This window comes from Falco cherrug, chromosome 3, assembly GCF_023634085.1.
Source record: "Falco cherrug isolate bFalChe1 chromosome 3, bFalChe1.pri, whole genome shotgun sequence".
Taxonomy (NCBI): Eukaryota; Metazoa; Chordata; class Aves; order Falconiformes; family Falconidae; genus Falco; species Falco cherrug.
Window position 1 is genome coordinate 68,176,140 of NC_073699.1, and position 144,179 is coordinate 68,320,318.

General features: G+C 37.2%; 1 protein-coding gene across 3 annotated transcripts; it reads right to left on the reverse strand.

Moving 5' to 3' along the window:
• Positions 1-41,782: 41,782 nt before the first annotated feature.
• Positions 41,783-116,673, reverse strand: NETO1 (neuropilin and tolloid like 1). 3 transcript variants are annotated; one of them, XM_027798270.2, is made up of 11 exons: positions 115,509-116,673; positions 111,846-111,899; positions 109,160-109,297; positions 101,234-101,482; positions 76,661-76,702; positions 76,416-76,543; positions 64,185-64,413; positions 51,946-52,059; positions 49,024-49,582; positions 47,797-47,845; positions 41,783-46,570 (listed from the first exon to the last, which is right to left on the reverse strand). In XM_027798270.2, the coding sequence occupies exons 1-10, from the start codon at positions 115,534-115,536 to the stop codon at positions 47,809-47,811; spliced, it is 1,578 nt and encodes a 525-aa protein (XP_027654071.1). In that variant the 5' UTR covers positions 115,537-116,673; the 3' UTR covers positions 41,783-46,570; positions 47,797-47,808. The 3 variants fall into 3 exon arrangements, with proteins under 3 accessions (XP_027654071.1, XP_027654055.1, XP_005432047.1); XM_027798254.2 differs by having other exon boundaries at positions 41,783-46,332; positions 47,797-47,869; XM_005431990.3 differs by having other exon boundaries at positions 47,797-47,869.
• Between the last annotated feature and the right edge of the window lie 27,506 nt (positions 116,674-144,179).

Below are 144,179 nucleotides of genomic sequence, written 5' to 3' on the forward strand. Positions count from 1 at the left end.
CCCCAACAAGTATTCCTGTATATTAAATGAAACACATAAATAAAATCAATAGATTTATACATTATTAATTTAAAATACTTATCAAAAAATAGAGAGTCAGTTCTATAAATAACCAGGGAAGAGAGTTCATATTCCTTAACTTATGAATTATAAATCATCATTGTAGAGCTTAGAGGAGCAATACAAACAGAATGGACAGCACAGCTATCCTTCATTTCAAGACAAGAGACTGACATCCATAATTATCTCCAACACATTTTAACAATATCACAGTTTGCTGGGTTAGCCTTCACATTTTGTGGTTAACAACCAAGACGTGACCCGCTATCTTCAGAAGAGATATTATGAAGTAGGTGGTAGCTTGCATCTTTCAAGACTTCAGAACGCCTCAGTGCTGTTCTCACAGAAGCCATAACATGGGATAAAGTTTTGCATGAGAAAAGGTTAACATGAGTTTGCTCCCGTTATCCTTTTGGGTACCATCTTTAAAGGTGTAGAAAGCAAGAAAGCAGAACTTTTAGCTTGTAAGACCACTCCCTCTGTCTTCAATGAGAGTTTATAAGCTGAAATTATGATGCTTAATAGAAATGTGAACATAAAAAGCATAACAGGGTTTGGCATCCTTAAGTGGTTTTGAAGAAGGCTCTTCCATATGCTTTCCTCTTTTGCCTTCAGAGAACTAAGGGCTCATCGGAATGTAATTTAATAAAACCCTTAATTACCATGAGTTACATGGACAATTTATTTCCTTTTTTTAATTCTCCTATTACTTATCTTTTAATCCAAAGCATTAATATTCAACAACGTTTATAAATGTTACACTAAGATATTGTAGCTGAAAGCAGCATTAGCTTCAAATAATCACGATTTACATATGAAGTTAGGTAAAGACAAAAAAAATTATAAATTAATGCCTATGTCATTCTCATATGAAGATGGAAGGAGTCTGAGTCAGCATAATGCTTTATTTTGCTCTGGGGAAAATTTAGGTCAGCACCCCAATGCTCAGTTTCTAAACTCCTTATTACAGTTGTGACAGAAATAATGGCACTTTATAACCAACAGCATTAGTAGTAACTATCAACACTTAGAAGCAATTGTGTTAATTAAAGACTGTGTGTATAATGTTTATTTCTTTTGGTATGTATGGTATTAAAACATATCTTCCCCCAACTTACATCGTTAACATGCAATATATCCTCTTTTTATAGCTCTTTCAGAGACAATTGTCTTGATCATGAAAGGAGATGGTTTTAGTAATGGCACAAGCGTAATAGGACTTTACGCAGCTACATGTCAAGGTTCATTAACCCTGTAGCATATAAATGTTAACGTACTACTAACTGAGAAAAAAAGAGAAAATGATCGTATGATATAAGAAATGAAGTAAAACACAGTCTAACACAACTGCTAAAGACTGCCAGAGCACAAGTTTTCCAGACACCTTCAATACTTCTGGAGTATCAGACCTTATACAGGGTGGCAAAGTTCAACTCATTCTACTCTCACTTCAATGGCAAGACTTCCTTCTTCCTTCAAAACATTGTCTTCAATATTTTTTGTTAGTAAATAATACCTGTCTCTAAGTCTGAAGTTGAAATTGAAATTGTATTTTAAAATAAGTCTGAGCAAACAAGTGAAATCACCACATTCAGCTTTGGCACATATACAGTTTTAATCAGGAATTGTTCCAGTCTCTAAGGCCTGTTATGTTAAATGGTTATTTATGAACTCTTCAAATGTCAGTAGTATTCAGACTAGTCAGATACCAGAGTCTGAAGATGCTGCCTACCAGATTTAAGAGTCTACAGAAAGAAACAAACAAAAGATCACAGCCTCCATTTCAGTTTCCTTTGAAATTTATCATGCTTCCAATTATTTTTGGCTCCCACTGATATTATTTCAGGTAGCACCAGGAAAAGCAGCAATAATCAGACCGTAATTAAAATGCTGGGGGCACAAAAATAACAGTAAAATAAAAGGACAAAAACTTCCCCTTATGAAAAGTCTCATACTGTCAGAGGTGGTCTTCAAAGACTTCAAGCCTGAATATAGGAAAACAGATCTACAGAACAGACCTACAAAGCTATTGTAATTTGATTTTGGATAACAGAAATCACAAGGAGCATTTCCTTTGGCTGGCTCAGAGGGAGACAAAGGAATGAAAACAAACACAATATTCAGAGTAGGAACAGGGAAGAAGCACAGCCATTGCACAAGGCCCTTGTGAAACTGCCAGTGAAATGCTCTGTACAGTTCTGAGTACACAAGGAAGGCAAGCTGGGACAGGACTAGGGAGGCAAAGCCACCACAGGCAACCTAATTTACAAGAGGAAGTTTCATCTCTTTTTAAATGGTTGGAACCTGCAGATGAAATAATAAACCCTGCCAATATTTTCTCTTTCCCTTCAGAAACATTTTGGTATTGCAATAAAATAAAAAATGTCAATAGTTAGAAACAACAGACCTTTATTTGGATGGGTGATTTCTTTTTTAAATAAAACTTTTTCTGCATTATACTTCTTATATTTTAACTAAAATTTCTCATACATAAGGAAAATCCTTATTCAGTTACTGAGACTTTATTACACAGGAAACCTGACTAGTGAGTGCTGCAGCAAAGCATTCGCTTCAGCACAATTGCACATAGAGAGCCTCTGTTTTCCTCAGTGGAAAGACCAACACATTGAGAATATTGAGCAGAAGGAACACTTCACATGACGGTAGCAACTTGACCATTAAGTGTATTTTAAAGGCCCTCTCCAACACACACATTAAGCAAAAATAGCAGTATTGAGCAGTATAGCCTTTTCCTGAAACAACCTCAAGAAACATTAATTAATTAATTAAAGCAATTTTACATAATGAACTGAAGAAATGGCATTTCACACTTTTTAAAAAAACATGTAAAAACACAAGCACTTTTGAAAGCAAAAGAAGCTTTTCGGTACCTCACAGAGTTCTGATCAAAGCTGATCCCATGGTTCAGAAATGTTGGAGGACCACTTCTAAGCAGTGAGATGGGCTAACAGTGAAAAGGAAGGCTATTCTATCGTGCAACAAAACATCTTACAAATTCAGAAGTGATGTCATTTTACTAAGGAACATCATATTCCAAAACAAAAAATATGCACCCTGAGAGTTGAAAACTGAACATTAGTGGGGTTAAGAGACAAGCATAGCTATTTCATTGTGTTGAAGAAAACAGTAACAAGTACCCAATGGATCACCAAGTATTAAATTCCATTCTCTTATGGCACACAATCTATATTTTAGAAAAGAATGATAGTGATTCGCTTAAGAACATGTAATTAATTTGCTAATTAAAACTGGAAAAGAATGAAGACACTTCAACAGAAGACATCTGCTGAAAACTTGTGGTACTAAATAGTAAACTACCAACTGAAAATTCAAAATGTTAATAAAATAAGCTTTAACATGAAAGACTAGGAGACATTTCAGGTGTCTGTGTTTTTTGATGATAATAGGGAGCTAATGGCAGTGTATCCTCACTTTTATTATCCTCTTTCATCTAAAATCTATCTAGAATTCTCTGCATTTTTCACAACTTTTAGTGGAGGCTACAACCTCTTAAGCTCCTGATGGTTCCTGAGGCCTATTAGATCCATTTGCTCTCATGCCAACATTATTCCTTAGCTCAAAACAAGACTGTCAAGCATGTTTCTCCTCTACACACCACGCACTATTTTTAGATCAAGTATATCCTCTCCAAATGTTTATGTTGGTACATTCTTAAAGCCATGAAGGACATTACAGCTCCACTTGTATTAGCTTTAATTAATAGTGAAAATGCAGTCACAGAATCAGTTGTTGTGATTCACTATTGAAACACATCCGTATCTCTTAGTTTGAATGCGCAGGAATTAGCAGTTCTTCCTTTCAAATGACAAGTAAGTTAAATCAAACAGAACTTGTGCAAAGGGATAAAGGGAAAACACCACATCAAGCTGAAAAACTCAAATGCAAGTAGCTATGAAATCCATCCCCCAATAAGCCCCACCTTCACTCTCCTGTTGTACGTGACTGGAGAAGTATACCCACGGCTCCTTCTCATTACAAAGTTTTCCACCTCAAAATTTATTTATTCCCCATATTCCTAGATATGGGGAACTTTACTGTAAATGGATTCTCCTTGATATTTGTACAGTTTTTAGGAATTTTACTACCAAGCTGAACAGAATAGGTCAAAAGAGAGCTCTGCGTAGGAGTTTTAACCCAGGGTTGCTCTCACATGCACAAGACTGTGCTATTTCCCACTCTGCCATGCATTATGATCTTTCTGTCAGCCACCCTTCTGGCTGTTTGTTCCAGCTCAAACATTGTATCAATTTAATTTTTGTTTCTAACACACACACACCACCCCCCCGCCCAACCATAACAATAAGTCAGTGACATCTAGTAACTTGCACTGCCTCTCATTGATGTTTTTTCTTTTGATCATGTTTGTCACTTCTTGTTCACGTCTTAGTCCAGTTTCATAACCTAGAACCTTTTATTCTATAGCCAAAAAAGATCCCAGCCTCTGCCCCCAACAAAATCTCCCCCTCCCAACCCAAATCAAAACAAACAAACACCCCCCCCACCCCCCCACCCCCCATTTCAGAATTGATTGGAGGTTTCGTACTGAGTTTTTTCTTGTTAATTGAGAGTTTGGTCCCCAGAAATGCCTTCTGTTTATTGAAGTCTGCCTCTTTCCAGGAATGGGAAACCTTTGCACGTCTTTTCATTGAACCGTATTTATTGTATTAAGGAATAAGAAATCTCCTCTTCCCAAAAGGGGAATTGTGGTTTTTTTTTTATATATATACGAGGAAAGACAAGCATTCAGGCATTTGGCTTTCTCTGGTTTGGACCCAGCTTCTCCCCGGGAGAAACTGGCACTCCATATCTGTACAACAGAGGAAATTTTCAAAACTTATGTCCCTTCAAAATCTTGGGCAGCCCTGAGACTGGTACACAGACAACCAAACAGCACACCATACTCACCCACACAGAACCACTACATCAATTAAACTGATTCATGCACCATATTTTTACAGGATTTATTTTCATTATCACTTCTATTCAGACAGTACTTTTAGAAGCTTAGGTTAATTTACTAAGGGCTACTACTTCGCCCCCTCACCCTCCCACCCCCCCCCCCCCTCCAAAAAAAAAAGCTGAGTATAGAACAGAAACCAAAGACAAAGCTATAACAACTAGTTATATAAAGCTCTAAGTGGGGACTTACCATCGTAGCTATAGACTGTCAAATGGAAAGAAATTTAGGAACAGCATTTCCTCAGGAAGATCTTTCTCTATTCTTTTTTATTTTTTCCTCCCCCAAAAATTAAGGTTTTTTCCTCACAATGGAAAAGACAGTAAAACCAAGAAAACAAAATCTAGCCACAAGCTAAATCTATATTGCCCATTAATTTAATTCAAACTTCAAAATCTTGTAGCCTACAGTACAGTGATACAGTTTAAACAAAATTAGATTGGTGTCTAAACACTGAATCATTTATGAGCACATTACATAAATATATTTACATTTTGTGCTACATTTTATACATTTGGCCTGAAATGTAGCTTTGGAGTTTGACACTTTAAATTATCCTTTCTTGAAATCAAGGTCTTTGGATAATTAAAATTAATTTTACATGAAATGAAAATGAACTCTGCGTCCTTTCTAACTAATTTTTAGATGTTTATTTTTTATAATTTTATTGCTTTATTTTGAAATAAATGGTAAAAATATTTGTCAAACAATAACATTTCATCTTTATATAAAATTTTCTCCATGTAAACTTTTGATTAAGTACCTTCAGATAGAGTTAATTCTGTAAATTAAAATGAATATGTTATATTCAGAACTACATAAATCACAGAATCACAGAATGGTCAGGTTTGGAAGGGACCCCTGGAGATCATCCTGTCCAACCCCCAGCTAAAGAAGGTTCACCTACAGCAGGTTGCACAGAGTTGCATCCAGGCAGGGTTTGAATGTCTCCAGAGAAGGAGACTCCACACCCTCTTTGAGCAGCATGTTCTAGTGCCCCGTCACCCTCAGAGTAAAGAATTTTTTCCTCATATTCACATGGAACTTCCTCTGTTTCTTGAGTTTTCAGACAAGTCAACAGACAATTCAGACACACAGAAATTAAGATTCCACCAAATATTTGGCAACTTGCATTGATTTCATTTATTAAGTTTGAAGTACTGATGAACTTTAAAAAAAAAAAAAAAAGGATGTATGATGACAATGTAATTGACAGCTCTGCTGTAACATCAAGTTGAACAATGTTACAACTATTTTAATGAAAAGAAGGAAGCAGGAATGAAAGCTATGTAAACAAAACATAGGCAGAGTTCAGATACACAGAAAGTTCATAAACAACAATTGTCTTTAAAAGCCTGTGATGGATTCCTGAGCTTGTGAGACCCCTGAGATGTTCATGTGTTCAGACCTTCTTCTGCAGAAGAATATGGACCAAGACTTTTAAGTTCTGAAAACACAGTTTTATTAAATGATAAACCAAGATAGCCAACTTCAACAAAGACAATTCAACATGACTTGGGCAAGCATAATGAGGATAAGGGGATACATACCCATCTCACCCATTGCCTCATATGTCCTTGCAAGCAAATCTTTCTTCCAGGCTTGGTTTGAGCTGCTCTGTAACTTCCTGGGCTGCAGTAAACTCTGCACAGCTCAGGAAAGGAGCTTAGGGAAGCCTTTCCATTTCCACTAAATTGGCCTCCTGCTGCTCCTTTCAGCAGCCTTACAGTCTTGCTGTTTAAACTGCTGACAGCCTTTCCTCTAGCTCTTCCCAACACCCCTTGCAGTTTCTTCTGTCTTCTTCATTTGACCAAGATCAGTAGTCACTGAAGGCAATGAACAATCTCCTTTTCAAATGGCTTTACCTGACTCAGTCTTTAAGGAATGAACATAATGTAATTATGTATAAAGAAGGAAAAGTCCAAGTATCATCTCTCCTGATGGTCATCTTCCTACTAATTTGTACTATTTATAGCAAAAAGGCACCAGAAATAAATAAAAAAATAACACATCATGGTCAGATACTACATTGACCAATATCCACATTTTCCATGAACACCAAAGGAATTTCATTAACTCTGGAGAATGGCATGCTTTCCATGTGTAATCCCACCCACAAGCAAACTGACAATCACTTGAAATCAATCTACAACTCCTCCATATAACATTTCAAACACCCTTGTCAGGTCAGAAATCATGGGTGATCTACTTAAAATCACTTTCCATTCCCCAAAAGATCTTTATGTCCCACTAACATCAGGGTCATTTTGGAGTTTCTCTTAGAGGGCCTCCTTGTCTCCAAGACTCTGAAAACAAAGAAACAGCTTTGTGTGATGCAAATGAACCTGCAGTCAATGCCTTGGGAATGCCGTGCAAACCCAGACAGGCAATTTCTTGCCAAAATCTGTCTGATCCATTCTGTACATTCCTAGCAGTCTAAACAAATTTACATCATACCAAAGACAATAAAGAAAACTAGAAAATTAGTTACTTTCATGTGCAATAGAAGCAGCCAGAAACTGATCAAAAATAGTCACAATTTTAGTTGCCAAATATGCAGATGTTCTGGAGGGAATCCCATACCTACTTAACATGAAGATCCAGGACAGGAAGGTGTCTCACTCACTGCCTTTGTGGATCTGGTCCCCTGTATGTTTCCTGATGACACTCCAGATCACATGAGCTCCAGATCTGGTAAGGGTTCCTAAGGAACTGAGGGATCGGTCACATTACAAAGTCAGGGTCTGCAACACAAGCACTGCAGTGAATGCTGATATATCCCTCCTGAGAACAACTGACTCCTTGGCTTCCTCACTAATGGGCACTTACAGTGCTTTAAAGAGACATAAGAGTTAACATTTCCCCACATACAGACAATTATTTTCTAATGTGTTTCCTCTGTCTGCGTGGTCAGCTCCAAGCAGAGGCAGCTGTGTGGAAACACCTGGCACCTTTTCTGAAGCTGGAGGCACAAGGTAATGTGATACAAACACATTAGTTATGCAAGCTCCTTCCTATCATCATTTTGACCTAGATTCAGCAGAGGACTGTGGCTCTAACTTTAAGCCTGTAAGAAGTCCTACTTCATTCAAAGTAGGACAAATTTCACAGTTACAGTTGTGATAACAGACATTTTACTGCAGCAGGCAACTGTGAGCATCCTTCCCTGCTGTGTTTTGGTCATGGTCAAAACTACTCACTGACAGTCCCAGTAGCCAAGAATGAGATTCCCGTCACTGACACATTTGGTTACCTGCAGTTCTTAACCTTTCTAAAACTAAATCACCAGACAATTAATTGATTTATCATTGTTGTCCAGGAAGAAACATAATTGCTGAAAAAGTGGAGAAGATGTCAATAACATTACCTTGGGTCAGAGGGTGGCTTGGCATGGGATGTGAGTGGACACATGAATTAATTCATGTGCATCCAGGTAAAACACAAAAGCACCTCGCAGTGAAACTGTAATGCTAACTAGTCAAATTCTACAGGGGTGGGGTGCCACAGGCCATAGAGAAGTCTTGAATTTAATTCACCTCCACTTTCTTCTTGCTCCATCTTCCTCTTAAATTGATTCTGCTGTTTCTTTTGGGAAAATAATCCCTCAGAGAAAATGAAATGAGGTTATTATTCATTATACTGCCTACAAAGTGTTTTGTTTATTGTCCCTTCCTCTCTCCATTAGAAAACTCTTCCAGTGTTCTGGATACAGCACAACCTGCCTGGTGTCCTGCGGGACCCAGGTGCCCTGCTGTACAGTCTGCAGCTCCCTCTTTCAACCAGGAAACCTCAGACTTCTGGTTAACTCAGCAGGTGCCCCTTCCCTCTTCAGTCTTTTGTCCATTTCCCCCTTCATCTTGGTATAAATGCTGTAGCTTTTTCCCTAATCCCACGTATTGCATGCAGGTGCTCAGGCACTGGTGGGGTTGTGGGGGCACTTCAGGGGAAGCTTCTGTGAGGAGAGGCTGGGCCTGCCCCATGCCAGGCACAGCAGGTTCCAACTGACCATCCGCCTCCGGGCACAACTGAGACCCCCAGCCATGGGTGGGTGCCTCTGAGAATATGTGTTTAAGAAAGGGTAAATTGTTCTGCACAGCATTTGAGAAAAAGGAGTGAGAAAAATGTGTGAGAAACAGCCATGCAAACACCAAAGTGAGAGAAGGAGGAGGTGAAAAGGGTGTTCCAGGTGCCTGAGCAGAGGCTCCCTTGCAACCCCTAGTGAGAATCATGACGACACAAATATCCACACTGGGAAGGGCCCCATGCTAGGGCTAGTGGACATGCCCTGAAGGAAGCTGCAGCCTGTGGGAAGGACTCATGCTGGAGCAGCAGAACAGCATGAGGAGGAAGAAGCAGTGGAGAAGACCTGTTATGGTCTGACTATGACCCCCATTCCCCATTGCCCTGCACTGCTTTGGGGGAGGAGGTTCAGGAGTCAGGAGTGCAGGAGTAAAGTTGAGGCTGGGAGGAAGGAGGTGTGGGAGGAAGGCGTTTTAGTTTTTGTCTTTATTTCCCATTGTCCTGTTCTTAACTGGCAATAAATTAAATTAATCTTCCCCAAGGTGAGTCTGTTTTACCTGTCACAGCAATCAGTAACCAGTGTCCCTGTCTTTATGTCAACCCATGAGCTTTTTCATCCTATTTTTTACCTGTCTTATTGAGTAGGTGGAGTAAGAGAGCAGCTTGGTGGGCACCTGGTAGCCAGGCAAGGTCAGCCCACCACATCCCTACACACCTCCTCCCCGCGTGCAAAAAAAAAAACAAAAACCAAAAAAACCCCCAAACAACCAAAGTAGGACCACCACTGTATTTTTCATTCAGCTTGAGTATTACAGATTCTTTCAGCACAGAGTACGTCTTAGTTAAAAAAAAACAAAATTCAAATTGTTGGAGCACAGACTTCTTTAATACTGTAGAGCTCTATGAGATTGCTATCACTTCAAAATGCTCATAATTTATGTATTGTTCCTTCAATACAATTAACCCCAAAGCTGTATTCCTTTCTCTGTGTTTCCTACTAATGGCTTCTTTGGAGGGTCAGTGAAGCGCTAAGGCTGTTTGTGATAGGAGCATTTTCAGAAAGGAACAACTGCAGCAGCAGAGAGGAAAGGACAAGGGAAGATCCTTGTCAAATTATTTGCCCCGTAACAATGAAACCTCCCGTGTCATCGCATTCTTTTAAATTTCACTCACGGAGAAGGCAGCACGTGCAAAGGTGACCAGACTCTGGAAATACCACACTTAAGATGCTACACTTAGAGTTTGCTGCCTACTCTGCAAGGTCACCACTCCTAACACATCCCTGTGTCCTCACACTTTGTTACTCACCTGTTTGCCTGGAGGCTTCTTGGCTGTGGAACATCATATGCTTTAAACCAGGACTTGCAGGAAGTCATTCAAGTCATACCCCTGATCCTGTCCCCACAACTGGGCCCAGAGGCATTTGCCACACTGCCCTTGATCGCAGGGCTGTGTGCTGCATGCTTTGGCTCACATGGCTTTATGCTCCTGAGAAGTGTCACCCAGAGGCTTTTGGCGGTCAGCATAATGCCCAGCACAACCTTCCGAACACGTTCATGCCGTACATAATGTAGCGTTTCTCCGAGAGCTCAGGGATGCTGCTTATGGAAGTAATTGGCACCCTCTGGTGGCGTGTGCCTCGTACTGCTTGAGAGCTCTCCCTAGATGTCACACCCAGTGCCAAAGGAATGGTAGCAGTTTCTGACATAGTAACAAAATCACCTACAAGCCCTAGGAAAAATGCCAGAGCATCTCAAATCTGAAAGTAGGCTCTATTACTTTAATATTTTTAAATATCAACCCACCATGCTTTCCAGAGTGAAAACCAAGAAAAAGCCATTCCTCTTCTCAGTAATAAACATTTAGGAAAAAAACAAAAAAAAGAAAAAAGAAAAAAAAAAGAGAAAAAAATAAACAGCACAATTTTTTTACCTTTTCTTTGGCTTTCAGATGCTGAAAGTTTACAAAAATGCCATAGGCAATTAAGTTAAGCAGGAAGATAACAGAACTATGAAATTTGCAGTTGTTTTCTTACCCATGTGCCTCTTCTTACAGGAAATGCTATGGTAGACTTAAGTTCTGTTTTAGTTTATTTATTTATTTCAGGATTTACAACGGCAAAGTATAATTTCAATGACAGAGCTAATCTAATTCAAATTTCAGATTGGTTTGATTGATGTGTAGGAGTTAGGGAGCTGGCTTTGCTGGTGCCTACCCAGTCGTGCAGAAGATTATGTAAGCTCCCCCAAAGCACTTGTTCATGTAAAGGGCAACATACAGAACCGTACACATCACATGGCATGTTATGAAGGGCAAAAAGCCAATTATCAGACCGGGGGCTGCATGTGCCCTCATTCTTTTCTTTTGTCAATGGAGCGTTATTGCTGACAATATTGAGAATGTCAAGGCCATTACTCTGACAGCACATAAACTAGCAGGGCAGAGATGACTGATTTTGCAAAATCCTGCCTTTCGCAGACAGCACTTCACATCTGTAAAGTACAGGTGGGAGCTTCAGTTTATTCAAATCTGTCCCAAAAGTCATCTCAACTGCCTAGTAATAATTGTGGTGGTGTATTGAGCAGTTTACTAAAAAAGAAATTGAAGCAATTACCCTGTATACTAGATAGCTTAGAGGCCATGTTCAATGGAAAAAAAAGTCTTAAATACCTTCTCCTCATGAAAAAAAAGTATTTCCTCTAGTATCAACCCAGTCTTGTCACTGTTTTCATGGAAATGATTTAGATCATGCTTTCCCTTTCCTCTTAAGAAAGGGAGCAATTGAAGAGATCCAGTGGCAGGGAGATCACTATAGTTGGACCCAATTTTCTTATTTCACAGGTAGGCTGGTATTTAATGCTTTTTTGAGTACTTCCATCACTATGCTCAATGATCACCATCAGAAAGAGGAGACGACTACTATCTCAACCTCACAAAAAGCAAAACTGAAATGAAGATTTACGAGGTGACTTGTGCAATGTCACATAAGCTGTCTGCACCAAGTACCTATTCCTAATTTATTGTCCCGTGAACACAACCATCTTCTACTAAGTTCTAGAATCTCTTCTTGCAACTAAAGGACTTAGACAGAAACACTAAAAGTAATATTTTCCACATGGTCTTCTTAAACCCCATATCACAGAAAAAATATAGATTAGAAAGTGTCTTTGAAAGTCACATAGTCCAATTTCCTATTCAAAGCAGAGCTGACTTCAGAGGTGTTTGGGCCCTCTGGTTGATCAAGATTCATCCAATTCAGCAATATTGCACATTGCAACATATTTGTAAAAGAAATGAAATGGTTGATAGAAAATATTCTTCTTCCTTATCATTAAAACTCTTCCCTTTTGACAGTGTTTTGTGAGACTCATATCTGAAAATAAGCTATATATATCTATACATAATTTACCACTTTTTAGAGCCAGGGGAATTCCTCAGTTTCCTCCTCCTCCTCTCTTCCAGTAGTGACACCCAATCAGACACAAAATGGGCTGAAACTGGAAGTTCCAACAAAAAAAAGCTGCTACAAGACTACACAGAACCATGAGTCCAGATGAAGTTTGATGAGATGCCAGCACTACTTCCATATGGATCAGAAGAATTTTTAATGGTGGGGAAGAAAGAATCTTCTCTTCTTTACTTGATGGTAGAGTGTGAATAGCCTTACTTTCACAAAACTCTTTCTATCATCAACTAAGCTCTCCAAATTTTATTTACAAAGATTATGTCAGCTCCTCCTGGTAGTTAGAAACACAAAATTTAAGGCTGAGATAGGTTTAATCTTGTAGTCCTCCACCTCATGACAGGGAAGAAATGGAAAAGATCCTATTTATTTAGCAAAATAATAACTGATTGCAACAGTTTAAGGAATGTCATACTTCTACCACAATTCTAAAAAATTCTGATCAAAACATTCTAAAAAATAATCGGTCTTCATTTAAATATCTATGATGTAATTTCATCTCTGGCAGCATAAGATATGTTTGCAATAATCATTATATATTTACAACAATGTTCTTTAGTCTGGGAAGTTTTCACATGTTCAGCGCTGCTGCTTACTGTAGCAGTGGTCTGAAATTGTCTCAGAAAATTAAAATTAGTTTTCAGGTGTCTTCATGCAGTATTTGGTCTTTAGAGTCAATTAATTTGAGGGGGAGAATTCTGAAAATGTCAGCTAAGATTTTCAATTTAGGTGATATTTTCTGCTAGTGTCTGTCACTTGTCCTCAAGTCTTTTTTCCCCCTCTAATGAATACGCAAGTTTATTTTGCTTCAGCTGGTAAGGAAAAGTTACTATAATGTTCATCATGTTTACTTTTACTTTCTATGTCATGTTTTCTTTATGGATGGATATGCTGTTTATGCTGAATGCAAATCTCAGTTGTAGTTGCCATAGTCATTTAAAAATGAAACTCTGGTCTGTCATGTCAGCTATTACCTACTGAATTTAGTTTTGAGCATACAAAAGTTATGGACCAAAAATATAACAATCCACACATACAAGACACACAAGAGAAAGCATGAAACATTCTGAAGGTGAAAACTGTAATTTCTTTTTGCAGAACTATGAACAAAGTAACCTTTCATCCAGATGATCTAGAATGAAATAATGCTAATGCAAATATATGAACACAGGACAGTCACATCATACGTTACACTGGTTCAGTCTCTTTCCCAGTGGGTCTCTGGATGTGGGAATCATTTGCTGTGTTTGAAGTTTTGTATGCACATGCTTCTAAGGAATATAGAAGCAAAAGCCACTTCCTGGAAGATCCTCCATTTTACCTTACCTTCAAAACCTATCAAACCCTCTTGTTTTAGTTTGATGACAAGCCACAATAATCCAGGTTTGGCTCAATGTTTCCCCAAATGTTACACGTGGAGAAGTTTTGGAGATTGTCAAGGCTAGATCTTAGAACTGTGTTAAGTATGCGGCTAGGAATAAATGTTGGGTTCAAATGAAAAGCAGCCAATAAACTAGGTTATGGCTAGGTCGTGCTGGGTGTAGATGACAAGAAGCCAATAAACTAGGTTAATGGTTAGGCCACAAAGGGCTGTTTGCCTTTGTCCATTGTGAGACTGCTACTTACCAGGAAAAGCCTAAAATTAGGTCTGTGTTCAGCAGGGACTACCAGAGTTGATTCTGGTTCAGATTGCACAAAGGTGTGTTTGCATGTTTTAAAGGTCACCATTATAGTACTAATGCATAGGTCAGCAGATCTGTTTGTGTTGTGTTGCTCTGGAATTGCAAATGAGTCCTGGGTGTAATTAAAGATAAGATTAGGGTTGGGAACATTGTTCAGGCTAGCAAAGAACTGTAAGCTAAGGGCTGTGTCTAGAGAGACTGGCTAGTTCAGGATTAGTGCTGCAACCAGCAAGGGTTGCAAAGCCTGGTCCAGTGGTGGTGTCTGGGGCTACCAAGGGTGGCCAGCTTTGAGTTGATTCCCACAGTTGTTGGTTTTCTCTATTTGTTCTGATTCTGCCAAGGATGGCTCAGTCATTCGGACTGTCAGAGCCTGGTGAGTCACAGCTTTGGATGCTGCCTCCAAGAGAAATAAAACACGCTATTGAGGAAATCTGGTTTGGTTTGGTTTGGTTTGGCTTGGTTTAGTTTGGCTTTCTGGAATTGGCATTGGGTACAGGAAGACTGTTCCAGAGATCTGATAATTTAGAAGTGTAGTTGTTTGTAGGGTGGGCACTAGCATAAATTTAATGCAAGTGTCTGCAAGGCCAGCCAGCTTTGTGTTGGTCTGGAAAGAGCTATATGGCTGTGATTAAAGCCAGGGATAAAGTCAACAGACAGCTCTAGGCTCAGGTCGGTTTACTGCTTGCAGATTACTGAGGCTGAACCAAAGTATTTTTTAAGATTTGTGCAGGCAATGTTGCCTGTTTAATTTTCTATTTGAAGCACTTGTTGCCTTTTCACACAAGTGTTTCCACATGATGACACCATTGGACTTGATGCCAGTTTGTATGAATTAGACTCAAAATTTATCTTGGCAAACTGGAGACTTCAAGTGTTGTAAGGAGGAGGCATTGCAAGGGTGCGGAAAGCTCCTGGTCAGACCAAGCACAGAGCTTTAGACTGGGATAGACTTGTCTATTGATAGGTATTTTCTAAGGAGAGAGGTGTTAAAAAGCACAACAAGTCATGAGTTATCTATTGTCTTTCTATCCATATATTTGTCACCGGTAAATTTCATGATAAAGAAAATTATCTTTGAAGGACTACATTTCAAAATGGAAATATATGCTTTATGTTAAGCCCCTCTGTATTTATAAATACATGTTGGGTGAAGAACTCACTTTTCTCTGTGTTAGACAAAGCTGTTTCCTGAGGTTTGTATTCACTGATATTGAAATTAAAAAGGAGGTAAAAAGGCATTTACATGACACTTATAGAGTGCTTATATGGAAACATGATACAAGGATTGGTATGGATGAGAAAATCTGTGAAAAGCTTAGAAATACCATTTTTGAACGGGAGTTGTTCAATAAGGAAGAAACCCAAATTTTTATTTCCATCCATTTTTTTGATTTATTGTGGGATTGAGACCTCTTTGACTTTTATTGTTGAGAGAGAGGAAAATAGAAATGGGATCCTTTCTTCTTCTTCAGCCTTCATTCTCTCTCTTTTTATGCGGATAGGATAGAGCAGGAAAACATAGCTAGATAACACTGAATATTTTTTAACTAGAAGGTTGTCCATAGAAAGGTGATTTGAAAAAGAGTCTGAAGCCTTTTGGAATAAACAATCTTTTAAACACGTCCTTAAATGAATCACAAAACCTGCTCATTTTTTAAACCAGTCTAGTATGCATGAAATCAGTAGTGTGCTACAGGAATTAATCTAAAAGTAAAGAAATCAGAAGAGAATTATAGAGTAACTATGCATTTTTATGAATGTCTTTTAATACTTCGTAGCTGAGGTTAGCACTTTCACTTTAGGCTATAACCCCTTAATCCAGCCTAATTAAGGAACAGCCAGACATTCCCAGGGGCAAAGAGGTGACCAGAACAAAAGTCCTATTTTTCTCTTGCTGCTGGCATGAGTACTTTGCAATAATCTATTTGCTAATTTCTGACCCTTTGCTGTAGTTGATGCTTGAGCATGGAGAAGACCTCACGCTCACCCTTGTTCTTTTGTTGATTAATAGTAGAAGTAGCAGCAGCCAACTATGCATTTTTCTTCTCTTGTGCAACCCAATATCTTAAACACACTGAAGGCTGTCCCTGCACTTCATTGTCATATAATGTGAGAGTTCAGCATGTCTTATGCAAGTCTATAACTCCATGGGATTTTTATAAAGGTTGTAGACTGCTAGTCTTTGCCCATTTCCTTTCTCTCTATTTTACCCAGGAATCCCATTATTTCAACATTTCACCTCCATGTATCACTGAGATTTTGATGAGCTCTCTGTTGGTTGATGCCAGTAGAGTAACATTTGCTTAGCGAGGCAGCTATTCCAAATGCACTGTTTCAGGTACTGTCTGCACCTGGCTTGTATGAGAACCTGATGTGCTTGTTTGAATTCAGTCGTTGCCTCCTAATGAACAGCTGGAATCTGATTTTTGATTGTCACTTGATTTCTTCTTCCACCACAGTTTTAGGAAGAAGACAGAGAACACAGATGGTTCCTTTTCAACTGTTTTTTTTTCTTTTAAGAAAATCTTTAGAATAAATTCTTTCATATCTTCTTAACTCTTTGGACCTGTGTCAAAAATCTTATTCAGTAAAGCTGAAGTTTTGATAAAGCACTATATTTTGATTGAATGATCTTTTGAAATAAATCAGAAATACATTTCTTTCACCACTAACCAAACATTTTTGCAGTGATATTTGTACAGAAGACAAGAAAATAATTTTAAAATCAGAATAAATTATTTGGAGGCGAGAACTTTGAACCACAGAAATGATCAGGGAACAACTATCACTAACTGTTGTTCACTGCATAAATTCTTATCCTTTCTGCATCAATCTATATTATAACCAGACTGGAATATCAAAAGGAAAATTTCCTTTGGCGCACATCTCGTTGCCTCGAATTTCCCTGAAAAGCACGTTTTGTTCAGATCAACGTTAAACAAGTTCCCTTTCTTTGCCATTAGGTGTCTCTGTTATCCTTCGTAAAAGATCAAATGCGGCACGACTTTTTCAATGCTTCCTGAATTGTGCTTAGAGTCTATCACTCTCTCTCACGCTTCTATTTGGAAGGAAGAACATGTACATTAGTTGTTTTAAAGGTGATAGAATGCAACTTATTCTCCATCTTTAAAGTTTACACAGGGCAACTAACTAGGAAATATTCTGCAGTGTTGTATCCCAACCCAGAGAAAGCAATTTCTTAATACCAGTTTGTCAGAGCATAAATAAAATTAAAAGTATCAATAAAAAAGCATATGCAAAAGTATTTTGCCAACAATATTCTACATGTCTTCCCTCAGCATAGCTCTTTCTCAAGTGGAGCAAAACACAGAGGTAAGATCTGACAACGATAAGGTATCCATTGTCTCTTGAATCTCTGCACTCACTGCTTGTATACTGTCAAATTATCGACTGTTCTAATCAAAATGCATCAATTTCATATTTTTTCTATATAGTACAGCTTTCCAAAGTTTCCAAGATTTTTTAGAATGTAAACCATTCAGCTAACTTTATGCTAGGTGCTTCCATACCACCATGCTGTCTGAAAAAAAGTTAAGAATATAAATGGAAACCAGAGAGAGTTATCAGATAACATCTCTCAGCAACTCCTGTTACTTTCCATGAGGAGATTAACCAAGGCTGCGCAATCAAAACAGAAACCTTAGAAAGTAACCCTGATGTAGGTAGCAATGAGAGACGAGAGTTTTTTCATAATTACGTGTATTATCTGGGCAGCAAGGAAACTTCATCTGCCAGATCAGCCAAAGACACCTGATCCGTCTAAGTATTAGATGCTGCCTAAGCAAACACCAGCAGCCCACAGTACTTTCTGAGGGGTGACAGACAGTGTGACGGCAATTCCAGCTGCAGGCTGGTATGGACTCCATTAAGCTGACAGAAATCCTTCAAGAGTTTAGCTGGTTAGTCTAAGAAAAGGGTTAGTCTAAGAAAAGAGTTAGTCACATTCTGGTTTACATATTTTTATTTTGATTCTTCTTTTTTAGGAAGGTTAGTACAGGTCTGGGGACTGATCTAGAATCTGTGCCTGACTGCATAACATAAACAAAAGTGGTTCCTAAATCCTTATTACAAAACTTTCTCCTTTGTGGATTCTGGAACCAGTAAAAACAGGTGATTTTCACAAACCACCTAAATTTACAAGCAGTTGGAAAACCCAACTTATAGTTTGTAAAGAAGAGACGATTTCATCCAAAAATCATCGAGAAACAAGAAATGTGGAATCCATAAAGTATATTTGACAAAAGCCACTTTTCAGAGCAGAAACATATTTTGATGTTAACTGAGTGTATGCTTTACATTGAAGAAAAAACAGCTTAGTGTACCATCTGTTATTTTTAATAGCAAATGAATAACATGAGTTCTAGTTAATACTGTTGATGTAAAATATAAGAAGGATGTTATAAAACTGCTCACTGACAGATATAAACATGTTTTGAAATATGAACAAGCTCAAGCAGTTCAATATGCAACTTTTACTAGCCAGCTGTTCTTCAAAGATAAGGCAACACCATAGTTTAACAAACCCTGTGACAGGCAAAGCAAGCTCACTTCACTGACCCACAAGATGAGGAAAGAGGCATTTCCTATCTAAAGCACATGTAGAGTGACAGATTCATTCCGTTAAAACCCTTCAGTCTTAGGAGAAATAATTATGTCATGCATAGAATTGTCACACTTCTCACAACCTAAAAGATGGTATGAAAATGTCATCATGAGTATATATTTATCTTTAGAAGACACTCTTGCCACAAAAATTAAAGATTTTTTTCACAGAAGTGTCCAGAGAAATCCAAATAGCACTTCTTCATTTTTTGCTTGACGAATGATGCTGCCGTGAGATTAGTTATATCATAGGTCTTGGTCCTGTAAATGCTTATATACTGGGATATGGCACCTATCTCTATTCTAGGTCCCTTTGACAAGTTCAATATCGAATTCAAAGGAGTGGGTCTGTATTATTTCTCCTTCATTTAAAATTGAGATTTTCAAATTTTTGCATGACCAAAACTATGATTTATGAGGCTTGTTTAACCTATTGTCATTAATAATTGTCTTGTTTTCCTTCTGCTAGATGGTATGTCATTGCTTTTATTTTCTGTAAAATGTTCTTTCTCATCCTGAATTGTTTAAGAAAACAGACAAAAGTGTTTATTGACAGAGAACAAGTTACTGAAATCTTTTTAATATTGTCTATTAATGTTTGGCCTTTTGAGTGAGGAACATTTGCTATTTTGTTATCCATCTAAAACACAAGCTAGGCACTTTTTCTCTTCAATATTTTTAAATAATAAACATACAAAAGAATACTTATTAAGCCAGTTATTTTTCAATAATAACACTCTTAAGAGTGCATTGCAAACATGCAAGTTATGAGTCATCACAGATTCTAATTCAGTGTCCTGATGACACTGAATGACCCATGAGGAATTATATTCTAGTTAACTAGACCTATACTAACTTCTGGCCTAGTTACCTCTCAACAGTTACACTGAACATTGGTCAATAAGAGGTCTAAACTACATGTTTACAGTTAGTTTAGATCAAAATTACTATCAAAATTGTCAGAAACAAATGGCGAGATCACCTCACAGAATTTTAGTCATCCAGAATGTGTGTAGTATAACCTGGTTCCTTTGATTCCCTTTTTTTTATTTGCCTTGGTTTGTCTGTTGTTGTTTATTTAAACTTGTTTGAAAGTGTGGGTGTAAATTAATAATTTAGGTCAATAGTTGTAGTAGTAGATTTATGTGTGACACTTGAATTTCCTCATCTAGTAATAGGGTGTTAGGAGGTTTATGAGAGTCTAAGTGCACATAAATTTATCTACCTTACACAAACCCTGCATTTGGCCTGCTGAATCTGAACTGTGGAATTACATATATGAAGATCTATATCTCAAGAGAACTGCTCTTGAAGCTTCAGTTTTGTCTGTTTCATGTGATAAGTGGGCTTTGTCCTGCTTTGCCTTATTTTCATAGAGCTCTGAAATCCCTCAGTACTGATCAAATTTACATTTCCTTGAAAGAATTCCAGAGAGTCCTCTAATGTCCTTGGCAGTTCTGCCACAAATAAAATTGTTTCTTTCCAGATGGCAAGGGCTAACTTATAATTCTTAGTGGGAGGCATATCATGACAATAACATGTTTTTTAATAACATAGCTCAGTACTGCGCATTACAATTCCATATCCATGGACAGGCAGTCATGGAGACAATAGCTTCAAACAATTATCAACAGGAACATATATTGATGCACAAAGGTCTCATCATAAATCCTGCCATCAGTGACGATACGCTATTGACTCCCTGCAGGTTTTGATTACTGTAGCGTGACCACACCATATCAAAAGGAAAACAAATTACTAAAAGCAAATCAACCTGCCCAAAACTCTGTTAATAGTACCTGGATTCTGTGTTTGTTTAAATTCAGGTATTTGGATTCCTTTCAGAACTGCTGCTTTAGGTGATAAAAAGTTTGTTCATGATATTTCAGACCTAAAGACATTTCCTTAGCTGATAACTGTGGATGATTTTTAGATTCCAGTTTTATACAGATACAATTTATTGAGTGCTTTTTTGGTTGGGTTTTTTTGGAGGTTTTTTTTTTTGAGTGTTTATTGAGGAATAGTAATTTTGGTGTGTTCGTTGCATTCAACAAGCTTTTAAAAATCATACGGAAAGGACTCCATAAATTCAGTTACCAGATATGCACAAGGGTTTTTTGATCTTCTCTCCAGGCCATAGTGCTACACTCAGACATGTATCTCACTAAAGCAGTAACTAAGACAAAGGCAACAGAGAAATTCTGCAACAGGCTAGCTCAAACATGCACACACATACATACTAAATTCTGCTGGGAAGTGATTCCTTAGAACAAGTGAAATCATCCTTCAGCTTTGAAAGTGGCTTTGAATTTTGTGAACAATGTTATAAAGGAAAAAGATTTATTCTTTTAATTATATAAGACAGTAACAATTGCTGTTGATGCAAAACAAGTCCAGAAGTGAATGGTACTTGAAGGAATAAGTGGATTAGCCTGTGGTCTGCTTGTTGGTTAGTTTACACACCAACCACACCCTTTCATACTTCATATAGAGACACAGTTCCTTCTTCATTATAGAAAAAATGTGATATTGTTCTGTTGGTTAGAAGAAATTTCTAAAATTTAGAAAGTATTGACAGATGACTAGGAAAAAATGATAATGAAAAAAACAGGTTCAGGTAGGCTGATATAATAAAAATGAAATTAATAGGTTCAGCTGATAACACTGTTCTACTAGCTTGATTTAAAATAGCAAAATAGTTCTAGTAGATACACTTTTCTTTTTTTTCTTTTTTTTTTTTAATACACCAGACTGCTTGAGATTACAAGATTAAAGAATGACAGCCATTTTATTAGCAAAGAAATGTAGAAGAACGGCATACCAGGCAAATACATTTTAAACAATTTTCTAATTTATAGAGAGCAGACCTGGCAGAAAACTTGCCATTTAGTAAATATTTGCAAATGCTTATGGATCTAGATATCCAAAAGTCCCTTGGTTGCTTTCACAATTTAACCCTGCTTCTTCCTAAGAAAGAAGGTGGCAATGAAGATTATAAAACCAGAACTGAATTTTCCTGCCCTAAAAGTGAGATGCTGAGCATGAAAGGGGCTGAAGAGTAGTAAAGACCCTGTAGATTCACGCTTTCTGCTCAAAAGGGTGTAAGAACAGAGCCAAGAACTACTGCTGTTGCTCTCAAACCCAGCAATAACTTCTCAACTCCTGTTATTTCTTTCTTCTTCAACACAGTACTTGCTTTGCTGTAAAGTGCTGTGACCCACATGGCAGGGTCATAGCCCCAGTGGTCAGTTACTTCACTCATGGCTACAGTATTGAACCAAGGGCGTATTTTTTCCCTTCTTGATTGTAATTCATGCTATTCATAGGTCTTCCCTAGCTGGCAAATTACTTTGCCCAGAGTGTCACCAAATTTATTACATTTCATTCAAGTATATTCCTTGCCCTACTGGCAAACAACTTCTTGACTCTTTCTTTTCAAGGTCCCTTATGTGTACACCAACTAAAACATAAGCTTAGCCAAAAACTTTTTCAAACACTTCAAATTTAGTTCAGTTAGAGAATTGTCGTAGTGATCATGCCACTTCTCCCATAGTCATATTCAGGATTACTGAGTGTAACGCATTTCCTTGATTTGATTTAATATCGATGCCAAGTAGTGCCAAGGATGTTTTTTTTACTGTTTTTAAACTGCAAGTCAAACAGTTCTCTACTCAGTTAGACTATCAAGATTTTCAGATCCTTACATCTTCTGCTGTGGATCAAAGGTAAAATATTACCAAAAGCTGTCTTATGGGTCTGTAAATCTGTGCCTGTTACAGTCCCGTTATTTCAAAAACATTTGATATCTCAAAAATGTTTGGTATGCATTGGTTTGTTTTATTGCAATCTACAGTAATATTCTATAATATTTTTCTGTATGAGAGATAGATCTATATAAAGGTATCAGAAGTAGGTTTTGTAGACCATAATGAGGAAGACATGAGCCTTAGCTTTCATTTTGTCTGCCATTAATACAGGTTGTATTTAAAACTGAGATAACAGCCATTCTTTTCCATTGTGATTTCCATTTGTGATTTCTTTTAACCTTTAAAGATAAGATTTCTTTTTATACTCCTTGGCTTAAGCTATTTGTTATAAAGCTAATAATTCCATGGAGGTTCTGCTAGCATTTATTGTGTTGCTGTTCCTGAACAGGTAAATCTCAAAATCCTTCAAAATTTATGAATACCAGTGGCTCAGGTAGCGTGGAATGAACTAATCAAGTGGGAAAGAAACAAACAAACAAAAAACCCCCACAAAAAACCCCAAACAAAACCAACCAATCAACCAACCAGAACCTCCCAAGAATGACAATTTTCTACTCTTCTCTATGCAACTCAGCCTTAAGTAGTTCAAGGCATAGTTTTGGTAAAGATTTTCCAGAAGTTTGGAGTTCTTTTACTGATATGCTTTACAGATTTCAAAATTTCAAGCATGCATGCCTAATTGGGGTGTTGCTTTAGGACTCTGTTGAATTCATATAACTTCTCTTTGGTCTGTTATGGCCATTAATAATAATCCAGAAGAAACTAATAGAAGTTATATGGCCAAAAAATATAAAGGCAATTGTTACTCTACAACTTTTCATATAATATTTCCATTGCCCTGATCAGGAAACAAGTTTAATGTGTGGAAACAACTGTTTCATTCTTTTTCAGAAGAACAACCCCAGTAAATGCTCTTCTTTGCTGAAAGTTCCCCAAAAATGAGCTGCTCCACTCCTCTGAATGTCTTCTAAGCACCCAGCCCTGCCAAGGGTGCATGCAGATGAAAGACATACACTAAGCTTATGTTGCTGGACAGAGATATTTTCCTGATAGGGGACCGGGATCTGAGGTCTACTGTTCCCTTCCTTTTCTCTATTTGCTCACTATACCATATTTAATACCTACCAGAATGTCTTCTCCTTCCCTGGGCAGAGGGTTTTGCAACAGCAGGAGTGCCAGAAACTAGATGAAACCTTCACAGATTCTGACATTATTTATTCAAGTCAGGATCAATCCCATATATTGTCTACCACAGCATTGCTACAGAAGTATATCTCCCTAAAGGCAGCCATCACAATACTTCTTTGAAAATTAGTTTTTTATTAGAACCAACCAACTCATACCGACACGTTGGGTAAACAATGTTTTTATGTAGATTCTTAGGTCGGTTTGCTTTCCAGACAGCAGGGAGGGATCATGCCTGCTCTTATACCCTTCCAGCAATATAGAGCATATGCCTGCCCAGTTTGGCTGGCAGACACCAATGGAGTTTTGCTCTTCACAGTTGCTGTTTATACAGATGGCTTTAAAAGTGCAACTGGAAGACAAAACAGCCTGCACTGTAGGAAGCACCTTATTTAGGAGGCAAGACTTAAGGAAAACTGTTTTCATCGTTCTCTCCTGCTCAGCTAGAAAACTTGAGCACAATTTGAGTATGGGTCTTGAAACTAAATTTAAACTTATTTCTGTCTGTTATATTGAGTCATGTCAAGGTTTTCAACATGATATTTTGAAGATCCTATATAGAAGATTCATTAGAGATATTTGACTTGCCTCTATGAGTCATGTTTTTCATTCCCCTCTGAGTAGATGGACAGAAATAATTCAGGTGAATCACCCTCCACACAGTTCCTCACACTTGCTTTTGGATGGAATGAATCACTCTCTAGAGAGGCCTATGCCTTCCTGCTGACTGCAAGGGGAACCAAGCAAAACAAGATGTAGATAAACTATAGATAGGGCCAGCCTTTGATTCCAGAATCATATTGAAGTCAGAGAAAAAAACCCCATCACTGTCAGTTGTGATCAGGCCTCCATCATGTGTCATGTGAACTGCCAGATGTAGGACTACTGCCATCAGCTATACAGTAATAATGTGCCTCTCAAAGCATGTATTTCTTTTAAAGGTGTGAGTGGTGGAAATTCTAGCAGCTGGTTTTCCTGATCCACAATATGATCCATGCTTATTCACTCATAAAAAAAAATCCCATCCCAAGTGTCTGCTTTCAGATATGGCTAATTTCACACCCCCACCACCAAAACAAACAGAGAAATACAGAAGAGCTGTTGCTAAATTTTACATTGGTCTACAGTGAATGTAAATACCAGAGGTGAGATCTGACCTGTTGGGCTCGGTGAGCCTTGTAACATTGACTTCAGCAGGACTGAGGTTTTGTCCCAGAGAAGCTCCTCTTTCTCAGGGCTAAAACCCTAAACTACAAAAAATACATAGAGTAACTATACATTATGTGCAAACAATTAACTGTGCATCTTACAGTTCCTTTAACATCCGTACTTGCTCACCTCATTTGACAGCTCGCAAAAACTGTCCATAATACATGTCTTTCCATTAGGTTTGAAACAATGATGGTATGGCCCTTCAGTTTGCTGACATTGCAGTTGTTCAACAGTAACAATATGTAGGCCTGCTACAGCAATATAGATAGATACATTGGTCTATCACTGGAAATTTTAAAAAGCTTGCAGAAATTGATAGTATGTACCATTAACTGGGATAATAGAACTGTAAGGAGTTAGTGTTTTTCTCTTCTTTATGAATTCTAATAATAAAATTAACTACTTTAAAAAAAATATGATAAATTTGTGAACAAGTAAAACTGCTATATGTAGAAAAATTGTAAGGATTACGTTTGGGTTAATATAATGGATGTAGAGTTACATAATCAATTAATAGAAACCTATCACCTTCATTAACCTATAGAAATAAGAAAACAATTATCTCTTACAATTTGTTAGAATACTCAAATTCAGAAGCATAATCTTTGAAACAATACTCAAAGAATAGTTGCTGTATGTCAGTTATCGGCCGTGTACAAGTTTGGGGTTAACTCAGTTGTTGCCTAAACTTTTAGATTCCTGCATTTTTATGTTACACCATTCTCCAAACAAATTTTTGCCAATGCAGGATTCACAAGAAACATAGCAAAGTTTTTGCCTTTGAAGCGAAGTGCAGTTTTGTGCAATCTATTCCATGAAATTAATCTTCACTGAATAGAATTTAGTTTGGAACCAAATTTTAGTTAACTTTAGATGAAATGCCGTAATGATTTTGCATTGGCAGTGCTATGATGAAATCTTTATATAAACAAATGATTTTTTTTTTCTAAGTACAATGAAGACTTTTAGGCACAGTATCTTTAGTACTTGTAAGTAATTCACTTTGTTAGGGAAGACTGTATTAGCCAGGGAAAAATTATAATGAAAGAGATGTAAGAGGTTGTCATGTTACAGAGAGATGTTTGTTTATTAAGGTAGGGGGAGCCCTGTTCTGTAGAATGAAGCAAAAGGTAACTGGTCATCACACTAGAGCCACAGATATTTACCCCAATCTCAAATGTTCATTTCCTAGACAGGCAGTGCACTAGTAGCTACTTCAGTGAAGCTACTATATAGAATTGGAGTGTAGAATTGCTTCCCTACTGACAGCGTATTGTGAAGCTATTAGGTACATCTGAGAGCCATTTAAATGCAAATAGTATGTGAGTTTGTCAGTGACTAAAAACAGTCTTCCAGGCAGTGGCCTTAGTAATTAGAAACCATCTGGTACTATGAAAGCATACAATATTTTCAGTATTTCCACAGGCTTTGCAAAAGGATGCATTTTATCTCCTACAATAACAGAAACACCTATGCTTATGTGTCAGAGCTGTGACAATATGCAAAATCGGATACATCTTGTTATTTTTCCTCTGGGTGACTCCTGGAAAATAAATAAATTAGAAGCCTGGAAGGAAGAGTGCCATAAACTACGAAGAGGAAATTTAAGGACAACACACACAAACAGACAAGTACCTGAAAAACTGAAGAGGCTTTGTTGGAACCTTTACCTCCTTTTTACCTGGCAAGTTTATGAAAGCAAAAGATAAGTTTGATAGCTCATCTGTCAGATCTCCTAACAAAATGATATTCTGTAGTTTCAATGTGTGGTGTGTAGAAGTGGATTCAAAATAAACTAATTTATCTAAAACCTCTTTCTTCTCTGTCTCTTAGAAGCTCAGAGTTTAGGATTGTAATATTGCAGGGACTGAAATGAAAAATTCCAGTTTGTCAGTCTAAACCTAAACCACCCTTCATTGTCTCAATTTCCAAGCTAATATACCCTAGACGATATATGGGTAGTTTATTCTATATTAACAAACAACAAACAAACAAACAAACAAACCAACAAACAACAACAACAAAGAAAAAGATAAAAATAGCATTACACGTTCAGTGCTAGTCTGGGAGATTAAGTAATAGTTGAATACCGACAACAGGTAATTAAAAATTTAAATTCATAGTTGCAGTAATTTTCTTCAATATCATATTCACATGGCATTTACAATTTTCAGCTTTGTTTGGCAGTTTGTAACAGTTGACAACAATACAGAACTTCAGCTCCAGAATTTATTAGTAATAACCATTTATAAAGGATATGGAGGAAAGTAATATTAAGATAGTTTAGGACTTTCCATAGTTAGAGGAGTAATAGGAGAGGCCCACTGTAGTCATGCAAAGGATGCAATTTTTATGCACAGTGAAACTATTGAAAATTGAGGTCTGTGTGTCTGTCAAAATAAAGAGGTGGTCGTTGATTCACAGTGGTTCTGAGCAGCTTGCATGGGAAAGATTTGACAGCTAGCAATGCAGCTTGCCAGACTGAATAAACATCTTCTGCAGATTCTGCATTTTAGAGGCTGTAACATCACACAACTGTTTTTCTGGGACTATATAGTATAGAAACCGAAATGAGTCCTATAACTTATATGTGCCAAAACTGTATCTCTGTTAGCTGTTCATATAATTCATGGAAGATCTTTCAAAAACCTCTCAAAAATAAAACACACCAGAAGTACTGAAGCTGAGTCATCAAAACCAGTGAATGGCCTGCATCAGCCATGCGTCTGAATTCCTGGGTGTTTGTGTCCCTGTGCAGCACATTTGCACAGCTCAGTTAAGGAGCAGTATTTTCTGCTTGCATAGGTGGCTATGGCAACAGAGACTTTCTTTCAAGCTCAAGACTCAGGATTCCTTATATACTAGTACTGTGGTACATACCAACTCTGAGCAATGTAATTAATTTCCAATGACAGAAATCTATTTGAGACTATCAACTGTGAATCAAAATGGTTATTGGGCTTTCTGGGTGTAAACTCCCAGGTTAAGAAGCTTTGGTATGGTTTCTCTTCTAACATGCATTGCTTCTGTACAAAATCAACATTGTCACTCTCTAGAACTTTTAAAAGATGTCTCTCAACATTAATGGATTATGTTATAGCTTTATTTCATCATTACATGCAGTATAATGAAATCAATAGTTTGCCAACAACAATGCTTCATCCAATATCCCTGTGTGTAATAGCTATTTAACTAATTTTCATATATGGACCTTTATTTTCTTTTTTTTGTATATGAGAGGATGAACTATTTTTCTGTATGCTTTTGAGTTATTGTCCTAGATAAACCTTAGCCAATGAGAAAACAAACCTATATAGACATTCAGTTCCCCATAGTTTTTAGTTCATCTTTGCCATCAGAACGGTTTTCTAATGTTCAACCATTCACCTCTGCTCTCAGCTAATGCACACACATTGATTTTATACAGGAAGCTAGCAATGATACTCCTGATGTATTTGAAAAAGTGATAGTTTAATAGCTACATCACTTAAAAGATTCTTTAAAAATAAGACTGTGGCAACTCTTAGGTGGTCTGTAAATAATGTAAAGTTCTAGCAATAGCATGTAAATTTTCTGCAGAACACTGTGAGCTGGGACAATATACAATTTACTTTGCAACAGTGGCATACATGAATGATTTCTTGCACTTCATATTTCTGTTATTTCAAAGAAGAAGAAAAGAAAAATAAAAAGTTTTTTTTTAGGTAGACAACAGGAAAAGAAGTTTATTGATATCCCTGTAATTTGGTTACTTTGAATTATCACACTCTGTAAAACACATGCAGATTCTTTTTCAAGCTGAAGATGTAAATCATCATCCATAATACTAAATACAATCCTTTTTTATAGCATCACTCACTCACACAGATGATCCTCCAAATCCTCGTTCATATTTACATACATATTTTCCTTGCATGACTTTTCTTGCCAAAGCTGTTGAAAGGTTTATAGTCTGTGCCCTTCACAGTCTGTTAGCTCATCTTTACTGAATTAAAATCTAATAACATAGATGACAGGAATAATTTACATAGTATAAAGGAAAACAATTTCAAAACTTCTTGGCAGTGGTATCACAATATTTTTTCAAGAGTATGATGGGGCATAGTAACAACGTTCTCTTGCAAGTTAGGAAAAGAGTTACATTACAGCAGTCGATATAGTCACAATTTTAATTAGCGTTCTTGCATGAAGGCTAAGAACTTGCAATAAGAAAATTATACACTCAAGTGAGGAGACTATATAAAATAAAAGAACATATGAGCGTAATATTTTTTAGGAAACTATACAATATAACAACAACCTTCAAAACCCAGTAGCCCAAAGTCAACCTCAAGACTGTAGTTACAATTTACGTATACAGATTTACAGTTTGGTTGCATTATAAACTACAGTCATGTCAATCTGCCACTCAGAATATAACTTTGCAAAATTTAATAGTGCACCTTTCCAGTTTTCAAAGAGAATTTTCGACCTACACAACATTATAAACTGCACAAAAAGGGTCATATATCACATCAATCAAGGAAGATATGTATTATGACAAGAGTCACCTAGTAACTTTTGATAAGAAAACAAATTATCAGGTGAAATATAGATCCCAATGAGGGTACATACTTTGACTATAAAGTTTCCTGTAAAATTTGCATTGACTGACAAGATTAATGTATTTAATTTGTAATGGGAAAATAAATTTGAATTAGATACAAAAGCAAGTTTCTTGAGGAGTTCCACTATATAATTTTATTTCCAAAACAGAATTTTCAAGCATGTCCATTTCCATTTATGTTCCGCTGCAGCCAGGGGACCCCATCTTTATGGAATTGTGGCAGAGGATGGAACCGCCTCAGAAGCACCAACAATCTGCCCCATACTATTTGTTCACTAGAAATGACTAGATTTGTCAAAGGTTGTCCTAATTTAACACTACAGATAACTCCAGAGATGCCAGATAGAACAAATGTTTCAGAGTAATTTTATTTCTCTCTATGCATATCATTATGCCTAGGATAGAGGACCAAACTCTCAGTTAAAAAAATGACAATTTTAAACTGAATTTTCTAGAAAGCACCAGAAAGCAATTGCTTCAGGCTGCTGGCCAGAAATGGAAGGCATAAGCAACCTCACTTGGAAGGAGGAAAAGGAGAAGAATGTATCAGGAGTGCCTGGACTTAAGATGTCTCTGAACATCTGGCAGAAATCGTTCAACCTACCTTTTCTTCCCTTTGCAAATCACTTGTTGTAAAGCTTTGGAAATTGAAATTGACAGTGTCCAAGTCCTCTCACTGTTTCAATAAGGACTGATGGAAGTCCAAAGGCTTTCTCAGCCACTTCACTTTTGACCCTCTAGCTTTGATTACAAGCTTTTGTTGATACTGATCACAAGGCTTTAAGGTTCTAAGTTTGTATCAATTAAGAAGGGAGGCAGAAGCAAATCATGTGCTCAAATGTAAACATGTAATTTTGAGTTGTGATATTTATACCTTTCATAATGAGTGGAGAAAGAGAAGTCGTTTGGGGCCATAGTTCACCAGATCAATTTTAAACAACCGCATGAGCAAGATAAGATTTCTGCTACAAAAGTCCTGTCTGTAAAGGAAATCTTGAGCAAAAAGCTCAGGCAAAGAGACATTCCTGCAGATATTTAAGTCAGACATCATGTAAGTAATCAAGATTATGAAGCCAAAAGCCTTGAAGTCATTGTTCAGCCTGTGTTCTCAGGCATTCAGGATTTCAGACATTTACATGACTTGAAAAAGAACATTTTCCTTGGAATGTACATGGGTTCAAGAGGTAGGGGAGGATTTAAACTTCTACTTGCTCTTCAATTTAGGAAAATTCTTTAAACTTATTCAGGAAAAACAACAACAGCAACACCAACAACAAAATATGGACTTTGTAACCCCCTACTATTTATTCTTTTTAAAGAAATCCTTTCATTTCCTTCAATTTTTAGCATATTTAGATCCTTTTTATAGAAATAGAAATTTTGCAAATGGTCACTCCTCATACAAAAATCATTCGTGTTGGCACGTTAGTTTTCATTACAGTCATTGAGACAGAAAGTGAAATCTCTAGTGATATCATTGTTTTTTATTTCTGAATGTCAAGGATTCACATACTAGTGTTCTGGGAGTTTTAAACTTAAATTCTCCCCTTTCCCTTGGGAACTAAGAAATACTCAAGAAATTTATCTGCATTGTTTCTCATAATTTACCAATTTATTATATGAAGCTAAATCTCTGCTTTCTAGATCAAGTATTCTGAATGTGACCAGCAACACTTGAACTTCAAGGGTTGTTTTACTTTTAAGGTACATTGGGTGCTCCCCATGAGCAGTGAACCATACATATAGCCATACTAATGAGCGAAGTATGAGTATACCATTGTCTTCATTATCTTCTGAGATCTCAGGAAAGGATGCCACTTTCTTATAGCAGGCTTCTACTGAAGTTTATTCATTTTAGGAAGTAAAGGCCTGATCCAAACCCCGCTGAAGTCAATGGAAAAAGACTCCCATTGACTACAATGGGCTCTGGATCATGCCCTAAGTCCGATCTCTTCATTAATGCAGGATTAATAACAAGATGTCTTTCCAGTAGCTTGGAGTGCCTAAGGTCCTGGCGATTTCAGCTGAACAATTTCATTTTAGATTGCCATCCACCGGAATTTGAAAGGTGAAACCGAGGTCTTTTTCAGTGATAAAAAAAGCCTTAAGTGTGGGCATTTTTAGTTCCTAGTTATATTCAATCCCACCAGTTCAGTCAAAATCCTTAGGCATCCTAATAAGAAAACAGCAAGAACAAGTGAAGCCAAAGAAATATGTGTTGTTCAGTGCACGCTTCTGAAACACAGTGTAGGCTCTGATTTGAACAAAGAACAGATGCATATTGATGCTTTTAGAGAGATCAACATTGAACCTGACTACACAGGACAAATTAAAAGATTATAGCAGTCAACTGTGTAAAGTTTTTGGTTGTATTTCTCCTTAAACTAACAGACAAAGTGAGGTACAAGGTTTCTCAAAGTGTTTTCTCTGTTTGCACAACAAAGCACAATCAGTTCATAAATAATGAAAAGTGGCAGAAAGATATTAACATTACAAATAGTAATAACATCCTTAAGTTCTTGGAACTTGTGAATTGTGAATGTTATATTAATACAAGCTTTGACTGACAGACAGTAAATGGATAGAATTACTATAGTGTTATTAAATCAGATATAAAAATATATCTGTATTGTGATCAGTTTTATATAAAATAAAAATCTGAAACAAACATAGTTTGTGCTTTTGCTGTTTAAAATTTGTATTTCTGACAAACCACTGGGCATATCAACAATTCCAAAAGATCTCTAGTGTTATCCGTTGCTCACATTCAAAATTAAATTACCATTAGTAGTACTTATTATTTTACCTCGAATATTCATACTGACAAGAATGGCTCAAAAGTTGAAGCATTTTCTCTTTTTAATTGATAACTAATTGCTCCACTAAAAAATATCATGCAGGCTGCTATGCACTTTATAATAAATATCTTTCTAAAGTTACATTCTAGTGCTTAAAAACAAAATAAAAAAAAGTCAATGTAGTTTGACTTTTGACTTTGTAGTATTGAAAGTTTACTATAATTGCAATAGGATATACTATTAACAGATGAGCACATTAACTGGTCTATAAATGTTTGCAGACATGTCACCATCCTCCCACTAAGTCCGGGAAATAGGTCAAACTAAACTAAGATTTGAGCAGAAGAAGAACTGTTTATTCCTTCACTACAGATATTCTACGAGAGCCATTTCTTCAATAGTGTTTAACCACTCAGATTTAGCTTTAAGCAACTCAAAAATCTGCTGATGACATTTATACAAATTAATTTTAGAGAGAAAGGAAGCAGATCTTAAATCTTTACATCAAAATATGCCTGTTTTCCAGGGGAACAGATTTATTTACTGTATACATAAGTACAAACTTGATCATCCAAGGACATTCCCAAAATACAGAAAAACTTCAGATTTGGATCTATGGTATGAATCATGTCAGACTCATGTATTTCTCTCCAAAACACCTGAATATTATTAGAAAATGGTGTGTTTTGGCTCTCTTTCTTTTTCTTATTTAATGAAAAAACAATGATCAAGTGATTATTTTGCTGTAAAATAAACTGTCATTTTACAAATCTTGCCAGTATCTGGAAAATTTCTCTTGCTCTGCAGCATAACTTTAGTCACATCTAAAACTCACATAGTCATGAATGACATCAAGGAACACCTGATTTGAGATAAATGACTGTGACATTTATTTCTTTTTATTCTTCATCTAACAAGTTCTGGCCAGTTCAGCTTAGAAACTAGTATTCAGTAACACAACAGCTAACCCAATTGCAAGCTTGTTGAACAAATGAGGTACAAGGCCTGTTTTCAGTTTGACTCTATCTTTTTCTATCCCTTCATTCTTGTTCAAATTAATATCTAGCCAGTACTGTTTCATTCAGACCATAGTTTCTTCAACTTGATGGAGAAAATGAAAGCCTCCCACCACCTGGATCAGGTGAAAAAGAAGAAAATTAATGCAGTTTATATGCCGTTGGCTGGAGCCAATATAGACAAAATAAAGTTTCAATAAATAAAAAGCATTTTTAAATAAAAGGCATTTATTTGCTTTGATGTGGTTTCCAACTTCTCCGAGGATGTCCATTTATCACTTTCCAGACTAAAAGTATGTCTATTATCAGAAATTTAAATAGACATCAAAGCTTTTCAAGCAAGGTTTACAAACTGCTTGCTCGAGGCATATATAGTTTGCTACTAAAATGAGCCTGGATCATTGGTTAAATTCCTGCCCCTAGAGTCTCACAGTGACACTGGCTAAAATGCAAATCCTGAAAGATGTCCAAGATGTACAGCACATAAAAAATGTTCCTTACATTGATTTTAAGACAGAAGGAAAAATTATTAGTCAAGATAAAATACTTTGCTGGAGAGGATTTCACAGCACAATGCTGTATTGAGAAAAATTCTTTCTTGCCCTTTACATCTACAGCAAGGAACTTTAAGTGTGCAGGAGGAACTCAAGAACCCTCATCACAGGGAAAAAAAATAATGCCACGATGTCATCCAATACATCGTTTAAACTAGTTTTAAAATCAACAATTAGACAAAGGTATTTGTACAGTAAATGGATTATTTTCAGCAGTTCTAATCTTACAATATACATTTGAGAGTGAAATTTCAAATCAGCCCGTAATGTTCCCTGGAGACCTAGAAAAATCGATAAACAAGGCCATAATGAATTCACAATACTGTTCTGTCATCACAAAACCTTGTAAGCAGCCAACAGTAATTCCTACAAGAAGTGGGAGTCACTATTATGCATTTAACACCGTAGACTGTGTAATTTAGGTTTTTAGAATAAAGAAAGTTAGTAGACTTAATTACATTGCACACCATTAGCAATAAATTCTGACTGACTCAGCAAGTCGGTAGATTGGGTGGGATTTTGCTTTCTCTCCTTCTATCCCCTGACAGTTATTACATCCAAGTAAAAATTTTAGATACCTTACAAAGGTCTGTAACTATCATCTTGCATATACCAATATGCTGTGTTTACCTGCACAGAAGACAGCTAGTATCTTTTTGGCCTTGCACATAAGGCTTAAGTCAGTAACTGTAGTGCAAACTTAGACCAAAGTTATGATTTTCAAATATTTACCTGAAGGGAGTGCAATATACATTCATCCAAGCATTAAGCATGCACACTACAACCCAACAAGCACATGGTCACTAGAACAAATCTGAATGAAGATCAAGCTAAATAATTCCCTTTCTCTTTCCTTTCTCTCGACCACTCAAAGAAAAATCTTCCTTCTTTACAGAAGAACATACCAGCATTTAAGTATGTTTTTAGAGGTTTTGCTTTGCCCGCATCTCTTCCTTCATGTTCTTATCTGACTCTGTAGTCCCTGGTATCACAGTCTTTTCACCTGCATTGCCAAGCATAGCAACGAGTGCCATGAACTGTACAATGTATACTGAACAATACATTACTGGCATTACTTTAGTTGTCACTGATGTAAAATAATAAGCACTGATCTGACAGATTTAAAAAGAATGAACGGATTTAAATGTATTGCAGTTTTGAAATGAAACCAACTATCAGTAATTATAATCTTGTTGTCACAATGGACATTCTATGAAATAGAAAGGAGGTTTATTTTCTCTGGAGAGCCTTGATGAAAACCAGGATTCTTATTAATCAAATGCATTCTGTTTTTTAATTAAAAAAGGAAAGAGAGTGAATTCTTGGTCTCATATCCATTATTTGTCATGTCATTTCCAAACTCATCCTCAGGCAAGCCTATCTGGTAGATTAGGCATCCACTAAAAAAATCATATTCATATTTTTTCTCTCTTTAGAAACCATCAAAACTGAAGCATAGCCTGAAAAGTTTTAAAATAAGACAGCCTCCCTTTACCTACACACAAAGGAACACTTAATTAAAAGTTAATGAAAGACAGAAGAAAAAGCAATAACAAAATATCAAGGGACAGGTAGACGAGAAGGAAGCATTCACCCTGAGATATTTATTATTTTAATAGGTTATCTGGAAGAAATAAGAAACTGCATGTTGTGAGTCTGATTCTAACCTTATTAAAGTCAGTGGCAAAAAGCCTGGTGAGTTCAATGGGGCCAAGATGAAGCTCTAGTTGAATTAGGAACTGACTTCAGATAAAATATGTTTTCTTCCCTTCATCATCCCGTTTTAGCAGAAAGAAATAAGACAGATTTATTGAAATCTGTCACAGAGGCAGGTAACTGAGTTTGGTTTGACCTGGTTAAAAAAAGAAAGAAAAAAGTACTCATGAAGAAAGTAACTTTGACTATTAATTCATTGAAATAACAGTGCTGGACACTGATCCTTCCGATAGAAGATGACTGTCCTACTGAAGTGTCTAAAACCTGTACTGCACTAAAATCTGAGGTGTCTAAACACCTTGCTGATAGGGTAACTCTACTTAAACACAATAAAAATTGAACCTTTCTCTGAAAAAAACTATGCAGAATTAGTTGAGGGGAAAAGGCATATCCCCTTGTGCTTACAGGTCCCTCTGCCAGTCAGCACTTGCTCTAAGTTCACAGAAGAACCCTTCACTCCCTTTTACTGCATGCAAGACAATTTATCAGTTGTTAATGGTGAAAGAACAGTAATAATGGAGCAGGGAAAGACCTCCATTTCCCTTTACCAAGAGCACTACCTCAGGGTCTCATTTCTCCAGCTGCTACTGGTGGCTGCCATCTCTTTGACCTTGGTCATCGGTGTGAGTGACTTAGCTGACAGGTGGGGAGACTCAGCTATCTAAGGCATCTGTTGGGGAGCAGCCCTTCTCTAGCGATTTTCTTCCAGCCTTCACAAGCAGGAGCTTCCAAATGCTACTGGAATAGTAGAACTGAAACATGGAAAGACAGATATCAGAGTCTTCCTTCTACCAGCAGGTTTCATATAGTGTTACCTAAAACTGTGAATTCAAGTAACTTAACAGAAATAATTCTAAAACTAATCGCCTGCAAGTGCAACACTCTAGCTGTTCTTGCATAGGTCTTTGTTACGTTAGTCTTGTGAGAACTATTCTTTTTCTGTATAAGGACAACCATTCATTAGAACAAGAGGGAAACTGAAGGAGGAGGAGTAAGGAAGAGTCCAATTCCTTGACCCAGTGGTTAAAGGCCATTTTCTTTCGTGTGGGAGACTAAGCTTGAAACCTCCCAGATCGGTTTCAGGAGAGACCAATTCTATTTCACAAAAACTAATGCAGGTGAACAATCACATAGTAATAAATTAGAATGTCAGACATCTTCAATCTGCCTCTCATATTCTTTTTGATGGTAGCAGAAGCAGTACTTTTACAAAAGAGAGACTTTATTTACAGTGTTTAAGTTATGGTTTATGACGTACAGTAAGGTTAAGGAGTCACACAAACCTCTAGAAATTTGCAGACAAGACTTTTTCCTTCCCTACTCTCTTTGCAGTGGCACAGACCTGGGGAAGTGCCAAGTACCCATCGTTCCCTTTGGCTCCTGCTGCATTTATCCCAGGAAGGGTACAGCCCACCCAAGATCTTCCTGAAGCAAGATCCGGCTTTGAGACATTACATATCTTTGACTAACAGCTTTTAACATTCATTAAGAGTGATTGAAAGACATAAAACCCAGTAACAAAACAGAAATAAAGTAAGCATGGAGTTTCTTTAGTCATGATCTAGTAGAACAGATGTTTTCTAAGCATCATGACATTTTATCTGCATCTTTTTTTCCGCCAAAACAAAACATTACCAGCATCTTCAGAAACCAAACTGATAAATCTTTTTAATTTATGTTCATCATCATAGCAATTGAAATACATTTCGTAAGTCCAAGCATGAAATATTCTAGAAATGGATGAAAACATTGCTTTGTATTTCTCTGTCCAGGTTCTTTGTGCAGTATCAGTCCAAATACTTGCAGCATTAGATTGGGCACAACGGCAGTTCTCAGCAATCTGATGACTGCTTATTGATGTCTGGGGACATATAAGCTCTTGTGTTCATAATGGAGTATCCATGTACCTGGGAGATAGGCATAATAAGTGATGGAAAGCATGCCATATTAGAAAACTGATTGCATATGTCAACATATGCAGCACAGTTTTACAAATTAATCTAGGTTAAACTCCACTATATGCATGAATGGAGGGAGGGGAGAGATTCATGACTTTTGTTCAAACTTGAGCTTCCTGCAAATTTTTAATCTACAATGTATTTCCTGTTGAAAACAGCAAAGGCAAAATGCTGTAATATTCTCATATCATGTTTATTGGATTTATGAATTTTATGAAACTTCAATAACAAGCTTGGGGGAGGCTTGCATAAGCATCAGCATTACATGTTGAGATTGAAAGCCTGTATCAGCACAGAATTCTCCCTAAACAATACATCACCCAAGCAGCAGATGTGCAGATAAGCATTACTATTATCATTAAAGAAAAAATTCTGGATTATGCTTTTGTTCTCCCTTGCTCCTTCACAACGCTTTTTATCATTTTAGACATCATCATATGAAAAAGGACAAATTCAAGCTCCTCAGAAGTAGCTCTACACTGTCTTTTCACTAAAAGGTCCTTTTCCAGGGTTCTGTGAATTGGGTACTTGAATATGACCTTATATTACATCATTGAATTTTGCCCCATTTTTCAAAAAATGCACTATGATTACAATACTGGCTAGATGCCATAGCTATGCAATGTTTTTCTAGGCTCAAAAGGAGTCCAATAGTGTAGTTCCTGTTTCTAAATGTTCTATAAAATAAGTAGAATAGAGGAAGGTGTTGGAACTGTCTGGCTAACACCTTTCAAAAGTATTTAGGAATGTAGAGTTCATAATTCTCAGAACTAGATGAAGCAAAAGTAACTAGAATGTTAGTAGACAACGCTTGATCCATGTCTAAAAACAATCCTTGTAAATTCATTACAGGATTTGCAAATTGTCCAATAGGAACAGAAGTGGCTCCACTCCGTGGTATGGCATAAAACTAGTTAGTTGGAAGTTTAGGGGTTTTTTTTTCCCCTAACAGCAGAAGGATCCATGTGGCTATAGTACTGAGATTATTCTTAACATTGAGAAAATATATGAGCGATCTTCAGATGCAAAGATTTTCTTCTGATCCAGATGGTACTCATCACTGACAAAAGTCAGCTCCAAAGTGGTAACAGTTCCCAAAAGGCTTGAAGAGCTTTAAAATGTTAATAAATATCAGGGGAGAGTGGGATACAAAAATTTAGATCTTCAGAGCTTTATGTTCAAGCTAAATGTTTAAGCCATGATGTTCAACAAGAAATACTTCAGACAGATAGATATTTATCAATAAACATGTCTCAGAAATGCTAAAGAAAATCCAAACAATGACACAATGTATTTTAAATTAAATTAGCTACCCTGTTATTTCTACTATGACTGCTAAAATATAGACAGATACAGACAACATAGATAAATATTTAAGGCTTAACTAGACCAAGATCTCCGTTACCCACAAACTTCTATTATTACCATCATAGCTGGAGGTGGGATTTGCAGTGCTAACAAAAATGACAATAGGTCTCTCACAAAGAGCATCATCTCTGAGTAATCAATCAGCAACAGAGAGTGGTGAGGCCACCCTCACAGACTGGATGACAAGATCCCAATTCAGCAACTAGACAAGAGCCTCAATATGAAGTTTCCTAGTGACTTCATTGGATATTACACCCATGGTAAATAGTAGCTTGAAACTACAGGCCTTATAGTAAGGAAACCAAAGGAGATGTTAGGTTTTGCAGTATTTCAGGGTAGTATTTACTAGGTTCAGAATCAGACACCATACTTCTAAACACTTTCACTACCATCACCTACTTCTGTTGCTTCTTAAAGATTGCATTTAATACCTCCTATTTAAATATTTTGTTCATCATGATGCACAAGATTCTACAAAAAGGAGCCTGTGCAATGTCTCTTTGACTAAGTCTGAGCTAGAAGAACCACTAATTTTTTCAAACCACTAAAAATGTTCCCAAATGTTCCCTTTCTTCTCTCCATATACTCCAAACAGATGTGTGTTTAAAACTTTATGCTATATAAAGTTTATGTCCCTGTTGAGATTTCCATAAAAGTTTATGCCTGGTAAGGTCTCTGTCTTTTGATCAAAGCCAGTTGAATAATAAAGTCTTAGAGAGCTCAAGTCATGCAGAGCTTCCGGATTACATTCCTATTTTTATTTTTATGCATCTTGAATCATTTTCCAGCAGGACATTAAGTCATTCAGCTAAAAGAGTAATATCTGAAAGCCTTTTTTAAAAAAGCTGTATCTTGTATATTAGCACAGCAAATATTATTCCTTTTGATTCCCCACCAAGATAAGCTAATTGCAAAAGATTTGTTCATCCCATAGACATACAGAGTACAAAGTTTGCTTTACAAAAAGGGAAGAGGAGTAAACCCAAGAATTCTAGCTAAATTTAAGGAGAAGAATCACAGATTTGAAAACCCCAGCATATGTAACAATAATGTCACATTATCTTTGCCCTCTTCTGCTATTATCTGAAAGTTTTCCATGTTAATATAATTCTCTTTTTCAATCACCAATGTGATGGTGTTATTACTGGAGATATCATAGTTATATTATTTCTAATAATTTCAGATTTAAGTTATTGCTAGCCAGCTAACACTCAGTATTTCCCTACATTGGTGTAGACTTTCCACCAACACACTGAAAATTAACAAGATCCTTTATGTCACTAAAGTTACTCTCAAATGACAGCACAAGTCTCTGGGCCTGGATCTTTGCCATGCAACTTACAGTTGAAGAAAGTCCTCCTGAAGGAAAAGCTGTATTGTACTGTGTCATTACTAAAGAGGTGCCAGATACACTCAGAATATCAAAAAAACCCACCCCAAGGGTGTTTACTACACCAAAGCAGTCAGTAGATTATGGGACTAAAAAAGCTGGAAAGGAATTAAAAATTTCTTCCATTTGGCAAGAAAAATTGAAAATGCAGAGTCTTGGCTCTGAAAAAAAAGACAATTCCTTCTGGCCACAAAAATCAGTTGTATTTAAAATTTCTGTTCCCAAATAAAGGAAAACAGCTCCTTGTTACAGATTTTTAAATATTAGACTTATAATCTTAAACTGGTATACAAATATAAAATAATTCATATTTCTCAGTTGAACTCCATTTTATGATAATATAAATGGGGGCTTGGACTGGGTTTGTATAAGTAACCAAATGTTCAGCTGTTAGTCTTCTAACTATTAAAAATACTGTTGCTGCATTGATCATTGGAAAAATATGCCTTAGATTTCTGGTATTCTCTTTCATTGTCTTACTTCCTTTTCTAAATTACATAAGTCAGTTAAGCATGGAGCATTAAGTTTGCTTTGAATCACTGATTTGTCAAACAAAGGGAAAAAGCAGCTCACCTGTATTTTCACTGATGTTGAAAGCCCCTCTAGCACTAAGCAAGAAATGAGGAATGAAGCTCTCCTTCACCAATGTAAATTGTATTCATTTCTTCCCTAAAGATGGTGAAAGCCATTTGCTTCCAACAAACTGATTTTTCCTAATTAAAATTTTCACTGAACTCAGAAAAAAGCAGGACCTAGAGGGATGATGTGAGTAGAGCTTGAATCAGGCCCTGCAGTTTTATAAGCAATGAAGGTGTCTTCATTTACTGATGCAGTTGATACAGATGAACGGTTCATTTAACCAGATACATGTACTTAGGATCTCTGCAAAAATTTTTTTTTTCTTTTTTTTACAATAGCTGCAGCAAGTGCCATGGATGCCTTTCACACCCAACTAAATTAAATGTTAAATAATCATTTTTCAATGAAGCCACTGTTTTAGAAATATTTGAGTGTGTTTACTGTGTCTCTCACTGGAGCTGAGGAGGACAGACTGAAGAACTGTGAACTTAAAAGGTCTAAGTAACTAAATATTGCAGAGCTGTCCACCGCATGCAGCAGCACAAGACTGCCCCATAGCCCAAGTGAGTCCTTCTCTGCCTACATTTATGCAAGCAGCTGTTAAGTCCTTCCAGAGCCCTGAACAGAATCGGTACTCACAGTTGTGGTATCCTGCTCCCTGGAATAAAGAAGGATTGCACTTCAGTCTTCCCTCCTTATCTGAGAATGAAGAGATACAATTCTGCAGCACGGTGTTGGTGAGGCCTGCTACTTTGGTAATGAAATCTAACAATCTTGTCCTTTCCGTTTTTCATCATGGGCTGCTTAAATGGTCTCTCTACTCCTAGTTATGGTTTGTTGCTTGAAGGGGATGGCAGCTTCTCTTTTTTTCCCATAGTGACCAAGATGGCTTGATTGTGGATCAGCACGACTCCTTTTCCTGGGAAAGAAAATGGAGGGAAGCAGCAACTCCTGCTTCTCCTGGTAGCTGATGTTCTTACCTTGCTGATGGTAGCTCTGCCGCACCACTGGCAAGTGTTTGCCAGGCTATGCAGCTCAAACGTGTTTTAATAGGCATGTCAAGGAGGCTAGGACAGGGATTTATGTTGTGTGGAGGGGCATACTAATATAAATGCATCAGAGGAGAAAACATAGAAGCACTTGAAACAAAACTTGGCTTGACAATGGTGCAGGTGTCACTGGGAGAGAAAAAGGTGTGGAGGTGAGTTTCTCTTTGCAGCACATTGAAGTATGACTATAGTAGGAGTAGGCATGCCAACTCAGAGGTAGATGGCACAGACAACACTGATGCACAGTCACTAAAATACAAATCCAGCATCCCTAGTAAGCCCATACTCCAATCCATTCCAATGCATCTTCATAGCTTTTGTGGTGCTGCATAAATTAAAGGCAATTAAAATATACTGCAATCACATGTTTTCATTTTGCTGTTTACAGACAAGGTAAGCTTAAGATGGCTCTGAAGTGATAGATGGAAAAGAGCCAGGTGGATGCAAGGGTGACACAAGCTCAGTAAGCTGATAGGAATTCAGCATTTTCAGTGAATTTGGAGGAGGAAACAGAACTGAAGTCACTGTGGACAGAAATGAAAGGCAGCAGTGACAAAGATGTAAAATGATCATCAGAGTAAAGAGTGATAATGCTAAGGTAATGATGAGAAAGAGCAGTGGAGCCATGGGTCCAGAACGTCACATCAAATGTTGAGTCAGGAGTGAGGAGATAAGAGACTTCCAGATCAGATGCAGACTTCTGTGTTAAAAAGATTTTTGAATGATGCAGGTTTTGTCCTTTGTATCACTTAGCCCTTCAGCTCTGCTCCCTCAGCTGGAATATCTTTCTGGTAGCAAGGAGGTTGCACATGAAGTAGAAGACAAGAAAACAGAAAAGGCCAACTTCTTGTTTGCAAGACAGTGTTACATAAAGCACAGGTGTTAGGGCTGTCTTTTGGAGCTGGACACGGACAGTACATTTTTATTTGGTGGCTAAAGAACTTACATGTGCTAAATGTTTCTGTGAATTTGTGGATGGGTATGAGCAATAATCCTTCATACTCTTCTTCTAATTAGCATACACTTCTCTGTTTCTTTTGTCTGCCTTTTTTTTTTTCTTTTTGTGCTAGCAGTTTCTTTTGGTCAGGCAACCTTTCTACTTTCTCTTAATTCCCTCCCATTGGTTACATTGTTGCTAGGTTCAGGAGACTATCTCCAGTATAAGAATGGAGAAAAATAGAAGGATAAGGTACTATAATTTCTCAGAGCTTTTTTTTTTTTTTTCCTTTTTTTCTTTTTTTTTTTTTTTTTCTTTTCTTCAAGCTATTTTTAGAATTAGGAAGATAGGAAAGATTTACACTGGAATGGTTTACAAAATGGACTTCCTGAGATTTTTAAATGATGCTGCAAAGAAGACTTGACAAACTGAAAAGGCCTTATTTCCTAGTGTGGAGAAAAATGGTTGTTCATACAATCATCTAAAAAGAAAAGCATATACATAACACTACACTCACGGGAAAAAGAACAAGAAAAAAGAAAAACTATGAACAATATGGCAATGCATTGTGATAATAAAATCTCATCTGAAAAAAATGAAAAAAAACCCATAAGCATACTGGCAACATGGCTATACATCACACACATTGCACCAAAATGGCCTACTAACTACCATTCTTAGTTTTAGTTTAAGGCAAACATGAGGTAAAATGCATGAAGCTAACAATACCAGCTCAGATAAGCCACAGTAATTTGCTATATTGTTATACAGAATACGTGTAGCTGTGTTATTTAACAAACTAAACCTTCATTCCATAAAATGGAAAAGGTATAATAAATAGGTTAAATTTCACTTATAATTTGTGGTCAAATACTGGTTTTGAGTATTATCTCTATAGCTAATTGAACTTGGGTGAACTTGAAGTTGTTTGAACTAGCTTGTCTGTTTGAACTAGCTTGCTTGAAATGTTTTCTGTTTTTTAAAAAGTGGCTTCATAATAACACAAAATACTCATAGGAAAGGCAAACTGTTTTCAGCAGCAACTCTTTCTATTTTAATATTTTGAATTTTAGAGATCACATTAAGATATCTTACTATTGTGTGATACCAACCAAAGTTATCTTTACCGTTTGCAGTATAGTGAACTAGGCTATTATTTACACTGACTATATACAGCATATAATTTCTTAAAATTAAATATTTCAGCTAGAATGTTTATTTGGGTTTGAGTTTGTTGTTGTTTAGTTTTTAATACATAATTTTATAATTTGACCCTGTTCCCCCAGTATTCACATTTTCTCACACACTGGAGTTTTTGTTAAAGGTTATATCTAGCTACTAGACAACATGTTTCTTAAGGAGTTTCCAAGATCAAGTAAGCATTAGCATTGTCACTTTGTTTGACATGCTTTATTTACACAGATTTTTATGTTTCTCACTCATTTTCCCTGATGCAATTAGTGTTTTAAGAAAGGATGTGCATGCCACATAGTTATTAATAGCCATGTCTTCACCATTTACATTCTCTCAGTCAACACTTTCACTGGAAATATCATAAAAATGGATTTCATTGTGTGCTTGTCTAGGAGGGACTAGACCAACTCTATGCTTCAGTGAGTTTTAGGCACTTAAATATGTAGCAACTTTAAAATCCAAGGCTTCAGCATTTTTCTAGGTGACCAATATAATTCATTTGAAGCTAAATTTACATATTCAGAGTTCTCATATATATATTTTTATACACTATCTCCATTAGGAAATATTTATAAATATACATAAATGTGTGTGCATGTATATGCATTTCTTTCAGCAAGCCTTTCATTCTTCCTTGATTTTATAATGGATGCATGGATGTGGCAAATATCTTAACATGATATACTGAAGAAAAGATCATGAAATAGGACTTGGAATGATTAAGGAAAAAAAAATGGTAAAGTATATGGACTTGGAAAGAGATACTGATCTGGAAATGAACTATTAGTGCATGCTAAAAATCCATGTAACAGCACTGACTCAATGAATTTCGATGACTGCAGAAGACAGAAGACTGGTTTTTGCAGCTAATATGTGATAACAAACAAATTAAGTTCAAATCAAATTATGTAAACCACATTGCAAATATACTGTACATAAAAGGAGGAAAATATCTGAAACCTTTCTTCTTCTCATGTCATTCCTAAATCAAATTTGTAGAAATTGTTTTGTAGAAATCAGATTTCCTATATTTTTAATTATGTAAATTATATACTACGTATTTCAATCAATAGCTGATATAGATCACCTTATTTTTTATGTCAGTCTCTCAGGTTTTCTCTTTTGCCATCTATATATGCTTTGGGAAGATACATGGAATTCTTCCCACTTTTTCAATATAACCAGTACAATTTATATACAGAAAAACCTAACAACCATGAACAGCACAGCATGTTTAAGAAGGAACTGGAATTTGTTTAGAAACAGAATTTGGGAAGATAACACTTTAAATAGATAATGAATCTATGATTTTATGCATTTTTATTGAGTTGTTAAATGAGGGGGTTTTCAACTTTACGTAATTGTGGCTTTTCCACTTACAATAATTCCTTACTAACTTAACCTCTTGGGTTTGATTTTGGTGTTGGTTACTCATGTTTATAGCTTGAATTATGAATGTAATTTTATCTTGCATAAGGAAGTTGTTTGTATTTCTATCTCTAAAACTGGAGCCCAGCCATAACATTTGTATACCTGAAAAAAATCTGCTGCTCTACTATACTGAAGCAAACTTCCTAATAATTGCCATGGAAATAAACTAGTTACAAGTACAGAATTGAACAAAAAGTTTACCATAAACCTTTTAATTGGGTTTAGGTGATCAACTTTATGTGTTATGAATTCATTTAGATCTTAAAAAAATAGTGTATTTTGCTTTTAAATAAGTGAGGGGCGAGAGACAGCTGATTCTCCGATGTATCAGGGTTTCAAGTTCCTAGAAGCTACATTTTGAGCTTAATCTTCCAAATTACACAAGGTTTGATAATTTGGTAAAAGAAAACGTTGCCATTAAACTCAAGGTAAGAAATTATTATACATCATTTTATGTATCTTTATATAAAAAGTTACAAGTAGCAAGCATATGACACAGAAATGGAATAGTAACAGCAATAATTGTGAATGCATGCTTTTTACAATGCATCTAACAAAGGGATTTTTGCCAACTCAAATATTCAGTAACATACATGCAGATTATTTTCTTAATGTCAAATTCAGTCATATTGCTAGATGCTTATCCAACAAACATTTCTATTGAAGTGATTATGAATGGCTAAATACCTGATTTCAATAAATTGTTCCTGAAATTGGGAATTTAACTTGCAACGAAAAGAAGAGAGAAAAAAGAAAAAGAGAAATGACCGATAAGCATAATAACCAAAGTCTTATTGCCTTCTAGTAATTTTACTTAACACTGCTTGCTGAATTTTGTCATGATATGAGAATAGTTGGTCAGAGGGTCCATAAAACCTCTAGCTGGTGTTTCCAAGGACGATAGTTTCATATTTCATTGTAGCATGTTCAAAATCACCCAGGAGCGCACTATTCTCAAGCAGTCTATATAATGAAAACAATGTACATATAACAAAATTTCAATGTAAATCTTTTCCACATATCACACAACATACAAGTAAATAACAGACATAAACCATATCAACTGAAATAAAACTAAGATTAGAAAAAGAAGAAAAAAGGGGGAGTCTTGGTTATGAGCTAATTTCTTCAAGTTTGCAGCAAATCTCCAAACATATTTAAAAACTAAGGAGCACTTGGTGGCCAGCAACCAAATTACAAATGAAACATGCTATTGTGCAATGGGAATATCTTGCTAAGGAAGTAAGATAAGTCTGTACTTTTTGGGTTTGGATAAAGGCAATGAAATGAAATTAGAAAGATGTCCACTGTCTTTCAGACAGCTGAAATAATTCACTAGAGATTTTTCCATTCAGAGTTCGTATGACTGCATGAGTAGTTGTCTGAAAACAGTTAAAATATGTTCTCTCTATAAGGAAAAATAAAGAAAAATATTTACCTAAACTATCTAGAAGCAACAAAAGCATTAGTGAATTCTTTCCCAGTAAAATTGCTGTATACATATATACACACACATATAAACATGAATATACACATAACTATGCTTTTATATATATATACACATATACATATAAAATTTAACAGACTAGCAGCTATCTATAACTTCATTATAAACATCTGAAATTAAGTTTATTGAGATTAAGTGTTGATGACAAATTATATAAAATGAAACGCCTAAGAAAAGACTCAAAAAAGGAAGTCTAATTTGCAAACATTAACAGTAGAACTACTCCAAATTTGTCAGTACTACCACATACCCTTCCCCCAACATTTCACAAGGTTGAATGAATAAAATTATCTGAAAACAGATAGTTCATATTCCTGCCTTGGGTTAGATTGCCAAGTTTTGCATACTGTTTCATATGCTGGGACTCTAATTTTTGTTTTCATAAATAAAAATTAAATGAAACACCAGAGCCATGCAAAGCATCTGTCTTTATAATGTGTTTGGAATCGAGATTATATTTAGCTAGGGGATAATTATAGTGCTGTCAAGAATAAGGAATTAATAGATTTTACTTAGTTCACAATGCTAAACTGGTCATCTGTCTTTCAGTGTTCTCAGTATTCAAACCTGGCTTTCTCCATACAAGCTGACATATAACTTGAGAACTAACATGCATTATAGCAATATAACATCTAAAATAGAAAGCAAGAGATGGTTCAATTGTTGCATTACGTTTACTTACCTCGTTTGTGTCTTAGACCCTAGTTGTGTTGTACTCAGACTCATGTTTGCTTAGAGACCCAATGAGGCAGAACCTGGAATGTTATGGCTATTTCATTCAAAATAATAATGTTTGCATAGAAAAAAAGAAATATATGCACATAGATACTTAATAAACAGTACATCCTTGATAATCTAATCAACATTCATGAAGTAATTTACACTGGCATGCAATTAGATTAAAATAAACAAATAACTTATTTTTTAAGAGACAGCAATGTCTTAATGTGTAAAGAAAATGTGGAGGGTATGTAAACAGTCACAAGGAGTGCATAAATAACACATGAGAGAGGAAACAAATATATATTTAAAGTTTCTGTGTTCTTCTTTAAATAAATTTTCATAAATGTTTTTGCTTTTTCTTTTACTTGTAAACTTTTAATCATTCATATTTACAGTCATTCAAAGTGCGATATACAGTAGAAATATCTCTTTTATTAAAAATATCATGCTTGACTCCTTTTTTATTGATTAGAAAGATTCCTTTTAACTGCATTTTTCTATGTAAATATATGGGTAATCTCTATTCACTATGCTATCTTATGTTCTAATTGAGATACATATATATAGATGTGTTAATAATAGCCAAGATGCTGTGTTTAATAATGAAACAGATACAGTAAAGTTTTTCAAATATTGTCATTCATTATATAAAATATAATGTTTCATGAGAAAAGTAGTTTTCTTACCCCAGGATTGTGTTTCTCATTATTATGCCATGCATCAAAATGGATACATGTATTTTATATTTATTAATGTGTTGATTTAGAGGTGCTAGACCAACAGTAGATGATACTCAAGGCCACCTCAGTTGCAAGGAAACCACATGTATGTGATTCTTTCAAAAACTAGATTCACATAAAATCTTTGGTATTTAAAATTTGTACCTTTTCTCTGTTGACCTATATGTGTGTGTATGTGGGTATGTGTAAAATAGTAAAAGAAAAAAAAATATATATAGTAGAAAGGTAAGACTGAGATACAAGATCCCTCAGGAAACAGAAGCAGAGATAAGAGAAAGAGAGACAGGAAGAGAGAGATAATATAATGGTATGTGCTATCAGGAAACAGAAATTTAAACAATAAATAAAGAAGAAAGAAAATGTGTCTTTACTGAATAAAGAGTGAATATGTTTGGGCAATCAGGTCCTTACACAATAGTCTTCATCAAAAATCTATTGATACTGACCGCTGAACAGCTTTATCATGTCTGGACAGCCTGTGGCTTGTGGTCGGTACCTCTTCAATTTCGTCTATCTCACACGCATCTGCAGCATCTTGTGAGTAGCTATGCTTCATGACAAGGATATTTCTCCTGTTCATGGGCTGAATGAGTGGTTTTACAGGCTGGGGTTGTATTTCTGTCAAGACAGAAGCATCTCTTGTGCTGAGGTTACTACGGCTGCCCTTAATGCTAGACACTTGTGATCCACAGTGATGGTCATGAATGCATTTTGAAGATGATCTCCGCAGTTTATGATAATTTTCAAAGTCATCTGCAACGTCAGCAAGGTCAGCTGTAGGCCCTGTCCCTCTGAGGGTGCATAACTCATAATGAGGAGGCTCAAACACCTCCTGGAACACAGTTTGATCAAAGTCTGTTTTCCTTTGGACAAATTTTTTACGAGGCTGCTTTATCTGTACTATAACAGAGATAACAATGAGGATGATCACAATGCAAGAAGTCACCCCAATTATAGTCCCACTGGTATTGGTAAGTTGGTCCAATAGGTTAGCTTTTCTTTTTTCTGTGTGACAGGAGAAAAAAACAAAAACAAACAAAAAAAACCACACACACAAAAAAAAAAAAACCAAAAACAAACACCAAAAAAACAACATTAATTGCAGTTCAAGAATAAACCCGACCGTGATCGGTTCACAGATTACTGCAAAGCTGAGCCTTGTCTATGAGTTCACTTAATCAATTTCACTGACAGAAAGAAAGAAGGAAGAAATCCAGTATTCCTGAAAGCCAAGTAAGCAACACACAGGTCTTCTGTGTACCTATTCATTTGGAAAGTGATATATTCAGGTTATATTACAAGCTTCATGAGATCAAAGAATTATTTGCATTTTTTAGAAAAAGCAACCACCATAACAAGCAGATGGCTTTAGTGTCACCTCTGAACTCTATTTGCCTGCTAAAGCCCCTAAGACTGTTACAGATGTTCTCTTCATTATTTTCTGTCTTTTCCAGTAAATACATGCAACTAGGATATTAGGACCAATGAAAGAGCAAGACTTTACAGGATTTAAAAAGAAATTCTCCTCAGTATTGGGAACTTCAGTGAAGTCCTAATATTTATGAGCTGCCTGGGACTGTTGACAGTGTTCAATGAAAAATCTAAGTCAGGAGAAAATAGAAAAGTTATTCAAACTGAGGCTTTAGAAAGGAAAAAAAGATGTGTGCAAGTTATTCCTTTTGTTCCTGACCTATTCATTACCGCAACTTTTCTAAATACCCATAAAAATCCAGAAGCTGATCCTACCCACTATCCTTTACTTAGGGTCTTGTAGGAAGTTAGCCAGAAAATTCAGCATTTGAATTAAGAAAAACAGAAAATATACAGTAAAATAATAAAAAGAAAACCAGTTTTGTCCTATTGCTGTATTTATTTCTCTGTGATTTGCTTTCAGCTGGCTGCAGACACGTGAGATGGTGACTGAACCTTGTGGAAATGCAAGCTGAAAGCACTCACATCAGTCTCTCACAGGCATAGCAAGACTTGACAACTATAATTAAGTTTCAACACCCAGTTTCATGTAATTTTTCCTGGCAACCTAAAACATATCAAAGGGCTTAATAAAAAGCCTTTGAAATGAAAGTTATTGGCACCAAAACAATAATATCCATCTCTATAATCTAGATACCAAAGATTAAATTTTCAGTACTCCCCATTGCCTACTCTTGTAGATTCACCTGGGGTTTCTCTGACTGACACAGACTCTGGGGAAGTAGTAGAGTTAGAAAAAACAATACAGCAGCAAAAAAACCCTTTTGCTAGAATCAGCAAAACTCCTTCTAGTCAGAAAAACAAGAGAGGATAAATGCACAACACCCAATAGAAAAGTACTTGGCAAATGAAAGATGAAAATCATTCTGGAAATTAAAGAATGAGTAAAGAATGAGGTAAGTTTTCTGGTTTTCTCTGTGCTGAAGAAGTAGAGAACAGATAATTATTTCCCAATCATATGTTTAGTTTCTTTGAAGGATATTATGCCATGCCACAGTTTTGCTCTGTTCTCTTGTAGTAAGTTTTCATTTGTGTTTTATCCTATTGCACTGCTTGTCAGGATTTTACAGGCTTCAGCAGACTTATGGGTTGACTGCTAATCCACCTCATTCTGATTTTTTTCTTGATTGGTTACTAAATTTGGCATATCCTATGTTTCCAGGAAAAAATCTGCATTAACGGGGGGGGGGGGGGGGGGGAGCACTCTCCCGAGCCTACGATGTAAGTTACTTACATTCTTTTCCCTGAAGACAACACAGATGGTGATTTTTTTTTTTTTTTCCAGAAACACAGAGGAATATTTAGAAACCATTGTCAGCACCTGGTTGGGAACATTAGTCCCTACCTACAAACTAGACATTATGCCTGATTTCCTATTTGTTCCTTGCTCTTCAATTTCACTTGATTATAGGTAATTTAGTTGTTTTCCTACAGCATTAATTCCACTTCACCTGGGCTTTTTAGTCTACCTGGGCTCTTATGGACATTGCATGCAGCTGAAAGACACCTGCTACCCATATGTTACTCCACGACAAAGGTAACTATGACAAAAGAACCAAAATACAACTTCCAATTACAATTTAGATTGTACAGGAAACAGAGACCAAGTGATCACAGAGCTAGCCAGTAAGACATAACCAGCCAGAAGGACGTAACCAACACAGATCAACACCAAGCAAAACAAATGCAAACACTGAAAGTAAAATCCATCAGTATTTTCATGTCTCTTCATTTTTTCTATTACTTGATGTATGCTCTCCGTGAATTACTTTTTCTAAGCTTTGACCCATCTGGCACATATTTAAGAATAAACTACAGATAATATTCTGTATCACATGCAGTCTAAATGACTTGACATTTTCAGTTGTACACATTACCTTTGCAGTGGTTTTCATCCCAAGGATACACACAATTCTGGAGTCCGTTGCAGACCAATGTATTATTAATACACATATTACTGTGGCAAAAGAATGTGTTGGCTTCACAAGGGGCTAAAAACAAGAGAGAAAAAACTGGCATTAAGTAGTAAATCATGTAGCTTTCTGCAACACACACATCTAGGAGTGATCATGTAACCTGTAAAAGGAAAAAGCTATACAACACAGGTTCCTTGAGTATAATATTTAACATGTAGCATTGAGAGCACTCAAGTCACACACTGTCTATTATTCTGTGGCAAGAGATTTTCAGTTCTTTCTGAGAAAGATGGACTCTCCCAAAGCCTGATTCTCATGGCTGTAATGGGTTAGCCCCCCATACACTGCCTGGGGGTCATTGATGTGTTATTACATGTTTTAGCCGCAGATCCAAAACACAGAACCCTATGGGCTGCTATGAAAAAAATTAACTGTATCCCAGCCAGATCCAGTGTATGGGAAATACTTTAAAGTTTATCGTTGAAACTCCAATTTTATAAGAAAACTCCTGTGACTCAAAGAAGATATGTACTTTAGTGCCCATGTCAACAGTGACTGAACATTTATACACAGAGTATAAAATTATTTTTAGAACCTTATGTTCACAAGAAAGACTACAGTAAAGAAGTGCCCCTTTGATCACAAGTGTGACGATTAAAAAAAGCAAGTCTTCAGTGTCTCTGAAACCCATGATCTAGGAGAATCATTCAGATTAAAGCTGCGGGATGAAGGCTTTACTGAAGGCCTTATCTTATTACTGTAAAAAAGCAGCTTGGAAGCCATCAGAAGGAACTGTACACATTGCTAAACTGTGCTACTTACTCAAGTGTTGGGAGATCATTATGTGTTAGGGTTGTAAAGTTACTACTCCAAAATTATATAACATAGTAAAGATAAATTACTCCTCATCATTTCATTATTAAAACCAAACCAGATCTTTGTCCATTTAGAAAAAGAGCTACAAACTTTTATCAGTGTTAAAACAGTTAAACCTGAACTCTTTGTGTATTTTTTTAGCTCAAACAACCCAAAAGCATTATTATAATTATTTTTAAGGGAAAGGTAAAAAATAACTCTTAAAGAAAGACCTTTAACTAATCAGAAAGGAGTTATGACGCTCACATTATTGATGCTTTGAATTTGATGCTTCACGGCTATTTTCTCCTCTGCGACTTTAAAAGTAGTTCCTGTGACAACATATATGCATAGCACAGAGACTGGCTCAGAGGAGAAATTTGTTGCAGTGTTTTGCTAAGAACAGTACAAAGGATTTATATAGTAAGACTTAATGACCCCATATATCATGTTAAGAAATCCACTTCTCAATAAACACTTAAGTTCAGATATCCATAACTGACTACAACGGCTTCTTCAGAGCAGTTATGGTCTGTTAAACAAATAATAAATGTCATCAAAAGTTTTTCACACACCCAAATATGCAACCATCAACTTGGATATAACAGTATACATATACTGTGTCTTTCAGCCAACTCAGAATTCTGACTGTTCAGCCACACTGGTTCTGCCCACTGTTCAATCTTTGGAAAGATCTGGTATGCCATCTCCTAAGCTGCAGTGACCCTGGTCAGGTGTTAAATTTGTTACAGGGAGGATTTTACTTTAAACTGGACAGAAAGAACTGAACAGCACACATGCGTATTAGCAAGGGAGGGTGTTTTAGGACAGTCCTTATCTATCTGTTGCTGTCATCTGGGGACAGTGAGGGCTGAGCCTGGAGGATACTGTGTCACATCATGATGTGACACATCATATAGGGAGCCCATTAGAGGCACTATCACCCTTTCACATGCTAGCTACAATCTGTTTCTGGCAAGGTGAGCAGCTTTTGGAACTGGGTCTTTCCAACACACAGAAAGAGTCTCACTGCCTGCTCTGAAGAAAAATGTGAAACAGAGAGGGAGAAAATTTATGAAAGGGTCACCTACGAAGACCTAGGCAGCCACACATTCAAAATACATGATAATAATTAGAAAGTGCAGAAGAAAAGAAGACCCAAATGACAAATGGAGAAAGCACAGGGAGTGACAGGAGAACAAGGGGAAAAAAAAAGAAGTCCGAGATTAGGAAAGTTTATGCTAATAAAGCCATAAAGAAGAAGAAAAAAACCCGAACAAAACCACCAAAAAAACCAGAAAACATGCAGAGTGCCATGAAAGGCTTTAGAAGTAAACTGCTGATGACAGACTGCTGTGTTTGAGCAGGCAGAACCTCCTAGATGTCTATGACTTGCTCTTGCCACTTTAAAACCGGTCTGATTTAACCCTGAACACAACAGCAAAGAAAGGATTAATAGTGGAAAAACAACCCCCAAAAGAGAACAATTTAAGGGAGGGAAGGACAGTTGTGCAAGGCAGAAGTAAAGGAATTCAGAAGTATAGTGACAGAAGTCAAAAAGGAGAACTAGAGGAAGGTAGTAAAGGAAGTGAAAGGAAGAGGAAGAAAGAGAGAACTGTATATCAGAAACAGATGACACTTAAGACATTCTGCACAGAAAGGAATGACAAGATATTTTATAGCAAATGAAAAATATTAGGAAATGTTTCAGAAATAACAGAAAAAATAGAGCAGTACAAAAGACATTTTCTGCAGATATAAGAAGGGATTATTATGCAAAGTGATGGCAGGGAGTTCTGGAAATGAAAGGCAAGAAAAAGGAAGAAAAAAGAAAATCTAAGTTTCTCTAAATTGTGCTGTTAAACTATGGAGGAAGGAGATGTATGTGAATAAACATCAAAACTTACATGAATAGCAAGGCAGAGCAATTTCAGATTAAGAACAGCAAACTTAGCATGAGAAACCCCCAAATGTAAGATTCCTAAACCTAATGACAAACAGCCTCATCTTGTTCATGTTTATAAAATTAGTATAGTCAGGTCCTCCCTGTGGTCCCTTGAACCTGGAGCGATTAAGCTGGACAAGAAATCAATATATTTTTCCCATTCTAATGAGGGCTTTTAGCTGGAACGAATGAAAGCATCAAGGGAAGCCGAAAACTTGTCAGTCCCATTGCACATTGGAGGAATTAGGTTTTTTGCCCTTGAAAAGACATATCTTGGGATGCTGCATCTAGGACATTCTACTAATTTTAAAAAAGTTAAATTAATTGGTAGTAAACAGGATTCTTTTACCGCAAGGTGGATCTGGTCCTGATGCTTCCCTGAACTTGTTACCCAGGTGGGCATGGAATCAAGCAGAAAAGGTATGTGACAGCAGCGCTTGATAGCTTAATTTTTGAATGTCATCTGCGACAATGCCTCAATACATTAACATTTTAACCTGAGGAAAGGTTGTGGATGTTTTCACAAAAGGAAGCTACTGCTGTCCTTAGCTTCAACTAGATAGAGCAGCACAGGTCTCTCCACCCCACCCAGCAGAAGACCTGTGTTGTCAGTCTGTGGTCTTCCCTAAGACTACACAAATGTCCTTTATATGAGAGAGCAGCAGGAATGTTCAGAGCTCTGCCTTGGATGGAGCAAGGAGCCAAATGAAAGTTTTTGAGTCAGGATTAGTGGGCAGCCCAGTGTTGGCTGACAGCTATCGATATTGTAGTTGCTGTCTGTCTGCTACAGACTACCTGATCAAGGAGTAGAAGTAGATGAAGCCTTCTTCAGGCAGCTGGAAGAAGCCTCATGTTCGCAGGCTCTGGTCCTTATAGGGGGGTTTCACCACCTCATTTAACCACCTGATATCTGTGAAGGGCAACACACAGGGCACAAGCAATCCAGGAGGTTTCCAGAATGAACTAATGATAATTTCCTGATACAGATAATCAAGGAGCTGATGAGGGGAGCTCTGCTGGGCCTCATAATTTTATAAATAAGGAAAAATGAGTCAGGGATGTGAATGTCAGGTACAGCCCTGGCTGCAGTGATCATGAGATGGTGGAGTTCAGGATGCTGCAAAGAGGGAATAAAGCAAAAAGCAGGATCACAACTCTGGGCCTCAGGAGAGCAAAATTTCACTGTTGAGGAGTCTGCTTGCAAGAATGGCATGGGGGGTGGTCCGAGAAAGATAAGGGTTGCAGAAGAATTGGTTGATTCTGTAAGTTGCTTTCTCTAAGCTCTATATCTGTCTATCTGAACAAGCAGAAAATCAAGTGAAGGCAGCAGATAGCCTGCACAAATGAACAGTGAGCTCCTGACTAAGCTCAAACGTAAACAAGACACATAGAAAGTTCAGATGACTCCAGTAAAAATACAGGGGCACTGACCAAAGATGCAGTGATACACTCAGGAAAGCTGAAGCCCACCTAGAGTTGAATCTGGTGAGGGCTGTCAAGGGCAACAAAAAGGACTTCTACAGGTTTGTCAGCTGCCAAAGTAAGGTGGGGGAAAATGTGAGTGTGAGGCTGACTGAGGCAGGGGACTTTGTGACAAAGGACATGGAAAAGGCTGAGCTACTGAATGCCTTCTTCTCCATCTTTTTTTTGGTGGGATTTGCCTTTTGGAGTTCCAAGCACTTGAGATGAGAGAGAAAGACTAGAGCAGGGAAGACTTACCCTCAGTGGAAGAGGAACAGGTTAGGGAATATTTAAACAAACACGACAGACAGACATGAGCCCTGATACAATACCCCAAGTAGTTGTCTCATGTCATTGCAAGGCTACTCACGATTATCTCTGAAAGGTCATGATGATTAGGGGAGGTTTCTGAGGACTGGAAGAAAGCTAAATGTCCCCCCATCCTAAAGAAAAGCAAGGAGAATCCTGAGATCTAAGGTTCAGTCAGCCTCATCTTGATCCCTCAAAAGGTGACAGAGGAAATAATCCTGAAAACCATTTCCAAACATATGTAGGACAAGAAGAGTGTTGTCTGCATGGACTTATGAAAGGGAAACTATGCTTGACCAACATGACAGCCTTCTACAATTAGATTACTATCTTGGTGAGTGAGGAGAGAGCAGTAGATGTTATGTTTCTTTACTTTAAACCCTGTTTCCCATAGCAGCCTCATAAATAAACTGGTGGATATGCGCTAGATAGACAATGAGTCGGGCTGAAACTAGCTGAACTGCCAAGCTCAAGAAGTTCTGTTAAGTAGCATGAAGTCAAGCTGGAGGCCATTCACTAGTGATATACCCTAGGGGTCAGTACTGAGGCCAATACTCTTTAACCTCTTCATTAATATATTGGATGATGGGACAGTGTATCCTCAGCAAGTTCACAGGCAGTGCAAAACTGGGAGGACTTATTGATGGACCAAGTGGTTGGGCAGCTGTGCAGATGGGTCTTGGCAGGATGAAGAAACAGGAACTTCAAACAGATCAACAAAAAGAAATGCAAAGTCCTGTGTCTGGGGAGGAATAACCTCATGTACCAGTACATGCTGGGGACTGACCATCTGGAAAGCAAGTTAGCAGAAAAGGTGCTGGTGCACACAATAAGTTGACCACAAGCTAGCAATGTACCCTTGTGGCAAAGGAGACCATCAGTATTCTTGGCTGCATTAGAAAGAGTCTCATCAGCCAGTTGAGGGACATGATCCTTCCTCTCTACTCAGCACTGGTGAGGCCACATCTGCGGTGCTGTGTCCAGTTCTTGCCTTCTCAGCAAGACATACTGGAGTGAGTCCAGCAAAAGGCCAAAAAGTCTGTTAATGGCTTGTTTGGATCATCTGACCTAAGGAGAAGCTGAGAGAGTTGGGATTGTTCAGCCTGGAGAAGGGAAAGCTCAGAGGGGTTCTCATCAGTGTGTATGAATACCTGATGGGAGGGAGTAAAGAAGACAGAACCGGCTCTTAGTGGTGCCTGGTGATATGTCAAGAAGCAATGAGCACTGAATGAAATACAGGAAATTCCTCTTGAATGCAAGAACAAACTTCTACTTTGAAGCTGGTCAAACACTGTGTAGTAGCTGGTTTCCCAAAAAGGCTGTGGAGTCTCCATCACTGAAGATATTCACAACCCAACTGGGCACAGCCCTGAGCAACCTGCTGTAGCTGACCCTGCTTTGAGCAGAAGGATTGGACTAGATCATATCCTGGAGTCCCTTCCAACTTCAACCCTTCTGACTCCCTGAAAAGATGGTTTCATAATTAGGTTAAAAGTAAGTCGGGAACATGCAGATATGTTATTTCTCCTGTGTCCCAAAGCTGCCTGGAGTCAAGCTCTGTCAAGAAATAAGTGAAACAGCCTGTTCAGCATAATGAACAATTCATAATGATTATAATGTAAGCGAGCAAATTAGAACTATACGTATAATTCAATCTGATATATTTTAATAACTTCAAGTCTTTGATAAATTGTTGGATTTTTGCAGCATGGAAACACTATAATTTAAATTAAATCACATTTTAAAGAATATTAATAAAGGTTATTTTTCTAGTTTTTATGTGAACCAATATATTGTTTTGATGTAAAATTATAGCTTATATAAAATAATATGTATTAAACAAAAAGTTTTAAACACTTTCATTCTACATTATTTTTAATGGTAATATCTTCTTTTTAAGAATTTTGTGGTATGTGTAGGGATATCTTGTATCTTAATATGCAAACATTTTTATTTACATAAAGTTAAAAACCTGTAGTTATTGAATTAATTATAATGTAACATCTTCTGCTTTACAAGTATTTATACTCAACACAAGATGGTGCACTTATCCTAGAAGATATATAAGCAAGTGAGTTAACAGAAATGGACATGATATCCCAGAATCTTTTACACGTTTAGGAAACATACTTTAAAAAATCCTATAATAATAACCTTTTTTCTGTTATCTGGCATGTAAATATATTTTGTTCATAGTACAACTTAGGAGGTTGCAATAATGATCATATTTCCAGAAGGTTACCATCACAATATTAAAAAACCCCTGAGTTTAGTATTTGAAAGTTACTGCTTTCAAAACTCATAAAAATTGAGCCAATGGAATTGACTTTATTTTCTTACTGTTGGAAGGTTTTGGGGGTGCAGATGGGACAAATAATCTATACTTTTTCATTTATTAATGCAAGATGATAGTAAATTCTTTTAATCCTGAATAGCTCTAAGGCAGAGAAACATAAAGAACGTTTATAGTTCTTCCATATGCCATGTTTACAAAGTAACGTGAAACAAAAGCAGTTCTATTTTATACCTAAAAAAACCCCACCTGCTTCCACTGAGACAATAAAATAATCACAAGTAATGCATGCACATTTATACTATAAAATAACAATATTTATAAAGCACTATAGCAATTAAATATTCTCTGTGTTATTAATAATTATTATACTGTTGTGATGTTATGACATTAATAATAATAATAAAAATATCTTTGTTTGTTGGGCATTGTTTTGCTGGACATTACAAGATACTTTGGGTATAAAATGCAGACACGGCCAAGTCAAAACATTTTTACAAGGTGAGGCCAAAAGCTGATTTATCATGGACCTGCTGTGAAGCCTGGCTGTTCCACTTCAGTGCAGTGCCTTCCCTGTGCATTTGCACTGTTTCTAAGCACGATGCAGGGTTAGCGCAACTTCTTTGCTTCTAGGGAGTGAAGTAGTTCTGAGCAAGCTACCTTGGGTGTCTATGTCATACTTCATTGAACCATGTAGATTTACCCTTTGAGCTTGTTTCAAGACAGGGATTTCAGTCCAGGACTCACTAATCTTAGATGAATGTCCTACCCTACTTTAGGTATTTTTAGGCTTCTTTCTTTTCCCCCCTTCTTGTCATGACCTTTTGGAGAGATCTTGCTTTCTCCTGAGGGTGAACAGGAAATTTCTGAAATCTTAACAATGGTTAGATGTGAGAAATATTTTCTGCTCCACTTGTTAGACATTTCACACCTACTCCTCATATACTCAAGATAGCTCATTGCATCATGCTCTGCACAAGAATTCTTGAGTACGTGAAGTATAGATCATCCTTGAAACAGAGGAAGACTTCTTTTCTCAGCTTCTCTGAGGAAAAGTACTTCAGTCATGCTGAGAGACTGTTCCACTTTATTAAGATTATAAAATTATGAAGATGGTTAAAAGCAAGTAATCTTAATTATTAATATTAAGTAATTACTTATTTTTTCATTTGACACTAATGAAAAAATCTTATTAAAATATATCTGTTAGAAACTTGAAAATGAAATGTGTTTAATACTGAATTTTCTTTCTCAGCCACCTTCAGTCAGCTCTGTTCAAGATAAATGTAACTTTTACAGATAGTTAATACCAGATACATATCAGTAATCTAGTCTTTAAAAAACACTTATATGTGGTTTCATGGGTTTTTTTGATATATGAACTCACCAGAGAATGGCAACTCAGGAGCACATGCTCAGAGCTCCATTCTGTGTTCAGTTTATACACTATGCACCACAAACTGTTATTTTGTTCAGGGTCAGAGAGTCTTTGGGATGCTTAGCCAGTGAGGGCTTTTCAGTAGAGGTAGCTGCAAATAGCACAGAGGGGAAGAAAATCACAGATGAGTGCTCACCAGCAAGAAAGCAACACCAGTGTTTTCTTTTTTAAGTGTTAGTGTGGAAGCACAGAGCAAAACCAGTAAAGCTGCAGCCTATTTACACTACTAAGTCCTTGCAATGGGAAACCATCTTTTCACGTGTTACACTTATTGGTTTGTTGTTCCCTTCCTCAGTAGTTCCCTTTGCATTACAACAATAACAGTCATTGTTACTACTGCATACCTGCAGTATTTTCCCTATTAGAAAATTGCCCGTGCTGGTGTGATCATCTTCAAGGATTCTGGCTGTAAACAAGGACTTGAGTGTTGATACTTCATAAAGCTGTGCACTATTTTAAACATGGCCCTAGATTTCTAGCCAAATATTTTGTCAATAAAAGGAAAATAAGAACAATAGAACTTATGCTGCTATAGGAAAACCATGTGTGACAGGGCTTTAAAAACACTTAGAGCTGAAAAGGAGAACAAAATAAGAGAAGGAATGATATTTTTCAGGTCTGGGGTTTCTGATGCAGGGATGGAGAAGGAAGCAGTGCTACCAAATAGCAGTCAGAGGTGAAAGAACATCTTGCCTGCTGTGCATACAGAGGGATTTTCTCTTATCCCATATGCCTTGGTTCTACGAATCTGCTTTTTGGTTAAAGTGTAGGTGTGTCTGCTCAGGAGCAGCTCTTTGAAGAAGCTGTAGGTGTAGCACGTCTGTCATTAATCAGGCTGGAGATCACTCTCACAGTCATGGAAAATGAAATGAACAGTTAGTCAGTGGCTGAAACAAAAGACTCCATTTTTCAAGACTTCTTACTAGATCAACAGACACTTTTTGATGATACCAGCTTTCTTGTTTTTCTTTTTATGATTCTTAAATTTATTTATTGGATATTTAAAATCTGTTATACAAGTGACTACCATACACAAAATATGATTTTTTATATATATATATATATATATATGTTTAGAAGACATACTAAGGATTAAAAAGGTAAGGACATAAGCAGACAAAGCCCATAATGACAGTTGGAATAGCTAATAATGCTGATCACAAAATATCAGATCATCACTCTAAATTATCAGCTATTAAAAATTAATTGGTTTTTAAGTGTTACTTAGAGCTCTACTATTTTCATGATGTGAGAATCATTACGGGTTTTCTGGCACCGGAAATTTAACAACCTCTGTCATTGTATGCCTTTCCTTCAGACATATTTACAGTACTGCTGCTCTACAAAACATCACTGCTAGAGCTTTGGAAACTTGTAAGACCACCTTTAGACACCAACAAAAGAGAGACATATTTCAAATGTAATTGGACCACACTGATCAAACTGTATGAAAATAATAATGTAAAAAATTTCTTTAAGACTTCTCTGCTCTACACAAATGTCAAGACCCCAGGAAACAGCTCTATAACAAGAATGAACACTGAACAGACTCACACAGAAAGAAAACATTCCTCAGGCTAAGTAGCCTGTTTTCACAAAAAACCCAAACCACTTCCAGTTTACAGAGCCTTGTGTAAGGGAAGACTCACAATCTCAACAACTTAACTCCACACTAAGGAGAGGAATTTGGGGAGCTACAGATCATGACACCTCCTGGTCATTCCCACAGCAACAGTAAATGCAGGAATTTTACTTTGTCACTTTTTCCGATGCACATGGCCACAACATAAATTTCATTTTCTATTTTGTTTCTTTCTCATCTCTAGGTGAACAAAATAGCTTTTTTCCTCTTTCTTTGCCCCCGAGCAGAGACACAGGTGTCTGTTCCCTGATGTACATCTCCCTGAATGAGGTCTGACATTCCTTCTCTTCCATGCAGATGATCTAATTATTCCCACACGCTGCTGAAAGACATTGCAGTTTACATTCTATGAGCTGTGTCTCGCCAGTGCGCACACCGGACATCTGCTCTAGCTGACTCCTGACAGCCAGCTCTGTCTGAGGCATAAGGCAGCACTTACAGACAACTGACATGGCACAGAAAGTACAGTTTGCATCACCTTTAAATCTTTAAAGTCAATTTACACCATTAAAAATACAGATGCAGCTTCTTCTACTATTTATGAACAGGCTGTGTATACATATCTCAAAGCACAATTTAGCCCTTAATAAATTTTCAGCTTTTAGTGCACAATGTTTATTCAGAATAAATTTAGAGAAAACACATCATGTTAATATTTTCAACTTCCCAGTCAGAATACCATGCAGTATAAACTATCGTCTGTTTACAAGAATGGAGTAGCTCATAAGATGTAGCATGTCAGGTAAACGTCTTGGAATATTATAAGAGAAAAGCCCACATTTTTCCTTATTTTCCTTTAAAATATGAAAGCCTTGCAAACACACACTTATTCAAACCTTCATTTCAAGTTAGTCATCATAGCACTTCACTCTCCAGTTCTTTATACGCTATGAACCTCCAATGTCTATGCAGTTGTTTCTAAGGTAACAGATCAGGATGCCTTGTGAAAAAAATGAATCAGATCTTGAATATTCAAGACATCTCCAGTTGCAGAAATGACAGAAGGGCAGTATCATCTCAGCTGAGGGTTCTGAATATCTTTTAGACCCTGGCCTGATTTACAGACAAGAAAAATATAATCCACCCTAAGGCTGAAATGTGAGAATACAGTGGCGTATGCAGTTTCAGGCACATGGACTGTCAGAAATTTTTAATCAGAGCCATAATTAAGGAATTACAGAGGTTGCTTTCAACAGAGTCTCATTGCCTCATTGCAGGGTACACACACACAGAATACAGATGAAGAAAGTGTTTGGTAGAAGTGCACCTTCATTCCAACCACTGACAGCCACACAGGAATCTTCCTGTCAGACATGTGATGCACAAACCAAAAAATACATTAAAAACAGACATGAATCAGCATGTGAAAATAAATGCATATTCTCCTTCCTCAAGGGACCGGTATTATTTCCATCAAAGAAAACAAATCAATATCTTTCACAAGTGATTACCTGAGTCAGTTATTTTAAGCTAATGAGATTATTGCATTTTGTTGAGTGGGTTTTGTGGTTTATTTGTTTGATTGGGGTTTTTTGGTTGTTTGGTGGTTGTTTTTTTTTTTTTCTTAACTGGGTAGAACTACCTTTTGTTTCTTTGAAAGGCTGTTTTCCTTATTATCTGGGTCCAGAAATCATATAAACGTATGAATGCAGGCAAGGTGCATAGAAAGAGTATTAACCAAAACAACATGTAAGACTTTTAGAAAGCTCCTGTTACTATAAAAAAAAACCAACCCAACAACTAAATTCTTTGCTTAAAAGTATCTGACTTATATGTTTATTGATATATGCATTCTGGGATATGCACAAATACACCCACCAGCTGTGATAAAACAATCATAAGGTATTTTTCAAATGCCCATCACAATGAGACCTAAAAAATAACATTAATAGAAAAGGATTAGGCTTGATAAAAACCTTCACAGCTGTATTATTTTCTGCACTGTGTAAGGAAAAAGACACAGCAGCCCAGTAGCTTGGGGATCAGACAAAAGTCACAGTCTTATGACAGGGCAGGTCGTGACTACTCATAGCTGTCTTCCTGTCTTTGAATCCTGTGCTCTCTCTGAATCCTGAGCTCTGTCTACTGCACTACAAATTATTGCACACTACAAATGCTTGGCATAAAAAACTGTTCTGAAAATTTACATAGCTTGTTTGGGAACATTTTTCAGTGACTACTCTGCATAAAGAAAACATTAACAGTTTTTGGGACCATTCAACAAACTGAAAGGCAGATGCATTGATTAGGTTCTTACGTTCTTGGAAAGATGTGAAGAGCATTTGGAATCGGCTGTTTCGACTGCCTTCATCTGCCCACATGCGGATCACTCCGAGACCTGTCCGCAGCATTACATCATTAGCAACAGTGCTGCAAAACTTTGCTTTCAAATCCTCCACAGAGCTGCTTCCATCATAGACAGCTACAAAATTCCTTTTGCATTCATTGGAATTCTGCATCTCGTAGTCCAAGAATCGCAAATAGATCTATGAAACAACAAAGGCAATGTGTAAAGACATTTGAGAATGACTAAACAAACATTAAACACCTTTGTTCTACCTTGTGGGAGAAAGACTACACAACACTACTACCAAAATTATTTTTCTGGAATTTGTGATCCATAGGCCACTTCCCTGGAAGGACACTAATGTTGAAACTGAATACTGTGTTTATACTTCCTGGTATTTTGTCTTGCTTCAAAGTAGAATCTAGCAGAAGATCTAGATTTTCTAATTATTATTATTATTTGTTGCAGTAAAGTCCTAATCTCCAAATACATACCCGTGTTTGAGAAGTATGTACAGCAGTCCTTCAAGCTGAAGGACAGACAAGCTAGACATTTCTTCTTTTGCTGGCTGGCACAATATTACTCTATTACTTGCCTGACATGGAAAATAATAAGGCAAATAATTGCTGCTTCCTCCCCAGAGTCAATATGTGTCATCTTTATGATATGTCTCAGCTACACTGATTCAGGAAGTAAGAATCTGGGAGCCAGGCAAAACTCAGTCATTAATCTTTTCATGTTTCCTCAAGCAATTTGGCCACCATCTCAGCTTTTCTAAACAAAGCTTTATGGTATATATCTTCATAATTTAACAGGGCTGAAATCAAGCATACTTCATGGAAACTGCTTGAAACCTAGAATTTTTTTTAGGAAATGTCTCTTACATACAAGCTAAGTTCTCTCAAAAAGTAATAGATGTATTTCTCTTTGCAAAGAAGTCTTTAAATCTACTCATAAAGTAGCAGGGGTGAGAAGAAAATGCTATTATTTGATATAAAACTCTAAATGGTCTTTAATAGGGAAAACCACTCATTTTAAAAGCAATTGATAATACAAGCAACATCAAATATTCCAGTAACAGAGAAGGCAAGTAATATTTTCAATAGACACGTGAGACATAATCAAACTGCCAAGCATACCCAGAAGACTTCAGGAGAATGATACGGAAAGGTGAAGTAGGGCAGAAATAGCACAAAAAGCCAGTAAACATAGCCAGCATCCAGCTATACGCATCTTCATTTGAAAACATAAGCAAAAAGAAACTACTGTATTAGACACCAGATATACTTCTTTACAAATAATCTTAACTTCAGGTAGGTTTTTACATGACAGAACAATTGCTTAAAAACCTTCTCTGCATTTGCACAAAGTACACAAACATAGCATATTGTAGTAGCAACAGGACTCACCACTTCACCTCATTAAAATATTAAAGCTCATATAGTTTGAGAATTATGTGCTATTAAGCAGTCTGACACTTTTACTAATAGCTCATATCTTTAAATGAACCTTTTCAGATAGTGCATTATGATACATTTTGATTCCTTGTTACACTTTGCAACTGGTCTCTCTGAAAAGAATGTTTGTAAAACAATTCTTACTAACATGAAATTTGTTATAGTAAGTAAGCTTCATTTTGCTTGCCTCACCTTTTTCTAATGTTATTTCTTACAGTAATCCTTACTTATGTTCCAACATTCCCATCTTCCAGAACTCAGAGGAATATATTTCAATTAAATTGCTGTTAAGTGAATTCTACTTTCACCATGTTTTTTAAATATTATAAATCAAGGAAGCTGTTTGTATTCTCCACAAAATGGAACATTAACAGCAACACACAAAGTAATAGGAATACTTTCTATAGTGGTTACAATTTCATTTACTGGTTGCTCCACCCCTGCACTGGAATGAAAAGTTACTAGAGTTCAGTCACCTAGCATTGCTGAAATTTTCTCATAGTAACCACCACTTTTTATAAACAAGTTGTCTTGAAAAGTCTTGCTATTTCCTCTTCTACTGGGGGACATGCAGTTTCCATTCCTGATAAAGCAGGTCACCTACTTCCTTGGTGAAGTCATATTTAAAGGCTTGTTTTGAACTCTGAAGATTTGTTGACTTCAGAAAATGGATTTCTGAAGTCCCTCTGCACTGGCTACATCCCTTTACCAAGTCTCTGTTTCATTCTCTACACTCTTCCTCCCTTCCCCAGCTGCTCAGGTACCTGACCCTTAACTCCCTGAGCTCCAAATCTTTGTTCTTGGTGTTCTTCAGCTGTTCAGATAATTTCTGCTTTGCTGATATCTGACTACTTTAGTTTCCCAGGTAAACCTCATCTTCAGTGTGGCTCCTGCTTTTTTCTGTTTATATAGCATCAGCCACTTCCATGGCCAGAAGGCCGAACTGCTGACATTCACTGCCAGCTACTTCCTAGTAACTGTTACACTTCTGATAGGAAGTGTATGAAAATGTGCAGAAATTAACTGGAACCAAACAAAAACCAGCAGCAAAAGGCCAGTGAGAAAAATACAGACAAGAACTTTGGATGAGTCAGTGACTCAAATGCAGAACTGGGGTGGCCAATGTGTGATGGGCTCTTACTCCTCACTCTCATGGTTTGATAAGACCTCTTTTATTAGCAGCTCCTTGGGTCCAGCTGGCACAAGCACACTACTGTCCTGCCAGAGCAAGACTATGCATGAGGGATGGAGGTATGGGAAGAGGTAGCACCACGATACCCACATCTAGCAACTGGCCATAGCTGGCACTCATCAGACAGCTGCTTCTGTGTGCTAGAGAACAGTTGCTCCTGCTCAAAACAGAGCGAAACAGGCACTGTGAAATCCTGATACACAGCTTCTCCTGTAAAGCTGCTGAGATAGTCCATTGTCCATCTCTGCATAAAATTTCACTTAGAATGGGGAGAAAGGTACACATTGCTTTTCTTTCCTCCACTAACGGAAGCAGCCTGCTTCAGATGGGCGCTTGCCAGCTTTGTCACAGGTAATGCAATAAAAACCTTCTGCAGCTGATTATACGAAATGTTGTATACACATGACTGAACTGTTTTCCAGAAAACAAAGCATGTCAGATAAATGTGTTACAGAGAAGCACAGAAGGCTTCCAACATGAATGCCTATCATATGTATACCATCTGTATGTTGCAAAATATCATATATAGATATGACAGACTGTGCAGATATAATGCCATGTACATATATAACCTTTTTATCTTATTCCACTCTTTCAGGAGAATTCTTACCTACTCCAGGAAAAAAAAAAAAAAAAAAAAAAAAAAGCCTTAGTCTAACTGCAGAACAATGTTAAAACTATACTTGACATAGTGGGGGAACGACCTCTTATGCTTGCTCACTTGTTCTCTATTTCTACCCTGCTGTCTTATAGATATACAATTACCTATACATATGTATGTATGTATAAATATATATAGGCAAACATTTATCTTGTAATAGGGTATCCCATTTCAGCATTGAGAAGTAATGTATTTTCCATTCTTACCAGAAATGTTCTAATGCTAACTGTGGTTACAAAATGCCAGCTCTCACAGCCATTTCCAGCATTCATCAATTATTCCTGATCTCTTCAAATAAATTGTTCATATAACAATACAGCCAAAGTCTTATTTCTCTGAGCTTATCATTTGACATTCTCTAGTTTCCGGTGGCATGCTAGCCTTATAAAATAATGAAATATTTCTTAGAGTAGCAGTTATAAATGCTGAGAAGGAATCAAGAGAACAATAACTTAGCGTTTCACTTTGACTCTTTCAGTGAAGAAGCCAACTTTCAGTTTTTCTCAAGCATGAATTCTGCTGTTGGCCATACCAGTTCATTCCTGTGTGTGATAAATTCAGCTAAGATCATAACATATATAGACTTGATAGGTATGGGAACCACTGGAAAGAATATTTGACTTAAAATTCTATGTTCACCCTTCATAAGAATAATAGCACCTTCTTCAATGGCATGAAGTTTCATAAATTAGAGAAAATAAATTCCTGATATTCTGAGATGACTTGGAGTTTCATTTTCATAGTCTCCTTTGGAGATGACTATTATTAGAACTTTATATAAAGTAATGAGGACTTGATAAAAACCTCTCCGAAATCAGTGGGTATCTTTCCATTTACTTATTTGGATCAGACCTATGCATTCAGACTGCAGTGCATTTTTAAAAACTGGAAACTGATTGCACAAACTGACAACCTGATATTGGATCAGATTTTATTTTAAATAGCTGGAATAATTTAATTGTATCTGCACGCCTATGCCAATTTTTATGGGTTTATTACTATATATTTGCCATTGTTCCTGTCACTGGCTGTAAGACCCACACTGGCAGAAGAAAATGACTAATAAATTGAGTTCCCCAGGGAAAGAATAAAACTGATTTTATGACAAACTGTTATCTAAGGCAAAATGTTCCTGATACATGGTTTTCTGAATTCAGTGGCAATATTCTCATTACTTTCACTGGTGTGTGGATCTCCCTAAAAGAAATTAAGCACAAAGTGAGAGAAAAATTATCAGTTTTTCTAGTTATTTCATTTACTGAGATCTTAGTCATTACTTCTACCAGCAATGGATAAGAAACATTGTTTCCCCTAAAGAAAACAAATGAACAAAAAAAGAGGTCACAAACTCAAATGCCACTATCTGCATTCATTAAGCATTTTTTCATTGATGCCAATGGGAATTTCTGGAATTAACATTTCTGTAGATATGGACACATTATTTTAGCACAACTGGGACATTCTTGTTGAAGAGTACATCTTATTTGAAAGAAGCAACATATCTTCTTCTTTCACATTTTTTGTTGTAAAGTTTTAATAAAACAATTTCCTCAAATGATCAGTTCCACATTATTTAGAACAAGTTGCTAGTGCACAAGTATTAGCTTTTGCTGAGCTTTGAGATGTCGCTGCAAATGCCAATGCCATTAACAACAAAACTGATAAAGCCTCACTGCAAATTTGACATATGTAATTTACACCCAGTCACATTATATTTTAAATAATAGTCTTGTCACCTTTAAGGTTTTTATTGCCATCATAAGAATGAAAAAGGAAATGCTGCCTAAGTTTTACTATTTTTTTAATTTAAATTTGAAAACAGAATTTTCTGTATATATTAGGAAAAAAAATGATTGTAAACTATGAATAATATATCACCTCAGTAAAATGGTCAGATTATAATCTCTTCAGAGTGAATAATTTTGATGAGTTCTGCTTTTTAATCAGTCAATGAAGGTTAGGGCTGACAACATGATTGATCAGGGCAGTCAGGAAAAACTTCAAACCATATCCCAGCGTATCAGACTTAATATAGGTGCACAGACATTCAGTCCCCTAAAACCAAACCAAACAAACAAAAAGCCATCGTTCAATTGCCAAAAGTAATTTAGATGTAAGACAAAAACCTCCTCTTCATCAGGGCGTAACATTTAGTTTTCACATATTCAGCTTCTAAGTTCAGTCAATTCTCTTGTAAGCACAGGGACTGGGCTAAATGGTGCGATGTCTTTCCCTGTCACTCAGTGATCAGTTACAGTGCCTGCTTTATTCTGCATCTCATTCAACCCTATGTGACTAACAAAGGACTTTCAAGATGATACCTCCAGCACCAGAGAAGCTCAGTTTGAAACCCAGTTTGTTAAAGCAGATTTTGCAACATTAAATAATCTCCTTCAAGGCAAGAAGACAAGTATACCAGCCTAAACAGCATTAACAATGTTTAGAATTTGTCTCCTAAAGTAGCCTCTCCTGTTGCTTAGATCCTAAACATGTGTTGTTGGTTTTTTTAATCAATGTTACTTCAGCCCAAAAATGTTAAAAGTATATGTTCTTTTTGGGTTTTTTGTTCATTTTGGGGGGGTGGGGGTTGACATTTTTTGGCCTGTAGTTGCTAGTCTGGAAAGATGCTTTGCAGAGAACTCCATACCTCATATTTTCCTCTCCTGGGGCTTGGAGAATACTGTCTGTCAAGGGCGACAGTCTTATATGGTACTTCTTCTAACACCCTGTGATTCACAGCCAGGCTCAGACATCAAAATACCATTTTCCTGAACAAGTGAAGCTCTCTGGATTTCTTTGCTTTGTCCTATTTGTTTCTTCAGACTTCTGTGAGTGCCCAATAACTGACATTAATTCTAACTGTCAAGCTATCCTCATTTTTCTCTCCTACAGTGGCAAAATGCTTGCAAGTGACAACCTTTACAGCTCCTTGGTGCTGTTCTGTTTTTTAACACTGAAAACCGTAGATCACATCCTGATTCTGCTGTTCTCTTTGGCATATGTTTTATTACTTTAATCAGTAAGGTTTTTTATCACTTTTCCTAACAATTATTTGATTTGAGGGTGCTGAGGTTGATTATATTTCTATACCTGAGTGGAATAGATTAATGCTAAGCTAAAAGTGGTTTTTTTGTCAGTGCTACCGTGGCACGTGTATTACCATGCCTGCTAGAAGAGATTCTGCAGACATGATTCTACACACATGCTTGTCTTACATCTTTATCTAACAAAACTGTTTCAAAGAAGTGATTTTAATGGTTTAACATAGGTAATCAATATTTTCTACTTCTTATTTGTTCACCTTGTTCCAGGAATGCTGTATAAGTGTGTTGGGTTTTTTTCATTCATAATATTATTATCATTATGTTAGCAAGGTTCAGAGCTTTGTCAGAGATGGAGCTCATTTGAAGCCTGTAAAAGTGTCTCTGGCTATTAGGTTTTTCACTCTCTAAATTTCATTTTTCTGTAACATTTCAGGAACCACCACTCAAATGGCTCCTATTAAATTTTAGTGTAAAGCTTAAAGCTTCTCTTCTACACCTGATTAAGAAGCCTCCAAAAGTTATGCTAGTCTGCCAGTACTGACAGCTTAAACTGGGTTTTTTTGCAGGTCTCATCCAAGAGCACACGTTTCCACTTCACATGTAAGAACAGAAAATGTTTTCGTTTGGTCAGATTGGTTTATACAGACTTGTAGCCCTGCAATTTGCTTTACCGTGTGTTTCCTCCTAACTGTGCAGGAAACGCACGTGCTAACAACCCAGTCTCTCTCCAGACTCCATTTAATTCAAAGTCAGGCACCTGGAACTGACAGTATCATCTCTCTATATGGTCAGGTACATGGATACAAGATCCACCATGAAAGCAGTGACAAGTGATACAGAGACTTTACCAGGGAGCAATACCTATCCCTTGTAAATATGCAACTGGCTTGGTCCCACTTGGGCCTGTCGGCCATGCCTGGCCTAGCACGTCCTGCCCCCAGCCTTGTTTATCAGTGAGCTTCTGCCCAGCTTGAGCTGGGGCTGGTCCCATTGCCACAGGCGAGCCCAGCCACCACCGCACCCTGTCCGCCATGGCTCGGCCTGCCCAGTTCTCCTCACGGGCCTCACCCTGGCCCCATCCTGTGTGCTGTGCATCCTGCTCCCGCCTCTCCCCCATAGCTCTGCTGGAAACAAATGTCACCACTCACAGGCAGCTCAGGTTTAAGAATATTGCAGTAATATGTCAAAACTAGATACTTGTTATTAAAGTCTTCAGTTTCTTAAGACTTTTGTTAAGTCTTGCATCCTATAACCTGTAAAGGTACATTCTTTGCCCAGTAGCATGCTCAAGTGGGGTGGGAGAATTAGTTATAGCTTTGACTAACTAATTTACAACTTAATTTCATTTCTCGTGGTGTACACACAGAGGGTAGCATCTCTTTTGCTTAGTCTAAGCATACCTCTTGATCATTCCTCCTGAACAGATGACTGGTCCACTGAACCAGATTCAAATTAATGCTTATCTGTCTGTAGTTTGGGTGCTCTTTCCCAAGCTACCCAGAGTTTCCAATTATAAGTATTGCTTAATGGTCGTTTCCCAGCATCAGAACATCATCTTTGTAAAACTTTTATTGCTCTTACTGTCAAATTCTGGGGGTTTTTTGCACACCCCCCCCCCCCCCCCCCGCCCCTACAAAACCTCTCAAGTAACAAGCACGACACAATAGTGTCTTGATGGGGAATTCACCCACCAAAGGCAGCGCTACCTGAGCACGAACATGTGTCCTGTCTTCCTGGGGGGCCTTGTCAAACTCTGCTGACACATCCAATATAAAAAAAGGCTTGTTGTTGATATCATCCTCCAACATTCACCCTTAACAGAAAGCAAGAAAAGACTAATTCTTTTAATTTTCTTCTCTGCCATTCATAAATAGAGATTCTTTGCTTATCCACTGCTGTAGCTAATGATATCTCTGAAGTTTTTCGAATCCCAGTGCAATAACTTGTCCATTCTTTCTCCGGGCTTTGTTGTACAGTAAAGTATTTTGGGATGGGGAGGTTCCTCCAGCTCTTTACTGTTTTGGGCAGGTTGGCACATTCAGTCAGCAGCTCCCATCTTCATTTTCCATTCTTGCTCTGATTAGTGTATGAAGTCAGCTTCTACACAATGTGCAGAACCCCCAGTATTTTTGAACTCTAGACTCACAGCCATCTTACTCAGCCAGAACTGGCTTTGAATGTTTATAAGAAACACACGTGTTGCAATGAGTCACTGTTAAATAGAAGGCTCCAGGTCTACGTATAGTTTGAAGTTGTGTTTAATCTGCCTTCTGCTGTCTTCTGAACTTCCAGAAAGTTTCAGTTCTGCATGCATTTTCAGCATTTTATTTTTTGTGTTTATAAGGTAATCAGTGATTGCTCTATTTTAAATGGGTGCAAGAAATTTGCTCTCCTTTGTCCTATTTCCACTTGCTGATGATAGGAGCAATATTACACCCAGACTGTCTGTTTGAAGCTCAGGCTTAGAGATCTCAAGTTCATTCTCCCTGACTGATCTCATTGCTCCTGTGTTGAGCTCAGACTTGGCTTGAAACTGGAATTGGAAACCAAGGAAAAGACTTGCATCTTGCTACTGCAGACAGTTTAGATTGGATGAGCTTAAGCCAAATGAAATTGCAAGCAGCCCACATTCTGGCACAGTTTAATTAAGAAACTAAAGATGTAAAGATCCAACCCAAATTCTGTCTGAGTAACTGGCCTTTTAGGCATAATTCCCAGTAACAAACTGTGCAGCCCAGAGTACAGGAACATGTGGATTTAAAGACATCTGCTGAGTTCTTACTGTTCTTAGCAGGAGAGCCTGTTTTCATAGGTGCAAGATGCCATAACTTAGAATGATGTCACTAGATTGTTATACTGAATATGTCATTAGTTCAAGGTTGGATAAGCACAAAGGAAGCTGACTGCAAAATATGACAATAGATTCCAGTTCACTTGAATCAGGCCCATAAACATTCTTACTGTAAATCTTACTTCATACAAGGTTTTTTTTAAATTTTATCCACTAATTTCTTCCTTAATATCTGAAAAATTTTCAACTTGTGCCAGTATGGCAATACCATAACCATATGTGTGTATATGCATGTATATGTGTGTATACATACAGATATATATTTGTGTATATATGTGAAAATCACACTAAGAATGTTCAAGTGCTAAATTGGACTTACCCCTCTAAGATTAATCTAACCTTGAAAACTGGGGGTTTTTTATAGCTTGCTGGAAAAGCTGTCAGCCCCACACGTTGGGAAACACTGATTTATGTGCTTGTATATTGCCCTGTCTCTCTACTCAGAGAATTTGGTAAGATGGGAACAGCAAGATTCATGGAGAGTACCCAGCCCTCTGCCTAAAGGTAGGATTAGGGATGTTTCTTTCCGTTTTCATAGGTTGTTACCTAACCTGCACCCTAAGACCACTAGCAATGCTGTCCAAACAAACTTGCTTAACCAGTTGTATCTGGTCTGGCTGAGCCCTCCAGCAGCCCTCCCAGCGCTGTGCTTGTACTGATGGCTGGAAAGGTGGTGATAACACACCAGTGCCCTGACTGCTCCTGAGCAGTGCTCACAGGGCATCAAGGCTGCCTCTCCAACCTCCCCCCTCCTCTTACCAGAAGGCTGGGGGTGGGCAAGAGCTTGGGAAGGGACATAGCCAGGACAGCTGATGCAAAGTGACCAATGGGGTATTCCATGCCATATGATGTCTGCTCAGATATAATAGCTAAAAGAAAGGAGGAAGGGGTAGTATTTGGTATTTATGTTTGTCTTCCAGAGCAACCACTGGGGTAACTGAAGCCCTGCTTCCCAGGAAGTGGCCAAATATCACCTGCTAATGGGAAGCAGAGAAAAACATCCTTTCCTCGCTTCTGCGTGTACAGCTTTTGCTATTATTTCATCAAACTGCCGATATCTTGACCCACATGTTTTTTCCCATCTTATTTTCTCCCCCCTCCCTTTCTGCTGGGGAGGGGAGTGATAGAACAGGTTGGTGGACACCTGGTGTCCAGCCAGGGTCAACCCACCACACCAATCATTCATAATGCCCTCCCTGGTATTTGAAATTTGCTTCCCTAGTATCTAACCTGAATCTTTCTTTTGGCATGAAGGACCATGACTTATCCTATCGACATCAGAGCTCTCCTTCCTCATTGTAAAAGCCTTTTATTATCTGGCATCATGCTCCTTCAAAAAAATCTTCTAGATGACATTGAATAACTTTCCGTTTTTCCTCAGGTTTCCTAGAACTCTCTCATTGCTCTCCCTTCCAGATGCTCTTCAGCTGCTATACATTTCTTGAAATGCAACACAACTTAATGCAAGTATAGAAGTTCATGAAGAGCTAAACTATTTTTAATCCTCTATTAACAGTGGTACTGTGGCATTCTTCTGATACACACTGTGTTTATGGCTATGTAGCTACACAATTTGTATTTTTACATCAGGACTGAAGTCTGGATAAATCCTACAGGTAACTAAACATAGGACTTCTATCAGGGCTTTGAATCATATAGAACTTTAGAGTTAGAACAGGTAAGATTATCACGACATTATCTGTCCGACCAAGCATAAACTGGAATTAAGACTATAGAACAATTTTATTGGCTGATTTAATTGTGCTGATTCTAATAAGCACAACTCTAATGTTGTGTTTACCTGTTTTCTACTAATACATAAGTATATAATGTATACAATAATAACTCATCAGTCCAGTCATTTCATGTCTATAGCTACTTACTGTAGCAAAGCGCGAAGCTCATCTACTTAATCGAAAACCTCTATGAATATTGAATTTATCCAAAAGTAAAAAGAGAGAGAGATTAAAGTATATTCTGGAAATAATTTATCTGTAGTCTTTATGAGCCAAATGTTCAACTCCTCTCCTAAACCTTCACAATGCTGATATTAATGACTTTTTCTATTCTGGAAAGCCTTCCTCCTGCTTATTCAATACCAAATGCTGAAACAGTTAAATATATCCAGGACACTCTGTTCTGAGATTATATATATAATAAAACCAACTTATTTGTTTAAAGATGGCAGAGAGTAGTGGATTATAAATTCTAGCTTTTAAAATATTTCCTGTCAAATAAAACACACTAGAAAAAATAAAATAATGAGTTGTCTTTAACAGAGTGAAAGTAGGTGGGAGGCACAAAGCTGTTCCAGTTGCAAAGAGAGGAGAAACAGTAGTGTAGCCAGCAACAATCAATCCATATAGTAACCGATAAGATAGGAACTGAATAAGGGAGGAACTCAAACAGAATCCAAGAATTGTTAAATTCATTGCAGTCCTCTCCTGTTCGTTACAAATGCCTGGCTTGCTGGCTGTGGTGGGAGAGAAATGGGAACACTCTCTGTTTTTTTCTGTGGCTCTAAACCAAAGGAAATAAAGGTCTTATACAGAGGAATGTGAATTTACCTTGGCTCCATTTTCACAGTTCCCAGATAAGAAACAATAATGACCTCAGGGAGCCAGCAGTGTTTCCTTAGTAGTCCCTATATTAAGTATTTGAAATATATTGAAAATTAAGGTGATAAGATTACCTCCTGCTTAGGAAAACACATTGATTCTTTAAAAATATGAGCAAAATTAAAGATGAATTTAAGAAAATTATTTATGGCACAAAAAGCACATTAACACTGCCCACATCATTATTTATAGAGAAGGGAGGTTATTTTGGCTGAGGTGACAAATTGCCCTTCCACGGCAGAAGGCAAAAAAATGGTTTACAAGTTCAAGCTGTAAAGTTATTAAACAAGATCTGACTGTACTAAGAAATGCACAAGTTATCAGATAAGTCAATTTCTTAAATTAAATGGCAAATCAGCAAGTGGATGAAAGACTGACCTTGGATCGGGGTGGTGCTCGGATGTACCATTTACAGTCTACTGCTTCAGTTTCAGAAGCTTTTCCTTCTTTGACAATTTGTACAGATTCCACAATTCCTTCAGGTCCTCCCATCTCAAACTCACAAACTGAATAACAAAATACCAGAAAAAATGAAACCTGAACAGCAAACAAAAATTTTTTCTACAGCAGAGTGCAAAGGCCTCCAAGTTAAAAAAAATAAATAAACAAAACAACATACCAACCTGGCAATGGCTTCAAAACGCCAAGGTCCTTAAAATCTGGATCTTAAAAATTGAGAAAGACAAAATTAGTTTTGTTCAATATCTTGGCTATAACGTCAATGTGCTAAAATTTGACAATGCACTTCAGTGATATAATTATACATATGTTTCTTGGAAATAAGAAGTGTTCCAAAACTATGGCAACACATAATGCAAGACTAGTTTTTTTCTGGTACGAAATCCTGCTCTTCCCTGTCTGTCTCTTTCAGAAGGTTGAGTTAAAAAAATATTTCTTCATACACTAGCAAGCAAGAATATCACACAACTAACCACATGACACTTTAATACAGTTAATGAAAGAGGATATATTTACAGATCCATTCAGAACCCTTTTGCCTATTTTTCAGTATAACACTCAGTTTAACTAGAGAATTCTAAACTTCATTCTGTGTTTATGAATACTCTGCCATCCCTACCAACAAAGAGGAGACACTTTCTGTGTCAGCAACATCCACTTGGCCTTCCTGGAATAAATACCATAAGTATTTACCATGGATTTCATTGTGCTAACAAAGTAATGTCTAACACATGTGCTATCTTAAATCAGGTAAACATGATTATATTAACCATCTGAGATGGTTTTTATTATGCTTTTACAGCCAGGTATAACACATAGATGCAATGAGTTTGGTCTTAAGCCTATGCTTCAATAGACAACTATCCATAGCCAAATCATCATTTCACAAAATTTGGCCCATTTTGAAGATACTGTCCAAAACCAGAAATGTTAAACAAACTAAAGTATTTCAAGAGAAAACTATTTCTTCAGAATAGACTGGTCTTGTCTCAGAGATTTTTATCACTTGCACTGCTTTTCTACCTAAAGTGAATGTTCTGCACTGTCTTTCTTATTTTCAGAAGAAAACATAAACCAAACAAACATAAAGCAACCAATTAACCAAAAAAACTCACCAAAAAAAAAAAAACAACCCCAAACAAAAAAACCCAACAACAAACCCCAACAAATACATCCACTGTCCTTTCTTTTTCTCTGGAAAGTTGAAAGGATCTGCTATATTGAAACCAATGAACCAACGATAAACACTTCTATATAAACACTGCATTAAGCTTCTCCTGAGTCACATACATAGTGTCCAGGTCTCAAAAAGATTGCATAAGAGAAAAACTGAGGTAGAGTTTGAGAGGTAGTCTACTCATGCAATTGATCTTACTTTTTCAGGATCAGGTCAGTGCAGTAAAAACTATAAATGAAACCGTGAAGAGAAGGTTTGGAAGAAATGTTTCAAATGAAAAAAAAAAAAACACCACCAACCCAACCCACTACTAAAACTGCTGTTCTCCTCTAGCCTTAGTCAAGTTGGGACAGTAGAATCATAACCAAATAATATCCTGAAAAAGTCTAGTGCTCTATAAGCAAGATCAGCCATTTTTAACCTGAACAGTCAGAATGTGTTGACTTCAAAAATCAGAGATGTAAAGTCACTTCTTTAAATTGTCCCTCTATAACCAGGCTGCGGTTGTTCTTCCCAGTTATCTTTTACAGTTGCACAATATAAATCATGAGTGAATACTTATGAACTTAAGGGACTGCCAGTATAACTGAGTAGGCAATTAGTATTAATTGTTGAGCAGTTTTATAGGTCAGTAGATAGATATGATAGCCAACAACACTAAATATAATTAAATATTTCAGTTAATGTACTTGGATGTTTATACCTAGTGCTGAAAGCAAGATACTTGAAGGAAAATTACTTTGACTACTGCCTCAAATTAACATCCAAATCATGTCCAGTGTAACCATTACATTTATTCCTTTTGCTGAGTTCGCAAGGACCACTCTGATATACTAAAAACACTCCACCACATTAGCAAAGTACAGAGGAGGAAAAAAGGAGAGAAACATCCTGACAGGATTTCTCCCATATGAAGGAGTTTTCATATAAAGGAGTGATAGTAGCAAGAATCCAGGCTGAAGTGTAATCTAGACCATGAAATTTGACCAACAAAACAATTCTAAAATTATGTTCTTATTTGTTAACAATACAGTAACACTGGTAACAATGCACATAGAAGTGCACAATCTGTTAAAATTCTAGGAATATGGTAGATCTTGCTCAGTTATGAAGAATAATCTTTTTGCAACCTTTCAACATCTCAAGTGATAGTAAACCAAAATCTGTGACACCTGAGGTAATACACTTCATTAAACATTAACAGGATATCAATACTATAATTTTAAAAATCTGTAAATAAGGTATCATCAGACATGCTGGAAATTCAGCTATGTTTAAGCATAATTACCCAGCAAATGTTTGGTTTTTTAAATAGTCTACCATTAAACAGATTATTCTTTAGCAGCTCTTCTGTATGTAATTCAATCAAACTGTTATTATCAGTCTGGCTGAGTCAGAACCCTTTTAATGATATCTAAACACTGACTGACTAGATCTTCCAATAGACAGATAGTCCTGATGAAAATTATGTTCCCATTAGGAAAACTTCCCAAGACAGGAGAATTTTGCTGTGAAAAATAAGATTGATCACTTATAATAAAAAAGTAGGATGCAATAGGCCTTGAGGGGTATGCAATACATGTAATTTATTTATTTATTTTTCATGGGGATCTCCTTAATGGAGAAATGAAGTATGTAAAGAGAAAACCAGGAACTGTCATAAGAAATGTGAAAATGTGTAAAGGTTATATAAATGGCAGACCTGGCATCCAAAACAAGTTCTGTGGGTTTTTCCTGAAGCATTGAATGTCTCTTTTAAAACCTACCAATACAAAAAAAAAAAAAAAATCCAGAAATCTCCTTTGGTGATATATTACAACCTATTCCACAAATAACAGATTCCTGGAATGGTTTAGTTACTCTAAGCTTTTCTGTAATGTCTCTGTGAAACAGAGAATTACATTTGAAACTTACGAGATGCAAAAATCTTTACAAGGCTATTTAGAGTTACTGGCAAACAAGAAGAATGAGAAATTGTAAAGTAGCCCAAAGGAGAATATGGTGATAATCTGTAATTTCCTTAACTGGTAAAAAAATGTGGTAGATGAGCAGACAGTGAAGTGGACTGGAAACTGGCTGAACAATCAGACCCATGATGGTGGTGATCAGTAGTACGAAGTCTAATTGGAGGCCATTATTGAGTGGTAGGTATAACCAAGGGGCCAACACTAGTCCGATCCTGTTTAACATCATTAATGATCTGGAGGATGAGGCAGAGTGAACCCTCAGCAAGTTTGCTGATGACACAGTACTGGGAGGAGTGGCTGATACACCAGAAGGCCATGCTGCCATCCAGAGCAGCTTCAGCAGGCTGGAGAAATAGGCTGACAGCAACCTTCCGAAGTTCAACAAGGGGAAGTGCAAAATCCTTCATATGGAGAGGAATAACCCCATGTACCACTGTATGCTGAGTCCACCCAACTGGAAAGCAGCTTTGCAGAAAAGGACCAGGGGGGGCTGGTGGACACCAACTTGAACATGGGCCTGGCAAACAAGGCCACCAGTATCCTGGGCTGCATTAGGAAGAATACTGCCAACAGCTGAGGAGGGATGTGATCCTTCCCCTCTGCTTGGCACTGGTAAGGCCATACCTGTAGTGCTGTGCCCAGTTCTAAGCTCCTCAGTACAAAGGTGATATGGAGCTACTGGAGACAGTCCAGCAAAGGGTCATGAAGCTGATTAAGGGACTGAAGCATCTCTTCTATGAGGAAAGATTGAGAGAGCTGGGACTGGTCAGCCTGGAGAAGAGAAGGGCCAGAGGGGATCCTACCAGTGGGTATAGATGTCTGAATGAAGGGTACAAAGAAGATGGAGCCAGGCTTTCTCAGTGGTATCCCGTGATGGAACAAGAGACAATGGGCACACACTGAAACACAGGAGGTTCTGTCTGAACATCAGGAAACGCTTTTCCACTGCAAGGGTAACTGAGCACTGGCACGGGCTGCCCAGAGAGGTTGTGTAGTCTCCGACCTTGGAAATATTCAAAAGTCATCCGGACATGGTCCTGGAGACCCAGCTCCAGGTGGCACTGCTTGGAAACGGGGTTGGACAAGATGACCTCCAGAGGTCCCTTCTAACCCCAACCATTTTGTGATCCTCTGATTCTGTAACAACTAAACACCAGAATAGGCTAATATTGAAATAACTAGTCGAATGACAAATCTAAGGTAATAGCAGAGGTTAGACAAATCCCTATCACAATGCAGACTTGTTTTGATGGAATTTGCTTTGAGTCATAGGAGCATATATCCCCAACCTGAGAAATCTGTAATGTTTAGGACTGGTTTCAAATAGATCCACTAGGTCTTCATGGGAGCCTCTAAGGGTTTTGGATGCTGACTCTGGGATCTGTTCTATATGTGGCCCATGGAAACCATGCTACTTTCCTTTATTTTTCATTTCACTGTTAATATGCAACAAGGCTGACTTTTCTGAGCAGCTGGCAAGCATGGAATTTAAATACGAAACCAGGAGGACAATTCTAATGAGTTAGGGCACCTGATTGCTCAAAAAACTTGTGAAATAAAGAAAATTGTAAAGTATAAAACAATTTTAGGTTAACTAGATCAACTCTTAAAAAAAAAGTAAATGACTTTGTTTACAAGTAAACTGCAGCATCTTATGTGGTTGCCCAGCTGTGGCATATCCACACAGAAACATTTACCCACTTATGCATACACGTGTAAGTCACTTGCACAGAAAGTGAAATTGTTTAAAATTCTATTACTTCAGTTATTTCTGTAAAAGACAGGTAAATTGTATGTAACAGAAAGAGGGAAAATACATAAAGTTCAAACTAATTACTAGCAACAAGATATTCTGTTGGTAAGTATTATTACAATTCTACTTTAAAAGACCAAATTTTGAATAAAATACCCACAGTTATCAAACCTGTTCAACTTGTTTTCAAAGACAGATTCCACAAGGCTCTTAAAAGTAATTTTAAGTCACACAGAACAGTTACAGGATTTCTTTCTTGCAAGTGCACAAATTTGTGGGTAAAGCTCTCACACTCTGTTTATCAGTTTCTTTACTTTTTCATCTAACATTCATTTGGACATTGTCTTACACTGAGCATCAAACTTGTTGCTTGTACTGATCGAAATAGTAGAAATCTCACTCTTTTGATTTAAGTAAACAGATGTTTCAATATCTCTTCTGAAAATAATGGAAGATTGAGCTGGTATGTTATGCTTAATTATGCACAATTTTGTATGTCTGAATTACAGTATATGTATTAAAGAATACGAGAAATTACTGTATGGTCAGAAGTCCAGACGAAGTAAGCACCACAAAATCCTGGTGCAGATATGATAAACTGTTGAGGTATTTTGCTTGCTTTTCTTCTATAAATGAGAAAATAATGATCAAACTATAAACTACAAAGGATTGATGTTTAAAACATAAAGGAGATTTTGCTGTTTGTGAATACAAACCCCTCTTTTTTTAGAGATGTATACACAAGTAGTTACAGTATGTAGAAACCATATTTCCAATGATAAACAGGGAAGCTTCATTTTTACTCATTGAGCAGACAGCTGTAGATACATCTTTCCACTTTCCTGTCTTTGAATGACTATAGACATTCAATTTTTATCTACCAATATTTAAGACATTTTAACACATCCCCATGGTTCTCCATCATAGAACTTACTAGAGACCTGATTTTACATGTAAATGCTCATGTAAAAGTAAAGAGAATTGCACTATTGAGCAAGACACCAGTTATTTATTTTCAAGGTTATGAAGTCAGGTTCTTTTACCATGATTTCTGGGAGCCTAAACAAGTTCTGTCCTCTTGAAATATAGTTCTATGTAAAAGCAGAGCTTGCAGAACTCTGTACAGAACAGCAGGATTATTCTAAGGTATTTTATATGGTTGCCTCCTAGTATTTGATGATACAGTAAAAATACCAGAAGATGATGACCAAGAGATTTTAAAAGCATAAAAATACGCTTAAAGAATCACTTAAGCAATTCTAAAATAGAACAGCATTTCTAAAAGTAAACATTTTTTGTGAGGTGTACAAAGAAAGGGAACCTAACTATTCCACTGGGGAAAGTGAAAGTACTAAGTTAAAAAAACAAAATGAAGTGAAATAGATATGCAAAAATGCACAAATTATTGTCTTGTTAACAAAAAATAAAATTTGTTGTGATTATTTTTTTTCAGCTCTGTAGTCTTCTTGAAACTTCCATATCTGTATTAAATATCTGTCTGTACCTGTATTAAATATAGCAAAGGATCTTCAAATAAAACCTGTAGTTTACTAGGCACCTTGAAAACGAGTTCTGTAATAATTATAGCTGGCAATAGTATGTGCTTTTTGTTTTCTGTGTTCTTTCCTTCAAGAACAATATTGTGAGCAATGAGGCAGCTATTCTGGAGTCTACATATTTATAATCTAAAAAAATGCTTCTCAAATTTTTCACTCCTTAGCACAGTCATGAAAGAACTCAAAGGTGGTAAGTGCAAATGTAGAAGTGAATATGACTCTTGCTATTTCACCTTGAAGTTCTACCTGCTATTAGATCAGCAAGAAGTCATATGAAGACAAATAAGCCAAAAAAGATTTGTACTCTAGAGAAGTTTGAGACACTGTTTTTGAGATGCAGCTGCATAAGGAAACACTACTTTGTCTTGAACTTTGTGATCTGACTCACTGTAAAGTACACTAAAGCTACTATTTGTCTTTGGAAGAAATTTTATAAATGAATGCTGTGAGCAGTAGGTGAAGTAAAATCATATTTAGAAAAATACAGTCAACCTGCTCTGGTTACTTTTACCAGACTCCTTATATTGTTGAAATAACACAAACTGCCTTGCGGAAGTTTTATTTCTAAATTATTATTTTATTATTTTTTATTATTTTTTAGGGCTTTTTTTCTCACATTTACTATTCTTAGCTCATATTCACAAACAAAACATCTTTATAGTGTATTTAATATACTGATTTACAAACTGCACGGCTATGGCGACCTCATTAAGATGAGATACTGCATGTGTTAGCAATAGACAGACATTTGTATACCAAAAGGTAATACTTGTTTCTTTAACAAGTATTTGGAAATGAAAAGGCAGTATGATGAGGAAAGAAAATCCATGTCTTTGCTTAACTTTTTGCTAAGATTGGTCAAACTGAGCAGACAGGAAGTGCCTGAATGAACTCCACTGCCACAAGCCACATGATTACAGAGGTCACACCCAGATTTTTCTTTTCATGTACACAAATGAGCTTTAAGGTTTTGAGACCTTAGCCTGCTTGCCTTCCTTGTCTACTCTGTAAACCATTTAGAGTAGGTTCTTTCTCCAGTCTAAATTTCATATGGGTAGGAAACATGTCAGAAGGTAAGAGAACTCATGAGAGCCTGGATTTCATCCTCAAATGGTGTTTGGACTATTTGGTAAGTGCACCTAAACCCCAGAAGTGAGAAGTACTTCTTTGAACTGACCTAGTGAGAGAGCAAGAATGGGCAACAGTGCTACCAAGGCTCCTGAGTAGAAAGAGGAAGTCTGGGAGCTTTGATGATATGTGTGGTATTATTTGGCAGATCATTTCTATTATGTTAAATATTTACACTAGCAGCTGCGTGCTCCAATTAGGCGTCATATTCCCCTTATGCAGCACATTGTGTGTAGAAACACAGGGAAAAAATGATCCTATGATGCGTATTTCAGAGACTGCTCATATCTTTCTGTTGCCCAGAAGCATGTGGAACAAGACTGAATGAGGGCAGGGGCCCACTTTATCTGACCTGCGCAGCCTTGCTGCCACAGTGCGGCTGACTCAGCCATCAGTCAAGGGCAGCGCCTCATATGCGTCTCCCCAAGATAATATCCCAGTAGCTTCCTGTGATTGACTAACGGTCTCTAACTTGACTAGGAAGAAACATGTGCAACATAAAAGTGTTATGGAGCTTTTCCTGAATTATGGTGAATACTAAGTATGGCCTAGTCACGCAATTTCAATGTAGTACTGCTAAGGCTTGCTATTTGTCATTCGTTTGTTACAGATGACTCCTAGCCTAACCCAAGGAAATAACACTTTATGTTCGTGGCAGAAGTATATGGAAAAATGATTCAGAGGATTTAGCCACCACTGGTTGCTAGGCATTACTGCTGCAGATTGAAACCAGTTATACATGGTTATTGCTTGCTATACCATTCAGTGCTCAATCTGCATAGCCTTTTCAGAGAGGCCATTCATGCTGTATCGGTCCATAGAGTGGGTTTGCCAGGACAGAGGGAACTTGTGGAAACAATCTAGTGGTATAAAGAAACCTTTGGGTTTTTATCATAGAACAAATGCTTTCTCCCACTTTTAGCTCAGAACGTTCAACAGAATGAATATATTCACTGCAATGTTTGCAATTCTTTTGAAGTGCTACATCTTTTTCAGCTATTATACTCAACAGAACACATTACTTGTGCTACTTCAAATAGTATTGAATAATCTGTAGTTGACTGCATATTAAGTCACATTACTAAAACAAACAGAAAAGTTAGCATAGTGTTTACATCTACTAATATTACCCCAGCTATGGCATGTATGCTATTGGCATCTTTGTAAAGATAACTGCATCTCACATGAGAAGCTCAAAGATCTCTTCTAGGTTCCACATGTGAATAGTTCACCATTCACTTTAACAAGAGATTTCTTGCACTGTCTCCAAATATTTTTCTCTTACAGCTTAGCAAAGCACCATGTGGACTTTCACTAAAGTGAATAACCATGTCAGAGAGCACTGGAAGGGAATTGAGTTCTGTTTGTAAAAACAACTGATTGCTTAATCATCTGGATGTATAAGATACCAGAAGGAGATGAAGCAGACACAATAGTCCAGAAAATATGATCCTTAGAGAGGAAGCAAGTGAAATACCTATACAAAAACCCCATTCATTAGTTTACTGTACAACTGCTAGATTTTTGGAAGTCATTGGGTGAATTATGCTGTACTGCTGTCCAGTAACAGTCTTTGAATGATTCTAAAATCCAATGTCACAGGATGTTTTTAAAATGTATTCCATGTCCAGAGTAGAAAGTTGTTGGTGCTTAGGATCAAAAGGAGAATTCTAGGTTTTCATCCCCACTGGAGCCTGAATGCTCTTTTCCTGAAGAAGAAATAAAAAACCTTAGAACAGGGGTCCTCAAACTTTTTAAACAGGGGGCCAGCACGCGGATGAAGTGGCAGGCAGTCATCTGCGGCTGCTTGGTTTCCCCACCCAACCCCCGGCAGGGGGAGGCAGGGGGGTTCTGTAAATACCGGGGGACGGATTGAGGACCCTGGGGGGCCGTATCTGGCCCACGGGCCATAGTTTGAGGACCCCTGCTCTAGAACTTATCAAAGCAAAAGTGGAATTCATTCATTAAACAACATTTGTCAACTCTAATTGTAATTACATGTGCCCACCACAGACACTTCAGTGAGCAAGAAGAGAAACTCTAAAAGCCACATACCTCAATGAATTGCTGAGGAAGGCATATCAACATGAAGTCCCAGAAACAACTGTGGGAAAAATAAGTCTTCTTTCCTGTCCCTTTAGCATCCATAGCAGTAGAGCTTTCAGTGACACCAGAGCTTTACTTCTGCTGCTGCTGCTTTTAGGAGGTTTCCTGCCTAGCAATTGCCTTTTCAGGGAGCACTGAGCTATTGACCCCAGTAGTTTTCCCAAATGTACAAAGCCCTCTCTACAGAATGAGAAGATGGGTTTTCTTCAGCTTTAGCTACAGAATATACTGTGGAGCTTCCCTGGAGATGTTATTGCACTTTTTTTGTTTCTTCTTTTTTTTTAACGGCACAGGGTAGCAGCTTTCTTTGAGGAACTGTTACAGAAAGAAGATAACTCTGTGTGTTAAACTGTGAATTCCTACCTAAATTACCCACAAACTTGTGAATTTTACATTTTATTATACAAGATAATATTCAGATATTTAAGGGACATAAATAATATATGGGAAGGGACCAATAACCCTTCCACTCATTCTAGTATTATGAAATTTAACTTCTGAGATTATAGGAGGAAAACATTTTGATACATTTTTGGTTAAGTAAGGATTTACAGCTAGGTCTTTGGCCTTACAGCCCATCTGCTTCCTATTGCTTACAACTTCATGAGAATGACATTCCCTTTTGTTCAAATAGATCATTCTCTAATTTCATGCAATTAAAGTGCCAGAGAACAGTCCAAACTATGATCAATTGCTAATACTGACCTAGCATAGACATAATCTGTTAGAAAGAAGACACTAGGTCAGCTGGGACTTTTATTATTTTGATGAGGATGGCCCTATAGAATGTTTTACTATGTATTTGACTAAAACAAACAGTTCTTACCAACTAGCCTCAAATCGTTTCCACTTAGACTAATGGATAAAGATTTTTGTTCATTAGTAGCAGTTAAGCCATGTTTTGCTATATGCCCACACAAAAAAATCAACCGGATGCTAAATTCTAAATCAAAGGGTATCATCTTCAACCTTTTTAACTTCTACTTTAAACAAGATCCTTCTAATAATCTTCAGTCCTCTTTGAGTATCATTTATGCCACATGCTCTGTGTTCACTAAATTCTCAAAGTGGTTTGTCATGAACATCTGCAAACAACTGGGTCTGTGGATAACTGGAGACCTGTAACCTAGAGCTTGAAAAGAGTCAGATTCATGTCCTTAAAAACTCATTTACCACTGACTTTTCCTCACCCAGAAACTCCAGATCCAGCTATCCCTAAACAGTGATTATATATAATCAGTATAGATCAATAATTTTTAATTCTATTATCATAACTGAGGAATTTAGATTAAAAAAAGATAGTTTCCATTTAACAGTTTAACAGATTTGCAGTTTTTCTCCTCTATTCAAAAGCTACCAGTCTGAAGCAACAGTCTGATTTCCACTGGATTTACTCACAGTTTCAGTATTGATTCCCACAGAAACAGGTTTAGGCCCACAATCTGAGCAGAATTTAGCAACTGATTTATTGAGTGCTACACTGATTGACTGGCTCAGTCTCATACGGAGAATAAAAACTGGTCTTTTGCATCACATTCACCATGAAAAAGCCATTGTCATTCATTGTATCAGTTTGGGAAGGGAGTGTTCATAAGTCCTTATGTCTACTTTATTCAATATCCAATATTGTCATTAACTGGCTAAATCAAATATTGCCATTAACTGGCTGAACAGACTGGGAAAGAACAGCAAAGTGGGTACTGATTAGAGATTGTCCAGTTCTTTTGCTGGTGTGGTAATATTTAGAAGAAATGAGGAATCAGGACAGTTTTCACTTGCAGCAGCAGCAGGTCAAACATGATGGTCAGTCACAGCACTTGTGTGTGATTTTTAAGTATGGGTCAGCCGTTAATCCAACAAGCAGGCAATAATTAAATTTAATTTGACCAGATCAAGTTTTTGACTGTAAAACAGCAGGAATTTTTCCTGCTTGATTTGAAAGAGTCATTTAAAGCTCCAGTGAGATATATATATATATATATATATATATATATAAAAAAATAATCAAATATAAATAAAACCTTTCATTTAAAAGTACTTGGCAAATCATTGATCTATATGTATATTGGAATATCACTGATACACAATATTCTGGAATACAAACAGTTATATTAATATAAATTATTCTTGTGGAGAGAGCAAATGCAATTACAGAAGCTCAAATTACACAAATCTGATTTTTAAACTACTAAGCCAGTATGCATTTTATCAAAAAACACCCAAACTTATAAATTTATTTTATATTTTATATAATTTCAGTATGGACTTTGTAGTCCATGTGACCCATGGTAGCAGTTAATAACCAACTGTCTAATCCACATAATGAAATCAGCATTAAAGAACAAAATAATTTTAACAATAATTTTCTGCATTCTTTTTTAATATCGATTTTCACATAAAGTTGATAAATGAGCTACAGGAAAGAAAAGAAAGGGGGGGGGGGGGGGCAGAAGAAGCAGTATCATACAATCTTTTATTAACCCACATACTGCAACCAGCAGATTTGATAACATTGTCTCTTGAGCTTCAACTATCAGATAACATCTGGCAAATGATGTTTGTAAGTCCTGTTACACAACATCTTCTGGCTTCTCAGTGTCATCTATATGTGACTAGAATAACACATTTCACACTGCCTGCTTCTGTCATGCTAGTACAAATTATTAATAATGGATGTGCTACAGATATCAGTTTATTTGAAACTGAATTCTCAGAAAATATTTGGTGATTCTGTAACCGTCTTACTCAACGCTCAAGCAATCTTTCTTAACAGAAATTGCTGGATATTAGATGTAGTCTTTTGACATCAAAGTATTTAAATAAACTTTCTGCATTCCTAATGTGTAATGATCTCTGAAGCAGTATGTTTAAGTGTTGATCAAAAGTATTTTCTTACAATTTTCACAATTTTGCCATTAATTTATTGCTTTCAATGGCATTATCATTTGGTAGATCTAATCACCCTAAACATAAAAAAAAAAAAATTACAAAAATTGAAAGTCTATTTTAGACTGTGTAGCACAGACCAAAACATTTTGTCTCACTGAAGTTAAATTCCCCTCTGCAAATCTATTTGAGGAAACACTAATGTCAGACACTCATTTACCTAGTGAATTGCAGACTATGTTGTGATCATGTAAACAATGGGCATTCAACATAGTCGAGAAGAGTCTTCAGAGCAAAAATAACTTGAGGGCACTCTAATTGTGAAAGACATTTGTGTACTTGAATATTTCTGGTATTTTTTGTATTTTTAATAAGAAATAGAAAATGTCTGTCTTGATAATTTCTCTCAAAGGGCAGAAGTAATTTTGATAACAGTAATGTTAACCTGATTTGATTATAAATGATTTGCATCTTTTTTAATGAAAGGATCTCAATTAGACTATATGTCCACATAATTGCAAAACACTCTTAAATCAGATTGGATATACCACGGCCAACTTGAATACAAGACTAAACCTCACGTGCCTGACTATGCACCCAACTTCACCGATATGAACAGAAGTCTCATTGTTAAACCAGAGGAGAATTTGGTCTGTTCATCTGAAATCTCTTCTGTATTATATGAAGTTGTAGATGATGCTTTTATCAGACTATACTAGTTAAATAAACACTGGATTGCAGCAACACTGATTTGCAAAAAAATTTTAAAAAGTAGGAAGACAAAAGGAGTTAAGGAATCCTGTAGACTTCATTCAGTAATTATAAATGCAAGTATTGAAAGTAATTTTAAATACTTATATATAATAATATAATTTCTTATAGTAATAAAATTAAAATTACATTTTTATTAATGGAATGTAATTTCTAGCAAACAATCAAGTTTGGGTATGTGGGGTTTTTTTAGCTAAATGGGAAAGAAAAGGCAAACAATACAAATATGAATAATGTAACTGAAAGATAACAGTGCCATGTCCACAAAGAAAATAAACTACTTAATTTTTAATCTTCCTAAATCCAGTGATTTCACTTAAACTATTATTTCAACAGACATCTCACTACCTAAATGTCTTTATGCTTGATCCTAAACGAATTGATAAAATAAATGAGCAGAGAATGTAGGCACTTTTAGGTGTCTGTAGATTGTTTAATAAGTGAATTGAGTAAAAAGTAAATAAACCAGTGATCAATAGTCATAGCTGCCAACAACATACAGCATGGGACACCATTCTTTGGCAGATCTGCAGCTGAGCTAGCTCAGGCTCAAGAGATCTGAATTTCTTTGATATTGGAAAGGCATGTGATAAAGGCAACTACTCCTCAGTCCTGAATTCTACTGAGTTCCAAAATCAGCTGGAGTGAGAACAGGAGATTTTGCACAAAAAGCAAGATACTAAAGATCATTTTGGTTTTCCCTAGGTACCTCTTGTTTGTGGAGATTTTTTGGGGAGCTTAATTTCCAGGTTTAGAGAAAAGAACACATGATAACACAAAAAATCACAAACCTCTTTTCCTATCAATAAATAATTGTCCCTTTCAAAACATTATCCTTAAACATGGCTCCATTTTTATTTTTAAAAGCCCATTTGGCAATGGATGCACTACCACAACTTTAAGTCATAGGAATGTAGTAAAAATCTACTGGAAACTTCACTTTAATTTTAAAGTGTAAAATCTACGGAGTAGAACCACTAGTCATTGCTTACGGTTGCAGAACTGGTATCACTTATTTTTACAACTTCGAAACCTGACTGACAAACTCAGAGTTGGACAGAAAAATGTATCTGCATAAACTCAATTCTAAGCATGGCTGAAGAAAATTATACATTTTTACATGTAGAAAATAATTTCATTTCAGACAATTCCAAGGTGATTTTTTAGGGACAAGGATATCTAGAGGAAGAACAACACAGGAAGACAGACAAATCACTAATTGTGATGTCGTAACTCCAACAAAAACTTAGCTTACTGTAACAGAATATAAAAACAAGTGAAAACTAGGAGTTGGTGAGTAAGTTGAGCCTGCTTAAGGTTATATTAGGTGATATAAGGTGATACTGATCAAATAGACAAACACTCAATCAATATATATCTACCACATAATTTTTGTAAAGGTAGAAAACTAGTTTTTAAATTATAAAAAGACTTGAAGAAATAGTAGTTCAGGTCTCCAAAATAAATAAATATTTCATTTTTACTTAGTTCAATAGATGAAAAGGTAGAGGACATATTTAAATGCACTTACCTTTAAATAAGTACCCAAGCACAAAGATTGCCCAGATTTAAGCACATGCTTAAATGTAGGCTTCCTGACGTTCTTTACTAAATTGGGACTAGATTTAGTGGCTTGTCAGTGCAGCATTTGAGTGTAGTAAGCTTAAGCAACTGTTCTTTGGAATTGTTCTTGGGCATACCAAAAAGTAATTTCAGAGATTTTTGATGGATTACAGTGTTAAATTATAGTAGCTGTTATTCTTATTTGGCTCAAAGACCTTAGTGAAATGAACAGATTTTGCAGAGAATAAAATACAGACACCTAGCATTTGGACTTGCCACAATAAAAAACATGCAAATTGAAAATGCCTACACATTGAGCATAAATTGAACAAAAATTATTTACTGGCTTTCACAAACAAAACAAAAACATTAGCTGGTTAGTGGCATTCTGCATGTAAAAATAATATCAAAGATTTGCAGGACAAAAATTATGTGACAATTTTGTATTTATTTCAAACCAAACTAATAAAGCATCTACAAGATACTGTGATACATCTGGCATTATAGAAACAGACCATAGGAGGCTAGCGAATTCTGAAACTTTAAATAGGTATGTCAGGCACTTGTGACATCCTGTATTTGATGGCTGAAATTTTTGTCAACCTTACACCATTGGCCAGAAGAATATGCTACCGACAAGATTTTAAAGGAATATCTCTACATAATGTGAATTAATATTATATGGGGAAAAACCCCTTTAATCTATTCATCATTCACAAACATTAAACAACACTCACAATAAGCAGATGACTCTTGCATGAACACATTATTACCGTTATCCATCTCTTCATTATAGATTTTCATATCTTAAAGTTTTGATTCTTTTAAGAATTGACCTAAAAATTCAACTTCTTGCTTCCTCAATTTGTCATGATCATTTTTAGGATAACATATCTGCATTTATTGTATACATAACATCAGTCAACATTGCTGGGATGAGGTTTGTTCATAACTCCTTATGTCTGTATAAGTTATAGTTATATATTGTAACAGGAGCTTTTCATTAACTTGAGGTAGGTTATAAACGTACAGAGAAAGAGTGAAAGAAAGGGGAAAAACAGATAGCAGGAAGTCCAGGTGTTCAGAGGCTTGATGCAAGCTCTTGATTTTCCACAAGGTTTGTGTCTCGCGCTACATATATTGACTACATACAGATGATATCTACCTCTCACAGAAATCTTTGTATTTCTTTTTCTTACATGGGAAAGACTAATCATGATAGTATCTGTCTACTCCATGAGAGCAGTATGATACTAAAGATTACAGGCTTTTTGATATTACATAATATGAGAGAAAAAGAAAACAGATCAAAGGCATAGATACTCTAACAAGCCAGTGAAAAGTTTATTTACAAAATATTTAGGACAAAATTTCTATCAGCGTTGATGGAAACATGATCTTACTTTTGGACCTGACCAGCAAAGAAGCTCAAAAGAGGTATCTGAGATGAATTATGTAGCCTGCATTTCTTAACAGACAGTAAACAAATCAACATTGGTCATAGCCATCAATATCACAGAAGATGTATTAAGGTGACAACATGCACCTACTAGAACTACAAATATACAAAACAATATTCAGTAACATCCACCTCAGTATTGGTAAGCAAGAGACTCTCTGGATTGATGTCTTTACAAAAAATACGAATACTACCCTCAGAAAATGAACTGTTGTTGAGCAGTTGATGACTATACAGAACAAAGGCTGAGAGAGGATATATTTTGAATTTGACACATTTACTAATTTGCTAAGCATTGCAAAAATACTTAATTCTACAAACATGAACATGACTGACTTTTCCAAACACTACTGTGGCAGAATCAGAGCTACTAATTATCGGGCAAGAACACTTTTTATTAGTTACAGAAAACTGGGAGCTTTCTAACAAGGGTTTTTCTGCATTCCTGTAAGGAGAATTAGCTAGAAGCACTATTCAAGGGGAAAAAAAATCAGTTATGGAAATCTAAATATGTCAATAGAGATCCTTACTTATTGCTGCTATAACTGAGAATTACTTCATTAAATGAACAGATAATAAAAAATCAACTAACACAGGAAGCTGAACATATGCAAATATCAGATTAACAAATAAGAGTGACTGAAAAGAGCTATAGACATGGGGTTTGTATCTAATGTAAAACTTAATTTACTATATGGACAGCTAAAGAATCAGCCTAGCAGTGCTGTGGCTAGAATAAAAATAGTTTCTCTGCCTAAACAAGGGCCACAGTCATACTGATCAGACAAAAGCACTGAGGTGATTGTCAAGATTTATTTGCTATATGGAAACCTGTAGATACAATACATGAAGATGAAAACTCAACAGCTTAAGGAGTAGATAAGTAAAGAAAAAGAATTGCTTCAATGTCATCAGAATCTCTGCAGACATGCACATTGCCAAGGTCACTAAGACAAACTATTACAGACAACGGTGTTGCCAGGATGAGGCCACAACAATTGGCCAGTAGTGCATCCCAGTACAAGCTATTAGAAAATCTGCCTGATAGGGAAGTCCAATGATCTGGAACAACTTTGAAGAGCATTCAAAACCTCCTTACTCACTACATACAAGGCATGGTTTCCCATTTTTTCCCTGAAGAAATAGGTGTTAAAATGTTTGAATGAGAACTACCAAGTAAGATACTTACATTTTGGAGGTGCTATTCCGAATATGCATGTTAGTAGTGAAAATACTCATTGTAAACAAGTTGTTACCAAAGAATTGTGCAAGACTCAGGCTTTCTGTTCAGTACAAATTCCATATTATCTTCCCTGCTCTGTCATTTCTAAGTGCTGCATAAACATTACAGATAAATCAATGATTAATAGGGAAAACGAATGCCCAGGACTCAGTGTTTTTTTCCACATTTTGCAAGTGTTTAAAGCAAAGAGTAATCACTCTATATCAGACCTAAAGTTAAGATAATTCAGTATAGTATTTGCATAAAGCCAAAACTGTATCCTTAAGGGAAAGAGCATAAGGACCATATTGAAGGAAAAAGGTCTCCTGCCTCTAAGATTTAGTTTTAATTGTTCTGTAACAAGTAATAATATAAACTATTTTGAGAACAATTACAATGGTCGTGTAAAAACACAACTTAATTGTGGTGGGTGACCTTGGCTGGACACCAGGTGCCCAACAAGCTGCTCTACCAGTCCCCTCCTCACCAGAACAGGGAGAAGGGAGAAAATAAGATGGAAAAAAAATCCCTTTTTGGTCAAGATATAGGCAGTTTAATGAAGCAATAGCAAAAGTCATGCATGCATAATTGAAGAAAAACAAAGGACGTTTTTCTCTACTTCCCACCAGCAGGTGATGTTCAGCCACTTCCCAGTAAGCGGGGATTCAGTACACCCAGTGGTTACTCCTGAAGACAAATGCTGAAAATAATAAATGCCCCCACTTCCTCCTCCTTTCTCTTAGCTTTTATATCTGAGCAGAATATCATATGGTATGGAATATCCCATCGGTCACTTTGCGTCAGCTGTCCTGGCTATGTCCCCTTCCAAGATCTTGCCCACCCCCAGCCTGCTGGTGAGAGGAGGGGGGGAGGTTGGAGAGGCAGCCTTGATGCCGTGTGAGCACTGCTCAGGAGCAGTCAGGGCACTGGTGTGTTATCACCACCTTTCCAGCCACCAGTGCAAGCACAGCACTGGGAGAGCTGTTGTGGAGCTCAGCCAGACTCAACATATTAATCTAAAAATGTTGGGTCCCTAGTATCATTCTTGAGTGCACATCTAAGTTTGCTAAAGATTCCTCCCAGGTGCTTGTGAAAAGATAGACGTTTGTCAGAGAAATGTGGTGCTTCCTCTTTAAATAATATTTAGCAATGCAACAGCATAATCACCTTTATTGGTGAGATCACCTACATACCAAGAGAAGTATTTCCTGTGGAGGTAGAAAATAATTATTTGTACCTGTACTGCAGTACAATATCCTAGTAAACCTCCTCTAGAAGTCTGTGTTCAACTTGTGGAATGGATACAGAGAAGAGATTCTTGGAGAGAGGAGGGGTGGTACTGATATCAGGGGAAACAAAGAGCCTATGGCATAAAAAGACAGTACAAGGATTTGGCTTTTGCAGACAAGGAAACTGACATAACACATGACTACTATCCCAAGTTCGTTACATGGTGGCGTATAGTCCTGGTGAGAAAAGAGGCTTCAAAGCTAACAAGTAATGTTGGTATAAGAAGGCAAAGAGATAAGCTGGCTCTGAATGATTCTAGGTAAGAAATCAAAAGAACATTCCTAATAATGTGTGTCCTGGAACAGGTCCTCCATAAAAACGGCTGAAGCAGAAAATGCCCAAATAAAGTCAACTCTGAAAGTCTCTTAAGATCTACCAATAGAGGGATATGGATTTAAACATTTACTCTATGAGTTGGAAACTGGCTCTTTGCAGTCCCGGTGTGAGAGGTAACACTACATGATTTGGGAAACCCTTTCACTCCAATATACATACACAGTCAATGCAAATGCAACTCTAATATCCCTAGTTTATGCAGCTCCTTTTTTTTTTTTTTTTTCTCTCTTTCCTCCAATGTTAGAATACTTAAAACTATATTTTATCTTTCTATTGCCCTTATTTTTACAGCAAACATCACCAGGGTAGGAACCAAGGGTTCAAATTCTTTCTTTTAGTAGTATGATACTCCCAGCTTGCAGGGATTTCTAAACCAGGGAGTTCTGTAGTTGCCTTTCAGGTATTGTAGAAAGAAAAATATAAGTATGTGATCACAAGAGGTAATATGGGACCTGAGAATCCCATGAGATTTTTTAGATACTAATTTGCTCCACATAAGGAATTTTTTTTCACTTGACATTTAAAATAAACATATTATCCCATTACATTCTCAGATTTATTGTACTGAAATACTCTGGGACTAATCCTGTGGTTCCTGTAAGTTAATAGAATCTATAGAACAGCACAATACAAATCAAATCCCCTTGAAAAGACAATATTCATGTAGCTGATCATGATTTTCAATGTAACATCTAAATGTATCATCCTAGACATTACAGTGAAACTCCTCATTCACAAGACCAGATGCCCTAATACATTGTAAACAGCAATGAAGTGCCCGACTGTGCACTTGTATGAAGACATTAAAATGTCATAGCTCAAGAAGACTGCTTATAATGATCTGAAGTGCTGAGGGTAGATATCTCAACAAATAAAATAAATCACATTTAAAAAAAAAAATATGAGAGGGTTCTGACTCAAAAGTGTAAATGACTAGTTATAATGAGTAATTTCTCATAATTTCAAATCAACTCTGATCCCTAAGGAAAAAGATTGACTCATTCAAATTTGCTTGGTTCTGAGATTATTGTTTCACAAAAAATTTAACTGGATTACAAGTTGGTTAAAAGTTGTTGTTGCTGATGTTAACTTAGAAACAACCAGACCAAGTTCAGAAGAGAACAGGAAAATAAATAAATAAATTTAGAAAAGCAAGTGAGCAAGCTCCCACAAGTATTCAGCTGTCCCAGATGCCTAGGAAATACCCCTTTCTTAAATATACACAAGGCAAGACATGGACGTTAGATGGCAAAATGATTTGACAAAATCTTATCTACATTCTTCAGAACTGTGATTTAATTTAATAAATTCACATTAAATTTTTCACCAGCCCATAAAATATAGAAATTCCCCAATCAGAAAGAATCTGGGTTGTTGTCTTCAGATTAATGATGTTATTATTCTATTACTCTGACATTCCACAGCTACTTGTACTACTGCAACGTGGATGTAAAAGTACTGTTATTCTGATTAGACAGTGGTTTACACTCCACTTTTCAGAACATAAGAATATAAAGGGCTTTATCTTTTTCCATTATCAGGCAGTTGAACAGAAAACATTACTGACTGACCTTTATATTAATGAGGCTAAATAAAAACACAGATGGCTTCTACTAAGTGAAGGAACTGAAAGTAATGATGTGCTATCTTAAGCCACTGTCCTGCAAAATCAGGGACCAGGATAAAGAGAAATCTGATTATTCTAGCTGACTAAGAAAGCTCAAATAAACATATCCTCTCTCTGTTTGAATCCCTGTCTACACTAAAAAATTGACTCATTTTAACGAATGATTGTCAAGAGTAAGTCCCCTTGAAGTAATACTTGACTTTTTCTACACAAAACAGTGACTCAACACCATTTCAAAAAATCCTCTTGAGACATAACATTTTAGGAAAAATGAGGGTAACAGATTGAGTCTGAGGACCCAGAGATGTGAAAAGAAATTTCAAGCATAGGCCTTTCAATGGCCCAAAGAATGCTGAAACACGAGCAAGAAAGATTCATCATGTGACTTGTCTGGTGTGGCTTTCCTTCATCAATCATATTTGCATTCAAAATGAAGCAGAGCAACCTGAAAATACTGTAGTCTGATACATTATTTCTTTTATATGAGATTTGCATAAAGACATTAAAATGCTTATATAAATCTATGAAGGTTTCATAGGTTCAAATAGTGCCATTTAGAAATGGTGCAGTTCATTAGCATTTAACAATAAAAAAATAAATTAAAATAGTACATAAAGAGTAAATATGTTTTATTTTTCTTCTAAACTCTCATGTACAATATGGTTGAAAATTTATTTTACATGCAGGTTGGGTCTGGTTATTACTGGTATTCAGCTGTAATAATACAAAAGGAAAAGGCAACTTCTCCCCTTAACACAGAGTTTTGATACGCAAAGTAGTTGATCCTTACACCATACGTACATCTTCATCCAATCACATCTTGCTTTACCTTATAACTCATAAAATTACAAAAATGAAATCCTAAATTATCCCCTTACCAAGGAACTTTATGCCAAATTTTCAGTAGTTTTTCCACTTATTGGGTGTGTTTATGTTGGTTTTCTGTGTAGTTCTGGATTTGTCATTAAAGTTGTTTCTTCTGCAAGACTGCACTTTTTAGAGTGCTGAAAAGTGCTCTGAAAAAAATATCTCTTTAAATGGAACAGAGTTTATGGCAAGAGATTTGTGTTTGTTTCAAGATGCCTTGAGCCCCAACCTGTTGAGAGACTGTTGAGACTCTACTGGGCTTTGGTCTTGGTGCCACTGGGCTTTGGCCTTGGTGGATGACATTCCAACCATTTCAACACCAAGGAGTCAAAGAAATCATTAAACAGAAAAGTTATAGTAATTACAAAATATTAGTCTGTTCCTTAGGATTGTTCTAAATAATTTCTTTTTTTAGGACTTCATCCAAACTGCTTTTAAAATGGTTCAGATGACAGGGTTCTTTCCATTTACACAGACTAATAGATCTTAATTGGAGTATTTTTCCTGATACCCTAACTGATATTGTTTTCAACTTCATCCAGCTAACTGTTTTTGTACACCTTGGAGACACAGTAAATAATTTCTTTGCCTACTTCTCTAGGTACTATTCAAATACTAATAAATAGTTGCAGCTCAAATTTAGTCAAATTTACTTACTTATTTTTTTAAAAATCTTGCCACACACCCATACATTCAACATCACGTTTGTCTTTATCAACAATCCAGAGCCCCTATCGAGATATCAAATGCAAAAGTGGCAGCCGAGCAACATGTCAGGAGTGGGTGGGGACCACACAAGTGGGGAACATCAAAGATTGCTGGTACTAAAGACATAGCTCTGCTGTGCTTGCCACCTCCTTGTAATGGAGAAAGTCTCCTATGCAGGCTGCAGTTAGGCAGAGTGTGCTGCTTGTGCCCATAGTGATGGGTGCAACAAACTTCATCTTCCCTGAGTGTCCAGCTGCTCTAGACACCAATAGTTTCCAAACAAGTCTTTGTCTCAGATCATTTTCTTGAGGATCTTTAAAGACAGGTAAGCTGATTTTTTTCTTCTGATCTCTCCTTTGTTCATAATTTATTTTCATAAGTTGTCAGCACCCAAGATGGATCTAGATCGTTTAAGTGGTAATATATGGAGGCAATTCCTCTCTATGCTACTCTTTTATACACTCTTGAAAGCCATCACTCTTTTTGATAAGTTGACAGTGACCCCTCCCACTGCTTGCATTTGGACAACTGATCTCAAAATGTCAAGCCTTATCCATGCCTAAAAAATAAATAACTGGTAAAGTAACCAAGCGGAATGAGAACTGCTTCCTGTTATGGTGATCAAGGAGGCAGCAGTGCTGTTTTGCACTTGTCGGTTTAATCTTATTCTCAGTTTGGCCAATATTCCTAGAAAACTTCTATCATTTATAGCGCTTCCTATTGAAATCCATGGAGGAAAAGAGGAGGAAAAAAAAAAAAGGAAAGAAAGAAAAAAGAAAAGACATAGCTATTCCATTTGAAGTCCGGAATAATTTATGCTGCTATAACAATTTACCAGCATTGATCTCTGTGCAGAATTTCACCTTACATCAGTAGAAAAAGAACGAAGATAAAACATAGTCCTTGAAACTGCTTTTCACTTGAGAGTTTTTTAGACAGAATAAGCTTCAGATTGTGCTATGAACATCTTTTCAACCATAATACATAACCTTTTGAAACAAGATGGACATGAAATCTAAAGCAAAGAACTTTTGGTGGAGGTGGGAGGAAAATGGCAAAAGCCCACAGAGCCATGGTAAATGAGAGATATACATTTAACTCACTGTTCACAGACAAATATGTGTGGATACAGTAATACTTCATTGTCTTTGCATTTACAATAGACATATATATGGATATCAGGTTATTTGCTACAGAAATTCTTCTGTGTTCTGTTGCTGTTTAAACCTTCTAAATATGTTTATCCTTTGCAAGACAGTATCTTTGACTTAAAAGAAAAGTGAAATACGCTGGGTAATTTTATAACTATTTTCCTTGCATTAGGGAAGAAAACCGCATAGAGGAACATTCAAATATTCCTGCTATCTCCTATGATACTACTGGAATAATTAAGCAAGCACAACTTGGGACCTGTTAATTTTAGCAGATATTCTAAAGAATATTGCTCTACCTAACACAACAATTTAGCTGAAACAATAGTGACCTAATTGACAAAATTACATAATAATTACAGTGCTTTAGAGAGAGCTATATTAAGGTATGACTCATCACCCAATACATAAGAAGGTACAGAACTACGTCAAATCCAGCAGTGCAGGGCAAGACAGTGTAGCTGCAGCTAAAACTGAAATTTAAAATCAGCAATATTTTGTTAATAAGTGTGTGTGAGGAGGGGAATTAATGGAAAGTATAATTATTAATTTTGTTTTAGTTGGTGAACTAAGTTTAAAAAGTGACAAGGAATAATTGTATAGTTACAACATCTTTTTTAGGAATTTTTTTAATATATTTTACTATTTGAACCTCACACTTCCTCTGGCAATCCTTGTAATAGTTTGCTTTATCAAAAAGGGAGAACTATTCCACTCCTCACCTGGGATATGATTGGTGAAGTGGAAAAGCAATGATGGAAATTTCTGAGATAAGTACAGTTTTTTATTAGAATACTTTATCAATGATCATTTTGAAAGAAAAGCAGCACAGGGTAACAATCAAGCATAAAATGCATAACTTCCTATGAAACATTCTGTATTATTTTCTACAATAGAATTAGATTGAAAACAATTATTTTAAAAACTGCAGAGGCTGAATATATGCATCTTGGACAAAACTGTACTGAAAATTTCTTCCTTGAATAAGTCTTACTTATGCTATGCAAAAGATATAACTGTACCTTCTATCATTTTCCTATCTGTTATTACTTTCCTTAATAATAAACATAGTCCCAGTTAAACATATTATTCAACAGCACAATTATACATCATTAGCAAAGCTACCATGCTAAGATTTTTCTATCAAAAAGTGTGATGGTTTGTACTCACCAGGTGTAAAATTATACCGAGCAGAAAACCCCATAGATTCCAGCTCACCATCAGCAAAAAATTTAATCCATAGGAATCTGCCACTGGATTTTATCATAGGTGGATTTTGCTGTCCACAGAAACGTCCAATGATTGGGGAAAAGCCAAAAGGTCCATCTCGTACTTCAATATGGTCAAATTTACATTCCCAAGAAGGCTCTATGGAATATTTTTCATCAAAGTGTAGTTCAATGCATTGTCTAGGTGCAGCTAAAGATGAAAAGAAAATTATTGCATTATTTTCTAAACCAAGAACCCTCAAACCTAAACCAAAATTAAATAAAATCAAATTTATGACTTTGGTATGCATCTTAATGTTTTGCATAAAAACTTGTTTGAAAATCTATATTCTTACACATTTTACACCATTACCTTACTTGTCTATTCTTTTCCTTTTAAAAAGTGCTTAAGACAGCACTTCTTAGCAAAATTAAGAGAGATATCTATGATGTAAAGCAAAATACACTTTAGGAACAATTTGTTCAAACACAATTTTTTTCTAAGAAACTTCTGTACCTAGAAAACCAGTGTTTTCTTATTGTTGGGTGGGAATGTTAATCAGAATACTTTTTTACCTAGTGCTCACAAAGATGAAAAAAACAAACAAACGAACAGATCAGAACTGTGCTATAGAAAGGACAAATTCTGTTCCTGTACATATTGCAGTCAATGACAAGCTTGAGCGTAACTGCTTATATTTAGAATTACTTATAATCTCATTTGAAACATAAGGACAAGTGTAGTGAATTGTCACTTAAACTAGATAAGGATGAAGCAAAAATAACGTCTAACTAAGAGCAAACAATATTCTAATGAAAACCTTGAAGGACCTTTATAATGGTCACTTAATTAGACATAAAAAACATCTTTATTCAAAGATACTAACACTAGTCACAGTCAGAGTGATCTCTACAACAAATATTCTCTCACATCTCCTGTATGAAGCAAAATAGTTACTGGTTGAACTAAAGTATTCTCTTAAAAGGAGGAAAAAAAATATCATGGTTTTGCCAACAAATGTTAAGAGATGTAGCATCCCTGGGATGCACTGTTCCTACACTTAATCCTATCCGTAACAAAAAATGTATGCCTTCCGTGCCTAGATCACAGTGCAATACAGTCTTTTGCTGACAAAGCCTTCTGCTAAGACAAGGGTTTGTTGTCTCACTGCCTGCTGTGCCTCCCATGGGACTGTGTCCTACACTTTACACAGAAGATGTTGAAATTGCTATGAGCTTTGCCTGAGTTACCATTCTTTTCACATGAAAATATGCAAGATCAAACTCCAAGCCAAGTGCGTAAGCTTAACTTGAAAACTGCTGCCACTCCAGCGGTCTCCTTCCATTTCTTTCCTCAGGAATAATAGGAAAACTATTAGTGCGACCAGACCCACATCTTCTATATATTTTGAAACATTTTTAATCGGAGCTTTTGGGATGAGCTCATTACTCACATAAGAAGGGACACTATTTAAAATTAACTAAATAAGATGATGTTAGGTAAATCTTACAAACTGTACACAAAAGCATGCAGTCAGATCCCATTTACAACTATTTCATGTAAGTAAATACAGCATCATTTTGTAAGAAGCATTGAAGAAGTAAGTTAATAAACACGATATCTGAAAGTTTAATAGCTTTACTTTCAATTTTAATATAAATGGGTGATTTTTAATTTAAATATTTAATTGAACATAAGAAAGAAACCTTATCTACTGTTCTCAGTTTGAAGAAATTAACATTTAGGGAAATACTGACTATTGGCTTGTTGCTATTTATACCAGCTTACAGGACATTGTTATGCCCATAGAAATCCAATAGAAAAATCAAACCCTAAAACTTTACATATAATTGCACCAAATTCACAGTCCATGGAAGTGAAACTACTTTGAAAGTATGAAAAAAAACTTGGAAAATTAAATGCAGGTAATAAAGCTTGTAAGGACCTTACTAATGTTACCCTTGCTGAGGTTTGAATACCAATGTAGATCCTTTAGATTATAGTAAAACACAGAATAACTAGAAGATATCATTGATTAATTTTATTCAGAGGTTTCTACCCTTGGCTTTGCATATTTATACCAGATATTGATTTAAACTTAACTAAGCAATACTAGGACAGAAGAAAGCAATCAGCACCTTTCAATCTGGGATCATAGTTTGTATGCTCTTATTCCATTTAAAGACATTTGTTGAGAACTACTCATCATTCACCTAGGGACTGCAGAGTCGGGTATCTATTGACTTGGTGAAAGCTCAGTCTGAGAAAAAACTGCACAGTTTCCACAACATCCATGTAGCTCTGAATCTCACATTGCAAACTAGCCTTATGATCAGATTATTGCTATAGTTTACTCTTCTCTGCTTTTATTTATTTTTCAACAGTCAAGATGAGACTTTTCCTGGTGAAGCTCAGTTCTTGCTAGAGGATCAGAGGGAATCACATCAGCTCAAGGAGTGCTCAGGAAAGAGTTTCTGCCTTTCCCAATGCTCCCATGTGTAGGGGCTGCTCCACTTTAAGAATGGAGCATCGACTATTTGTTAGCACTGTATCTCTTACTTATTCAATACTGCTAAATAAAACAAGGCTGGGGAATGAGTTTGGGGGCTGGACCACTAACCGTTCATACTCCTTAAATGTTAAAATCACCTTCTGGCATCATTTTGGCCTGCCAAACCCCATTCTTAGGCATGATGCGCTGCCTCACACCAGTCAAGGACCATTCACATAAGTAATTTGTTTCTGTACTCTTGTCTGGGAAGGTGAAAAAAGTTATCTGTACATGTGTGATGGTACCTATCAGCCTTAAGGCAAGTGAACATTTCCTGACCTGTTCTGGGTATTAGTATAGGTATTGCCTGTGTCCCAGCATGCTTTGCAAGCTAGTCCAAACAGGATGAGGTCCTTTCTCCTAACTCTCCTGAGAAAAGCTTTGTGTTTGTGTAACTGATCACAAAAGATTGGGCAAAGGGAAGAAGGGGTGCTATACGTGTATCCATGCACCTTGTCATCACATGTTTTGAAATGCACTTCTGTGCTTCATCTTGTATGATATTTTAAGGTTAAATGTTTTATTTGCAATAAACTACTAAGAAGCAAAATTACTCAAATCTTCCTAGAAATAACCATAAAGGATGAAAACATACAATTCAAACTCCCAACTTTAACTTCCCTTTAGTGAAAAAGGTATTGTTGCAAGTTTATACTGTGGCTTTAGAAAAGGGTTTCTTTGCCAACCACAAGCTAAAAGAAGCAGATATTGCATAAATGCACATCTTGTGCCACAGCTTTTGCAGCAAAGTCTGCGTAAGTGTGGTCACAGTAAAACTTACAGAAATACAGTGAGAATAAATCCAGAATAATGACTAATAATAGTGTATGTGTAGGTACAAAAAACCAAACCAAACTAAAAAGCCCAGAATATTCAACTAGTCCAGACTGGATTGGAATCTGGCCATCTAATCAGAAATGAGGGATGGAGTGGTCATCACTGGTATCCTTATTCACAGGTAAAGCCTATTCACATTTTCAGATCTTTTTCTGTGCCTACAGTGTCAGGAAAAGTTGTTGTCAAGTCCGAATGAAATATATTGAAGCTGAAGCTGTCTCATAAAATTATTTTACTTCAAGTCTTAAAAATCTGCCATATTTAGCTTCCAATTATCTTTCTTCAAAAATGTTTAATACCACTGAAAGACTACTTAATGCTTGCATGTCTTGTCATATTTTTCTTCTAATTATCTTGAACAAGTACTGTCTTGAGATTTTACGTTCAATAAAAAAAGGGCATTGGGTTCCAACTTGCAGTGGAACAGTAGCAGCAAAAACACACAGTAAGGGTTTTAATTCTTATCAGCCTCTAAGTCCGCATAACTGACAGCTGAAGTTAAGTAAAAAATCTGTTTCAATTTACCAGACTGCATGGAAATGAGAAATTGAACTCAACACCTACCCCCATCTATCAGAGCTGCTACATTACTAATAGTTTTCAATAATCCTTGGTCTTTCTAGTTGTCCAGCTATTATTGATAAGAAAGACACTTATATCCTCCTTTTAAAAGATTTTTTTCTTGTTTTGATGAAAACTTTTTGAACAGAAAAATCACTGTGAAATACAGAAGGACTTTGAGTAGAGATTTTTCGTACAGTGATACGTGACCATTTTCTAACACTCGTGAAATATCTTGGATTAAAGAGTTTAATGGTCTTTGGTGAAAACATGGAAAACCCTCAAAACGGCTAACTCTAAATGTCCACAAACACATAAAGTGGAAGATTTATCTCAGATCTCCGTAAAGCAATTCTAGTCCATACCAGTATTTAAAAATAAGCATTTAGTTATTAAAAAACTGAAGAATGGATAAATTCTTAAAAGTATTTCACTTACAGGATTTCCAAACCAATTCTTAAGACATATTGTGTAAAGTGGCACTATCCCACTCCCCAAATATTTTCAAGGCAAACAAATCCTTTGCTCCTACAAAATCTCCTGTGCAAATTTCCCTTTGGAGCACACATGCCAAATTATCTGCAGTCTGGCAAAAGCTAACACTGCTACTGCTGTGGTTGTTCTGGGCAGCTGTGAATTTTGCCAGGTCAGAGTCATGAATATGCAAAATAAGGGTGAAATTGAGTCCAACAGGGAACATAATGTGTACGCTCAGATATTTCCTGTTTTCTAGATGCCAAATAAGACTGAAAGAAAAAAAAAAAAAAACCAAACAAAAAAAGAACACATTCTCAATGCATTTTGAAAGGCAGATGGGATTCACCAGAAGCTCCTCTACAGCATAATATTTTTTGTACTGAGTCCATGACTTTGGATGACCTAAAGGATTTCTTTTAGAAAGGCATCCAATATGGACTTTAAAATTCCCAGTTGTTCCAATAGTTAATTATCATTACTACTAAAATAGAAGGAAAGGAAAAAAAAAAAAGAAAAAAGAAACTTCTAGCTGTTTGATCTGCTTATGGCTTTGACTGCTAGGATAGAAGCCTCTGCAGTCAGAAATCCTCTTCTCTCTTAGAAACGCACAGTCTATGATCATGGCAATTTTTGCCAGCTCCTTTACTTTACTTACCAAAGTAATTTTGAAATGATAAAAAGCTTGCATATATTCAAGATGAGCTACAATGTGGGGTAAATATTGTATTGTAAGACGAAATGCAATTTTATTACAACACACTACATGCTGGAGTCCTCACTCAAGTCTGCTAAAGTCAGTAGGAATTGTGCTTGGGCAAAGCCATCAGAATTTGCCCTAGATTGTGTGTGATAGCAAAAAATAAAATAAAAAAAGCGAGTAGGCAAGAAGGAATCTGGTGATTCATTTAGGTATTTAACCTACATCATACAGTTGTCAGTATGGTATAAACAACCCTGGTATGCTGAACTCTCTCAGACATATAAAGGGGAGATAGCAATGTGGGAATGCTATTACAGATCGTATCGAGTCCCCCTAGTACTTGGTATTCAACAACAGCCAGAAGCATATTGGAATCTCAGTAATAAATACAGGAATAAGATGCATATGGAGATGTTTCTTTCTTCCTCTAAACTTGAATGGATATTTATGTCCTGGGTTAGCAAGGATTATCCACTCCATAGATTATCTTTCCTCAAAGATATTGCTATTAAAACAATCCTTTTCTTTTATTTTCTTTTTTTTTTTTTTCAGTCGTTTACTTCAGTACCTTATGCCAATGAGTTCCACAGGATATAACAGATATGGGGAAAAGTTTTTATGTTCTAGCCTTCTTTATCATTTCCTGCCATTTTATATGTTGTAAAAAGTATAAATATGGAAAAATAATTGACCGTAATTACAAAATTTTTGTTGTGCTTCAGTGTTTCTCCTTTGCCTTGCTTGAAAACAGCCACTTCCAAAAATATAATTTCTCAGACTTTTTACTACATCTCTGTTTATTTTTGTGACAGTTTTCACACATGACTATACCTGATCTTTTCAGAAGACAGAAATAGACATGGGGAGATCAGGATGGAAGGTGTGCAATATGCACAGTTCTCATCAAATTATATACTGATAGAGCTGCTATTATCATGGGTTTTAAAATACCCAGTTGTAATCCAAACTGTTGATTATGGCTGGGCAGGAAGCATAAAATATCAGTGCCATAAGAAATTATGTGCAAGTGTTTTTTGCCAGATTGATTTTTCCCTTAAAATATAACAAGAAGTCTGCTGATTTAGGATTACTTTTTTAACTATAAATTGCTCCAGACTTCTCAATGTGGAATTTCATCTTTATCATAGAAGTTGATTGATTAAATCTTTCATGCCTAAATCATTCTTAGAATTTCCAGTTTGACCTATTCTAAATAGGGTTATTTCAACCATGTATTTTGTCACTTTTCAGCTTATTAACTATATTTTTAAGTACTTAATTACTATAAAAAAGACAAAAATCTTTCCAATAAAGGGCTTTCAGGCACCTTCTTAGTAAGAAGAACACCTTACGGCCCAAGATACTGGACTAGGGTTTACAAAAATGTTGGGGATTTTTTTTCCCCCACACTCTTTCTCTTTAATGATAAAACACATATCTGTGTTTCAGATCCTTGAAGATAAAATAGGCTTACTTCCTGGCTTCACAGGCGTGTTAGAAAGATAATTTGATCAATAGATGTAAAAGACCTGGATCTAGCAACCTAAGTGTAACAAAAAATACAAAACTAAGTAGTACATATTGAACCTATTCTTATTTTTAATTTTGCTTTATTTAAAACCAGTTACTAAACTATGAAAGAACTTAGATGTTTACCGTACATCTGCTTAAATTTTGCAATCAAGTGGGAACACTGGACAAGCATAAATTTTCTTTAAAGGGCTTGTTTATAATTATATTATATGATTTATAAACACCTCTTCTGACTTCAGTGAGGTTACCTAGCACTAAAGTCAAATTCAGAGATTTCAGTCATTTTGCTGTGGGTTTTTTTTTCCTAAACAGTACATACCACATTTACTATCCATCATTTCCCTGGAAGGTTTTTATGATATATATTTCTTGTAGTAACTCAACACCAGACTGGGAAAGACAGATTAGTTTCTAATAGAGCCTGGTAGGTGGTTCTAAAGCAGCTAACTTAATTTGAATCAGCTATACAGCTTTGGAAATCTCTATTGGTACTACCTGCATCTTTAATATAATAAATATTTCTATAACTCCTGGCTCCATCATTTGTAGTTATTAATTCTTTCCAACCAAGAATGGACGGAAGCAGCATCATTGCTGTATTCTGCATGTGTTCACAACTCATGAATGAATATTCTTGGTTCCAGTGACTTACCATTTTGTACTTGATTAATCTTTTCTGCTACTCAGCTCTGACAATATCTGATCTCTATTACTTCCCACAGATTCATTTTTACAACAATCTCTTCAGCATCCATTGTGCTAAGACTGATGAAAAGAAACTGCGTAACCTGCTAGTAATACACCTCTAGCCCTTCTTACATTACCTCCAAGCCTGAAACTGTCTACTCATTAAAAACTGTGTCTTTCACTCATTTTAAAATATTCTTTCTTCTGTCATGTTACAGTATTTTAGGTTATGTTCATTCTCTGAATATCCAGAAATAAATTATACCGTGTTTATTATTAAGTGACTCATGCATACTTACCACCTGAACTAATTTATGAGTCATGTCAGGAAATAAATCAAGTATTTTCTAGTATTACTTGGTTTGCTCCACAAAGTTTTTACATTAAAAAAAAAAAAAGTGCAAGTATAAAGCTTCTCTAAATCTTATATCTTGAAAAGATTTATCATGATCATATAGGCTTTAACTACTCTTCACAGATAATAATTTATTTATTTTTTTTACAGTTCATGATAGAATATAAAGATTCTTCAGCTGGTCACCTTCTATAATGTAGACGCACTCTCTGTCAGGAGGATACTTGTTGGGGTAATTGGGAGAAGTGAATATGCCTCCTTCTGCATATTTTGTCCAAGTTCCACACTGCACTGGTTTCTGTCCTTCGGAAGTAGTTTGCTTTTCTGTAAAATGATTACATCAAGCATTATATAATTAGCTTACAAATTGTTATGTCACTATGACACATAGAACTCTCTTACAGAATAAAACAGTCCTTTCTATAAGTGACCTCAGCTTTTTTCTGTTGAGACTAAGAGTGTGATCACTGACCTGGGGGAAAATGAGGCTGTTCTTTAGGGGTACAAACATATAATTCTTACTGAAAACCTTTTTTCAAAGCAGAGAAGAGGCTTGGATATATAGGAGAAGACATAATTATATTGTTCTTTAAATAATAACCTTGTAGGGAAAGCACATGCTTAAGAAATGGGAGACATGAGTTTCCCCATCGTACATGTCAAAAAGGCTCAAGCATGTGCTGTATCAGCAACCTACATGCCATAATACAGGAATCTATCAGAGTGGAAAAATCAGGAAAAAAACTGCAGAATTATGTTAGAATACAGAAATTGTTTAAAATTTGCAACAACTTGACCCTGTATTCACCAGAAAGAGATAGATGGGGGAATTCTTTGATTCTGGTTCATAGGTCAGTTCTATTTAAGATCTTTATTGATGGCCTAGATGAAGGGATCAAGTGCACCGTCAGTAAGTTTGCAGATGACACCAAGCTGGGCAGAAGTGTTGATCTGCTGGAGGGCAGGAAGGCTCTGCAGAGGGATCTGGAAGGCTGGACCGGTGGGCTGGGGCCAATTGTATGAGGTTCAACAAGAAGTATCGAGTCCTGCACTTGAGTCACAACAACCCCACACAGTGCTACAGACCTGGTGAAGAGTGCCTGGAAAGCTGCCTGGGGGGAAAGGGCCTGGGGGTGGGGGTGGACAGCCGGCTGAACATGAGCCAGCAGTGTGCCCAGGTGGCCAAGAAGGCCAATAGCATCCTGGCTTGTATCTGAAAGTGTGGCCAGCAAGGCAAGGGAAGTGCTTGTCCCCCTGTACTTGGCACTGGTGAGGCTGCACCTTGAATGTTGTGTTAAGTTTTGGGCCCTTCACTTCAAGAGAGAAATTGAGGTGCTGGAGCGTGTCCAGAGAAGGGCAGTGAAGCTGGTGAAGGATCTGGAGCACAATTCTTATGAGCAGCGGCTGAGGCAACTGGAGTTGTTTAGTCTGGAGAGGAAGAGACTAAGGGGGGACCTTTTTGCTCTCTACAGCCTGAAAGGAGGCTGTAGGCAGGTGGAGGTAGGTCCTTCTCCTAGATAACAAGCAACAGGACAAGAAGAGATGGCCTCAGGTTATTCCAGGGGAGGTTTAGACTGGATATTAGGAAAAAATTATTCATTGAAAGGGTGATGAAACATTGAAACAGGCTGCCCAGGGAAGTGGTGGATTCACCATCCCTGGAGGTATTTAAAAAACCTGTAGATGTGGTGCTTAATGACTTGGTTTATTGGTGGACTTGGGAGTCCTGGGTTAACAGTTGGACTTGGTGATCTCAAAGGTCTTTTCCAACCTACATGATTTTATGATGCTATGATTATTTTTATCTTGCTGTTTGCTGTAAAATTAATAAATCACTCTGAGGCCAGGAGTCACAGCCCAGAACTTTCCTCCTTCTAGGTTAATCATCATAAAGCAGGGTCAGGCCTTCTTATTTGCTTTCTTCCCAGCCCTGAAACTCTTGCACTCCTTTCTGCACAGTGGCAGAGCCTGGAGGCAAAGGTGTGACTATTCAGGCTGAAGAACAGGAAAGATCACTTCCTGGGCATCAGGCTTTAACAAGTAAGCTAAAATAAGATGGATTCTTCCGAGGGAAAAAAACTTAGGCTGGTATTAAAAGGAAGGCTAGTAGATTCTAGATGTCACACAGATGTCTGTGTGAATGCTGCTCTGAATGATGTATCTATATCCAAGGAGTGTTCCATCTAACTTAAGCCTCTGATGTGTAGGGCCAAGTTGTCCGAGACTCCCTTTTATGATCAGTGGAGGGAGACAGGCATCTCCCAAGGATGATTTTAACTACCTGAGGCCTGCCTTATGCTCTGCAAGCATTTAGTTTTCTTTCTGGTCTTTATCCAAGCTAAGTATGACACAGATCCTAATTTCCTGAAATGAATTCCATCCTGCAGGGACTGAGCTTTCAGTCACAAGATCTGACACCCACTGTGCTTAGCAACTCTCTCTACTTGGCTCTCATCACACTTCGCATCCAGGGCGTTTAAGAACCTCTTTCTATCCCCACCCTGCACAAATGCACCCATGATATGCAATTTCAGATTTGGAATTCTACTTCAACAAGCAAAAAGATCTTACGTGTAGATAGTTCTTTTCCCAAACTGGACTTCCCAATTTTAAAGCGGGGGTGTTTTACAGTCTTTAGTTAGAGTCAGGCTGTCTTTTAGATCTAGCTGTGGATCAGGTCGCTAACTTGTTAAAAAAAAGCACCACTGGATTTTTGTGTGTGTACAGGCACACTAATACTCAAAACAAATGAACAAAGGACAGACACTGGAAGTAGGTGAACTACTAAAAATTTCAAGAACTAAATTAATAACTAAAATTCATACTTCGGATTCTAATATCATGTCTGAAAAAAAATCTGAAGTTTACATACCTGCTCCTTTTTTGGTTGCCCCAGACAAATGTAGGATGATTAGACTTGCTACAACTGAAAGAGAAATATGCATTAGATATCACAGTGCCTGTAATCAAATCAACTGTAAACAACTATCTTAGAAGAATACAAATTAAATAGAATTACTGTAAAAAAAAAAGTTTAACATTTATTTGCATCTTTCAATTGCACATTTTGTATAAACAAGTTTCTTTGTGATTTGTCCTTATAAGTATTTATCTTTGTAAATGTATCCAAACAAAGAGGAGATCTTTGGGGTTTAAAACAAAATCTCCAGGCACTGATGTTTCTCTCCCATTCTTTTCTTTTTTTTTTAATGTTAGAGGAAAAAAAATTAGCAATATTTATTTATATATTCATAGCTTGGGCTAGTAATAGAAAAATGGCTGATTTTAACAAAGGGAGACAAAGGCCTGCTAAGTTTCAGTGCAACTGGACTCACTAATGTCTCTTGCTATGGCATAATAAAATTTGAAAATGAGTACTGGGAGTATGAAAGAAGTGAGGGGTTGGGTTCTTCACATCCATCAAAGCATTTGAAAATCCCCAGTGGAGTAAATTATTGTGTGTACTTAACAGTCTCATTAATCTAGTTTGTTTGACTTGTCAAGAGGATGTTGCTTTGTGCTGCAGTGAATCTGCAGCGCAGTTTACAAATAGAAATCTCCTATCTCCAACCTCAATAGGATAGCTATGCCTCTTGAGAATGAATGTGATGTTTCTGAGGTGAACTTCAACCTGGTGATAGCTCCTATGTTTCTGGGAGTTTCCAAATATAACATTTTAACTGATAAAGGCTAAGAGGCAAACACACCAGTCATAATGAGACTGATTTGGAAGATCAAAGTGACTAGCTAGGTACCTGATGAAAAAGTCATGCACTGATCAGTGCCTTTTCTTGTCATCGCCTCTATCTTCTTTGGGTATTGGAGAAGGTGGGATAGCAAGAGCATAACAGAACATATCGACCATTTTCTCGGACTGCTCAGGGGTTTGACCCCAGCTAGTTTGGCATTAAGCCTGGACATAGTGCCAGTTAAAGCGCTGAAGTTAAAGTGGAGATGAAGTTGCATGTTTATTCTGAGTATTTTGGATTGATCAGCTGTGATTTGTATTGTTGACTACGATAAGGGACTGATGGACTTGCAATCTTTAACAAATGTAATCGAATGGCACACTTTCCTTTTCTTATGCCCAAGAGACATCAAAAGTCACCACAGGCCAGTAACTAGCTACCTAAATGGTCTTTTCAAAGATGGTGCTTTCATCATTTTTGGTTTCTGTACTGCAAACTGTGTGCAATATTTATCCCAAAGGAAGCCAGTCTCCATATATCCATATTTCCATTCTGGTGGCATTGACATCTCTATGTGTCATGTCATATATGTGATGGAGGGTTTGAGTCGTGGATGATGGCTACATTATTAAGCAGGGAAAGGCTGAAGTTCTGGGAAAATGAAGGCTTGGCAGCATATTCACTATCTCTTGGTCAGGCTCACAGCCCCTGTGTCTTTTTGAATCCCACAGCTAACAGAGACGGATGTTGGCAGAGCTGGTAGTTGAAACTCTTCTGTGTCATGGGCATTCAGCGAGAACACTACATCTTCTACTTGGATCTGAATGCTACCCAACCATTCATTCCCTTACCCTTGCTAGGGATGGATTCTGGAAAGACATGGTAGCTGGGACTGCCTGCCAGCTGTGTCAGAATCTGAAGGCAACACAGGATTTGCCCATTTGCTAAGTTACTTGTTTACTTTAGCTGTGTTTCGTGCAGTGAACATACTGCATCTATGCTTGTAATCCTCACCAGTCAAAACCTAATTTTGCAACAGTGTAAAGTGGATCGCTGTTAGAATATTGAGCCAGCTGCTGGCATTCTTTCTGCCCACATATTTATGGAAGCTAGAACAGGATGCACAACAGCCAAACAAACCCCATGTCAGAAATGTTTCTCCTTAGGCAATTAACAACATTTCATATCTGATTCTTACAGGTTCCTTTCAAGTACCTTTATCTATTGGCTCTCCCCTCTTTTCCTATATGGTAAAAATTGAAGTTCAGAGAAGCAAAAAGAGTTGGTCCAAGTGGCAGAGATACTATTACCAAGATGACAGAAAAAACACAGGTCTTTTTGATTCCAGCTGTAACTGGTAGAAAGGATGCTTCCAAGTCACAGAGCTATGTTATTCCAAAGCAGGGAGCTGTACTTACATATCATCATGCCAGTATCAATTATTAATGAGTAAAAATAGTGTTGAAAATAAAATGTAATAGACAAGAAGAGACTAAAAGACTAAGTCTTTCTGGACATACCATACCTAACATTCGGATAGATTAAGGATAGCTTAAGTGCTCTCCCGTATTTAAAAAAAAAAAAAAAAAAAAAAAAAAAAAAGAGAGAGAGAAAGCCTCTTGATTTAGTGGCATTAACACCAGCATCACCAAAACCTGTATAATGCCAGAAAATACTTAAAATTATGGACTTTATGGGAAAAGAGAACACAACAATTTCTATTTAAGCAGCCAGGGCAGACCAATTTATTCTCTGACCCCTTGCCTTTTTGCTTTCTCAAGCTACAGGAAAAGAACAGTGCTTCTCACAGAGAAGAAGAAACAAAAAAAGACCCCAAAGAGACCAATCTTCACTCGCTGAAAACTGTCACTTGGGAAGGTTTAACAGTACAGCAACAATATTGTGATTATCTGGGTTTGGGAATTATTTTAAAGAAGTTTCCACCAAATTTCTTGTTGCATTCTGCTTTCCTCCTCCCCCTTTCCCACCTAATCATGGGTATAATTATAATCGTGCTTTCTAGTGCCACTCTGATTACGCGTCTGCATCTTTTTGGATCTGTGCAGTTTCCGTTACAAGCTGTACATTAAGAGATTTATCTCTTGGCCAGACAGCTTTTTGGAGGCTGTGATTTGGCATAGACATGGCTTAGCCTAGCAAAAGAGTTGTTGGACCAGCAATGCCTGGCCATAGCGCTGCTGCTTTACAGGTGTGGGCACAGAGAGGTGCTGGAGGAACTGTGGCCAGTCAAGCCCTTCAGCAGAGCGGACCCTCAGCAAAACTGAGGCGGGAGAGGGGGTCTCATCCACGCAGCCTGAAGCCCCTGTGGGTCTTCGACGAGTAATTGTTACATTTCAGTTCCTCCCTGCCGCTCCTCGAGGATTTCGCCCGAGGGAGCCGCCCCCGCCCCGCAGCCCTCCGGAGTCCGCGCCCATGGTGCCTCCCCGCCGCCGCGGCGCTCGGCACTGCCCCGCGCCCCTCTCCCGTCTGCCGCCGGTTCGAGCCCCGTCTGGGGGCTGCACCGCACCGCCGCGGGCGGTGGGAGCCGTCTCCCCTCTCTCCCCCGGCACGCCGAAAGCAATCAGATGCGTCGCGCCCAGGTGAAAACCTCCAGTCCGCAGGAGCGTACCCCCCCGCCCCGCAGCGCCGAACAGACAGCGGCTCCCCTCCGCTGCACCGCAGAGTGGTGGGGAAGGGGGTGTTGTGTGTGCTGGGGGGCAGCTCGCCCCCGCCCCGCGGAGGTCTGGGCGTCCCGTTGCGCTAGTTGTGGAGGCAGCGGAGGGCAGGAGCCCGTGCGCGGCGGCGGAGCTCGGCCGGGGGGGCGGCGGGAAGGAGGAGATACTCACTGTGAAAGAAGCTGCGCCCATGGGTCATGTCTGTTCCTTACACAAGGGGCTTCGGTCTCCACTAATTCCATTTAGATACGGGAGGACTTCCAGTGGCGGGGAGAGGATGGAAGTAGGAAAAGAAGAAGAAGAAAAAAAAAATATCCTGAAGCCCACACACAGCAGAGCGGAGCAGCCCTTCCTCTCACTCGCTCTCCCTCACCGCCTTCAAATAATCACCGCCGGCTCAATCCCATCACACCCGAGCTATCACCAGCACCACCATGAGCGTTGCATCGCGGCGGCGGGCAAGGCGGCGGCGGCCCGCGCATCCAGGTGCCGGCGGGAGGCGGCGGCGGGGCGAGCCGAGCCGAGCCGAGCCCCTAGTCACCAGTTTCATACAAAACCAAAAGCAGATCGAAGCATTTCCTGCAGGACTCCGAGCCCAGCGACTTCCAGCCCTTCGGCTTCTTTTGATGCATTGAAGAAGGGATTAATGGGTCCGTCATCAGCTCCCTGTGCTTGCTCCTCTGAAGGAGTGGGGGCGGGCGGGAGGGAACCCAAAGAGGAGGGGTGGGGAAAGAAAGATTTACCAAATAGGGGATTTAGTCATATTTGTGTGCAATGCGATCCTTATTAGAGAAGAAATCCTTTAAAATCGAACAAATCCATTTTTTCAAAACCGTCTCTCTGCGCGTAAGCATGATATCAAGTGGTAGCAGCGGCAAGAGGCTGAAAACACATTGCACCGTCTGAAATCCTCTCGGTAATGGACGGAGCGAGACAGAGGTGGATTAGGATAGAGAGATGTCCCCTCACTTCTCCAGTCCGGGGCGAGAAGCAGAAGAAAACCCTGGAGACTCTTCCATTCATTCAGTGCAGGGGAAGGGGAGGGGAAGGGCGGGAGGGTGGCGGTGCGGGGGAAAGAAGGATTTCAAAACTGGGAAAGGAAGAGTAAGGGGAGAGGGATCTTTTTCCCCTCCCCTAATCAGTTCATGGATCAGACAAAATGCTCACGAGTTCTTCCTTGAACTGCACCTGCCAAAGGGAAATTTAAAAGATTTCCCCCTTTGAGAGGTGACTTTTCCATTTACACATCCACACACAGACACACACGCACAAAAGGGAGCAATAAAAGTTTAGCTGCTAATCCTCCGGCCGCAGATGCAATGATTGCCTCTTTCAATCAGCCCACAGACGACAGCAAAATCTCTCCCTTTCGCTCCCCCAGGCTTATCTCCCTCAACAGCTACATGCCACCCCAAACGCCCATCCCTTTGACGAGGTTGCAGAGGGCTAGTGGCCAGGGCGGGAAGGGAGGGGGGAGCGCAGAGCAGGGAAAACATATTAATAATAAGAGTACTGAGAGAAGCTAAAACTATCTCAGAGAAAAACAAGAGAGAAGGAGGCGTGGGTGACCAGAACGCAGAACGGGCAGTGTCCCCCACTGGCCCCGGGAGCTGGCTCTGCAGGGCCGCGGCAGCCGGCAGCTGCCTCCCGCAGCGCCGCGGCCCCAGCCCCCCCGGCCCGGGCGAGGGGAGGGCGGCGGGGGGGATGGGGGGAGCGCACCGCTGGGGCCGCGGGGGGTGAGGAGAAGGGAAGGTCTGTGCCACAGGAGTGCGAGGGGAGCAGGATGGGATCCCCCGCCCCCTCTGCACCGCTGCTGCGGCGGCGAGGCTGGGGAAGAGCCGGCGCGGGAGAGCCGCCGCCGTCCCCTGCGGGGGTTGGGGACAGAGCCTGGGGACCCGGGGCACACCCAGCCCCTTCCCTGCCCCATCTCCCCACGCCGCAGCCCGCACCTCGGAGGCAGGAGTGGCCCCGCTTCTCCTTGCCCGCACCTGATGCTCCCGCCGTTTGCAAACAGAAAAGTGTATCTGGACGCGCGCAGCTGGGGCGGGGTGGGGGTGTGTGTCTGAAGGGTGTTGGGGAGGAGGCTGTAAATCAATTAAAAATAAAATCCGGTCCAGGATCCACCTTTGCGCGGATGAGGAAAGGGGAGCGGGGGTGAGCGCGGTTCAGACGGCAGCGATCGCCGTTTGCAGGCGGCCCCCGTGGCCGGGCGCGTGGAGGTCCCCTAGCTCGGGGCCTTTCCCCCCCGGCCCGGGGTCTGCCGGCTGCCTGGTGGGCAACAATAAGGTAGTCGGGTGACCTGTTGGTTTTAGGGCAGCTTTTTAATGAGGCGGGTACCTTTATTCCCTTTGGGATGCACTGAACGGCACAGCTGCTGTTCCAGGTGACTGACGAGGGAGACTCTTCTGTTTTTTTCAGTAAATCGCTGTGTTCTAAAAAAGAATCTCAGGACTTTTTTCAGCCTGTGAATTGTCCAGTCTGTACTCTGAAAGCAGTAATGCATCTGCCATCGATGCTTGCGAATGCAGTCAGCAATAGCGGCATGCCCATTAGGGTAAACCCGAGGTGATCTGGGCTAGCAGAATTCAACAAGTCGGCCAGCCATCACCCCAGCCAGCCTGACTTTAAGCATTTAAAAATCCTGCTGGGTCAGAAGGGAATGGGATTCAGCTACAGGGTTCTGCAGTAAGCTCCTTGTAATAAGGAATATAGAAAAACTTCATGAAAGTATTCACCTATATTTTGTGTAATCTGTCTTGCCATTAGCAACATCAAGCAAGCAGCTGTTAATCTAATAAACTGTCCTACTGTGCTTTCTAACCCTCTCAGCACTTTCTGTGACCTTCCCTATTCTCTCCCGCTTCAAGTTAAAGAATTTTATTTCTGCAGTAATAGAAAGTCACCTGATTTATCCACAGGATAAACTTCTGTAATACAGATGTGCATTCTGCCTTAGTCAAGCAACAGTATAGTAACCAAAAAAGACTAGTGTTGAAAACAGTCACAGGAGTGTTTGTAGACAGTCAGACTTTTCTCCTGCAGGATGATGCAGACATCCATATGGCTAAGTTTCAATCTATAGTTACTTAAAAAAAAAAAAAAAAAGGTTATAGAACAAGTAGGCACAAAACAGCTGATTTTGCTGTTCTGGGAAAATGTGCTGTGTCACATCATGTAACAGTGATGTTCAACATTTTCCCTTTTCTGAAATAGGCTGTTTTCATTGTTAAAGATCTTTGATCTCTTTTGATTGGCACTCTTAATTTTAAGGACACCATTGCAATAATATTGACAAATAGCATTTGGTACAATGTAAACAAACCAGATTTGTTTAAGATATGTTAAAATGTAATCAGTCACCATCATTGTGGAGTGAGACATCCACAAAATAACTCAGAAATGGCCACAGTGTCCATTGCATGTCCTGCTACTGAGACCTTAAGAGGATATCTCAGGATCTACATAGCTGGATGCTAAAAATTTCTTCAAATAGGTTTATAAGCAATCACACAGGGTTCTAAGTTAGAGACTGGCCAAAATCACTTTCTACCTCATTAGATCTCCCTCCCGTAGAAGGCCTGAAATTTTGAACTTCATACAACTACTGAAGTCTTCATCACTGTCTTTTTTTCGCTCATGTCTCATTGTGTTCCAAAATCTCTTTATATGAGTTTTGGTAAGTACTCTTTCTACAAAGCCAGTAGATCACCAGCCAGCACGCACCTTTCACTACCCTGGTTTTGTATGGGTAAATATTTATACACTTAACATGTATCTTTTACATCCTTTATTAGCCAATAACTATACCCTTATACTTCTACTAGGCTGTAAACCAAAAAAGGGAGAAAGAGATTCATATTTAATAAAACATGAAATGTTAAAAAAAAAACAACCCAAAAACCAACAATGGAAAAAACCAATGACTTTAAGTGATTGTCTCAGATGACATCTTAGTATTGTTTGGAATCCTTAGAATTTTACTTAGTAAGGATCCTATCGATTTTTAAATGGGTTTAAGTTTTTTGGAAGTTTTAAGTTTTGCATTCTCCTTAGAGTAAGAACATTGCCTTATTTTATTACATGGAATGACAGCTACACTTTTAGATTATAAAAGTAATTTTATTAGTTCTTTATTGGATGTCAGCTGAAATCTTATTTTTAAAAATAAGCAAGAACAACGAAACACAATCATGTTCTTTGATTCAGTACATACAACGTTATGTTTTGTTGTTTTAAACCACCCATTACATCGTAATCTCTTCATATAGCACATTCTGTCAGATTCTTTCTTTCACTTTCACAGCAGAGTTTTTCTATTGATTTTTATGGGAGTCTGTTTGAACCCAGAATATTTTATTTAGCAAGATATGAGACGCTCCCTTCCTGTGGTCTAATGTCTTTAGGCTAACCTAAGACATTGATCAGCCTGAGGATGGTTAGCATGGCAGAAAGGAGATCAGCCATTTGGAGACTGATTTAAACACTATGGAACACTGTCAAATGGAGACTAAAAAATGAAAAAAGGCAAATAAGTACAAAACTATTCCTAACAGTTTTGTCAGAAACAGTAGTGTACAGTCTCCTATTGAGACCTAAGTGAAGGAGCGGACACTTTAACAGACAGAAGAAAGGCTTTTGCCTCTGAACTGTGCTATACTGGTGTTTCAAACACAAGAAAAGGAAAAAAAAAAAAAGTCTGCCTTGTTTTTCCTCTTCTGTGGTTAGTCTGTGTGTTTATATGACAAATAGCAGAAGGTAAGTCCTGGGCAACTTGCCTGTAAGGTGGCCCTGCCTGAACTGGGGTGTTGGATCGGATGACATCCAGAGGACCCTTCCCACCTCAGCCATTCCATGATTCTGTGATTCGGTAAGCAATGGGGGACAATGGAGCATCAAAGAGGGGAACAGTTTTCTTTTGATGGTTAGTGAGAGAAAGAAACTCTTTCATATTCAGGTCTGAATTAGTTTGCTTTCTTTTGTAACATAGAATAGAATTAAGCAATATATCTGCATTATTTTCTCCTTGAAGCAGAGGAGATTATTCAGCCTTAGTTAAAAATTCCCCAACATGGAGGCATCCTAGGTAAATTGTCCCTGTACCTTTCTCAATTTAAATCTTTCTTGTAAAAACAAAATCTGTCCAGCATTTATACCTTTTCTTGGCCATTTTGGATAGTCTTGTCCTATCCCTGCTCTGCCCCTTAATAACTAAGTGAATTAATTCCTCTTTGTATGGATAAAAGACTCAAAGGATTCAAAGTAGCCATGAGTTACTCCAACATTCCTACCAAAAGACTCCTTGAACTGAAAGAAGCAGTGAAGTTATGAAATGGAGGAGACATTGGCTTCCTGATACATGTAGCACAGTCTACCCATCTGAGGGTGGGAAAAAAGAAATAACAGAGTGATATTTCACTTCTCTACACTGTCTCTAAAAACAGTGTGAAGTCTGTGCTGACGTATATTATCGTAGATGTACTTTCTCTCACAATCTCTTTGTGAATGGTTTTTCTTGCTTGAATGTAGCGAATCCAAACCAGAGGCTCGGAATAATATAGCTATACACAGCGTGACATTTGGAATCACTGAAATGAATCACCAAGCCTATCAGCACATCTACGTTTGTGTTTTAGTTCAGATTAGGAATGCGGTTTTGAAGTGAAGCTGCCAATTGCCCGCACTTCACACATTTTTGGTTGCAAATTGGAGCAGTCTTTGAGTGTGTGAGCTGTTTTACTTATGGATGAAACTAAGCTGAGAGATGTGTTCCAGAAGCAGAGCCTGTTTTCCAACTTCTAAAGGCCATGCAGACCACAGGAACAGAGTAAAACTAATGCTGAATAAATACCCCATAAAACAGATACAGAGTATCTTCAAACATATCTTAAATCAGATACAGAGAAGACATGGAGATCTCAGTACCAACCATTTCACCTTTCAGATAAGCTCCTTTTGCACTGAGTTACTTATTAATGTGGACTTACCCAATATTTCTTTCAACTGAGATAGAGGCTGAAATAAGAGAAACTGAAATATACTCCATTCTTTCTGTGATGAAACACCTACTGAGAGCCATAATATATATATCCCTACTTGATATCAGGATAATGGCACCTTTTGGTTGCTAAAAATAAAATCTGTTCTCTCATTATCCATTTTCTGGTCAGTTGCAGACTTCTGTCCTCTAAGTGCAGGAGGACTCTGGGTCTGCACTCTTCCAGCAAAGGCTTTCCTGAGCACAGCAGGGTTAGAACACCTCTTCTCACAAACTTTACTTGGAAACTGAAGTTTGTTTCCCTTCTACAAGCCAGTCAGGGTGGCGATACCTAAATATGAGAAAGAAGAAGATTAAACAAGAAGGAAAATCTGATCTGCAGAGTTACTTATAACTAGCCTAAAATTTACTAAGTGCAGTTTTGATTTACATGATATCTGACAATGTCAATAAGATAACAGACTACTCCTCTACAGGATGCTTACCTTTTTTTTTTTTTTTTTTCTCCCCCTCTTCCTGTTTGATTAGTCTTACTCTGAAATGGAATGAATTAAAAAAATATTTGTTGCACAGTACAGGAATTGGCAAGGTTGCCTGCTGTACTCACTTTTCTTTGCTTTATCTAGAACAGTGGACTCCAAAATGGGGGGAGACTGTGCACTCATAGGTAGCACAACACAACCCATTGGCGTGTTAGGAAGACAATATTTTTTGTACCATTAATAAACAAAATATAAATGTAGAAGAATGAAGCTAGGTTAATTATCATTGATAATATGCAGCTGTGGGTTGGCTTCAGGGGTGGTGGGTTGGCCGATGTAGGTAAGGTGCAGCTGTGGCTGGTTCTGTTAAGGGGTTGGGCAGCCAATGAAGAGGGAGCAGCTGGGGAAGAGGGAGGAGGAAGAAGCAGAGATAATGAGTGCCCTAGGTGAGGAGAGATTAGGAGAAAGCAGCAGAGGGACTGGTATGAAGAGTGTAATGGTATGAGATTGTAAAAGACCTTGTTGCAGCCAGCTAATTTGGAGAGTGCTGCAACGTACAAATATTTTTAAAATAGTGTTTATTTCACCTTTATCTCATTCTTTTTAGTTTTGAGTTTTTGTATAGGTTTTATAATGTACAAAATAAACTAATTCAATAGTACATGTGTATAATTTATAAATAAATACATATACATATATTTGGGAGTGCATGCTTAAAAATCTTTTACTGAAATGGGCTCACAATCCAAAAAGTTTGGAGACCACTGACCAAGAAAACCACTGCCAACTGTCCTCTCTGGAGCAAATGATTCTTGCAAAGTGCTAGCCAGTATTCCAATTTTTAGTCTTAGATATATTTGGCATTTAAATTAAGGGTTTCAAGAACCTTTGATTTTACCACCTCAAGAATAAGGGTAATTCCAAATGGAATTTCTTAGTACCAGCTATGGGATTTTTTATTTTTTTTTTTTTTTTTTTTTTTTTTTTGTAATTCACATGTTGGTGAGTTGGTTTATGAATTAAACATAGACATTGCTATCTGAAAGAGGTGAAGAAATTCCATGCTTATTATTGGCATATTCTGGAAGGAAGATGTTAAGCAGAAATAATTGAAAATATTTTCTTCTTTCCAAATCATCCAGTAGGAATTTTGTGATTACTACTCTCTGGTCAAAATCACTAATGCTATTTAAACAAACAAAAAACCCCAAACAAAAACAAAAACCCCCAAAACAAACAAAAAAGAATGAACATGAAAAAATGAGAAATAATCAGTTTTCAAAGAAACAACTGCAAGAGTACAGGAATCTCATGGTAAACCCTTCCCAATGTTATATTCTGAATCATCCATCACAAACTAAGAATTTCTAGAGAACTGTGGAAGATAAACCATTGGAATATCCTCAATGGAAAATTGAAAACCAAACTGGCAGAAGCTAAAATTAATTTTAAAATAGATAATTTCTCTAAGTTACCACACAATGAAAACTTATTTAGAACTTGTTACTTGCATTTTTTTCTAAAGGATAACTTCCAGCTAGTTTCCACACAATGGGCATGTTGCATGAAAGACAAAATCTGTTTTACTTAGATCAGTGTAAATCAAATCATTAATATTATAGGAAGAAAATGCTACTAGATTTGGGTACCACATAATATTGACTGGTCCATGTTTGAGATAGAAGACTCAGATCTTGATATTACAGTTAGGGGTGACCCTTCAAACTTGATAACCACCATACAATCATTAATCAGTATAATAAATTAAGATCTATTGCAAAATCAAACACAACACTGTTTTCATCAGAACGTTACATTGGGCAAAATGCATTAAAGAATTAAAACTATCTGAAATCTATTATGAAGTAATAAATTACAAATACAGCATTATGTATTTATGGTAAATATTTTAACCGTTCTTCTGTAATTACTTTATTATTAAATCAGCAATGTAATACTAAGAAAGACTGTTACATTCAAGAACAATATAATATTAAAGGATTTAAAGAATTATTGAGAACAGTTCAAAATGCTCATATACCTGTCTTTAAATCCTGAAAGTAATCCCTTGGATGGGAAAATATACTGTCCTATGATTCATACTTACACAAACAAAAGTTTGTGAATCTCTCAAATGTAAAATATCTATGCTTTCACTTTTATATCCTAAACTGTATTTTCACTTTCAAAGCTTTCTAAAATCAAATGTTACATATATGCATAAACATGCATGTGCAGAATTTCAGAACTTGGTATTCATAACAGCACTGCTTTATCTTGTGTAATGAAGGTTAGAAATAAGTCAACTTTGAGGTTTCTAACTTCATCTTTTTTGAACTATGCCACTGCAAGTATGAATACTTACACAAGTCAGAGCATTAATTTCCATATTTACTGGAATTAAAAGGAGTTACGTGCAGAAATTTTGCTTAATCCTAAAAAGGAGGGAAAAAATCTTCCCTACATGATGTTATCTGAAGAAAATGTAAATCCAAAATGAAAGCATCTGATAAACTGCAAGGCTCCAAAGTGGAGGAGTGAATTGTGAGTTGTAGGATGGTTTTCTCAATAAAATCAAGTGACTGCATACTCCGTAGGAGGAGTCCAGTGCCTATAGACAGCCAACAGAAGCTGCTGATGAACTGCAGGAAGTTTCTGCTCACACAAGTGAGACAGTTCTGGGCCTTGCTTCTGTTGCTTTTCTGAAGAACTTTCCCTTTTGAGTCACAGGAGAATAGAAAATTCCTCTTGTATCATCTTTAGTCATATGCAGATACAATAACAGACCATTCATTTGCCTGTTAGTCTGCCATGCATGAATAGAAAATGTCTGGAAATAAGGTAGACAAGTATTGTGGTAATAAATTATAGCCTAATGATCGATGCCATTGGGACCTTAGCACAATATGCAGATGAAGTAGACTGTATAGCCTTGTTCTGGCGACATCAGCTATTAGCTAATTCACCTGCACTTATGCTGAGCAACCCCATTGCAGCTTTCCCTGTGCTCCTTTTCCTATAGCTGTATTTAGGGTAAATGTATCCAAATACTAAATGGAGGTCCCACCTGAAAACTGTATTTAAAAATAATGTGACATATGTAGGGACTGTATGTACTTGTTCTTCATGGCACCTTAAAGAAAAATTTAATTTAGTTATAAAGATACTTGCATGTTTTCCTGAAGCTCATTAAATATTCTCTTTGGCACTGACAAAAGAAATGACCTCCTTATTAAGACAAAACAGCACGGTTTCTCCTACCTAATAGTATGGAATCTTAAAAGGATTAGTTAGGAAGTTCAACTGATTTTTATTTCATTAGTGTTCCAGTGGAACACTGATTAAATGCATATTTCCAGGGGATTGTTAATAAGACTCAATTTACATTTTAAGACAAATACTCTTTTTTACACTAGGGAGGCAGGGTAGGTCATCTTTATTTTTTAAGTGGCATTTTTGTAAGATCGTGCCATGGAAAGAAGAGCATGAATTGTGCCATCTTACCAAACTTTTCATCCTTGTCAGATTGTGAGAGAGGCAGTGGCATGTCACACATTTTTGGATTCAAATTAGTTATTGTTAGATAAGATGAAAATATTCATTACTGTAGACCTAGTTCAAAAAGGGCACTTATTTATAATCTTTTAGAGAAAAGGAATTTGAAAGCTGCATGCAATTTGCTAACTGTCAAGTCAGCATCTTTTCTATATCTAGTATGAGTTATATATGTAGCATACAGCAAAATTACAAGTAAATAAATGATGTACTGAAAACTAGATTGAGATGACAGTAAAAAAGGAAGAGTTATACAGGTACACTGAATTAGAACCAGAAGCCTAGCTTGGTCAACAGGTGTAAATCAACAGAATTTCACTGAAGATGTATATACATTTATCAGTCCAAATGAAGTCCTATTTTAATTACTTCTAGATTAACACATAGATTAACTTTCATTGTATTGTTCTATTTTTCATCTTCAGGTGGGGAGAAAAGGTAAGGTTGGCAGGGGATGGGAAGAGTACATATATAAAGGTAAGTGTGACATACTCCTAATGGAGATACTTGAATATTAATGGATAACATTATAGGTAAAACTTACGTAAACCTGCTTAATTAAAAATACTTAAAAATCTAGGAATCTTCACTATTAAATATCAGATCAACATCTGTCAGTAGAAACCTAAATATTTCTGAGGACCTGAGTTCATGTGACAGAAGTACTCAGAGGCAACCTCCACCAGGGTAGGATTCGTTCAGGATCATACATACCACCCAGCTTACACCCTCCAGGAGGTGTTTGGGTTTAAACACAGTGACCGTGAGTGGAAAAAGAATCACACTGAGGTCCTCAGCCATACAAGCAAATTCAAGTGGTAACATCCCGCAAACAGGGACAGTTGACCTGGGGAGAACATAAAAAACACTCCAAAGAGTCACGTTACCAGCAACACCTACACAAGTGGAGCTGGCAACTGCTGATGCAGGGAGTGTTCATTAGCACTCTGAATGTCTGGAGGAGACTGTTGCCTGTGTTTCTGTACTAGTTTTGGGTGGGATAGAGTTATTTTCTTCATAATAGCTTGTATGGTACTATGTTTTGGATTTGTGACTAAAACAGTGTTGATAACACACATATATTTTTGTTATCGCTGAGCAGCACTTACACAGAGTCAAGGCATTTCTGTGTCACACCCCACTCCACCAACAAGCAGGCTGGGGGGGCACAAGAAACTGAGAGGGGACACAACTGGGATAGATGACCCCAGCTGACCAAAAGGACATCCCCTACCATATGGCATTGTGCTGAGCAATAAATACTGTGGGGAAGAAGAAAGAGGAAGGGAGGGATGTTCAGAGTTACAGCATTTGTCTTCCCACATAACCACAACACTCACGTGCTGGAGCTCTGTTTTCCTGGGGATGGCTGTACACCCGCCTGCCAATGGGAAGTGGTGAATGAATCCCTTGTTTTGTTTTCCTTGTATAAGCAGCTTTTGATTTACCTGTTAGACTGTCTATCTCAACCCACAAGTTTTCTCACTTTGACTCTTCCAGTTGTGTCTCCCATCCCACTATGGGGAGAGTGAGCGAGTGGCTTTCAGTGGGGCTGAGCTGCGGGCTGGGGTTACAACACCACAGTATTGCATGTGGTTCAGACCAGTCCCTGTCTATAATGGCACAGGGCACACTGATGCCACATCTGTCCTCTACTTAGGTCTTTTTACTGCTTCCAGAAGTCAGTTGCCTTATAGTCTACTTTATTAATGCCTGAAGTTATCTGGGGTATTTTTCTTGTTCTGCATAAAAGGAGGTTTTAGTTTCAGGTGACTGGCATCAAAATATTCTAAATGAGGCAAAATGATTGTATTACTCTTTGGGTTAAAGTGTTAATAGGTGTTAAGGTTGTAATTTCTCCAAGAAGATAATTATAAATACAGAGTCCTTCCTTGACTATTATTGTCATCAGTAAGTTGTTACCAGGTGAAAAATTTTCTTTATTTCTAGTATAAAATGCAAGTCCTGTCATTTAAGTCCTATAACATTTTTTCACAGTTAAGAAAAATATGTTAAACCCCAAGATTTTCAGTACATATATTCTGTAAAATGCAAACTATTTCTTTCCAAAGGTTGGGCTCATGGAAAAATAATCAGCTGTCTTTAAAGTCATAGCTAGGACAAAATCTAGTATCATTAGGTCAATAATGTTAAAATTAGCTTTGATGTACATCCTTTGAATTCCCTTTCATTCACAGTGCGCATATGCAAATTTTCACAGAGGTCTTCATGGTTAAATAAATAGTATGCACTGGGACACGACAGGATTTTAGATTACAGTTCAGCTTACTCAGTGTAGTCTGCATCAGCTTTCTACAATGAACAATATCCTTATCAAAGGATGAGGAAAAGGCTGAGGTACTTAATACTTTCTTTGCCTCAGTCTTTAATAGCAAGACCAGCTCCCCTCTGGGTACTCAGCCCCCTGAGCTGGAAAACAGGGATAAGGAGGAGCAGAATGAAGTCCCAGCAGTCCAGGAGGAAAGAGTTAGTGACCTGTTGCTCCACTTAGGCACACACAGTCTATGGGGCTGGATAAGATCTGGATAATATCCCCCGAGGGTACTGATGGAGCTGGTAGAGGAGCTTGCCAAGCCACTCTCTATCATTTATCAACAGTCCTGGCAAACTGGAGGGATCCCAGAAGACTGGAGGTTAGCCAACGTGACACCCATCTACAAGAAGGGCAGGAAAGAAGATATGGGGAACTATGGGCCTGTCACCCTGACCTCAGTGCTGGGGAAGGTTGTGGAGCAGATCACCCTGAGTGCCATCACACAGCATGTGCAGGACACCCAGAGAATCAGGCCTAGCCAGCATGGGGTTAGGAAAGGCAGGTCCTGCTTGATGAATCTGATCGCCTTCTATGACAAGATGACCCACCTAGTGGATGAGGGAAAGGCTGTACATGTTGTCTACCTGGACCTTAGTAAAGCCTTTGACACCATCTCCCACAGCATTCTCCTGGAGAAACTGGCTGCTGATGGCTTGGATGGGTGTACTCCACACTGGGTTAAAAGCTGGCTGGGTTGTCAAGCCCAAACAGTGATAATAAATGGAGTTATACCCAGCTGGCAAACGTTCACAAGTGGTGTTCCCCAGGGCTCAGTACTGGGGCTCATTCTGTTTAAGATCTTTATCAATGATCTGGATGAGGGGATCAAGTGCACCCTCAGTAAGTTTGCAGACAACACCAAGGTGGATGGGAGTGTTGATCTGCTGGAGGGCAGGAAGGTTTTTTACAGAAGGATCTGGACAGGTTGGACCGATGGGCTGGGGCCAATTGTATGAGGTTCAACAAGAAGTATCGAGTCCTGCACTTGAGTCAAAACAACTCCACACAGTGCTACAGGCCTGGGGAAGAGTGCCTGGAAAGCTGCCTGGGGGGAAAGGGCCTGGGGGTGGGGGTTGACAGCTGGCTGAACATGAGCCAGCAGTGTGCCCAGGTGGCCAAGAAGGCCAATAGCATCCTGGCTTGTATCTGAAAGAGTGTGGCCAACAGGACAAGGGAACGGATCATCCCCCTGTACTTGGCCACTAGTGAGGCTGCACCTTGAATACCGTGTTCAGTTCTGGGCCCCTCACTGCAAGAGGGACATTGAGGTGCTGGAGCATGTTCAGAGAAGGGCAGTGAAGCTGGTGAAGGGTCTGGAGCACAAGTCTTGTGAGGAGCGGCTGAGGGAACTGGGGTTGTTTAGTCTGGAGAGGAGGAGGCTCATGGGGACCTTATTGCTCTCTGCAGCTGCCTGAAAGGAGGCTCTAGCCAGGTGGGGATTGGTCTCTTCTCCCAGATAACAAGTGATAGCACAAGAGGAAAGGGCCTCAAGTTGCACCAGGGGAGGTTTAGACTGGATATTAGGAAAGATTTCTTCACTGAAATGGTGGTGAAGCATTGGAACAGGCTGCCCAGGGAGGTGGTGGATTTACCATCCCTGGAGATATTTAAAATACACATAGATGCGGTGCTCAGGGAGGTGGTCTATTGGTGGACTTGGGAGTCCTGGGTTAGCAGTTGGACTTGGTGATCTCAAAGGACTTCTCCAACATAAACGATTATATGATTCTGTGATTCTATGATAAGTTTAGGTATTCTGTTTTAAAACTATCACACATTATTAGCAAGGAAGAGAAGCAGTTCAAAAAGTAATTAATTCTAGTGGTTAGAATAAACTGTTATTTTAATTAAAAGAACACTAAATACTATTGTCCTGCTTCTTTGTACTTAGAGTAAAAAGAATCTAAATCAGTTACATTTAATATATTTTAAATGTAAGTTGAAATATAATAAAATAAAAATAAAATAACAAATACCTATTCCTGCTATTTGTACAGACTCAAAAGAAAAAAATCAGAAGTTAGAGCAATTATATACTATATTTCTTATTTATGCTGTGCCATTTTTCTTATTGATTCTCTTATCTTCAAACTTGTGCTGAGTATGAAAATCAATTGGTACATAATAGCATTTTTCACCATATTCATATTACATAAGATGCCAGACCTCAGTTGTGCAGTTATGACAATTCCCACTTATAGGTCGACAGAAGATGGGAGGTCCAGAACACTTCTCCTCTGAAACTGTCGAGCAGTGCTTTCTGTGCTTTGTTAATTTACAACTTCTCCAGCTTGTCTGAAATTTACAAGGAAGGCACTGTACATGTGAAGAAACTAAAGTTTTAGGCAACTTGGTTTCTACTACAATTTTAGAGTCTCCCATTTGGTGATTCTGTCTTTCCATCAAGCAGTGAAAGTCTCAGCAGGTATGTCTGCAGCGTGCCATGGTGGATAGCATGGCTGCTCCCAAACTAGCACTGATCCTGCTCGCTGCCAAAGAGGAATCTCCATCAAGTTAATCACCATGGCCTGAAGAAGCTTGTTCTACAAGGCGCCCATGAGAAACATGGTTTATTTTCTAGAATAAGACGCTGTATGTGCCACATGGTTGTATCAGCACAGGTATCTTTGTGGAAAGTTCATCTGCACAACATAGATCTGCCATGTCACTTATGCCTATCATGCTTATCCTACCTTGTAGCTGAACTGCAGTAATGCAATAAGTATCACCACAAAACTTCCCATGTGGAAAAAATTCCAGTTTGTGCAAGAGCACGTAAAAGGCACATATTTTTGACAAAAACAACAGACTAGGATTCTCCTTCTCTCTCCATGGTACATGACTTTCCCTATAATTTCAAATTCAGTTGCTACTTTATGGCCAGGGCCCAGGAGAACTAAAAGATCAATTCAAATTTTAGGAAGGAAGACATAGACAACAGGCTTACTCTTCTTGTAAAAGAATTAAGTAATTAAATAAGTAAAAATCAAAAGTTTGCTGTAGATTATAGGTCTAGCCTGTAAAAGCATCAGACAAAATTTAAGAAACTGATGGAAGATTTTATCACCGCTATGAAGGAAAGGACAGAAAAATACTCCCCTTTCTTCCCAGCTACAACATTCATCTCTTTAACCTTGTCTTTTCTAACACACTTTGAAAGAGTTAGACAGGAAACCTGTATCTTGAATCTGGAAAACCTTGGTTCAAGTATTGTTATTTTCCTGATTCAGACTATAGATTTAATCTAGGGGTGCTGTACCCTAAGTAATTATCAAGATGTTGACCATGGCCTTTTGTTTTACTTACTTTCCTGGAAAAAACAATGCTGGACACAAGAAACCTTTCCCAAAATATGTTTTCTTGAAACTAGCTCTTTGCCATAAGTTTCACTCCAACAAGTCAATATATTTTAATTACAAAAAAACCAAACAACCCTTTTCCATCAAACTGCTGTACTGAAAAAATCCTAGCCCTTCTAAAATACAAGATAAAATGTTTGCAAGCTAGACAAAAAAAAAAAAAAAGAAAGCAAATCATTCCACTGCATACTGAAGATAATGAGGTATCAAATACTCAATTGAGTTAGTCACAGTAATTAGCGCAACACAAAAACTGTGTTGGACGGTCTATGGAGCTTCTTCATCTCATGTGTTAGGTAGGATCAGATGCAGAAATAGAGACTGAAACTCCAAATGTGAAGCATACATGTCCATACTAAAATCATTATTGAATTTGGCTCCTTAATTTGTATTATCAGCAGATACCCAGAGAGGGATGTTCAGTCAGTCATTCTCTGCTCAAAGAATGAGTTTAAGCATTCAATGATTTGACCATTCACTGATCCAGGATCAGTGAAACTTGCTTTTGATATACTGCACACTTGAGTGACTGTTCTTTGCCTACAGATAAAATTTTGTTATCATCTTTATTATGGGAGAAAATTTTACCAGGATTATCATGGTATTATATGAGACAGAATTTTTTACAAGCTGCACTGTTGTCTTGTGACATGTTAATACTGGCCCAGCATTACTGATGAGCGCAAATCCTGTATGGTGCATCAAGGTTTATCCCAAGTTTTTCAGCAATTTCAATTTTAAGGTCCATTCTTAGTTTCTTTTACTTTTCTAAGCTTTATCTATTTGCAGGCTTTTTCTGCCTTCTATCTTCATACTTGAGAAAAATGTCAAGAATGGTTCAGCTATTTCTCAGTCTGATTTAAAGGAAAAACATTCTGCTAATTAGTTCTTTATGATGATTATATCACTGAAAAGTTTTATAGAGATCTTATTTTGAACAGAAGGACTTGAATTTAAATTAATTTTCTAATACTTTATACAAATAATAAAAGTAATAAAGGTCTATCAATACTTGACTAAATTAAGACACTGAGAAGCACATTAGGGCTATCTTCCGCCCAGCAGGAAAGAAAGAGGAAAAAGATAAATATAAAAAGACTAACACACAACTGAAAGTATACTTCTTCTAGATGGTGCTATTGCTTTGCTCTTGTGGAAAAAAAAATCTTTTTAGAAAAAAAGCAGATTGTGATAATTTAATTAAGGTCTGTACTATTGTTATACAAACAAGGGATATTATTAGGATAACAAATAACCTTACATATAGCACACCTAACTTCTGAATGTATATTATATTTATATTTTCAGGTACTTTAAAAGGTAATTTTCAATGTTATACGTATTACCATAACTAAATTACATTGCAGTAATTGACACTATTGATTAGATTTATCCTTTAAAATTTATATCAAAATGAGCTTTTGACCACAGAAAACTTGCCTTTTTCCATTAACAATATTAAAAAGCTTGAAAGCCCCAAAAGACTCACACAGTTCTCTGAGATCTGTGCATACATGTTACTAATCAGATGATCAGCACAGCAATCAGAATTGAAAGAGGTCTCCAAAGTCAAAAAGGAAATGGACTAAATCAGATAAATGTTCTTTATAAAGCTATTTACATGTATTAACATTTATAACTTACTGATCAATTCTTAACAATCAGAATGTGTTCCCTTCTGTTCAGATGCTTTATTTATTTATATGGATTTACGAATAAAGGCTTCACTGGAAATAAATTGAGGGATTCAGTAGTATAAGTGTTCAGAAAAGATGTCGTTCAAAGTCACTTACTTGGCAAAAGTCCCAGGAAGACAGCACTGGTGTCATCTATTCAAAACATTATGTGGCTCCTTTACTGCAATCTGTGAGGTTCTCGAAGCTTTTATTATATTTATTTTCAAATCTTCATAGAATCATAGGAAAATAAAGCTGAGAGGGACTTCAAGAGGTCACTGAGTTCTCTGGCACAAGGCAAGATATCTTTGCCATTCCTGATACATGTTTGTGTAGCCAGTCCTCAAATTCTTTAGTGAAGGAGATAGCAAAGTCTCAATGGGCAATTTCTTTCCATGCTTCAGCAACCCTATTATTACAAACAGTTATGCTATCCAACCTGAATCTTTCTGGATGCAAATCCACCATATACTAACAAAATACCACAGGCCAGCATCACGAGATTTTAGGCTTACGATGCTCTCTCTGGATGTAGCGGTGCTGCTCAGTTCAAGCTTACTCCCCATCAAGCGAACTAGATTTTGCGCTTTAACATTATAATCAGTCTAGTCTGTGGCTTAAACAGAGATCACAAAAGAAGACAACAAAAAAAAGAGATATCCCAAAACATAAACTGCGAGTTTAATGCTCATAGTTCCTTCCTCTCAACTACTTGTAGAGGAACTCTGCCAAACTGCTGCACTTGTGAGCTTATATGAGATACTTTAAGTGATTTCTTAGTGGTTTATGGAAAGTATTGCAGTTCTAGTTCTGTTATACCATTTATGCTGTTTGTGGTGTGGGATATAATATGACACCACATACCTGAGACATTTGGGGCGTCAGGCATTCCTTCCTGGAGATGTCCTTCCTGGCTGCCTAGTGCAGCACATGAGGCAATGCCCCTCACTAGTGCTCACCTTGCCCATTTTGGCTGCTCCTTCTAGTCGTCATTTCGTTCTCATAGCCCACTCCTGCATAAAGCTTTAATAAGCAAGAAGAAAGATAAATTGCAAAGTAAGCACAAAGGTTTTTGTGCTTTGTCCACAGCATATGATATTAAGGTACCAAGCACAAGTGCCTGTGATCAGAACATGCTTGCTGGAACGTAAATAATTTCCAGATAATCCCTAAATTTTGTAATTAATCTAAGGAACAGTCAGATGATGGCATTTGTGGAAATAATAAAACAACAATCTTCATAAATCATACCAGTTTACTTTCAAAATGTTCAGAAACTCACCTGCCATACAGAAAGGGAGAAATTAAAGGTGATAACATTTCTGAGATCATTCAAAAGTTAATTCAAGAATGCTTTGAGAGTTACAGTCTGCTCATCCTTTTGTGTGGTGACAATTGCGTTATAAAATTGATACTGTCCTTAACTTTTATTTGAAATGTACTTTAAAAAATGGACCCAAATTCATCGCTAGGTTGTCTTTACCCTTGCAAAATAAACCATTTCAATTTAAAAAGTCTTGTTGATCAGGTTTAATTTCCACAGTAGATCTGAACCAAATCAACATATCATTAATTTCATTTAAGGAAATGCTGTATTTGCCTAAAAAGTCCACCACAAGCCACATTCACATTCTGAGTTACAAGATTAAAATTTTAATGGGATTAGCATTGGATTTCATACCACTTCCAGAATCAGAAATACATGATGTAGTGGGAAAGGGGAATATGTTCATTTTAATTTCCATTGTTTCACAGTTTAATGAAAACCTGACAGGGCAGATATATAAGGCATATACATAAGGCAGATACAGAAAAATATATAGACAATATGCAGGAAAACTAAAGTTTTGCTAGAAAAAGAAATAAATGCATTCTGTGTATTGATTTTCATCACAGAGAAGGTGAGCATGTTCCCTTTCTGGAACTATTTTTTATGAGTGAGTTAAAGGTATTGCTTAAACTGGAATTGGTGCTAGAGGGATAAAAGGTGACATTAGCAATACCAGCTTGTGAAAGAAAGCTGGATAATGATCTGGATAACTGTACATCAGCCTGAGCTCCGCAGTGGGCAAAGCAGTAGAAACAAGAGGAAAAGATGACCTAAGATAAATACTCAATGCTACAAAGAGTAATCACAGCTTTTGTAGAAGAAAGACATGTCTAATACATGCACTACAATTCCCGAAGACAACAATAAAGTGCTAAGAAAATAAAAGGTAATTTGGTTAATAGACTATTCTTGGTTTTTCAGTGTATTCTACACAAAAGTTCTTAAATAAACTAAGACATCAGAAATACTACATAAGATTTTCCCATGGTAAGAAACAAAAAGTGGGAATAGATGGTCAGTTTTCCCAGTTACAGGGACTTCTTAGAGAAATCTTTTTGGGTCTCTGTTGTTAAATATGTTCACAGATAAATCTGAAGATTATATGAGCAACAATGTGATACAGTTTGCTGAGAATACAAAATCATGCAGAAGAGTCAAAGCTGAATGTGAAGTATTGCAGAAGAACCTTATAACATTTGGATGAAGCCTCAAGAAACTGGAAGATAAAGTTTAACTCAATTAACTCAAATGAGATAATAGAAGGTAATTATTAAAAGAAAAAACAGCAACACCCAGTCACAATAACAGACTCTGCTTTATTATCATGAATGAAGGATCTCTTGAAGCTTTTGTAGGTAGCTCTTTGAAAATATCAGAATTTTCAGCAGGCAAAAAGGTAAAATATGTGTTAACCATGACCAGGAATAGAAAAAAAGAACAAAATAGGCAATTTCTTTAGAATGCATGTTCTCACATGCTGCCTACAGTCCTGTTCAACTCATCTCAAAAAATTACATTAAAATGAAAAAATATGGTTCAAAAGATAGACAGTATGTTGAAAGAAATTTCATCACTTCTGTAGGTTTAGAGAGAGACTACTGACAACCAGATATGATGGGGAGCCCACAGAATTATTAGTGACATGAAGTGGTTGAACTGGGGAAGCTGGAGGGTAAATATCTTATTACTTTTTCTCCTTTAATTGACTTTTGTTCATTGTGTGGGACAGGACATTGAACAAGATTTTGGTTGACGTAATGCATATTTTTTTAATACATTCTTATTGGCATGCTTTTTGGGCTCTGTTTCAAAAATATGCGTGTCAAAGCATTATATGCATGCAATCTGTGTGATAAGAATTGCTGGCCCAGTACTAGTATGTGCTGGTACAGACTTCTGTTGGGTGATACTGTGTTGTGGTTTAACCCTGGCCAGCAACCAAGCATCACACAGCAGCTTGCTCACTCCCCCTCACCCAGAGGATGGGGAGGACAATCGGAAAGGAATGTAAAACTCTAAGGTTGAGATAAGAGCAATTTAATAGGTAAAGCAAAAGCTGCACACACAAGCAAAGCAAAGCAAGGAATTTATTCACCACTTCCCATGGGCAGGCAGGTGTTCGTCCATCCCCAGAAGAGCAGGGCTCCATCATGTGTAACGGTTACTTGGGAAGACAAATTCCATAATGCTGGACATCCCCCCCTTTCCTTCTTCTTCCCACAGTTTATATACTCAGCATGACATCATATGGTATGGAATATCCCTTTGGTCAGTTTGGATCACCTGTCCTGGCTGTGTCCCAATTTCTTGTGTCCCCCCAGGCCTCTTCTGGCAGGGCCCAAGAAGTCCTTGACTTAGTATAAACATTCCCCAGCAACAACCAAAACCATCAGTGTGCTGTCAATGTTGTTCTCACACCACATCCAAAACACAGCGCTGCACCAGCTACTAAGTAGAAAATTAACACTATCCCAGCTGAAACCAGGACGTACTGGTTCTTTCAAAGCTCGCTGTTTCCCTGGCAGGTACCTAGTTACACCAACTACAAAAGGCCTGAAAGATTCTTCTTTTTTTTAACCTGTGCATTCTCAAGCAGATCACAAGGACTTGAAGATATTCAGATTCTCAAGCTCTAAGGGAGTCCTGCCAAGCAACCTTCCTCTGCCTTGATAGCCACAGAGCTCTTGCAATATCCAAGGCTCCTCAAGGTGCTTGGAAGTCCCAAGGCCTCTGAGTCTTCCTAAGTGTCCTTGAATGAGATTAAGAGTCTAGAGTTTTCAGGTTCTTCCTACTCTGGGTATGAGCAGGAAGGTCCTCTCCTGGCCAAACATCCTTCCTGGGATGTCTAGAGTCCCTAATTTAACACCGAGCAGCTACAGAGTCTAGAAATCCTGACTCTCAGATTCACTGTCAATACACCAGTAATGTGTTACAGCCTGTGCTTATTCTACAATTTGGCTAAAATCCTGTAGCCAGTTGCATAGCTTTAATGCTTGAAATATATAATCAGTTATTTGATCTGATTAATTTACATTCCCAGAGGCAAAATTTCAGCTTAAATTTAATCAATACAGGCATCGACCTCTTCATTCTACAGCTCAGGTCTGCCACAGACTGCTTGAGGAGTGCAGAGAAACCTTACCCAACCAAACAAACCTCAACACCTTTTACAGAACTTTTACAGAGAATTCAGAAGTTGGACAATAATAAAAGCAGCATTTTGAGTCAAGTATTTTCTCTTTTTCACAGTCCTGAGGAAAATAGAGCTCTTTTATTTTTTGTCTCTTTTCAAATAATCATATGGCTCTTTTCACATTAAAAAGCCATATTTTAAAAAGAACAAATGAAATTCACTTGCCTTGTATGACTCAAGGTGCAAAAGGAAAAAAATGCAATTAATTCAGAAGTTTTGCTGTTACTTAGTCCACAATGTACTATGCTTTTATGTGTGTTTCGAATGCACTGAGTGAATGATGGTCCCAAAATCTTGTTACAACCACAGTATACAATGAAATAATCCTAACCACATGTTAGGAAAAAAGCTATTTAAATTCTTGGTTTCCAAGCCAGTCTCATCCTTAATCACTGTCTGAATTTCCTTTCTTTTCTTGATTTAACATGGATCCATAACATATTCACATTTTCTTCTGTGCTTAATTACAGATTTACTGGATTCTTCTTTTAAACTACTTTAGGTTTGGACACTGCAGTTTGGATGGGTTTTAGACACTGTTTGTATGAGTGACTAAATGAAGAGAGAACAAAATAGTACCAAAAATTATGAAGGTGTCAGCTAGTAGGTTTAATTTGTTACGTACCTCACAGATGTCATAGATGAAAGGGAGTGTTGGCTCCATGATGATATTTTTGAGAACTGTATTAATAAGGTTTGGCCATATTCCAGAATAAGTAGAAGTCTTTTTGGAGCATTTGCCAAAACTTTGCTTTCATTCTCCTACAGGACAAAAGGGAGCCCCTTCTCTCTTGAAAATCTAACATGCTCATCCCAACTACCCTTCTTAAAGGATAATATCGTTGTGGATGATCTGTTTTGAATCACTTGGCCAAGGTTGAAGAGATGTGGTACTTTCACAGGTAAAATAAACCCATTTAAAAAAGAATATGTGCCTCTGCATTGTAGTTGTGTGACAATTACAGGGGTACTGTGAGGGTTTTTTAATTATTAAGTTGTGAAATTTTTACTTGAGCAATACTTGTGACTACATAAATACTGAGTGGTGCAAAATGCGACTGTTACAGGATACTTTGAAGAAAGTAATGTTAACTGGGATAAAGCTTACACTGGGTGAAATTTTGAACAGCTGTGAATGAACAGACATCACACAGTGCATTAGAAATTATGAAGAACTTATTTTCAGCCTTGATGTAGCATTAAACCATTTCAAAGACATCATAAGAGGAAAGTTTGAATAAGGCTGGACAATCATTTACCACACATGCACATTAAATGCATAGAAGTACAAGATGGCTATAGCCTTCAAAGTTGCAGAATCCTGACATGCATCAAAATGATCCAAAACACAACACAATGCATGTGAAGATAAAGATTTCAATGGCAAACTGTCCACTTACCAAAACACAGCAAAGATGACTACGTGAACAGCTGATTCCATGAAGGAAATAATAATACAAAAACTTGATGATGACCAAAGCACTTTGCAAAAATAGAACTTCAGTATCACAGTGTTTTCCTCATGGCTGTCCATACTGGTGGTATGGGGTAGTGTGTGGAGGATGGAGAGGGACATTCTGTCATAAAACAGCATAGATGATCACTTTATGCAAGCTACAGAAACCCTGTTCCTCTGACCTTGAGGTAGTGAAAGGTGACTGATTAGTCTTCTTTGCTTTGACACCTACAGTTCACTGTCCCTGGGGCAGAAGATGTGTGGCAATTTATCTCTGAATCCTTTAGTAGCTTGAAAAATGAGATGATAAGACATATCTAGGTTTGCCACAAATGTTCATGTGGTTGCAAAAGCATCTTACATTGTCAGATATATTAACGTAACATTAGAGTTTCAAAATCATCAGGGTATTCCATCTTGTAAAAACACTGTGCAGAAAATGCCATCTGTCTGCAAAATACCCTTGAGCAGTATATTCTGTTTCTACAGGATAGCCGTTGCAAAACGAAAATGTAGTTCTTCCAGGAGGTAACAAAAAGTCGAACAAGATTTCATTTAGCAATTACACCTGCAGATGCTCATTTTGAAATCTTTCAAATGGTGTTAAATGCTGGTGGTGTCAAGAATAATAAGACTTTGTGAATATATCGAAAAAGCTCGTGTAGGAAAACAGACTTCCTAACGGTATAGTTGCATGTCTGGGGATATGAAAGTTTTAATAGTGATTTATTTTTAAGGGAGGCACATATTATAGAAGCTGTTCAAGCACCGGTTTGTGGGTAAATAGCACTTACAATATTGTTAAAGGCAGACTAATAATGGTGACATGAATGATAAAGTGATATTAATAGCAGGTCCTTGAGCATTTTTTATTACAAGTTGAAAATAAGCAACCACTTGAATTTCCGGTGTCTTACGAACCACCAAGTGACTGCTGTAATCCTTTGTAAAGCTGATACAGATCATTGCCTTAAGCTGCAAGTTCTGTGAATAGAACACAACAGCAGATAATAATTGCATTCTTCTTATGATTTATTTTTATTTTTTGATTCAAAATAAAATAGAAGCCTTTGAATACTTTAAGTGCACACCTTTCAAGTATAAAAGTTGGGGTATTCACGTAGATGACGATGATTCAAAACAGGTTTTGGTCTACACTGAAAAATCTCAATTAAAATTTCTTACATTTGCAGGTCAGGACATGGAGCAATCAGCCTGAGATAACATTTTCACTAACATAGGGAAAAAATGCAATACAACAAAAAATGTTCTGATGTAAGAAGTAGTACTTCTTTCTGAGCACATTTTTGTCTAAGAATCTCCACTTTGATCTATTTTTATCAAAACACTTTCAGAACACCTTTAAAAGTTACAGCCAGTATATGATTCCTGGCAAGAATGTTTTTTCTTTCAAATGTGGTAAAGCAAGAGCTCTTTATCATATGGTTTAATTGTCCAAAGAGAAAGAAGTCTGATCATGTTTACTGTCAGTAGAGGGTTATACTTTCTTTCATTTTGATTTTAGTTAATCAGGACACTGAATTTTAAAAGTACGTAAATGAGATTTGTTAGGATCCAAGAAACAGCTACATAATCTGCTTCTACTCACATTCTCAAATTACTTCCTGGAAATTTACGATGGTATGCACTTCTGCCTAGGAAAGTATCTTGCATGTGCAGATAGATGATGGCACAGCAAATCTGATCTCAAAAGTTCTCCTCAGGAGCTCAAGCTACAAGGCAATATGAACACACCCAGATTGCTTTACTCCATGCACCATAACTTGCATTTCACTCATGTAAATGAATTATTACTCATACATGCAGTTCTATTTTGAAACACATTGAGAAATGACAGGTGGAAGTATTACGAGCTATTTTCTTCCTGATCTTCCAAAGCAGCTTCACATTTCAGTTGCCAGACTGAGTTTGAAAGAATCTCTATAAATTTAAGGTGAGGAATAACTAAGGAGACCATTCTGTGTTTGCCAGCTGGATAATTGCAGTATGAAGGGAAAATCAACATTAAATCAAGGCAGATGAAGATGCCTACCCTATTAAAGAAACACATCCATAGAAATTGTTTAAAACTTTATGGCATTTTTGCGTGTTTCAGAAGGGTACGAGGTTGTACAGGTACCTGTTTTAAGGCTCTAACATAGTTTCTTGAGCCATCTTACTTTCTCAGTCCAATGACAGTCAGGAAGAATGGCTGACGATTATGGTCAGGACAATGTCCAGTAATTTTTCAGTGACAATTAAAGGAAGTTTCTGAACTTACCAACAGGTTTTAACAGCACAAATAAAAAAGATACAAATGAATAAAGTGCTTACATGAACAAAAAATACACAAAAATACACTAACAAATAAGTTTTTCTTCACCTTGTTATCCTTTTGTTCACAGTTTATGTATTTTAAGTATCCTAACCTTTTCTTCAAATTTACAAATATTTTGTGACCTTACTGTCTCCTAGCTAGGCATGACTAACTTTATCCCTGACTGGTTTTGGAAAAGCAGAAGTGGTATCTTCCCATTAACAAATCCCTGTAGATTGCCTAATTTAAAAATTTGTCACAAATCATCAAACTTTATAGAAAAAATAAACCATACGTTATGGTTTTTTAGGGAACATACTTAAATAGACAAATAAGACAAGTCAATTCCTTAAATTGTAGGCAGACAGAAACTTCTTGACTGGAAAGAGGAATGAGAAAACTTGTCTTGATGCTATGTGACATAACTTCATAATATTTAGAGAAATCATCTGCCATGCACATTCAAAGTTCAATTACTCAAATATACATTGAATTTATTGCTTAGTTTCACTGCATTTTCAGTGCATTTGGTTTCAGCAGATTTTCAGTCTGTAAAAATTCAGTACTTTTTTTCCAGCTGCATTGCAGTAATTGCAAAAATAATTTCATTGTATTGTACAAGGTGAGGTGAAATACACCAGAACTCCTTTAACTTCTGCTGTTCGGGAACTACTGTATAGTAGTTTTGCCATCTAAATACTCTCCTTTTTCCATGACAAATGTTGTGGCTCAGTTCATACTGACAGTAAGTGAGGAGTCTGTCTCAAGGATTCCACATCTTTGGGGTTTTAGATTATTAGGTTTATTTTGGTGAAAACTGTTAGCCTTTTGCTGCAAAGATCTCACCACATCTTGGCATAATCTGATTTCAGAAATCAAACCAATCAGATATAAATCTAATAAAAAGACATACTAGCAGACAATGTTTTATCTGTTGTTAATCTTATTTCTCTTCCAGCCTTTGGCTACAAGTGTAAACTTACAGTGGCATTTCTGTGCCTTGATTATTACAGGCAAATCAAACTAAAATTTAACCATCTCTTGTTTGTATGTACAAATATTTGCTTTTTTTTTTTTTCTTCCAAAAATATATGTTGATAATTATCTTGTCAGATTGTTGCACATGCCAAAGAAAGATTTTTTGGTAGTATAATCACAATACACATTGTAAGTTCTCCACAACATCAGGCAGTAAAGTGCTCTTTTTTAGACACATACTTTTTCCTTTTTTGTAATTTTCTGCTCTCAGATGAGTTGCAATAGCACTTTGCTAGAGCTACAGTAGATATATGGGATATGAAAGATTTGCATTTTTCCAATCAGATACAAAAGAAACCTGGAAGCTTTAGAAAAAGGAAAAATAAATATAAAAGTCAGCAGAAAAGTGTGCTTTAAAATATAACCTTTTTCTTTTTTAAGACTGGGAAGATTTTAACAGCTAATGGGTTCTTCTTGATTTATTCCTTCAAGTTGCTATTACTACTTACTACTTTTCTAGAATCCTAACATTCTTCAGCCTTTGCAATCTTTCCTATCATCTTGATCATCTGATCAAGAGATGTCTTAACCTTAGACAATTACTGTTACATTACTCAGCAAATTCCTGGAAGCTCCTCAGGGTACAGTGAGGACTGCAGTAAACATATACTGTGACAAATGAAATGATAAAACTGTATGGCCTGATTTTAATCTTGATTATAATGGAACAGTAGGAAAAACATGATTTCACTGTTTACCTTTCTTTCCAATGAACTATTCTACAATATATTTTAAAGGTAAATTGTTTAACTTGCCATATAAATTGAGTTATTTTAATTCATAATTATTCCTTCAATCTAAGATTTCTGTTTACAGTCCATTTATATAAACAAGTGTGTGTGTGTGTGTGTGTGTGTGTCTGTGTGTGTTCATAAATACAGAGTTCATCATGGACATCAGAAAGTCTAATTTCCTTTTGCACAGGGTAACTGCTTTTAGACACAGGCAGACACAGACCACTGCCAAGAGGAAAAATTACTTAAAGTGGTTTTATTTGTCTACCTTGTCTTTCCATACATAAACTGTATGGCCCACTTCTGAATTGCTGTTCTCGCAACTATAGGGTAGTAAGGAAAAAAAGCAGGTGGAATAGAAAAAAGGTGCTCTGAGTTGACATGGGGACTCTTGGCTCAGTGAGAGTTGAAAAGAATACAACAAGATGGGTTTAAGGATAACCTCTATTCCTGTTAAATAGACATGTTTCAGATGACAATGAAATTGTACAGATGAAATGAAGTTTTAGTTGGTTATGCTCCAAAAGACTTTCATGGTCACTAAATTGTCTGTACCGACACATGAGCATTGTGCATGATTTTAATGTGCCTTTGTTTGAATACATATAAAAGCTGGTCCTTGCTTACTTCTCAGAGGCACTCTGGCAGGACCTGGGGATTAGGAAGTGAAGCAATGGAAGGGGAATGGAGTCTTCATTTGTTCAGGAAAATATATTGTGGCCTTGAGGCTTTAAAGAATGTAAGAACTTGTATTCACACCATAAATGGCATCACTTCTAATTCAAAAATCCTGGTATACTAGTAAAAAAAAAGTGTTGTAATCCAGCAAGAGCGAGTGACAAGACAGCTATCTTCAACAAATGTCATTGCTTTACTCTCCAAGAATAACAAGAAATCTAAGTGAAAATACTGTTTTATGTTTTTTTCTTTATGTAAAGCATTAGTTAAATATGAGCAACTATCCCATTCCTTGAAATAGTTAATGGTCATTCAGATTCAAATAAGAAGAGGGTTTTTTTAATAAATATATTTTCTTTTTCATTCATTCATTCATAAGAATTAACAGCCTAAATGAAACCTCTCATTCCATGTATAGTAGATTTCATCAAAGCTATAAACTTTTCACCTCTGTGATCATCACTTTGAACCTTCAGAGCCCTTAATGTGATATAGATGTGGCTTCACATTTAGTGAAGTAGGGTAAGTACAAGCCTGAAACAGGACTTAGGTTTGTGTCATCTGCTATTACCACACAGAGAGGTAATTCAATGTTTAAACCTGCTGCCTTAAATCAAACTCCAGCCTGGCTGTGCTTGGCAATAATAAACATGATTTTTAGTATATACTATGATAAGATGATTCTACGGTAGTT

Coding starts and splice junctions, on each gene's coding strand:
- NETO1 (XM_027798254.2), bottom strand. CDS start 115,536: ATGACCCATGGGCGCAGCTTCTTTCACA. Junction 101,483..109,159: donor GTGCGTCTACATTATAGAAG/GTGACCAGCTGA, acceptor TTTCATCTTTAG/CTGCACCTAGACAATGCATT. Junction 64,414..76,415: donor GAGCACCACCCCGATCCAAG/GTCAGTCTTTCA, acceptor GTTGTTTCATAG/ATCTATTTGCGATTCTTGGA.